At 43.1% G+C, this 144,179-nt stretch overlaps 1 protein-coding gene across 1 annotated transcript; it reads left to right on the top strand.

Moving 5' to 3' along the window:
• Window positions 1–43,005: 43,005 nt before the first annotated feature.
• Window positions 43,006–139,150, top strand: LOC126281683 (myogenesis-regulating glycosidase-like). Its single transcript, XM_049980849.1, has 5 exons — window positions 43,006–43,048; window positions 93,669–93,785; window positions 100,066–101,474; window positions 120,915–121,071; window positions 138,882–139,150. The coding sequence occupies exons 1-5, from the start codon at window positions 43,033–43,035 to the stop codon at window positions 139,079–139,081; spliced, it is 1,899 nt and encodes a 632-aa protein (XP_049836806.1). The 5' UTR covers window positions 43,006–43,032; the 3' UTR covers window positions 139,082–139,150.
• The last annotated feature ends 5,029 nt before the right edge of the window (window positions 139,151–144,179 follow it).

Below are 144,179 nucleotides of genomic sequence, written 5' to 3'. Positions count from 1 at the left end.
CTAACTTTTGAAGCTTTTGCTGTGTTTGTCTCTGATTTTGTTCCATTGTGTCTAACTTTTGAAGCTTTTGCTGTGTTTGTCTCTGATTTTGTTCCATTGTGTCTAACTTTTGAAGCTTTTGCTGTGTTTGTCTCTGATTTTGTTCCATTGTGTCTAACTTTTGAAGATTTTGTTCCATTTGTTTCTGATTTTGTTCAAGCGTTGTGTCTAACTTTTGTAGCCTTTGTCCCATTTGTTGCATTAACTGTAATAACAGTGCACTGGTGTCTGAAACATGTTCCTCAGTGCTTTTCGGCAGTGCATTTGAACCGGCAATATTCGCATTTTGATTTATTTGAGAAAACGGTGAGGACGCAAAATCTGAATCTACAGTATTTGCAAGATTGTGTCCTGTCATTTCGGAATCCTGAGGCGAGCTGTTGCCGACCGATCGATCGATAATGCTTCCCTGTTCACTAATTGTTTCACTGCCTACACCATTATTTGCAGCCCGCTCCATTTCCCTATGCGCTATTACCAAATTACTACTTTGAACGTAAGTGAATTCATTACATGGTGACGCTAACACACTGCTTTCGTCTTCACTGTCATTTCTCAGTTTTCTTTGGAGCCTAGTGTTACGTTTTTCACACGCCATTATTGTCACAATATTTCACACGATAACACATAAAAGCACAATCTGAAGAGCAAAAATAAGAGAACACATTAACATAGCACTGAAAATAATATCTAGTTAATTGCAAGCGCAGCTGCGAAATACTTCATGCAAAACTACACGCATGCCACAATTATTTTACTGTACAACAATGAAAGACTGCAACTACAAAGGAAATTCTCTCTATGATTACGCGCTAGCAATAAACAAAAGTTACACTAATTACACAAACTACAAGGAAAAAAATCAGAAGATTCCAGTGAGGTATCCTCGGCTAAGGGTCGACATATGAAACGTCCCCTTAGAAAAATTATACAAGACTGTGCTTAAACTGACACACAATATTTTTAGCGCAACGCACTCTGACTTCGAAAAATCCCTACGAAAGAATGGCCCTGACTAACATTAACCTATACGTTTCACAAATCACTTACCTCACAAAAATCTTCGTTACTCGAAGTACTGCAATACAGCGAGCGCCACTACTGCCAGCTAACTAAAAGTTCCAAACTACGGAAGTCACTAACTAATGATAGGCACAGTTAGTAAATGAAAGATTTTAATAGAGAACAAACAATGTATTTACCTTTATAGTCACAATATATATATCAGTTCATGACACCAATTCTTACAAATTTCAAAACTCCGCCATCTCTCTCCCCACGTCCACCACTGGTGGCGGCTCACCTCCAACTGCGCAACGCTACGCGCTGTTAGCATCCAGCTGTCTCTGCTCAACACTACAATGGCAGACAACAATGCAAACTAAACACACACTGCGCACAGCACAGCCAGTGATTTTTCATACCGAGCGCTAAGCGGCGTTACCAATAAGAAAACCTAAACAGCCTACTTACAGTTGGCACTACGACAGACACCAAAGACAGCGCCCTCTAGCAGGCGCTGCTCAGCTCCACGAGCACCGCTGTGGATTCTGCCCATTTGATGCCGAGGACATGACCTAGCAACATTGTTTTTCTTCATAGGGGGCCATTACTGTCTTTGTTACTCCAATGATAGTTTGTCTCACTACTAGCAGCCCTCACAGCTTATACCTGTACCAGTCGCACCTACGGGCTCTACAGTGTAAAGTTACGTATGTCTTTGACTAATAATTAGATGTACTTTCAGTAAAAAAGCTGTACCGAGAATCTTACCTCACCTGCTCCTACTCGCTTCCTTCATTCGCCCAACCTTTCAGTTTTCAGGAGGAGACCCACGCGCCGCTTTCCAGGGGGATATATAAAAAAAGATTATAATGATAATTTTGTAAAAATTGGTCCATAGTGGTGGACGACATGCACGATTTTATAAAAACAAGTGACAATACACGAAGATTTTGTAAAATACACACAGATGGAAAATACTCATGGTTTTTAAAACTCATTTGACGATTTTATATTACATTTAAAATATAGTAACTGATGAAAACGAATGACGCCTTGGTGTAACGGTGATGCTAGGTGATCCGGGCTGGCACAGTTTTCCGCTTGTGGAGGCACGATTGCATCAGTCAGAGAGGACCAAAACGACGCGTGCGCCGAACTGAGTTGGACAACTCATAGCAGCTCCAGATCTTCGGCGGGACTGTGTGACGTCAAGTGGCGTGAGGCGAGGGCTACGAGAAAGACAGGCCGCGGCGCGTACGTCACGAAGGTAGTCCTGCGCTCGTTCGCTCTACATCTGTTAACTCGCAACTAGGTGTGTCTGTACAAACGAAAACTGAATCTTCTACTGGAATCAGCTATTATGTTAGTAGTCCTATAATGATGGGAAGTCCATGGGCCTACTTATAATTTGTTACGGCTGCACTGGCGTACAATAAAATAAAATCATGCTAAAATGATTATCAGTTGCATAAGGCACCACTTCCAGCACGTAATGAGTACTTTAAGCAGAAGAGACTAAATGCTATAAACACGCCGTTATACCATTTATATCGAGTATTGATCTGAAATTAAATTTTGCTGTAGTGCTGGTTATCAGTAAGACTTCATAATAGCAGATTCCAGTGGAAGATGCAATTCTCGTTAGTACTTACACGCCCAGCCGCAAGTAAACAGGTTTAGAAACGCATTTTGTCTGCTGAGCTGAGCGAGCGAGCGAGTTCAGGACTACCTTCGTGGCCTACGCTCCGCGGCCTGTCTTTCTTGTGGGCCTCGGCGTGAGGGGCCGTCGCCACGCTTGTAGGATGGCTGGAGCGGCAGCTTCGAACGTGACGCTGGCCCCTAGCGCCACTTGACGTCACACGGTCCCGCTGCAGAACCGGAGCTGCTATGAGCTGTCCAACTACCTTCTGCGCACGCGTCGTTACGGCCCTCTCTGACTGATGCTGGAGGCTGCAATCGTGTGAATCTAAGCGGTAAATCATGTCAGCCCCAGAGGTTGGAATCGACTAGATGTCTGTCTCCTGCACTAGTTCGTTTGTTGCTGCTCTTGGTTTCGCGACAGGTAGGGGCCACTCCCAGATGTTTTGCGTCGGTATCTGTTCGTCTGTATTGTTTTTCTTGTGTCGTCGGGACTTTCTTCTGTGTGGGTTCATAATCATCTCTCTGCGTATCACTGTTTCATTGTCACCGCCTCCATCATTTGCCAGCCGCCTCCGCTGCCGTTGCCACCAACCACGGCCTTCTGGCATCCGCTCCCGTCCGCCACCGCCGCCACCTACTCACTGCCTTCGTCTACGTCGCCACCGCCGCCACTGCGGTCATCACATCATCTCGGACACTGAAGCGGCCATCCTCCGCTATCTCGGTGATGCTCTGTCGCCAGTACATATCAACCCATATAACCGACTCCTCATCGCATTATGGCACCCCAACCACCCCCATCATTTACTCCACCCCCTGCCCTGCTCCCATGATTATGACTCCGGCCCTTGCCATATTTCCACTCTCCCCTTACCCACAATTTCTTCTCCACCCACATTCACCTTGGCAACCTACGCTCTCCTTCACTCAACACCTTCCTCACCCGCCATATTTTCATAAACCTATCCTCCCAGTCTTTCCCACACCCATCACAGCCACTGCAATACTTGCTTGAAATTCATCCCACTATGCCACCATCACTACACCAGAAGCCACAGTACCATCCACTAGCAGCCAACCTGACTCCAGACCAATGGAAAGACCTGCTCAATACCATGTCCCAACTTCTCCAATTCTTCAATTCCACCCCATCCCACAGCCACCAAAAAACCTCAGAAGTGACCCAACACAGCCAGCCAGCACTACCACCAAAAGACCACAAACCAATCCAGACTCCTCTGAACACATGGACACTGCTCCCACCCTTGCACCTTCTCCCCCAGCTCTCCACACCTTCATCCTACCCTGCCCTGACAATTTCTAAGCGTCAAACCCTTCACCCTCGAAATCAGAGAGTACTTCCTTCACATCCTTATCATCCAAATTGTCATCTGCAAAGAACCTGTCCTCATCGCGTCAACCAATCGCAACTTCCACAAAGACTTTCTCCGCAAACTCACCCACAATATATTTGGTCCTCATACCTCTCTTACTCCCTTGAACACACGCCCCCCACACCAATAGAAACAGCCTCACCATCCTTGCTATCCTCTCACTCTCACTGATGTGATCATAAAGTTTGGCCCCGAGCTCACTGCAGTGGAGGTGGCTGCTGAACTCAATTCCAATTCTTCCATAGAAATCTGCACTGCCCATCGTATCTTCAACGAGTCCAGTCTCACTCTGCTCATGCACTTCTTCACAGAGCATACCACCATCACTGATTGATTCCTCAAGCAATGAGCCCACATCTGCAACCACCATCACAAAGGCGAACCCTCCAAATCCCTGCCTCAATCCTACAGATGCCAAAAATGCTCCTTATATAACAACTACATTACTCATTGTAAGAGTCTTTCCCCCTGCCCCCTTTCCCCTCCACTTAAGCAGTCCCGCTGATATAAGCGATGCCCTATCCTAGGTCGCCCCTCCCCCCACCTGCAACACCTGGAATGACGCTCATCCTACCTATTCTGACAAGAGCAAAGACGAAACCACTATCCATCAAACGTGAAATAACTGTGCCTGTCCATCCTATGGATCATCCGAACAACTTCTTCTATCGACCTCCACTGCTGAGGACATCAACTGTTTCCTTACCACTGTCATTTAAAATACATACACCATCCAGAGACCACAAACCCTTTAGCAAACATCCCTTGCAGTTCACTCCATATTTCACCTCAACACCCAAGCCACATACTCGTAAAACAATGTACACTTTGTCTTCAAACATCTCAACACCCTCAACCTCATCCTCATCCACTCCTGAGGTTGCACAACTTGCTTCCTAGTCATTCATCATGGCGTGACAACACAACTGCGTCCTAATAGCAATATCTGCTCCTCCCCACCAACACACCTCTTTTTATTAATACCCTGTCCCAACACAACATTGATACCTTCATTCTCAATGAAATGGTCCACCAATGACACTACATTATCTGCACCTCTCCCTATATTCTCCACGTACTGAAAACCTCCTTCCCCTCGCTAGATGTGGAGTAGCAGTTGGCCATAACAGGGATCTCTAGTCAATAATCCCACAGAACATCTTATCCTGTTGTGTCTTCAAAACCCTAACCACAACCTATGCTATAGTATACACCCAGTCCACCAGTCCCATACCCAATGACTTCTTAATCCAACTATATTTTTGCCGTCGACCTTGATATCTATAGTAGATGCTCTGCAGAACTCCAGTGCAGGCATCAGTTTAGGAACTCTCTGCAAGGTGAAGTTCTCCTTAGCATAGCACTCATGTAAATAATGTAACACAACCCCCAATGTCTTTCTAGCATCATTCAACCTCCTTGGTTGCCTTACTGCAGATGTCCTCGATCCAAATGGAAGTGAAAACCTACCTGTCCTCCAGATTGAGATTTTCACTCTCCAGCGGAGTATGCGCTGATATGAAACTTCCTGGCAGATTAAAACTGTGTGCCGGACCGAGACTCGAACTCGGGACCTTTGCCTTTCGCGGGCAAGTGCTCTACCAACTGAGCTACCCATGCACGACTCACACCCCGTCCTCACAGCTTTACTTCTGTCCTCGTGACCTTATCCTACACACCATCCCATGCACCCCATGCACCCCATCCGAATCCCCATCCAAAAGTTGACCATGACTACTCCCATGACATCAAGAATGCCCTGGGAATCCATAGATATCCAGGCAGGAAGCCACCCCATAACACTGGAGCAACTCAATGATATCCCTTATGCCACAGCCTTCCTGCAGCAGTCCTTGCAGATGCCCTTTCTGCAGCAGTCCTTGTCAGACGCTGTCTCTGCCCACATACGTACTAAAACTATATATTCTCATCAGTTCACTCTCCCATCACAAGTTGTACTTTTTCTGTGATTCCTTTCACTAAAATTTCTCCTTCTTGTGGGCTCATAACTGCGATACACTCATATGCCACCTGCATATACAACTACACATTAGAAATTCACTCAAATCCAAAAAACGCCAGGACTGCCATCAGACTTGCACCAGGCCTAATAGTACACTCCCTGTTAACTCTTCCAAGTACTTGAAAGCATTCCACCGACTTAGTTGCGCCCATTCAATCCCTCACTACCAAGTCCTTCACAACAACCATCACTTACCTAACGACCTGAGCAAAGCCAATCACTTCGCCTCATATCTCTCTGACGTGTTCTCTATTCCTGACGATGCTCACTTGGACTACTCCCAATCCGCTACCGTCCAAAAATGCACAGATACTGCAGTCCTACCCCTGGATCGCAGCCTCTTATACTTGAACAGCATTTCACAAACAAAATTAAACAGTGTAACCACATCACAGGACCTGAAAGAAAAACTTCACAGAAAATGCAACACTTTACCTTGTAACGACTGTATTACTTATGAAGAAATCTTATCTCCTTTCTTATCACCCTTGCAATCCTATATACCACTATCCTCTCCACAGGCTTCTATTCCGACCTTTTGAAAATCTCTAAAAGCCTACTTTTCCTCAAATCGAATAACCCCACTTACTGACACCTCCTCATACTACCCCATCTGCCTCACCTCACAGTTTATCAAGGTCCTTGAACTCATCCTCTCCCAATGCATCCGCTGACATCTGCGCTAACACCATCTGCTTCCTATCACTCAGTGTGGGTTTCATCCCTCATTATCTGCTGATGGCCAACTCCCGAATCTCATATGTCTCCTATCCCAACAGCTCAACAACCGTAAATTCGCCATAATTGTTTCCCTAGATGTAGAGAAAGCATATCACCGCATATGGCATTCCAGTCTCTTTATCAAAATCCATATTTATGCACTTCCAGTCAACTATGTCTGTCTTATTGCGTTCTTCCTATCCAGTCGCCCATATTATGTCATTGTAAACAAAACCAATACCTGTGTCTTTCACCTCTCTGCTGGAGTGCGCCAAAGTTTCATTCTCTCTTCTCTCAAAAATGGTTCAAATGGCTCTGAGCACTATGGGACTCAACTGCTGTGGTCATTAGTCCCCTAGAACTTAGAACTACTTAAACCTAACTAACCTAAGGACATCACACACATCCATGCTCGAGGCAGGATTCGAACCTGCGACCGTAGCAGTCTCACGGGTCCGGACTGTGCGTCTAGAACCACGAGACCACCGCGGCCGGCTCTCTTCTCTCCTTCATCTCTTATTCACTACCGTAATGCTCAAACCACCTCCCCCTTATCTATCTCCTTCAGTATGCTGATGACATCACTTTCATCACCTTCTCTCCTTTGCTCCATAAATCCCAATGATCCCTCCAAATCCACCTCAGTCAGAACATAGGCTTCCGCAGCTGGTGTCATAGTGATTAAAATTCTTGTGGGTATTATGACGCGTCATTGCTAATAAACTAAGTTTATTAGCAATGACACGGCATAATACCCACAAGAATTTTAATCACCATCTCAGTCATTTTACCTCTGGATGTAACAAATGGCTGCTTAAGAATAATCTCTCCAAAACCAAGACAGTATTTATAGGGCACATCACCCACACTTTCTTTCTGCATGTCTCGTTCCTCATCATTTATGACTATTCCGTTCAGCCAACTAACACTATTGAGCAGCAACTAACGTGGAAACCTCACCTGCTAAACCATCCAACAGAAAGCCCACATTAGACTAAAACTAGTAACATTGCTCAACATGGGGAATAAACCACTCCATTGTCCTTCACACATAAAAGTTACTCATCTGCCCTACCCTTTGCTATTCAAATGTTGCATGGATATACATCTCACCCAAATTTAATAAGTCCCTTCAGATTCTCGGCTTATCTTACCCCACAAGTGTCCTTTTCAATTCATCAAATTCCCCTGTCTCCTCACTCACACTGAACATCTACGAAAAACCTACACCTTCTGCAAGCTCGACTGCAACAATCCTATTATGTCCCTTCTCCTTTTCAGTTCTAGTGTGCTGCCATTCCATCAGCGCTCCACTTGCGCAGCCCACACACCTTCTTCCAAAAAAATTTCAGCAATCTCCCTCTCCCAGACCTCGAACTCTGCCCTGATGTATACCCATCCTACCAACTCTGAATCACACTCACTCTAACCACTCCCCGAGGACTCCTTTCTCGTCCTTTCCGCATATCACAGCTCCTCGTTTCCCCCTCCCCTGTCGATCCCTATTCCCTTTTCCTTTCAAGTATATAGATTCCAATACCAGCTACCAGTTTCTCCTTGTCCCCCACAGACACCCCTATCTCATCAGCCCCTCTTACCACATCTCAGTCCTCGTCAGCACTACTCTCCTATCTCCCTCCATACCCATATTTCTTATCATCAACAATTTGTCGTCCCAGGGCAGGTCCATTTCCAGTATGAAGAAAAGTGTACAATGCTTCGTTTTTTCTGGTTAGTGTCACATCTGTCATTTTCAGTATTTTAAAGTGTTTTTTCGAAGGTTTAGTGTTCAAGTGTTTTTCAATTATTTTTAACTGCTCTGTCTGTCCGCATTTTGTCACTGATTTTGAACTGTTTATGAAGACAGTATTGTTTCTTATATTCTCACAGGAACATCACCTTTTAAATTTCTTTTAAATTCATAACAAATGTGTCTCCTTTTTTGTGTTTAGCATCTAAGTCAGTGATACTGTCTACTGGCTGAAGAGAGAGTTGACTGTACCGCTGCCAGCCACCCCCTCACTTGGGAAGGCTGAATAGCAGATAACAAGGGAACAAACGCAGTGTCGTCGTTGCTATGGGGTAGAAAGATTGTGCTGTGAATTGAAGCTATGTGACTGGGGTTAGGGCAGATCTCTGTGGCATTACTGTGGATGGTGAGAACACGTAGGATTGGAAACTTTACACTGTTTCCACTACAGGACAATGAGACTGGAAGAGGGAACTGGGCTGACACCTGGTCAGAAGTGCATAGATATTACGTCCAAATAGAAAACTGGATGGTCATTCGTGGTTAAAGGCTTTTTCTTGGTTGAAAGGGAACGTAGCGGCGTTTCTTTTGCTGAGAAGTTGAGAGAAGGGCAGTACTGAGGTTCGGTCATCAGAGGAATATTTTGGGGAAGAAACTACACTCCTGGAAATGGAAAAAAGAACACATTGACACCGGTGTGTCAGACCCACCATACTTGCTCCGGACACTGCGAGAGGGCTGTACAAGCAATGATCACACGCACGGCACAGCGGACACACCAGGAACCGCGGTGTTGGCCGTCGAATGGCGCTAGCTGCGCAGCATTTGTGCACCGCCGCCGTCAGTGTCAGCCAGTTTGCCGTGGCATACGGAGCTCCATCGCAGTCTTTAACACTGGTAGCATGCCGCGACAGCGTGGACGTGAACCGTATGTGCAGTTGACGGACTTTGAGCGAGGGCGTATAGTGGGCATGCGGGAGGCCGGGTGGACATACCGCCGAATTGCTCAACACGTGGGGCGTGAGGTCTCCACAGTACATCGATGTTGTCGCCAGTGGTCGGCGGAAGGTGCACGTGCCCGTCGACCTGGGACCGGACCGCAGCGACGCACGGATGCACGCCAAGACCGTAGGATCCTACGCAGTGCCGTAGGGGACCGCACCGCCACTTCCCAGCAAATTAGGGACACTGTTGCTCCTGGGGTATCGGCGAGGACCATTCGCAACCGTCTCCATGAAGCTGGGCTACGGTCCCGCACACCGTTAGGCCGTCTTCCGTTCACGCCCCAACATCATGCAGCCCGCCTCCAGTGGTGTCGCGACAGGCGTGAATGGAGGGACAAATGGAGACATGTCGTCTTCAGTGATGAGAGTCGCTTCTGCCTTGGTGCCAATGATGGTCGTATGCGTGTTTGGCGCCGTCCAGGTGAGAGCCACAATCAGGACTGCATACGACCGAGGCACACAGGGCCAACACCCGGCATCATGGTGTGGGGAGCGATCTCCTACACTGGCCGTACACCTCTGGTGATAGTCGAGGGGACACTGAATAGTGCACAGTACATGCAAACCGTCATCGAACCCATCGTTCTACCATTCCTAGACCGGCAAGGGAACTTGCTGTTCCAACAGGACAATGCACGTCCGCATGTATCCCGTGCCACCCAACGTGCTCTAGAAGGTGTAAGTCAACTACCCTGGCCAGCAAGATCTCCGGATCTGTCCCCCATTGAGCATGTTTGGGACTGGATGAAGCGTCGTCTCACGCGGTCTGCACGTCCAGCACGAAAGCTGGTCCAACTGAGGCGCCAGGTGGAAATGGCATGGCAAGCCGTTCCACAGGACTACATCCAGCATCTCTACGATCGTCTCCATGGGAAAATAGCAGCCTGCATTGCTGCGAAAGGTGGATATACACTGTACTAGTGCCGACATTGTGCATGCTCTGTTGCCTGTGTGTATGTGCCTGTGGTTCTGTCAGTGTGATCATGTGATGTATCTGACCCCAGGAATGTGTCAATAAAGTTTCCCCTTCCTGGGCCAATGAATTCACGGTGTTCTTATTTCAATTTCCAGGAGTGTAGTTAGGGGTCGTTCAAGCTGTTAATTGGTGAGGACAGATTCGATAATATACATGTTTGAATGATTCAATGGTTGGAAGATATTTCACTAGAGGGATAATAGGATTTTAGTTTTCGATTTTGCAGGACAGAAAGCATTGTAGAAGGTAGTGACAAGGCGCTGCAAGTAGGTCAGAGTCCATTCTTTTAGTTGGTCGCAACTCACAGAATATTCCACAGAGGCTGTGTGGTATTTATTAATGGGTATCTTTCTAATATCTCAAACTTTGACTGTGTGTAGGTATGTCTATGGCTTATAATTTGAGTAATAGAAGCTGGGGACAATGTTTAAGCTGTAACCCACAACTTGTAACTTGCAACCTGTAACCAGGATGTATAATCTGTAACCCATAATCTGTAACCCATAATCTGTAAACCATAACACATAATCCATAACCTGCAACCTGTAACTTGCAACCAGTAACCTGTACCTGTAGTATGAAACGAATAACCTGTAACTCATAACCTGTAACTCATAATGTGTAACTTTAACATGTGTAATTAACAACACATAATACATAATGCATACCAGTAGTCTCTAATGCATAAGAGTTACAGATTATGGATTATGGATGAGAGGTTACAGGGTATAAGTCACAGGTAATGGGCTACAGGCTACGAGTTACAGATATGGGTTACTGGCTATATGATGCAGGTTATGGGCTTTGGGTAAAGGTTAGGTGTTTCACGTAGTGTGGTTATGGGATACGGGTTACAGGATACAGGATACATGTCATGGACCTGTAGGTTACAGGTTATGGATTACAGGTTATGAGTTACAGGTCACAGATTACAGATTATGTGTTACAAGTTATGGGTTACATACTATGGATTACAGGTTATGGTTTACCGATTATGGGTTACAGGTTGTGGGTTACAAGTTTTAGGTTACATGTTTTGGGTTATGGCTTAAAGATTGTGGGTTATATGTAGCAGGTGATGGGTTACAGTTTGTCAGTTACATGTCACAGATTATGTGTTATGTGTTACATATTATGGGTCACAGGTAATCACCAGAAGCTGACACTCCAAACAGCTAACACTACCAGTAGCTAACATCCTCTCCCCTCCCCCTTCTCCCAGTAGGTGACATTTCTAGTAGCTGTCACCCACTGTAGACACACAACAATTTCAAAAGTTACACAGTATTACCTCTCTCTGTAATGCTTACTGGAATAAAACAACATTACAATTTTTATTACAGGGGGAATACGGTTTCCCCTATGTAACAGCAGAAAATGACAACACTTTGTACTATGCTAGTAGTAGGGATTCTGATCATGTTGCTATGCTAAACGCATTCCAAAATGTATGGTGAATAGCTTCTTACGATGTTGCCATTGTTTAATTTGCTAATTCTTGGTGTGCTTTAGGCTGTAACTTTGATGTAAAACAGTGCTCTAGATAGGTGTCATGCGGCCAGTAAGTGAACTATGGGTATTTTAATAAGTTATACGATTTAGGTGCAGAAATGTTTAATTTGGAGGTGCACTGTGCTTGCAAATTTGGTAGAAATATTGAACTTTCGATTTTAGACATGTGAGAATATCACCTATAGTTCTTGATGTATGTTTGTCTTTGCTAGCATTTTGATGTATGGGTTGGGTTGTTTTGGAGGAAGACACCGAACAGAGGGGTCATGGGTCTCATCGGATTAGGGAAGGATGGGAAGGAAGTCGACCGTGCCCTTTCAAAGGAACCATCCCGGCATTTGCCTGGAGCGATTTAGGGAAATCATGGGATACTTAAATCATGATGGCCGGACGCGGGGTTCAACAGTCGTCCTCCCGAATGCGAGTCCAGTGTGCTAACCACTACGCCACCTCGCTCAGTGTTTTGATCTATGAAATGAATTGCACTGCAGTTGCCTACTAACCTAAAATGTATTTAAGTAATCAATTAGTGATCATTTTGATAAATAATACATATAATTTAGATGTGGAAATATTTAATTTTAGGTTCCATAGAGCTTGCAAACTGTGCAAAATATTACATTTTTCGAGAAATGACGTAAATGTATTTTGCATTTATGTTTGCAATGGTCTGTAATTACAGATGCAAATTACAATAAGACTGCATGCGAGTCTTGTGTGTGTGTGTGTGTGTGTGTGTGTGTGTGTGTGTGTGTGTGTGTGTGTGTGCGTATGGAGGGGGGCGTTTGATTAGTGATAAACAATTTTATCGAAGCATTTACTTTCGGGATATCGAATATATCTTGCCGCGCCATATTCTTTAGAGATGATTCAGCTCTGTCATCATCTTTGTCTGTGATATGTGTGTAAACACAAGGGAAGTTAGTGTTGTGTCACAGGATAATATCCCCAGTTGACACTAAAAATTCGTCCAAGACCACCTTGGAAGCTCACAGAAGGTGAACCGCCTGTTGTCAATGACTAGCGGGCTGCCAGCTAAGGAGGCAATGTTGAGCAAGTTGTGGCAAACACGGAAGCTATCGCAACACCAGGGAGTGAACAATCCCGCATGTCTGAAAGCAAAGCACAATGACATCATGGAGACTGAGACGTGCCGTTATACTAGCGGTGAATCAGAGTTTCGAAAGAAAGGCTAGGTACAACGCAACTTTAAGTATTCAGGTGTCGATCCAGCAGAAAGGAATTTCTTAAAGGTAAAGCTGCGAAAGTCTGAAGTCACTAGGAGAGAGGACAGCAACAGAAAACCAAGACACATGATGTTTTAGCTATCCTTACCGCCCCTGAGCACACAGGAAGCAGCAACATGAATATCCCAGCCTCCTTAACAAACGTCTGATTGCTGAGTGCTGATTGCCGACTGCCCAGTGTGTAAGCTCAGGCCTTGTGTCAGTTGCTGCTATCCAGTGAGAGGAGAGGCTACGGAGGTCGACCCTAGCAGACTGTCTGTCAAATCACGACACTGGTTGGAAAGACGCTGCTGCTGCCAGCTGCACTGCCAACACCCGAGGCCACACTGATGGGGCCTGGAGACCATCGTCATCCTCCACGTCTGCTGGAGGCTTGACCTGTGTTACCTGGAAGCTGTCATCTGCCTGCCAGTTCGCGGCCGCCCCTGCTGCTCATTCTGTTCCTGTGGTAGACCCCGATGCTGCTGGCCCCCGTCCCCAAGACAAGGCCTGAAAACCAATCCCTGTGAGACAGTGAATACTTCAGGTGGACTTGGGTCGAGACTGCTGAGGGTAAGTCTTTGATCTCCGCGAGGGTATTTTGGGAACCGATACGCGGAGCTCGAGGTCTCTGGATTCCGCGGTCGGCGACTGCCTGTGGCGTAGCAGCTGCTACCTGAGGCTTTTATGCATTGCCCGTATTGCTGAGAGTCGAGCGCACGCCGGCTTTCCTCCTTTGGTGACGCACTATTACGCTGGTCCAGCCGTGGCGCGGTAGGTTGGAAGACAATCCTGTGTTACTGCTTATAACATCCCAGCTCCTCCACCAAATTATAACATTTCAGCTCCTCAACACCAAATTAAAACGTTGCATTAGGAGGCGTCTGCTTCATGCAAAAGGTCTTGAGTTCATATTGACGACAACAAGTAATTCTTCATTACAGACGTTTATTTACAAACAGAACTGACAGACTTCACAGACTTAACAACTGACTCTCCGAGCTAACCGCACTGCCTATCCGAACTGGCAACTGACAACTCCTAGGTGTATTAATATCTTTCCAAACAATGAGAGTCTTTGACAATGTTTTGTTTACAATACGATAGCAATTCACGACTTAAAACTAAATTAGACATTACAGAATTTTAGTACAGATTAAAGTAAGTAAAAGGATCAGTACATATAAATTCTTACAAGCATAATTTCCAAATAGATTTTATAACATTTTTCTACCAGCTTCTGGATAACCTTCACCAGATTTGTACCGATGTTTCCAGAAATATCTTGACTTTTGATTCTGGATATTTCTTGAGTGATTTAGAACAACTATTTATATGTAAAATGATTTAAATCGTGTTTCAAAACGTAAATAAATCTTTTTAGCAATATTTCTTGATACAAATCGTCTTTCGAAATTAGGTTATGAAACAGTTTTCACAAGTTTTCGTATTTTTGCGATCATAATATAGAATTTCTCCATAGAAAGTTCCAGAAGTGTGCATTAAACGTTCATTTACAGACTTTATCTTTAGCTGGTGAGTTTTTAAAAGTATCTTGTCCATATAATACGAAATAATTTAGCTCAAAACTGATAATTTATACAATTAATCAGAGCTACAGCAAACAGTGAGTCTTTCTTTTACAAAATGAAATATAATTACAAAATTGAATGAAAATAGGTTACTAACACTAATATATATTTACATTAATTCTATTTTTGTTCTTTCTGTGCAAAATGTCCTAATATTGACACAGTACAATATTTAAACATCACCAAAGTTTCCCTTTACATTTTGCATATCTGTATCAACATCCCCTAAAAGTCTACAGTATCGAACACTTCAATATGTCCCAATATGTCCTGTAATGTTACATGCTCAATAAATGTTTTATTGACAATGATGTTTTTTGGCGTTTTTGAGCCTAATTTGAACCTCACCATCGCATCTTGCCCAGATCTCTTCTGACAACTGTGGGAGTCTGGTACCGGACCATTATATCTGGCGTCAACAAGTGGTTTACAATGGTAAAGATGTCTATGCATGTTGTCACACCAACGTACCTAGAACAAAAGTGACTCCAGTGAGAAGTTACCCGACTTGAAGTTCAGAACAATGTGGTGTCGTAAGTGACTGATGTTTGTTTTCTTTCTTGTTGTATGTTTTCGTAAGGCCATGTTGAGTCGTAGGCCCTTCACAGTAACTGTCGTTTGTTAGACGGCAGGAACCTACAGACTTGTCACAGTTCCGTGTGAATACCAGAGAAGTTTAACTGCAGCTAGTGAGGTGTCTGTACTGTAATTTATCTGAGCATGACTTGCCATGTGTTCAAGCTGTGGCAGCTATCTGTAGTACGTGTAGAAGAATTGGTCACGAAGCGCAGTGATTCGGCATAAATATTAAGTGTGGTTTAATACCTGTTTTTGCCTATTGTGTGTGTAGTTTCCTTCTTTTCTGGTACAATGGGAGATGGAGTTTACATGAATGAGAGACACATGAGCAGCGACTCTGAATGAAACGATGGAAACTTTGAAGGGGAAGACAGCCGCGTTGTTACAAACTACGTCGCAACAGTGGCCAGACAATGAAGCACTGCGTAGGAGCGTAGAGCAATGGGAAGCCGTTGGGGGCCAAGGACTCCTTGATTCAGGAGAAAATAGAACCATGTTGAGTGTACCCGCCTTTTCAATCGATGCTTCAGCAGATAACCTCATAGCGCCATTTTCTGTAAAAGGAACCGAGCATGTATCTATTTTTATTAGTGATGTAAAGGCTGCCGCCAGACTGGGAAAATAGTTGGAAGAAACGTCCTTGAATATGGCTAGATTACGATTAGTGGGTGAAGCGAAAATGCACGCAATGTACCACAAGACACTCAGTAAGGCCTAATCGTTGATGAAGTGGCTAATGGTGTAACACAGCGTCATCAGAAGCAGAACAGTGTGATCTTCTTTAGGGAAAACTCAATGGGTTACCGCAGAAGTACTGTGAATCAGTTGAATCCTTCTCTGACAGGTTTAGGAAACTGAATTCTCAAACGTATGAATTAACGCAGAACGCAGATGCCATAGGGTGACCCTGGGCGAGTCAGAGAATAGTGTTCTGGATGCGTTTTGAAGAAGTTTCTGCTGATATGTCAAGGAGGGTAAGAACAAAGAACCGAAGCAACTGATCTGCTGACATTAGGATTGCTACGCAGTTGGAGGAGATCAAGATTGCTATACGAAGGGAGAGTTATCGCAGCGATTTTTCTTCTGAAGTGCCGTGTTTTAGATGTGGGCGCACGGTCCACATCAAGAAACAGTGTCGTCAGTCCGAATGTTATGAACGTAGGGAGATGAGCCATAAAGCGTGTGACAGTCTGAAGAAAGCACGGGACAAGCAACGTCCTAGTAATCGGTCGTTAAACGGGATAAACAGGAATGGAAGTGCCTCAGACCGGTCGCCACAGTGTAGGTTATGTGGAGTGTGTGATAATGACGTAGGCCAACGCTGTTCAGTTTTATCGTGGGAAATAAATGTATTTGAGTTCATGTAGAAGCATAGCCGCATGATGATGAGGGGTATTGTACGATTCTGGTACTCGACTTTCTTGCTAAACATCACGCAAAAACTGACCTTTTGCAGAGTAAAATTGAACTTGGTGGGATATTGTTTATGTTAGGGGCAACAGCTACAAGTGTTACAGTCAGGCAAAGTAAACCACTCATGAACGTGTGCCAAATAAAACTCAGACACAATCACTAAATATCAGTTCGCGTGATACGACACTACGAGCTACAGGGTAGTTGATTTGGGTGAACATAGATAAGAATTTATTATACGTTGTAGAGGCGTTGGAAACTAAGGGAGAATGGTTAAATCACACTGTTTTGTACGCAGAAGTATAGTACACATCACTGACGGGGACGGAGGTTTATGGTTTTGGTCAGCATTGATAATTTTGACAAGGACAAAGTGACTCTGCCAAAGAGTTTACTGATAGATAATTTCGGTGTTTTGGAGGAAGATGACATACACTCCTGGAAATGGAAAAAAGAACACATTGACACCGGTGTGTCAGACCCACCATCCTTGCTCCGGACACTGCGAGAGGGCTGTACAAGCAGTGATCACACGCACGGCACAGCGGACAAACCAGGAATCGTGGTGTTGGCCGTCGAATGGCGCTAGCTGCGCAGCATTTGTGCACCGCCGCCGTCAGTGTCAGCCAGTTTGCCGTGGCATACGGAGCTCCATCGCAGTCTTTAACACTGGTAGCATGCCGCGACAGCGTGGACGTGAACCGTATGTGCAGTTGACGGACTTTGAGCGAGGGCGTATAGTGGGCTTGCGGGAGACTGGGTGGATGTACCGCCGAATTGCTTAACACGTGGGGCGTGAGGTCGCCACAGTACATCGATGTTGTCGCCAGTGGTCGGCGGAAGGTGCACGTGCCCGTCGACCTGGGACCGGACCGCAGCGACGCACGGATGCACGCCAAGACCGTAGGATCCTACGCAGTGCCGTAGGGGACCGCACCGCCACTTCCCAGCAAATTAGGGACACTGTTGCTCCTGGGGTATCGGCGAGGACCATTCGCAACCGTCTCCATGAAGCTGGGCTACGGTCCCGCACACCGTTAGGCCGTCTTCCTCTCACGTCCCAACATCGTGCAGCCCGCCTCCAGTGGTGGCGCGACAGGCGTGAATGGAGGGACGAATGGAGACGTGTCGTCTTCAGCGATGAGAGTCGCTTCTGCCTTGGTGCCAATGATGGTCGTATGCGTGTTTGGCGCCGTGCAGGTGAGCGCCACAATCAGGACTGCATACGACCGAGGCACACAGGGCCAACACCCGGCATCATGGTGTGGGGAGCGATCTCCTACACTGGCCGTACATCTCTGGTGATCGTCGAGGGGACACTGAATAGTGCATGGTACATCCAAACCGTCATCGAACCCATCGTTCTACCATTCCTAGACCGGCAAGGGAACTTGCTGTTCCAACAGGACAATGCACGTCCGCATGTATCCCGTGCCACCCAACGTGCTCTAGAAGGTGTAAGTCAACTACCCTGGCCAGCAAGATCTCCGGATCTGTCCCCCATTGAGCATGTTTGGGACTGGATGAAGCGTCGTCTCACGCGGTCTGCACGTCCAGCACGAACGCTGGTCCAACTGAGGCGCCAGGTGGAAATGGCATGGCAAGCCGTTCCACAGGACTACATCCAGCATCTCTACGATCGTCTCCATGGGAGAATAGCAGCCTGCATTGCTGCGAAAGGTGGATATACACTGTACTAGTGCCGATATTGTGCATGCTCTGTTGCCTGTGTCTATGTGCCTGTGGTTCTGTCAGTGTGATCATGTGATGTATCTGACCCCAGGAATGTGTCAATAAAGTTTCCCCTTCCTGGGCCAATGAATTCACGGTTTTCTTATTTCAACTTCCAGGAGTGTAGATAGGTCAAGTGAGGACCTCTGCCACAAGCAAACCATCAATGCATTTGCATTACATGAGAAAGTCAAACATTTACAGGGAAATGATAGAAAAGCAATGGAGGCTTTGATAGTGTAGTTCATAGACTTGTTTAATCCGAGTGGTCCGTTACCAGTAACGCCACTTGCATGATACAGTATACCAACAGATAATAATGCTCCAGTGTACAAGAACCCATATCGAGTTCCGAAGTGTATACAACTGATACTGGAAGAATTTATCTACCAGCACCTAGCTGACGATGTTATCGAGTGTAATGACAGAATGGGGGGGGGGGGGGGATGGGGCATCGGTAATTTTGGTCCTGAAAAGTCACTAGATGGCACTAAAAATGCAGGCATCGCTGTGACTACCGATACCTCAATGTAAGAACGATCACCAATGTATATCAGATACCAAACATAACAGAGACTCTCGACTACTTGGCTCAGTATAACTACCTCTGCACATTGGATTTAATGATCAGGTTTAATCAAATAGAAGCAGTACCAGAGGAGCGGCCAAAGAAAGCTTTTTCCGGACCAGTTCCAATATAGTCGAATGCCATTCGGACTTTAGAATGCACCCGCCATCTTTCGGAGATTATTGGATGATTTAGTTATCCCAAGAAAATTTACTTCCGTTGCTACAAAATGATATTTATCGATCTTTTGCGTTAGTAGCATTGTTCTCAGTCTTTTGAATACTTCCTCCAAATGTTTTACATGCTCTTCCATGTCCTTTGAAAACACTAGTATGTCATCCAGAAAGATCAAACATTGTTTTGTACATGAATTTCAGTTCTGATCTGTCGTAGTCAACTAACATAAATTCATTAAAAACGCAATAGCTATGCGCCCTACGACTTCAATTAGCGATAATGATACGCAATTTTTTCGACAAATTTTGAACCACAGGCATAAACAAACAACTTTGGACAACTTTCTTCTAAAATAAGCTGTACTGTACTGTAAATGAAAATTCAGCACTCTATTATAAATCTGTTTGAGTACCTATTTTTTTCGGAACGGAAAAAGGTGTTTACTTAACGAGCTTTAATTACCAGTAAGATTTAGGAACAAATCATGCTTATTAAGTGAAGTACCTCTGTACAGTATAAAATTTACAACGCAAATAAATCAAAGCACGTATAATAACCAGTTTCTTTTTTATGGCCAGTTAAGATACACATTAACTATCATACATGTATAATGTAATTGAACATTTTAACTGTAAGAAATTATAGGGATTTCCCTAAAACGTACCGTACCTAAGTGACATGCATACATAAACAATTCACATAATGAAATGAATAATTGTAATTATGACTAAAGAGATTTATGTAGCTGTAAATCTCACAGTTGTTTGCAGGTGTGGATCAAGTTTACTAGAGCAAATTATCAGCAGCCGATTCAAATGCACATCTGTTAGTTTAGATCTGTGAATATGTTTTGTATATTCCATTTCGGATTTTTTTTTTCACAGAGGTAAGAAATGGCAAAAGCGAAAAGAAAAGAAAAGCCACGAGCGAACGTATGCAACTGATCAAACTGTGTAAGTGCAAGGCATTTATAAAATTCCAGCAATCATGAATTAATTATTTATCGTTAATCTTATCTTCATCTTTATTTTTTAATCGTTACATTGCAGATCAACCATTTCCGTTTGAAGTTATGCTGCAAGAGTTTCTACATCTACGTGAAAAGAATATTTAAAAAAATCATGTCGTTTGCAATTGCATCAAAATCTGAAAAACGAGACTCAAAATTTATTTTTAAAGCACTCAAAGTTTCAATTACAAAATCTACCGGAAATGCAGTTTCTGATTTCTGACGGAATGCGTGGTATTTATTGAAATTCGTGAAACATTTTTTGTTCGTTTGACACTGAAACAATTTTTTGTCGAAAGGATATAATATGAGTGTACAAATCAGGCAGCTGCTCAATTTTGGTTTGGAGCCCAAAAAATCGCGTCAGAGCATTTCCATTTCTAAGCTAGTGTACTGTTGTCTAATATGCTAAGTCATTTTCTTCAGTGTCTTCAACAAACCCGCGGAATTGAAATTATTGAGAGCATGTGATCATATATAATTAACAGCTGACCTGACTGGGTTTAAAACTTCTAACATATTCAAGCATTTTCCACACAAAGACTGATGATGTATGAAGCAACATACGATAAATGGTTTTTGACCCACCCTCATTTTCTACCGTCTTTGACACAAGAGCAGCGACATCTTTATTTTTTCCCGTGACCGTGCCGTGGTTGCTATGAACGTCGCTCAACAAGCTGTTCATATACTTCATAATATTTGTTTGCCGCTCGAACAAAAATTAACACCTGTGCAAGATCAGAAACATCTGCTGATTCATTCAGGCCAAAAGAGAACGAGTTTTCTCAGACCATTTAGTTAAAATATTTTAGGCAATATCATTTACTCTTCAAGTCACAGCTAATGCTGACAAACTTTAAAAAAAAAAATTAGCTCTTCCAGGACATTTATTTAACTGCTGGAATCATGCAACCCTTTATTAATTCTCCGTCAGTAAATGATTTTCCATGTTTTCCTATTGAGTGAGACGTGCAGAAACTATCACCAGTTCCTGCTTCTAGTTCCGTATTTACGAGTACTTTCTGAAAGAACATTTGCTGGGATTTCATACCGCGTTTTAGACGCAAAAATGTCTAACCGTTGGCTTTCAAAATATTTGAAATATCTCTAAGAATGTAAAGTCTCATAGTGACATTTTATATTGCGTTCTTTGCGAAATAATATTGTTTCATTGGATATTATACACATGGCCTTAGTACTTGACTCAATCACTAAATATTGATGTCCTCATTGCTCTTTAAAATTTCTGCGCTCACTATTTTCCGTTTCCTTTCCATATTTACACAAAGCCACAGAAAATGAATGTAACTATGAATCAACGTGATGCCAATTAATAGTATTAAAAGCAAGGTTTCTGAGTAAACAGTTGCACTGGATTTATTTTTAAGGCAATTTCGATTTAATTAAATACTCACTTTTAAACTCATTGTATCTTCACCAAGAAACTGTAGTTCAAAACACTAGTCCTCCTATATATGGTTTTTTGGAAGTGATGGCTAGTATTCAGGGATATGACAGGAATAGACATTCTAAATAAAAAAGTCAAGTAAACATGGACTCTAAACTGCATAGGTTAAGAACTATGAACAATTCTTGATTTTCGATTCTATGAAGCAAATCTCTTCTACTGCAAGCTCGTTGCTTTCCATATTTTGGGAAGTGGTAGTTTGGACCAAAACAAGAAAAAAATGTCCATTACACATGTATTCTAAAGCGCATTCCTTAAGAGCTACGTGCACTCGTTCATCTTCTCTCCTTTGAAACACAACTCTTATAATGAATAAGTGCACGTAGCTCTTAAGGAATGCATTTTAGATCACATGTTTACTGGACTTTTTTTTTCTTGTTTTGGTCCAAACTACCACTTCCCAAAATATGGAAAGCAACGAGCTTGCAGTAGAAGAGATTTGCTTCATAGAATCGAAAATCAAGAATTGTTCATAGCACTTAACCTATGCGTTTTAGAGTCCATGTTTACTTGACTTTTTTGTTTCGAATGACCATTTCAGTCATATCCCTGAATATTGACCATCACTTCTGAAACACCCTGTATTATGCTTTTCAGATAGCACATGTTGCCACTTCTCACAAGAAGGTGCTGTAATACTGCATTTATCTTTCTACTCTCCAGAAGATGTCACTACCGTACATTTAGCGTTGTCGCAAATAGTCGTAACAATATCTACAGCGCAGCACGCGCATAGGATTTTACTGCGGCAATGAAATGACATGGGCGCTTGCCCGTGTCAACAAAAACTGTGGAGTGGAATTCATTCCCGCTCACTGACCCAAAAATATTTCAATTACCATCTCGTTCTGAAACGAAAATTTGTGCACAATTCAACAATGCAGTATGTTGGTATTGCGAACTGTAGTCTGTCCAACTTTTCTCGGGCCATGGCAGCGGTGATCACAGGAAACGAAGCCAGACCACTGTTGCCGCCGCATGGGGACAGATGTTGCGGTGGGAAGATATCCCACAGTGCTGATACCACATACAGCTCGCGCTACGTTTCACCCACTTGCTGTAATGTTAATGATGTACAGAAATAACAAGGTTTCGTGAAAGAGCGCTACAGCAACCTTCACGAGTGTTATATATTTGATGCATGGTTTATGAAATGAAATTAAGACCACCAGCTCAGGGTCAAAAAATAAGCAATTCACTACGTAATGACAACTGCAATGCCACTCATAGACAGCTCGTAAAAACTATCAGCAGTTCAGAGAAGTGCTAGGGGATCAGACCTCAAGAAAAGTAGACTATAGACTATAGCTAGTATTGGCTCTTGGGGCTTAATGGAAGAGCCAGTGTGGCCCTTACGCTAAATTGTTTGGAGACCCCTGATCTGTGATTCGTAAAGGACTTTGCTGATATTGCCGCACGTTTGAACCGATTGTGACGGAAAGGCCCTTTCCACCCTCAAGCCCATGGAAGAACATTGCACGATTTCGAAGATGTGGAGCTATTAAGTTAGCAGTAATTTTGAAAATCAGGACGTATATTTAAATATTGTAACTGCTGCGTACAGTTCTAAAGTCCCTACGGCTAATCGCCTTTCGCTTTACGAGATTTTGTATGGGAGAAAGTGATTAAGCCGTACCTCGGGTCCAACGTCCAATCAGTAAAGAAGTTTGATAAGATATTAAAGACATTTTATAACGAGTAGAACACGCAAATACAAAGGCCTTAGGACGACAAGAGCAGACAGGACAACGCATAGGGAAGTTACCGCAATACAGGACTGGCCAATGGGTATTAGTAATGAACCCATATACACCAAAAGGCAAAAAAAAAGAAACACCATGGACCATACCAAGTACACAACTGTCAGTGTTAAATTACAGATAGCTACGAAGACTTCTATTATTCATGTGGGACGTGTTAAACTTTTTAAGGGAGCTATCGATGCATTACCACAGATACCAGCAGCATCTGCAGTATAGAATAAGAAGCCTCGTGAAATAGAGAAGAAACAGACGACTGAAGACCAGAGTACGTCTAAAGTCCCTTACGTCCTTTGGCCACGTCGGGAGATGATCTGAAGTTGTTGTTTGCCTATGTTGCACTCAGTCTGTTCTTGTGTAGATTATTAGAAAGTCATCCAGTTTTATTTTGTTCTATTTACAATATGATTTAAAGTGTTTTCGTTTTTAATTTGTCCTTATCTAGAACCGATACAATCTTGTTTTCGTATATGGGTGTTGTACAGTTGGATCCCGGTAATCTCGCCTTCTGAAGGGAGCGGGAGATAAAGGTTCCTTTCTCTTAAGTCACATACCGAAATGGGTACAGGTATGGACCAAAGGTGTATTAATAGATTCAGAGCATAGTGATGGCCACGCTCTAATGTCGTTGGAAGTCCTACAGAGATACCAGAGGGAAAGTCTTACGATTTGCCCAAGTAGGATGATACAGACTGGCGTAAAGTCATGCGAGGTCCAGTTGTTCCTGGAAAAGGCAGAAGCAAGTGAGTGTGAAAGGGAAGTGTTAATACCGTATCCACATTTCCAGAGAGTAGGTATCCAATGGGTCTACTATATAAAACATTCTCAGTAATCTAGCCGCGACAGTTCTGGATAAAATCTCGAGCTTTCAACGATTACCTCCATCGTCATCGTCAGGAGCTGACTGTCTTCACTGCTGCTGTGGTAGCCTCTTTATAGCCCGTGGACGGCTTCTGATTGGTCAGCTTATGATTGGTCGGCGGTTACGTACTGCTGTCGCAGACTGTGTTACTGTGTGCGCCAGTGGCCCCACCGCTTCCGTTGGAACGTAAACCCTGGAAGGAACGTCTCTGCTGCTTCTCTGCATAAAGCGCTCGTTTCCATGCACAGCTCAGATGGTATCCGCTATCGCGGTTAAAGTTCTTTTGGCTCATTCTTATTTCAACAGCCTCCTTAATAACAGAATCCCAGTACGTGGAGGCATGGGACAGAATTTTAGTTTCATCGAACAATATTTTATGTTTGTTCGCGAGGCTGTGCTCCGCAATTGAAATTCTGACGAGGACCACTTAAGGTGCGAGATTAACCATCTGAACTACGTGTTCCGAAAGAATGGCTATGGCGCACGCGATATAAAGGCAACGTTCTCGAAAAGAAGGAACATGACCTCATCGTTCCCCGGAGGAGCGATCAGGGGATCTGTTAGGGGCGAAACAGTAAAATTACAGTTGTTAAGATATAATGATGGCGAGCTGTTGACTGAAGAGTTAACAAAGGATTTAATAACGTGTCATAATGACAGATCGAGAGTTTCGGTATCGGAAGTATTTGTTGAAATAGAGGAAGTTCCAACGAATGTGATATTAGACTCCGCCGCTTCCGCCAATGTCATCTCAAGCGCTCTTTTTAGGAGAATTATTAGGAAGAAGAAGGTACCAATTTTGCCGGTACAGAAATGCAAAATCATCGGAGCTGTTGGAGCACGCTCTCTCAGTGTCAAAATACAAACACAATTAGAGATGAAAATGGGAAATGTAGCAATAAAATGCACGTTCCTTGTAGTGGAGAAGTTATTAGTGGACTGTATGCTTGGTATTGGGAGTATGCAGGAGTACGATTGTCAGATTGATTTTTTTGGAAGGAATAGTTAAATTTAGATTAAATGGAGAAGAGATGGCACTGGATTTAAATAGAAAGGAAACTGTGCATGAGAAATATTGTCGCGGTGCCATAATTCAATTAATTGACTCTACAAACGGTCGTCGGAAGGAGCATTCAAAGGATTTGATACAACAGGAGGACTTTAACCAAACAACAATGATAAAAGCTAGTGAATCAAATCAGCTTACCGGAGAACAAAGGCAGCAGCTTCATTATTTGTTAGAGGCATATGAAGAGATTTTTGATGAGAAACCAGGAATTATTAAAGGGTATATTTGTCACCTACAAGTGAAGCCACATCAGACTTACTGTTACACGCACTATCCGATCCCCTGGCGCTTAAAACAATCTGTTCAAAGAGAGATAAATGGAATGTTAGAATGGAACTTGATTGAGCCATCAACTAGTCCATATTGTTCTCCGCTCTTAGTCGCTCAAAAACCCGGAGGTAACGTAAGGTTAGTTCTGGATGTGAGACAGATTAATAAAATGAAAGTACCTGTAAGGACTCACCTGGAAAATATAGATGAATTAATTCAAAATTTCCAGGATGTTTCGTACTTAACGAGTGTTGATTTGAGAAGTTCGTACTGGTAGGTCCAAATGGATCAAGAATCTATGAAATATACCGCATTTATATGTGCTGGGAGAAGTTACCAATTTAGAGTTGTCCCGTTCGGACTTAATATTAGTGCCGGAATATTTATTTCAGCGTTGGATTATATTCTTGGGCCAGAATTGCGTAGTCGTATAACTGTGTTTGTTGACGACTTATTAATAGCCACGAAAACATGGGAAGAGCATTTGCATATTTTGGGAACGATTTTTGCTGTTTTCAAGAAAACCGAAATTACAGTAAACTTACAAAAGTCTCATTTTGCTTTACCACAAATTAAGTTCTTTGGACATATGATAGATGCGAAAGGTATCTCGCCTACCGAGAAGAAGATAAATGCAATTCGAAATTTTCCATCACCATGGAATAAAAGACAGCTGAAGGGATTTATAGGTATGGCATCGTTCTTCCGTCGTTTCATAAAGACTCAAGCCATGCATTCTGAGGCATTAAACCGGCTTCTAGGAAGAGTGTGCCATGGCAATGGATTGAAGAATCTGAACTAGCTCTTCGATACATTAAAGACCAACTCATTGACGCATCATTATTATATCACCCTGATATGAATTGTGAGTTCTGTCTGTCCACGGATTCATCGGATGTTGGATTAGGTGCTTGTCTCTTCCAAATAAGGAAACTAAAAGGGGCACCAACATTTTACCCGATAGCATTTGCTAGTCGAGTGTTATCGCCCTGTGAAAGAGCCTATACGACCACAGAACTTGAAACACTTGTGGTTATCTGGGCATTCAAGAAGTTTAACTATTATCTATATGGTTCTAAAACTATTGTGTACTGTGACCATCAATCACTAAACTTTTTGCAAACATATAAATTATTACATCCCAGACTGTCACGTTGGACAATGACACTACAACAGTAGCAATTTAAAATTATTCATGTGTCTGGCAAAGAAAATATTATTGCGGATGCACTGTCAAGATCCCCAGAAGGTTCAACACCGGAAATAGAATCGTAAATACTTCGGATTTTCCAGTATTACTGTTGCAGGACAATATCTACAAGACTTATTATGTACATCTTTGTACAGATATGGGAAATTTACAACGAAAAGACCCTCGATGGAAGAAGATAATTCAGCTAAAGGGACAACAAAATTCAAGGGCTAGTTTAGATCATTATAAATTAGTACATGGAGTATTATTCTTCAGATGTGGGAAGGACAACAATCCACGGTGGTGTGAATGTATCCCGAAGGAATATGAGGAAAAATTAATTTGGTTTACCCACTTATAATTTTGGTGTAATTAAATGTAGCAATAAAGTAGGAGAATACTGTTATTTTCCAAATATTCGGAGAAAAGTGCACCAAACAATACAAAACTGTTTACTCTGTCAAAAGGCAAAACCGGATAATAGAGGTAGTAAGCATGTTCTGCATTCAGTTATTCCACGAGAACCAAGGGAGTTAATTTCGTGTGATATCTGCTGCCCTCTCCCACGATCAAGAGGAGGAGTCAAATTCATTGTTGGATTCTTTGACGTGTTTTCAAAATATGTAAAACTATATCTACTGAAGTGTGCTACTGCCAGAGCTGTTGTAGTGAGAATGGTGCGTGACTATCTTCCGCATGTAGTTTTACCGAAATCCATAATTACAGATAATGCCAGAATTTTTACCGGATTTAAATGAAAGCAAACATTAACACAGCTTGGTATTCGACAAATTTTGACATCGTGTTACCATCCACAAGGTAGTCCAATAGTACGAGTTTTCCGAGAATTAAACCGATTTATGCGTACATACTGTCACAGTAAACAAACATCATGGGCTGATTATTTGTCAGAATTTGAACAAATATTTAGTAATCTGACACATATCTCAACTAACTTTACTCCAACAGAGCTTATGTTTAGTCAGATTGAAAAGAATTTCTGCATAAACCATCTGCCAAAGTATGAAGACCAGAATTTAAAATGGGAGGAAAAGATTCGACTCGCACTTGTCGATTTAACTAAAAAGGCAATACAACGGAAATTGACACATGATAAACGGATTCACCGGATTCAGACATTTCATCTTGGAGAAAAGGTTTTATTGAGGCGACACATCCATTTCTCGAAACTGATGAAGAACATAAAGAAATGGAATCTTATTTATACCGGACCATATGTTATTGTAAATATATCTAATCCTGGATCATACTTGTTGGCATATCCCGAATCGAAAAGAATAAAGGGACTATTCCTGCATAATGATATTAAGAAATTTTTTGAAGGATCGTAGATCTGTGATACCAAAGATGGAGAAGAATTTACAGTGGAATTTGACTACGAGTAGAATGTGTATATAAATATCAAGAAGTTTATGTTGTCTAGAGGGTAAGAGACAGTGAGATTGCTCCTGTGGTAGGTTAAGAGACAGTGAGATTACTCCTGTGATAGGTTAAGAGACAGTGAGATTACTCCTGTGATAGTTTAAGAGACAGTGAGATTACTCCTGCGATAGTTTAGCACAAAATTTTAAGATAGATAGAAGAAATTGTCAAATACTAGTGTTTTTAAGTGTGGACTATGAGCAGAAGCCATAGTGATATACAATGAAAGTGCATCTACATTTCCTCAAGACACGGCACTTATGTGAGAATTGCGTGTGAAATTTGAACAGTGCGGGATATGTAGGTAAATACGCTGTGTGTATGATGTGCGCTGTTCGAGCGAGAAAACAAATGAACTGTGAAATGGAGCAACAGTCGATAATGTCACTGCTGCAAACAATTGAAGAAACTCTCTGGTTGCGCGAGAGAAAATTATTATAATTTTTAGATTTTTTCATTATGCCTTCTCTACCAGGAGAATTAATTTAAGAATTTTAATTATCATTTCAAGAATAGCAGTTTGTGTGTTTCATATTATGGACTTAATTGTTGAAATATATTTCCATAAATGTTCATGAGAGAATGAAGAAGATTCTGCGAGTGGATGATTTGTTAAATGAACATACGTCATCATTAATTATATTTATTTGCAGGTAGATTTATAAATCAATTAAATATAAGAATAATGCAAATTTTTCAGAGAATTTTTTCCAGAAATTATTCCCTTTGTGGAGCCAGTGTTGTATGCCTATGTTAAAAATTTTTCATCAGATGTAAACTTAAATTTTATCCATAATTTCGTAATTGAAAGCAAACCTCGGACAGATTCAATGCTCTACTTCCACCTGCACGATAACAAAACGAAGATTAGAAAAAAATTGAGAGGAATACATTCGATATGAGCTACAACAAAATTTAAATGCCCACAGTCTATTTGGAAGTGTTGTGGACAATCAGCAGTTGTAATGCAAAACAACTTTGGTATTGAGGAATAAAAAAAAATTCGTGATTGTCAGGACTGATGGATGTTCCAGTCTAGTACAGATGGAAGAATATAAGAATCCACCCCGATTTTGAGTTCAACGATGAAATATGGACTTCGTTGCCTTAATCCACTCTCTTCCAGGGATTTATTCAGTCAGAACCTTTCCTTATTCCACTTTAAACCAGTTCCACGTTCACGTCCCTGACCATCTGTTCCTGCGATCATCTTGCTGTTTCTATGGCACGTTACCAGCTTCTGTCCTGTACCATAAACCATCGCCTGTCCTCCGTGCCGCCTCCACCAAACGCTGTGCGTCGCCTACCCGCTGTCCGTCTGTGAGTCGCTTACCCGCTGTCCGTACCCAGTGTTCCTGTTCCATTGACTTCACAACGAGATCGCCGGCTATATCGTCGAAAGAAGAATTTTGAAAATTTTTTTGAGGCACTATTGTAAAATTTTTTTTTGGCTATGAGGCACTATTCCTTCGATCTATCGAGCTTCTATATATTTCAAAATTACTGGATTTAGGCTTTCCTCTCTTCTTTAATACCTGAGGTGGGGTCTATTCTTCCGGGTTTTCCAGGGTTTCCCTGTGAAGGCCAGTTCCCAAATGGGTAGACCTTTTTCGTAATTACACCAATCTACATCTTCCCTGGTTATGTACTCGGGATGCGGGTGTACCCCGGTACATGTAAAAGCTACAGCTTAGGTGTTCTCGTAACTTACTGTCTTAACATGTTACCTATACTGCCTATAGTAAAATTCTATTAATTCAAAATATTCCTCTTTTGAATAAACATCCTAACAAATTTTTCCTGTTAGTTCGCAAAGTGTATTATCATTAACTTTGCTCGCTGCGAGGGGCGATTGTAATATCTCTTTATATTCGATGAATTATTCTGATACAATTCTACCCTTGAATGACGTTTACTAATTTTCTATCTTCATACTCGCAGAATTCATGCGCAAAATAGTTTAATACAATAGCTATGCCATGAGCGCATAATTATTCTTTGTAGTACTCTCTCTGGTGGTTGTTAAAAAAAAAAAAGCTTCCGAGATTGACTTCGTGCCGATTAGCCTGAGTTTTTTGTTTGAAGAATTGTAATCTGATTATTGATATTTATGGCCGAAGATAACTGGTACGAAATTGTACAATTAAAAGGGAAATATATATATTGTTCCTTCAAACAAAAGGTGTGTATTTGACAATTGATAATTAATGATATTCATCGATGCATTGCGTAGTTGTTAATCAGAAGGGAACTTACGAAAACTGGATACGAACCTGCATTTAATGATCCAAGAGCTCCATTACTTCTTCGGAAGGTTAAACTTCATCAAAGCCAAATATCCGCTTGATCTGAGGTTTCCCGACTGATTATACAACGCTCCCAAAATTACGAGGCATTTTATTTGTGCAGATTAGCAGACTGCCGCAAACCACGAGCCTGCAGAGAAGAAGAATCATCGCCTGATTTCATTCTAACAAGTACAATTTCTGAATCATTTTGAATGACTGAGCTATGACTGTGTTTCCTATCATGAATGATTGATTGCTCGAACGAATTGAGAACTACATAGAAATGAGGAAAAATTACACGCTGCTTGACATATTTATTCCACACAGATTTTTTTTAAATGATCGATTACAATAATTTATTTATTGTGCTTTTTTGAAGATTTGCGGAATAGTAGTCAAAGCAAGACTCACCTTTAACAACTACTTATTACTAATTTGTTAGTTTAATTGTATAAGCAAAGTTTGGTTCTTATCTTTTTATGGAAGACTTGTTTTACACTCAATTTCATACCACACTGCATAAGCAAACGTTGGTTTTTAACTACTTATGAAAAGTATATTTGTTTTCATGTAACATTAGAAGTTTACCTGCCTGTTTAGCAGGCCACATGCATTTAGTCTTTGGGATAATTTATATAGAGTTTGTAACCATGTTTTCGACAGTAATTTGACGCAAACATTGCACTGTTTTGCCTTATTTATGCAGTGTTGCAGATTGAAAAGAAAAGAGTGAAATTTGACAGGCATAATAGATGTGGCAAATAATTAATTTGAGGCTCTGTTGTGTCTTATACTACAGTATACCTACCGAACTTTGAACCTTTTACCAGTGCAGCCATCTGTTCATGAAGACAAGCAACATGAGCTTAACGCAGCATTTGATTTTATTTCCTGTATTTCGATCTTTAGCGGAATAATATTTAAAATAACAGTGATGTTCAATAACTATGTCTTACTAATTCATTAATTATACTGGATAAGCAGATGTAGGCTGCAGTAAGTACTGGAAGATGAAGAAGCTTGCACAGGATAGAGTAGCATGGAGAGCTGCATCAAACCAATCTCAGGACTGAAGACCACAACAACAACAACAACAAGCAGATATTTATTTTCAACTATTCATTTGTATATCCATTGTACACCACTGTTTGAAAAAAATGAAACACCAAGCTGAAAGATGTGATCACAGCGAAATTTATTCCACGGATTACGGACAAATGACAATCATTACAGACCTGCATATGCACAGTAACAGTGGAAATTCAGTACGGATTAATGCCACTACTTGCTGCACTCAGAGCCTCTAGACGTTGGAGTATGGAATGAAAGAGTGCCTGAATATGCTACTGGGGATTACCCTGCAGTGTTTAGGCGCATCCACAAACCATAAATTGCGGCTGCAGGAGAATCTGAATGAACAAACTGCTGCCTGGCCATGTCGCAGACATGCTCATTGAGTGATATGTCAGGTGGAGAGGCAGGCCAGGGAAGCAGTGATACCTGTCGTTCTTCGAAGAAGGCATGCACATTTCTCTCCACATGCGACCATGTGTTGTTCTGTTGAAATATGGCACTTGGAACTTCATGCCAGAGGGACAGTGGCTTGGGCTGTAAAATCTCCCTGATGAAGCGGTAGCTGTTCAGATTGCCCTCGAGACATAGGAGACGCGATTGCATGTGACCATCACACTTGACGTTTGCCTGTTATGCTGCTCAACGATACACGTCGCCCGATTCACCATGGTGGTGTCGAATGCTGATGCCGCCGTCACTATAGGACAAGTTGAAGTGGAACTCGTCGAGAACCATTGTATTATACCACTCAGAACACCAGTGTTAGAATTCACGTGCGCACTGCGAAGTTGATGAGTTCCAGTGAATGGAGCCGATGCAGTGGCGTACATGCCACCAGTCCTGCCCACAGAAGACTGTGTCGAACCGTCGACACAATGTAAGTAGGCTGTTTAGGTTTTTTTATTGGTAACGCCAACGCCACGTAGCGCTCTGTAAGAGAATCACTGGCTGAGCTGTGTGCAGACTGTGGCTGGTTTGCATTGTTGTCTGCCATTGTAGTGTTGGGCAGCGGCAGCTGGATGTGAACAACGCGCAGCGTTGCGCAGTTGGAGGTGAGCCGCCAGCAGTGGTGGACGTGGGGAGAGAGATGGCGGAGTTTTGAAATTTGTAAGAACTGGTGTCATGAATGCTATATATATTATGACTAGTGAGGTAAATACATTGTTTGTTCTCTATTAAAATCTTTCATTTGCTAACTATGCCTATCAGTAGTTAGTGCCTTCAGTAGTTTGAATCTTTTATTTAGCTGGCAGTAGTGGCGCTCGTTGTATTGCAGTAGCTTGAGTAACGAAGATTTTTGTGAGGTAAGTGATTTGTGAAACGTATAGGTTAATGTTAGTCAGGGCCATTCTTTCGTAGGGATTTTTGGAAGTCAGATTGCGTTGCGCTAAAAACATTGTTTGTCAGTTTAAGCACAGTCTTGTATAATTTTTCTAAGGGGATGTTTCAACAAGTCCACACCGACTGCATTGCTCCAACGTCACACCAACGCTCTGGACGAAGCTTTTCTGTTCGTTTCAGCCAAGCAGACTAGATGGTGGTCATCTCACGGTGTAGTCACATTGTCATCAAGTACACTGTCAGTACTGTTGTACTGTCGTCATACACTATTGGCCATTAAAATTGCTACACCAAGAAGAAATGCAGATGATAAACGGGTATTCATTGAACAAATATATTATGCTAGGACTCACGAGTGGTTACATTTTTACACTATTTGTTTGCATAGATCATGAGAAATCAGTATCCAGAACAACCACCTCTGGCTGTAATAACGGCCTTGACACGCCTGGGCATTGAGTCAGAGCTTGGATGGCGTGTACAGGTGCAGCTGCCCATGCAGCTTCAACACGATACCGCAGTTCATCAAGAGTAGTTACTGGTGTATTGTGACGAGCCAGTTTTCAATTGGTGAGAGATCTGGAGAATCTAGTTGCCAGGGCAGCAGTCGAACATTTTCTGTATCCAGAAAGGCCCGTTCAGGAACTGCAACATGCGGTCGTGCAATATCCTGCTGAAATGTAGGGATTCGTAGGGATCGAATGAAAGGTATCGGGTCGTAACACATCTGAAATGTAACGTCCACTGTTGAAAATGCCGTCAATGCGAACAAGAGGTGACCGAGACGTGTCCCATGCCATTACGCCGGGTGATACGCCAGTATGGCGATGACGAATACACGCTTCCAATTTGCGTTCACTGCGATGTCGCCATACCAGGTTCGTCGTTGAGTACACCATCGCAGGCGCTCCTGTCTGTTATGCAGCGTCAAGGGTAACCGCAGCCATAGTCCGTGCCGCTGCAAACGTCATCGAACTGTTCGTGCAGATGGTTGTTGTCTTGCAAACGTCCCCATATGTTGACTCAGTGATCGAGACGTGGCTGCACAATCCGTTACAGCCATGCGGATAAGATGCCTGTCATCGCGACTGCTAGTGATACGAGGCCGTTGGGATCCAGGACGGCGTTCCTTATTGCCCTCCTGAACCCACCGATTCCGTATTCTGCTAACAGTCATTGGATCTCAACCAACGCGAGCAGCAATGTCGCGATACGATAAACCGCAGTTGCGATAGGCTACAATCCGACCTTTATCAAAGTCGGAAACGTGATGATACGCATTTCTCCTCCTTACACAATGCATCACAACAACGTTTCACCAGGCAACGCCGTCAACCGCTGTTTGTGTATAAGAAATCGGTTGGAAACTTTCCTCATGTCAGCACGTTGTAGGTGTCGTCACCGGTGCCAACCTTGTGTGAATGCTCTGAAAAGCTAATCATTTGCATATCACGGGATCTTCTTCCTGTCGGTTAAATTTGGCGTCTGTAGCACGTCATCTTCGTGGTGTAGCAATTTTAATGGCCAGAAGTGTATATTGACGATATAATGACTTCTACGTTGATATACGTAAGACTAGTTGGAGCCATCGAGGACACTCAAAGGTAGGAAATCAGAGACACAATGCAGAAAGTAGGCAAAAGTTTAAGCATTTAGGTTACCAGAGATAAATAACAACACTAGAGCCGTGGAAATTGCATACGCCCTGGGCAACTGTCCAAGGGGAGAAGTTTCACTTTAGAGAGTTAACTGGTTATTCGGTGCCCCACTTAGACGCTGTCGTAAGGCGTCACTGTAGAAGACGGCCATGAAAGGGGACGTCTTAGCAAAGGCAGCGGGATGGATACTTCCGCCTGCGAACTGCAACGTCAGTGGGTTTACACATACTAGACTGTTACTGCAGCAGTTCCGAGCCACAGAAGGGCGGAGGTGGGGGGGGGGGGGGGGGGAGGGGGGGGGGGAAGTAACATAAAACACTGTTGTTACTGGCCATAATAGGAGTGGTAGGGACGTTTAGCCTTTAGCTGAATGCTGTTGACACCAAACTTGAAGTTTGTTAATGTAAAACCCAGAAGCGTCCTTACCTACCGAGTAGGAATAAGCCAGAGTAGCCCTGAGGTGCAGAACGACTCGACAGGTTGGCCGAAGATTGTTAAGTACCGGTGGGTTGGTGAGCCGACTATAGGAAGGGAGAAATGGAGCACCGTCACCATTCTTTAAAAACCCAAGTTTTTGTATTCAGAGAGTGTTCTGTCAGATCGCTGGGACGACGGCTCCGTGTCACTCGTGGCCAGCGTCGGTAAGTTCCTACATGTCTGTTTTTCTCATTTGGAGTGCTGCCCTTAAGTTTGTACTTAAGGTGGTATGGTGTTCGCTACTACTTTTTCTAATGTTTAGAAATAGCCTCCAGTGTAGTAGTTAGTCTGATTGCAAATTAATGGTGCTAATCAGACCCCTGAATTCTGTGAGTCTCCTGTTGCAAGTATCCTGATCAGTCCCAAAATCCTCATCTCTTGTAGATGCCCTGTGACAGTGTTTGGTGCTGATCCAAATCATCAACCTGCCTTCACTCGGAATTTATATTTCTGCATTTTCTCCTCACCGTTCGGAAATTGCAGACTGACCTTAATGCCCCTGTCTCCCCTCTATCCCGTGTCAAGACAACACTCTCTGTACGGCCCTCTTCGCTCCACTGGTTGCACATACACTTCACTGTTGAAGCAGTGTGCCCTGTATGAGCCGCCACTTCACACTACGACAGAGCCCCCTCCTGGAGACCAACTACTCTGCCCCATTCCCACGCTCTGACATACTGATATTCTACCCTACGATGCTGGTGAGGCACATTGGTACTTGGTTACATTTTTCCATTTCTAGTGACAGCTCTGCGCCAACTGAACATTGAATAACACTGTCCTGTTGGATCACACAAAAGAGAGCGCTGCCGGGCCTGTGTGCACGCCGCCTCCCTGCCATTTAAATCACTTACATGGTTTTGCCCCCCCCCCCCCCCCTGCCCATGAGCCATGGACCTTGCCGTTGGTGGGGAGGCCACAACGATACAGATAGCCGTACCGAGGGTGCAACCACAACGGAGGGGGATCTGTTGAGAAGCGAGACAAACGTGTGGTTCCTGAAGAGGGGCACCAGCCTTTACAGTAGCTGCACAGGCAACAGTCTGGATGATTGACTGATCTAGCCCTGTACCACTAACCAAAACGGCCTTCCTGTTGTGGTACTGCGAACGGCCGAAAGCAAGGGGAAACTACAGCCGTCATTATATTCCGAGGACATGCAGCTTTACTGTATGATTAGATGATGATGGCGTCCTCTTGGGTAAAATATTCCGGAGGTAAAATAGTCCCCCATTCGTATCTCCAGGCGGGGACTACTCAAGAGGATGTCGTTATCAGGAGAAAGAAACCCGGCGTTCTATTGATCGGAGCATGGAATGTCAGATCCCTTAATCGGGAAGGTAGGTCAGAAAATTTAAAAAGGGAAATGGATAGGTTAAAGTTAGAGATAGTGGGAATTAGTGAAGATCGGTGGCAGGAGGAACAAGACTTTTGGTCAGGTGACTACAGGGTTGTAAATACAAAATCAGATACAGGTAATGCAGGAGTAGCTTTAATAATCTACAAACAGCATAGTGAACGCATTATTGTAGCCAAGATAGACACGAAACCCACTCCTACTACAGTAGTATAAGTTTATCTGACAACTAGCACTGCAGATGTTGAAGAAATTGATGAAATGTGTGATGAGATAAAATAAATTATTCAGGTAATAAAGGGAGACGAAAATTTAATAGTCATGGGTGACTGGAATTCTACAGTAGGAAAAGGAAGAAAAGGAAACGTAGTAGGTGAATATGGATTAGGACTGAGAAATGAAAGAGGAAGCCGCCTGGTAGAATTTTGCACAGAGCATAACTTAATCATAGCTAACACTTGGTTCAAGAATCATGAGAGAATGTTGTATACATGGAAGAACCCCGGAGATAATAGAAGGTTTCAGATAGATGATATAATGGTAAGACAGAGATTTAGGAACCAGGTTTTAAATCGTAAGACAGTTCCAGGGGCAGATGTAGACTTTGACCACCATCTATTGGTTATGAACTGTATATGAAAACTGAAGAAACTGAAAAAAGGTGGGAATTTAGGGAGATGGGACCTAGATAAACTGAAAGAACCAGAGGTTGTACAGAGTTTCAGGGAGAGCTTAAGGGAACAATTGACAGGAATGGGGGAAAGAAACACAGTGGAAGAAGAATGGGTAGGTTTGAGAGATGAAATAATGAAGGTAGCAGAGGATCAAGTAGGTAAAAAGACGAGGGCTAATAGAAATCCATGGGTAACAGAAGAGATACTGAATTTAATTGATGAAAGGAGGAAATACAAAAATGCACTAAATGAAGCAGGCAAAAAGGAATACAAACGTCTGAAAAATGAGATCGACAAGAAGTGCAAAATATCTAAGCAGGTTTGGCTAGAGGACAAATGTAAGGATGTAGAGGCTTATCTCACGAGGGGTAAGATAGATACTGCCTACAGGAAAATTAAAGAGACCTTTGGAGAAAAGAGAACCACTTTCATGAATATCAAGAGCTCAGATGGAAACCCAATTCTAAGCAAAGAAGGGAAAGCAGAAAGGTGGAAGGAGTATATGGAGGGTCTATATAGGGACGATGTTCATGAGGACAATATTATGGAAATGGAAGGATGATGTAGATGAAGATGAAATGGGAGATACGATACTGCGTGAAGAGTTTGACACAGCACTGAAAGACCTAAGTCGAAACAAGGCCCCGGCAGTAGACAACATTCCATTAGGACTACTGATAGCATTGGGAGAGCCAGTCCTGACAAAACTCTACCATCTGGTGAGCAAGATGTATGAGACAGGCGAAATTCCCTCAGACTTCAAGAAGAATATAACAATTCCAATGCCAAAGAAAGCAGGTGTTGACAGATGTGAAAATTACCGAACTCTCAGTTTAATAAGTCACAGCAGCAAAATACTAACGCGAATTCTTTACAGACGAATGGAAAAACTGGTAGAAGCTGACATCGGGGAAGATCAGTTTGGATTCCGTAGGAATGTTGGAACACGTGAGGCAATACTGACCCTACGATTTATCTTAGAAGAAAGATTAAGGAAAGGCAAATTTACGTTTCCAGCATTTGTAGACTTAGAGAAAGCTTTTGACAATGTTGACTGGATTACTTTCTTTCAAATTTTGGAGTTGTCAGGGGTAAAACACAGGGAGCCAAAGGCTATTTACAATCTGTACAGAAACCAGATTGCAGTTATAAGAGTCGAGGGACATGAAAGTGAAGCAGTGGTTGGGAAGGAAGTGAGACAGGGTTGTAACCTCTCCCCGATGCTATTCAATCTGCATATTGAGGAATGAGTAAAGGAAACAAAAGAAAAGTTCGGAGTAGGTATTAAAAGCCATGGAGAAGAAATAAAAATGTTGAGGTTCGCCGATGACATTGTAATTCTGTCAGAGACAGCAATGGACTTGGAAGAGCAGTTGAAATGAATGGACGGTGTCTTGAAAGGAGGGTATAAGATGAACATCAACAAAAGCAAAACGAGGATAATGGTATGTAGTCGAATTAAGTCGGGTGATGCTGACGGAATTAGATTAGGAAATGAGACACTCAGAGTAGTAAAGGAGTTTTCCTGTTTGGGGAGCAAAGTAACTGATGATTATCGAAATAGAGAGGATATAGAATGTATACTGTCAATGGCAAGGTAAGCGTTTCTGAGGAAGATAAGTTTGTTAACATCGAGTATTGATTTAAGTGTCAGGAAGCCGTTTCTGAAAGTATTTGTATGGAATTTAGCCATATATGGAAGTAAAACACGGGCGATAAATAGTTTAGACAAGAAGAGAATACATGCTTTAGAAATGTGGTGCTACAGAAGAATGCTGAAGTTTGGATGGGTAGATCACATAACTAATGAGGAGATATTGAATATAATTGGAGAGAAGAGGAGTTTGTGGCACAACTTGACTAGAAGAAGGGATCGGTTGGTAGGACATGTTCTGAGCCATCACGGGATCACCAATTTAGTACTGAAGGGCAGCGTGGAGGGTAAAAATCGTAGAGGGAGACGAATACACTAAGCAGATTCAGAAGGGTGTAGGCTGCAGTAAGTACTGGGAGATGAAGAAGATTGCACAGGATAGAGTAGCATGGAGAGCTGCATCAAACCAGTCTCAGGACTGAAGACCACAACAACAATATCAACAACAACAACAACATGGTTTAGCTGTTCACGATAAAAATTCTGAAATGTAAGCCATCTCTGGATGTCGTGCTTCTGTCAAGCGTCTGTTCTCTTCTTTGTTTGCTTAATAAGATTACTCGTTACGCAAACAGCACTGGTGCCGAGGAGAAAAGCTTTAAAATTGTTTGGTATATCTCTCAGGTGGCGATCATTGCATTCCAGATTTGTGCATCATGGCACCTGCTCTACCTACTGCACATTTTCACGCGACTTCGTTGGTTATATTTAAATACTGAGTCAGCCTACCTGTGATCTACTCGGTGTATTATACTTACTCTCCTTTACTTTCCATGCCCTCCACAAGTCTACAGCTTTAATGGCCTTGTCACTACACAAAAACAGGTCTTCCGTTCGCAGACAAACTCCACCCCTGGGTACATGAGGGATTATACTGTTGTCTATGTTTCTGCACATTCGCGCTGGTTATCTTCAAAGTAGCCCCTGTTACCCATTTTTCATATAACGATTCCTGTTCTTAATCTATCCGGTGCTCTCCACGTGCTACGACGATTTTGTAAGGCCTGCGTGTTATAGGCAACTATTAATATCACCATTGTTTGCTTTGATATTGTAACCCGTACGTGTCCTAAGATCCGACGATGGCCGCTTTAGTTTCGCCGAAACCGGTAATCATGGAATAAAAAGAATCTCTGCGATCTTGGCTACCAGTATATTGTTTTACAAGCATCTAGGACGCTCCCACACGAGCACAGTGTGCTCCCTACTCAGTATTCCGAGACCGACAGTGTCAAGAGAGTGCCGAGAACACCACGTTTCAGGCGTTATCTCTTACGACGGATAACAACGCAGTAGCCGACGCCTTCACATAACAACGGAGAGCAGAGGCGTTTGCATAGAGCTGTCTGTGCTAACACTGCATGAAATAACCGCAGAAGTCAGTGTTGGACGTGCGACGAACGTATCCGTTAGGACAGTGTGCAAAATTTGGCGTTAGTGTGTTATAGCAGCAGACAACCGTCGCGAGCACCTATGATAACAGCACGACATCGCTTTTGGCCCCTCTCCTGGGCTCGTCACCATATCGGTTGGGTCATAGAAGACTGGATGGATAACCGTGGCCAGGTAAACTGAGTCACGATTTTAGTTTGCTAATGGTAGGGTTCGAGTATGGCACTATGGAGCCTAATTGTCAACAAGGCACCGTGCAAGCTGGTTGTGGCTCCAGAACGAGATTTTCACTCTGCAGCGGAGTATGCGCTGATATGAAACTTCCTGGCAGATTAAAACTGTGTGCCCGACCGAGACTCGGGACCTTTGCCTTTAGCGAGCAAATGCTCTACCAGCTACCGAAGCAAGACTCACGCCCAGTCCTCACAGCCTTACTTCTGCCAGTATCTCGTCTCCTACCTTCCAAACTTTACAGAAGCTCTCCTGCGAACCTCGCATAACTAGCACTCTTTCAGGAGCGCCTGGTTAATCTGCCTGGTTGTGGCTCCATTATACACTCCTGGAAATGGAAAAAAGAACACATTGACACCGGTGTGTCAGACCCACCATACTTGCTCCGGACACTGCGAGAGGGCTGTACAAGCAATGATCACACGCACGGCACAGCGGACACACCAGGAACCGCGGTGTTGGCCGTCGAATGGCGCTAGCTGCGCAGCATTTGTGCACCGCCGCCGTCAGTGTCAGCCAGTTTGCCGTGGCATACGGAGCTCCATCGCAGTCTTTAACACTGGTAGCATGCCGCGACAGCGTGGACGTGAACCGTATGTGCAGTTGACGGACTTTGAGGGAGGGCGTATAGTGTGCATGCGGGAGGCCGGGTGGACGTACCGCCGAATTGCTCAACACGTGGGGAGTGAGGTCTCCACAGTACATCGATGTTGTCGCCAGTGGTCGGCGGAAGGTGCACGTGCCCGTCGACCTGGGACCGGACCGCAGTGACGCACGGATGCACGCCAAGACCGTAGGATCCTACGCAGTGCAGTAGGGGACCGCACCGCCACTTCCCATCAAATTACGGACACTGTTGCTCCTGGGGTATCGGCGAGGACCATTCGCAACCGTCTCCATGAAGCTGGGCTACGGTCCCGCACACCGTTAGGCCGTCTTCCGCTCACGCCCCAACATCGTGCAGCCCCCCTCCAGTGGTGTCGCGACAGGCGTGAATGGAGGGACGAATGGAGACGTGTCGTCTTCAGCGATGAGAGTCGCTTCTGACTTGGTGCCAATGATGGTCGTATGCGTGTTTGGCGCCGTGCAGATGAGCGCCACAATCAGGACTGCATACGACCGAGGCACACAGGGCCAACACCCGGCATCATGGTGTGGGGAGCGATCTCCTACACTGGCCGTACACCTCTGGTGATCGTCGAGGGGACACTGAATAGTGCACGGTACATCCAAACCGTCATCGAACCCATCGTTCTACCATTCCTAGACCGGCAAGGGAACTTGCTGTTCCAACAGGACAATGCACGTCCGCATGTATCCCGTGCCACCCAACGTGCTCTAGAAGGTGTAAGTCAACTACCCTGGCCAGCAAGATCTCCGGATCTGTCCCCCATTGAGCATGGTTGGGGACTGGATGAAGCGTCGTCTCACGCGGTCTGCACGTCCATCACGAACGCTGGTCCAACTGAGGCGCCAGGTGGAAATGGCATGGCAAGCCGTTCCACAGGACTACATCCAGCATCTCTACGATCGTCTCCATGGGAGAATAGCAGCCTGCATTGCTGCGAAAGGTGGATATACACTGTACTAGTGCCGACATTGTGCATGGTCTGTTGCCTGTGTCTATGTGCCTGTGGTTCTGTCAGTGTGATCATGTGATGTATCTGACCCCAGGAATGTGTCAATAAAGTTTCCCCTTCCTGGGACAATGAATTCACGGTGTTCTTATTTCAATTTCCAGGAGTGTAGTATGGAGAGTGGTGTGGTCTGTGTTTACATGGAATGGGCGGGGTCCTCTGGTCCAACTGAGCTGACCATTCACTGGAAAAGTTTATGTTCGGGTCTCTGGAGACCATTTGCACCCATTCATGGACATTAGTTTCCGAACAATGACGGAATCTTTATGGATAACAATGCACCAAGTCACCGGGCCGCAATTGTTCGCGACTGGTTTGAAGAACATACGGGACAGTTCGAACGAATGATTTGGTCCACCAGATCGCCCGACATGTATCTCATCTAACGTTTATGTGACGTAACCGAGAGATCAATTCGTGCACGAAATCCTGCACCGGTGTCACTTCCGCAATTATGGACGGCTATGTAGGCAGTACGGCTTAATGTTTCTGCCGGGGTACTTCCAGTGACTTGTTGAGTCCATGCCGCGTCGAGTTGCTACACCAGGCACGACAAGACAGTAAGAGGTGTACCGTCACCTCATTGTATTTGCCCGCAGTGCTGTAGTACTTAAATTGCAGCCTGAAGGAGGTTGCATTCCGGATCGCCCCCGTGTCTCAGTTCGTTGCAACAACACACACACGGCCGCTGTGTTGAAGCAGCGAGCGCCGCCACAGCACAGCCAGCTCGTGCTGTCGCGTCACCGCCAGCGCCCGCGCGCCTCTGGCGCCCGGTATAAAGGCGGACGGTGGGCGCTGCGGGAAGTTCTGTGCGGTGGCCGCCATGATGGAGCCAGCAGGTGAGTAGCGGCAGCAGCCTTATAGTCAAGAGCACCACTCGCTACGCCACTATCAGCTCCTTCGAGATAAGATTGCTCTCTCAGTTCGATTTTACATAGAGTACGCGAAGGAACTTGCCCCCCTTCTTGCAGCGCTGTACTGTAGGTCTCTAGTAGAAGAGCGTAGCGTTCCAAAGGATTGGAAAAGGGCACAGGTCATCCCCGTTTTCAAGAAGGGACGTCGAACAGATGTGCATAACTACAGACCTATATCTCTAACGTCGATCAGTTGTAGAATTTTGGAACGCGTAGTATATTCGAGTATAATGACTTTTCTGGAGACTAGAAATCTGCTCTGTAGGAATCAGCATGGGTTTCGAAAAAGACGATCGTGTGAAACCCAGCTCGCGCTATTCGTCCACGAGACTTAGAGGGCCATAGACACAGGTAGATGCCGTGTTTCTTGACTTCCGCAAGGCGTTCGATACAGTTCCACACAGTCGTTTAATGAACAAAGTATGGGCATATGGACTATCCGACCAATTGTGTGATTGGATTGAAGAGTTCCTAGATAACAAAACGCAGCATGTCATTCTCAATGGAGAGAAGTCTTCCGAAGTAAGAGTGATTTCAGGTGTGCCGCAGGGGGGTGTCATAGGACCGTTGCTATTCACAATATACATAAATGACCTTGTGGATGACATCGGAAGTTCACTGAGGCTCTTTGCAGGTGATGCTGTGGTATATCGAGAGGTTGTAACAATGGAAAATTGTACTGAAATGCAGGAGGATCTGGAGCGAATTGACGCATGCTGCAGGGAATGGCAATTGAATCTCAATGTAGACAAGTGTAATGTGCTGCGAATACATAGTAAGAAAGATCCCTTATCATGTAGCTACAATATAGCAGGTCAGCAACTGGAAGCAGTTAATTTCATAAATTATCTGGGAGTACGCATTAGGAGTGATTTAAAATGGAATGATCTAATGAAATTAATCGTCAGTACAGCAGATGCCAGACTGAGATTCATTTGAAGAATCCTAAGGAAATGCAATCCGAAAACAAAGGAAGTAGGTTACAGTACGCTTCTTCCCCCACTGCTTGAATACTGCTCAGCACTGTGGGATCCGTACCAGATAGGGTTGATAGAAGAGATAGAGGAGATCCAACGGATAGCAGCGCGCTTCGTTACAGGATCATTTAGTAATCGCTAAAACGTTCCGGAGACGATAAATAAACTCCAGTGGAAAACTCTGCAGTAGAGGCGCTCAGTAGCTCGGTACGGGCTTTTGTTGAAGTTTCGAGAACATACCTTCACAGAGGAGTCAAGCAGTATATTGTTCCCTCCTACGTATATCTCGCGAAGAGACCATGATAAAATCAGAGAGATTAGAGCCCACACAGAGGCATACCGACAGTCCTTCTTTCCACGAACAATACGAGACTGGAATAAAAGGGAGAACCGATAGAGGTACTCAAGGCACCCTCCGCCACCCACTGTCAGGTGGCTTGCAGAGTATGGATGTAGATTTAAATGTAGACTGTCACAAAGTAATTTGTTTAAAAGATGATCAAATCACATTTAACGTTACTCCTTTCACCTCCGTTACCAATGTCGCCTTCAGACACTACCCTTCTTGCCGTATACTTTTACAGTATTATCTGAAAAAAGCTGTTTAAGGCCAACGATTATGACTGGACTGAGTATTTGTTGCTAGGGAGGAAGAAAATGTTATCTTGGATGAAGAGTCGCCGACATATGGGGAAGTAACTTTAGGTTTACCTCAAGAAAGTGTGTTGGTACTCTTGCTGTTCATGATCTTCTGCCACCTTGAAGGCGACCCTGTACATTATAGGCGTCACGTGACATAATCCAAAGATAAAATTCCCCAGAAGGTGGATCGCCAGACATGGTCATATTTCTTGGTGCACCAATGTCCAAGGACTTGCCCCTCTATATTTAATCTGTGGAATGGTTGAAGGCGAAGTCTACAACGAAGAAGACGAATTGTTCGTTCAGTTTTATGAATAGCACTGATATCATAAAGAACGCCAAGACTACCTCAGAAGAGCTAACGTGGGGTTGCCATGAACACATTTTTGCCAATGCTCTTCCTTCATTACATTTCCGCACTACTTCAGTTCCTTTTGTTCTTATATCTCTGTTACACTTACTTTCATGTTTATACTATTTCTTATTTCTCATTCTTGCTCATTTGTGGTAGTCAATTTTCGGTTCTTATAATATTTTTGCCTCTGTTGCTCAGTAGTCAGTAGCCAATATTCTTATACTAATCAACTCCACAATCTTTTTATATTATTCAGTTTTATCTCAATATTTATATTATCAGGTCACAGCTGAACATTGAGAGTTTCCACCCTTGTGTTAATCTAATTCATACGTTCTTCCTTTTGAATCTTAAGCTTGGTTGCAGCAGCAACTGCACAAATGTAACATATGGAATAGAAAGAGCCACCAATTGTGGAAGGTAATGGACCTTCTAAATAAGTGTTATTACAGAGAAATACGTATATACAGAAAAATGCAACGTTCAAAAAATTTGGATTTTATAAAAACACAACATACATATAGTGGTGGTTATGAAACAAACATTGAAAATATGTCCGCTTGTTATCACAAATGCATACTGAATGGCCACCTGCAAAAACACAGTAGAGTGGTCGACTGGCAAAGTGTCTAACATGGGCACTGATATGTTTCAAAAAGACCAAACGCTACTAATTACTGAAATAAGCAACAACTTTCCTTTTACATGCTTATAGCGATGTGCTGCCAATAGGCTTAGTCATAGGGAAAATTTACAATCGTAAAAACAGCCGTCTGCTTTGTCATACGTAAAGTAATACATATATTAGATGTGGCGTGTGTCACCAGTAACGGATAAACATACAGTTGACGGAGCAACATTCGTGAGTGGACAGAAATTGAGAATACTGCGCCTAGATGTCGCTGATACACCCAGTGGTCTATAGCCGCAGAAAATAGCTGATGTAATTATACCACATGCTAAAACCGAAACATTTTTATAACACAAATTCTGAAGACAGTGAGTGACAGAAAGCATAAAAAATTGTTACAATAGGACATCTAGGCTTATGAAAATTACATGACAAATGTGTGATTATGCAGACATGTACATTTTTATTGGGAGCGCTTATGAAGAGTTTGGCATTCAGGAAACAATATAGAAGCCCGATGTAATAATTATATTAATTCGAGCGCAGGACGAAAAATATCGAAGGACTTTTTTTTTAAAAAATTTCAGTTGGTCGTTGAAAATTGAATCCTTATTATTGAAACTGTGTTTAAACATTTGAAATTCTTCCAATAAAGCCAATCTTTATCCCTTCTCCTCTCTACTTAAAATAACTGTATGTTCCAAATTATTAGGATAATTTCCTCATTGAACGAGAAGTTCGACGTATGTGGAGCCATGAATGTTAATACCCTCTTTGCCTAGTAAATGTCCCTTGTACCTAATTTTAATTGCCCTTCCCGTCTGACGTGGGCGTTCAATACATTTTATCTTATAACTCCCGATTGTGAAGATGGATCTTCTTTACCTCCTAAGTTGTCTCTCAACTTTCCTCTGAAGATTTTATTAGTTGAAATAGACATATTGCAGCTGTATTTCTTAGAAAGTCCTCTAATTTTATACGAAATATTACCTGGGAACGGTATGGAAATAAAGCATCTTTTCCTATCCATATCTTCTCGTTTACTATCACCTTTGTGGCACATTTCTTAAAGGTTTTCTCATCCAAAATGCTGTGAACTACTGAGGGATTATAGCCGTTATTGGTGGCTCTAGATTTAATTAATTGAATCTCATCTCGTAAACTCTCAGATGTTAATGGAGTAACCAGTACTCGATGAATACTAAAATGGAAGAAGACAGTTTATGGGCTTAGGGGTGTTCTGAGTCAGATGGAATGATGTTGATTTCGTTCTCACGTACTCGTAATATACTCCTCTCGAGAACAAACCATACAGCTCTGTCGGTTGCACGCCCTAGGTGGACAATATGCCTGCGGAATGCAGACCGTTGGCTGGCGATAGTCCTGATGGAGGCCACGTGGCATTCTTGAGCCGAGTTATGACGAGGTGCCACAGCCTGCGTTCACAAGCAAAGCGGTCACGCTGTTATAGAAGCATGGATGCTTTCCTGGAAGAGTCTATGGCTGTTTCTTTCATTTTTTGTCGCCCTGGCCATGACTACCTGCCGTTCTCATCGATACAGAAAAACATCTGATGTCACAACTGTTATTGCCAGCGGCAAACAAACTGTCATTCCATGTCATACCTCCGATTACTCGTCCTGATCGCTCGCTTCGTAGCCGAGATGGCTGCAATGGCACTGCATGGACTACGTTACTAAGGAGGGGTGAATGGTGGTGTGAACAATGGGTCGTCATCTTTCAAGTGTTACAGTGAAAGAATTTTTTTGATGTCACACAAATAACAGCAATGAAAAATGTACCAACGTCTGCATCTGTTTGACACCGACGTTTGTCACAACAAATTTGGTATCGAGGGAGGCCATGAACCTCCGGCACAACAGCTGTGGAGATCAGCGCCGAATACAATGATTCCCAAATACCACTACACGGAGAGCATGCCACAAAATGTATAAGGCGACACGGTCTCGCACTGGGATACTGTTCTAGAAGACGAATTTTAGCCTCTGCTAATAAGGAGAGCTTACCAGCGAAAATACTTTGCCTTCCACTAAAAAGATGCAGGTTGGAAGGGTTGCTGTTTGGTAAATCGAGTGCTTTCTGACAGAGACTCGGTTTTACTCCACTCACCTGATGTCTTTGAGCATTTCTGGCGTTATATAGATGAAATTAGGATCTATCAAACGCAGTTTTCACATCACAGAGCAGCGATTCATCTCAGTAAAACCCTTCTCGGTGTATGCAAAAAATGGCTCTGAGCACTATGGGACTTAACATCTATGGTCGTCAGTCCCCTAGAACTTAGAACTACTTAAACCTAACTAACCTAAGGACAACACACGACACCCAGCCATCACGAGGCAGAGAAAATCCCTGATCCCGCCGGGAACCGAACCCGGGAACTCGGGTGCGGGAAGCGAGAACGCTACCTCACGACCACGAGATGCGGGCTCGGTGTATGCAGCTCTGTCTTCTTATAAAATATTAAAACAAACCGAAGTTTCGGCCGACTTCAACCTTCCTTAGGGTAGTCTTTTTCCTGAGGAAGGCCATTGCAACTCAGCCGAAACGTCAGTTTATTTTGATATTTTAAGCATTTTATAAGATGGCGTGGCAGTACACTCAGAACGAATTTAACGCAGCTGACGCTGACTGCGGAAGCCTGCATATTAATGTCAGTGGCCGATGTTGCATGCGGGAAAATTTTTTTGGTGCTCCTTGAGAAACACTCGACTGGTTTGCGAGTTTCATTGCACTGAGTGGACCTCAAATACTACAGATGTGAATCCCATTGAGCATGGTCATTTATTACCTGCCACGTTGCGTTACTTAGGTGGTAGACAGCGCGGATGTGTGGACATTCATACACTAAGTGATCAAAAGTATCCAGACACCTGGCTGAAAATGACCTACAAGTTCGTGGCGCCCTCCATCGGTAATGCAGGAATTCAATATGCTGTTGGCCCACTCTTAGCCTCGATGACAGCTTCCACTGTCGCAGGCATACGTTCAATCAGGTGCTAGAAGATTTCTTTGGAAATGGCAGCCCATTCTTCACGGAGTTCTGCACCGAGGAGACGTATCGATGTCGTTTGATCAGACTTGGCACAAATTCGGATTTCCAAAACATCCAAAAGGTGTTCTATAGGATTCAGGTCAGGACTCTGTGCAGGCCAGTCCATTACAGGGAATTTTTTGTCGTGTAACCACTCCGCCACAGGCCGTAAATTATGAACAGGTGCTCGATCGTGCTGAAAGAAGCGATTGACATCCCCGAATTGCTCTTCAACAGTGGGAAGCAACAAGGTGCTTAAAACATCAATGTAGGCCTGTGCTGTGATAGTGCCACGCAAAACGACAGTGGGTGTAAGCTCCCTCCATGAAAAACACGATCACTCCATAACACCACCGCCTCCGAATTTTATTGTTGACACTACAGACGCTGTCAGATGACGTTCGCCGGACATCCGCCATACCCACACCCTTCCATCGGATCGCCACATTGTGTGCGTGATTCGTCACTCCACACAACGTTTTTCCACTGTGTAATCGTCCAATGTTTGCAATTCCTTACAGCAAGCGAGGCGTCGTTTGGCATTTACCGGCTTGATGTGTGACTTATGAGTAGCCGCACGATCAAGTTTTCCCACCTCCCGCCTAACTGTCATAGTACTTGTAGTGGATCCTGATGCAATTTGGAATTCCTGTGTGATGGTCTGGACAGATGTCTGTCTATTACACATCACGACCCTCTTCAACTGTCGGCGGTCCCTGTCAGTCAACAGATGAGGTCGGCCTGTACGCTTTTGTGCTGTACGTGTCCCTTCACGTTTCCACTTAACTATAACATCGGAAACAGCGGACCTAGGGATGTTTAGGAGTGTGGAAACCTCACGTACAGACGTATGACACAAGTGACACCCAATCACCTGATCACGTTCGACGCCCTTGAGTTCCGCGGGCGCCCCATTCTGGTCCCTCACAATGTCTAATGACTACTGAGGTCGCTGATATGGACTACGTGGCAGTGTGTAGCAGCGCAATGCACTTAAAATGAAAACTGTATGTTTTTGGGGGGTTCCGGATACTCTTGATGACAGAGTGTAACATCACGGTTATTGTTAAAATAAAGGAAGTCTCTAGAGAGGCTTAAGAATGTGTTGACTGACATAATGTCAATGTTCGCTTGAACCAGGTTATATCTTCATGAAGGAATGATACGAAATCGTGTGATTATTTCTATATGGATCGTTTGTCTTGGTTGGTTCAAATGGCTCTGAGAACTAAGGGACTTAAAATCTCAGGTAATCAGTCCCCTAGAACTTAGAACTACTTAACCTAACTAACCTAAGGACATCACACACATCCATGTCCGAGGCAGGATTCGAACCTGCGACCGTAGCGGACCCACTGTTCCAGACTGAAGCGCGTAGAACCGCTCGGCCACACCGGCCGGCTGTCTTGCCTGTAAAGCTGCAATGATCACCTCACAGATTCTTTTTAAAATTCTGCTTTCGGTTGCAGAAAATTCGGGTGATAAATGATGTTCGCAGACGATCTGTATAGAAGCTGATCTTGCTCCGGTATCTTCCTTTGACTTTGATCCTTCATTCACAACTCAGAAAAAAAGAACTGAAATGCGAAGGAATTGTAGACGTGCGCAACCATAAGGCTTTTCTATGTTTTTAAATACTATTCACTTGTTTTGCGTAGTGGCCGAGCGGTTCTAGGGCGCTACGATCGCAGGTTCGAATCCTGCCTCGGGCATGGATGTGTGTGATGTCCTTAGGTTAGTTAGGTCTAAGTAGTTCTTAGCTTTAGGGGACTGATGAGCTCAGATGTTAAGCCCCATAGTACTCAGAGCCGTTTGAACCATTTTTGAATCTTTCTGCCTGCTCAAAGTTTTTTACAGAGGTTTTGTTTGCGTCTGCTATACTTTCTATTCGTCAGACCGCTTCCGTTTCGCAACTAAAGAAGGTAATCGTGTATTGAAATAGCAGCCGAACATTTGTTTTGTCATGCTACTGTGGATGACTTTCAAACAAAAAATTGTAGCATTTCTTCCGGAAGATGTTTAGGTGTCTTGTAGGCCGGCACTGTTGTATTATGTTCGTTTTTATTATTTTTATTGAGCATTTGATGCATAAGTCCTCACAGTCATCCAACTTTTTTGTAATCTGTGTAAATATGGTATCGAAATCATTATTGGTATTAGTTGTTAGTCTGAGTTGGTTGTTATACAGAAGAAAGGGCAACAGTAATACTTGTATTTCTTCATCTACGAACAAGCACATTGTGTAACATTGTTGGGAGCGTGGGACAATATGAGGCAGAGCCATAATAATGGGAAGCTAAGAAGTAATTCAGTCAGTCTGTTCCCCGCCTCTGTGAATGAACATTCCCAGAGCAGCTTTCCACCACTGGCGACGAGTAACCAGCGGAAGTGTATTATGGCGCAAGTAGACAGTACATTGCACATGAGTCTGCGGCTTTACTCAGGACTCTGGCGTAACACCTAAGATTACCAGCTGGACAGCACTGCCTTCCACATCTAGCTAGAGCGATGCATTGTACGTACAGTTGAATTCTAACCGTGCAGAAAGCATAACTCTTAGTTCGGCCACCTTCGAATTCCCACAAAACAGAGCCACTTTTTCCAACGAATTATTTCCTTGCTTCAAATATACAGGGTGGTCCATTGATCGTGACTGGGCCAAATATCTCACGAAATAAGCGTCAAACGTAAAACCTACAAAGAACAATACTTGTCTAGCTTGAAGGGGGAATGCAGATGGCGCTATGGTTGGCCCGCTAGATGGCGCTGCCATAGGTCAAACGGATATCAACAGCATTTTTTAAAAATAGGAACCCCCATTTTTTGTTACATATTCGTGTAGTACGTAAAGAAATATGAATGTTTTAGTTGGACCACGTTTTTCGCTTTGTGATAGATGGCTCTGTAATAGTCACAAACATAAAGCACGTAATTTTAGACGAACAGTTGGTAACAGGTATGTTTTTTAAATTAAAATACAGAACGTAGGTTCGTTTGAACATTTTATTTCGGTTGTTCCAATGTGATACATGTACCTTTGTGCAAAAAATCTGTCATCGTCCCGTAATTTCTCTTGTGCCCAGTGACAGAACTGTACACGACGTTCAAAATCGTCGCCATGAAATTCCTGGTGCATAGAAATATGGTACGGGTGCAATCGATGTTGATGTAGCATTCTGAACACCGACGTTTTTGAGAGTCCAGATTCTCGCGCAATTTATCTACTACTACTGATGTGCGGATTAGCCGCGACAGCAGCTAAAACACATACTTGGGCATCATCATCTGTTGAAGGTCGTGGTTGACGTTTCACATGTGGCTAAACACTTCCTGTTTCCTTAAATAACGTAACTATCCGGCGAACGGTCCGGACACTTGGATGAAGTAGTCCAGGATACCGAGCAACATACATAGCACACGCCCGTTGGGCATTTTTATCACAATAGCCACACATCAACACGATATTGAACTTTTCCGCAATTGGTAAACGGTCCATTTTAACACGGGTAATGTATAACGAAGGAAATACCGACCGCACTGGCGGAATGTTACGTGATACCACGTACTTATACGTTTGTGACTATTACAGTGCCATTTATCACAAAGGGAAAAAAATGGTTGAACTAAAACATTTATATTTCTTTACGTGCTACACGAATACGTAATAAAAATGGGGGTTTCTATTTAAAAAAAAAAACATAGTTGATATCCGTTTGACCTATGGCAGTGCCATCTAGCGGGCCAAACATAGCGCCATCTGATTTCCCCTTTTAAGCTAGACGAGTATTGTTCTTTGTAGTTTTTTCGTTTGATGCTTATTTTGTGAGATATTTGGCCCGGTCACTATGCAGAAGCAACATAATATTTCAGTGTTTAACATTACTTTTAATGTTATTGGTCGTAAAATGGCCTAATTTAGAAGATCAAAAGAAGATGAAGTATTTGAAGAAAGATATCATTTACACAGGACTGTTGGTTAGGTTAGGTTAGTGGTGTTTAACGTCCCGTCGACAACGAGGTCATGAGAGACGGAGCGCAAGCTCGGGTTAGGGAAGGATGGGGGAGGAAATTGGCCGTGCCCTTTCAAAGGAACCATCCCGGCATTTGCCTGAAACGATTTAGGGAAATCACGGAAAACCTAAATCAGGATGGCCGGAGGCGGGATTGAACCGTCGTCCTCCCGAATGCGAGTCCAGTGTGCTAACCATTGCGCCACCTCGCTCGATTACACAGGACTGGTGCCTGAGACAAAAAATTATAAGCGCGCTCCTTGCTGAATGGATGTTTTATTGTAATTTTCCATCCGCGCTCATTTAGGGAATAAACTGATTACGTTATCTTACATAACACTCACGGTATCTCCACTGACTGATACCATACTCCTATCGCCTGACATGTAGTTATGGATGATATTGTCATGAGTATTTTTTACACTTAAGACGAACTTTATCAGATAATTGCCCTTGTTTTCCCCGCACGTATCATCTTCAGTTTGACAGCGGGCAACGTATTCTAAACAATTAGACTGGCGTGACCTGACGCGCTCCATTTTTGAATTTGATGCCTCTCGCTCTTGTTTCTGAAAAAGGTACAGATGTTAGGCTTGGTTCAAATGGCTCTGAGCACTATGGGACTTAACAGCCGTGGTTATCAGTCACCTAGAACTTAGAACTACTTAAACCTAACTAACCTAAGGACATCACACACATCCATGCCCGAGGCAGGATTCGAACCTGCGACCGTAGCATTCGCACGGCTCCGGACTGCGCGCCTAGAACCGCGAGACCACCGCGGCCGGCACAGATGTTAGGCGACGAGGCTGTTAATTGCTTACTGTCACTGCGCTCTTCGGATCAGTGATGAAGGCTTATTTAAATAAACAATCCTGGGATAAAACAGGTCCAAAGGTGTATCTCCAGCTGGTGTGGGGGCATGTATAAGGCATGTTAAGATGCTAAGTTGGAACGTAAAAAACTCTCACCATTTTCGGAAAACTACAGAATGTAAAAAAAAGAGATGGCTAAACATGACATAAACATACAAGAGTAAGTGAAATAAAATGGGCTGAGAAATGGTACTTTCGGAGCAAAAGCTTAAGAATTATACATTCTGCAGATAAGTTATGGAGGTGTACGGGAAGTTGGCGCACGAGTTAAGTACAAAGTCAAAACCTAGTCATATAAGCCAAGAACTATGTGCAACACAGTGATGGAGTAGTTGTGGTGAGAACAGAAAAAGGACCAGTTGACACAGTAATAATACGGATGTACATTTCAGTAGCTAGTCACGCAGATGAAGAAGTGGACCATGTGTACACAGACGTGACGTAAGTCATGGGGTAGAAATACACTACTGGCTATTAAAATTGCTAGACCACGAAGATGACGTGCTACAGACGCGAAATTTAACGGACTGGAAGAAGATGCTGTGATATGCAAATGATTAGCTTTTCAGAGCATTCACACAAGGTTGGCGCCGGTGGCCTCACCTACAACGTGCTGACATGAGGAAAGTTTCCAACCGATTTCTCAGACACAAACAGCAGCTGACCGCAGTTGCATGGTGAAACGTTGTTGTGATGCCTCATGCAAGGAGGAGACATGCGTACCATCACGTTTCCGACTTTGATAAAGGTCGGACTGTAGCGTATCGCGAATGCGGTTTATCGTATCGCGACATTGCTGCTCGCGTTGGTCGAGATCCAATGACTGTTAGCAGGACAGGGAATCGGTGGGCTCAGGAGGGTAATACGGAACGCCGTGCAGGATCCAGTGTGCACTCCGTGTGCATTCCGGTTGGAGTCATTTCTGATGTGGAATGTGTCCTTCCAGATGTCATGAAGAGTACAGGGTGTAGCCAGCTGTAGGTGGTGGTGGTACGTCGGCACTAATGACGTGTGTCGCTTGGGATCTGAGGAAATTCTCTCTGGATTCCAGCGGCTATCTGATTTGGTGAAGGCTGCCGGTCTTGCTTACGAGATGAAGGCAGAGCTCACTATCTGCAGCATCGTTGACAAAACCGACTGCGGACCTTTGGTGCAGAGCCGGGTGGAGGGTCTGAATCAGAGGCTCAGACGGTTTTGCGACCGTATTGGCTGCAGATTCCTTGACTTGCGCCATAGGGTGGTGGGGTTTCGGGTTCCGCTGAATAGGTCAGGAGTTCACTACTCTCAGCTGGCGGCTACACGGGTAGCGGAGGCTGTGTGGCGTGGACTGGGCGGTTTTTTTTAATGTTAGAAGGCCTCGGGAAAGTACGGGGTGGGCTGCGATCTCAAAGGGTGCATGGCATTTACAGGACGTCATTGGATCAAGGAACAGACGGAATTGTAGTTGTAAACTGTTGTAGTTGTGCTGGGGAATCCCCTGAGCTTCAAGTGCTAATAGAAAGCACAAAAGCTGAAATCGTTATAGGTACAGAAAGGTGGCTAAAGCCTGTAATAAGTTCTGCAGAAATTTTTACGAAGTCTCAGACGGTGTTCAGGAAAGATAGATTAGGCAGAATTGGTGGTGGAGTGTTTGTGTCTGTCAGTAGTGGTTAATCTTGTACTGAAGTCGAAGTAGATACTCCGTGCGAATTGGTCTGGGTGGAGGTTATACTTAACAGCCGAACTAAGTTAATAATTGGCTCCTTCTACCGACCCCTAGACTCCGATGATATAGTTGCTGAGCAGTTCCGAGAAAAATTGAGTCTCGTAACAAATAAATACCCCACTCATACGGTTATAGTTGGTGGGGACTTCAACCTTCCCTCGATATGTTGGCAAAAATACTTGTTCAAAACCGGTGGTAGGCAGAAAAAATCTTCCGAGATTGTCCTAAATGCTTTCTCCGAAAATTATTTCGAGCAGTTAGTCCACGAACCCACGCGAATTGTAAATGGTTGCGAAAACACACTTGACCTCTTGGCCACAAACAATTCAGAGCTAATAGAGAGCATCATGACTGATACAGGGATTAGTGATCACAAGGTCGTTGTAGCTAGGCTCAATACCGTTTCTTCCAAATCCACCAGAAACAAACGCAAAATAATTTTATTTAAAAAAGTGGATAAAATGTCACTAGAAGCCTTCCTAAGAGACAATCTCCATTCCACCAAACTGACTATGCAAATGTAGACGAGATGTGGCTCAAATTCAAAGATATAGTAGCAACAGCAGTTGAGAGATTCATACCTCATAAATTGGTAAGAGATGGAACTGATCCCTCATGGTACACAAAACAGGTCCGAACACTGTTGCAGAGGCAAAGGAAAAAGCATGCGAAGTTCAGAAGAACGCGAAATCCCGAAGATTGGCTAAAATTTACAGACGCGCGAAATTTGGCACGTACTTCGATGCGAGATGCCTTTAATAGGTTCCACAACGAAACATTGTCTCGGAATTTGATAGAAAATTCGAAGAAATTCTTGTCGTATGTAAAGTACACAAGCAGCAAGACGCAGTCAATACCTTCGCTGCGCAGTGCCGATGGTACTGTTACCGACGACTGTGCCGCTAAGGCGGAGTTATTGAACGCAGTTTTCCGAAATTCCTTCACCAGGGAAGAGGAATGGAATATTCCAGAATTTGAAACACGAACAGCTGCTAGCATCAGTTTCTTAGAAGTAGATATCTTAGAGGTTGCGAAGCAACTCTAATCGCTTGATACGGGCAAGTCCTCAGGTCCAGATTCTATACTGATTGGGTTCCTTTCAGATTACGCTGATACAATAGCTCCCTACTTAGCAACCGCTCGCTCACCGATAGATCTGTACCTGCAGATTGGAAAATTGCGCAGGTCGCACCAGTGTTTAAGAAGGGTAATAGGAGTAATCCATCGAACTACAGACTTATATCACTGACGTCGGTTTGCAGTAGGGTTCTGGAGCATATACTGTATTCAAACATTATGAATCACCTCGAAGGGAACGATCTATTGGTACGTAATCAGCATGGTTTCAGAAAACATCGTTCTTGTGCAACGCTCTTTATTCGCAAGAAGTAATGGCCGCTATCGACAGGGGATCTCAAGTTGATACCGTATTTCTAGATTTCCGGAAAGCTTTTGACACCGTTCCTCACAAGCGACTTCTAATCAAGTTGCGGGCCTATGGGGTATCGTCTCATTTGTGCGACTGGATTCGTGATTTCGTATCAGGAAGGTCGGAGTTCTTAGTAATAGACGGCAAATCATCGAGTAAAACCGAAGTGACATCAGGTGTTCCCCAGGGAAGCGTCCTGGGGCCTCTGCTGTTCCTGATCTATATAAATGAGCTGGGTGACAATCTGAGCAGTTCTCTTAGGTTTTTCGCAGATGATGCTGTAATTTACCGTCTAGTAAGGTCATCCGAAGACCAGTATCACTTGCAAAGCGATTTAGAAAAGATTACTGTATGGTGTGGCAGGTGGCAGTTGACGCCAAATAACGAAGAGTGTGAGGTGATCCACATGAGTTCCAAAAGAAATCCGTTGGAATTCGATTACTCGATAAGGAGTACAATTCTCAAGGCTGTCAATTTAACTAAGTACCTGGGTGTCAAAATTACGAACAACTTCAGTTGGGAAGACCACTTAGACAATATTGTGGGGAAGGCGAGTCAAAGGTTGCGTTTCATTGGCAGGACACTTAGAAGATGCAACAAGTCCACTAAAGAGACAACTTACACTACACTCGTTCGTCCTCTGTTAGAATATTGCTGCGCGATGTGGGATACTTACCAGGTGGGATTGACAGAGGACATCGAAAGGGTGCAAAAAAGGGCAGCTCGTTTTGTATTTTCACGTAACAGGGGAGAGAGTGTGGCAGATATGGTACGCGAGTTCGGATGGAAGTCATTAAAGCAAAGACGGTTTTTCGTCGCGTGAGATCTATTTACGAAATTTCAGTCACAAACTTTCTCTTCCGAATGGGAACATATTTTGTTGAGCCCAACCTAGATAGGTAGGAATGATCATCAAAATAAAATAAGAGAAATCAGAGACCGAACAGAAAGGTTTAGGTGTTCGTTTTTCCCGCCGCTGTTCGGGAGTGGAATGGTCGGGAGATACTATGATTGTGGTTCGATGAACTCTCTGCCAAGCACTCAAATGTGAATTGCAGAGTAATCATGTAGATGTAGATGCAGATGTAAATCCCAACGACCTCGTATCACTAGCAGTCGAGATGACAGGTATCTGATCCACATGGCTGTAACGGATCGTGCAGCCACGTCTCGATCCCTGAGTTAACACATGGGAACGTTTGCAAAACAACAACCATCTGTACGAACAGTTCGACGATGTTTGCAGCAGCATCGACTATCAGCTTGGAGACCATGGCTGCGGTTACCCTTGACGCTGCATCACAGAAAGGAGCGCCTGCGATGGTTTACTCAAAGACGAACCTGGGTGCACGATGGCAAATAATCCTTTTTCGGATGAATCCAGGTTCTGTTTACAGCATCATGATGGTCGCATCCGTGTTTGGTGACATCGCGGTGAACGCCATACTAGCTTATCACCCGGCGTGATGGTATGGGGTACCATTGGTTAGACGTCTCGGTAACCTCTTGTTCGCATTGACGACACTTTGAAGAGTGTACGTAACATTTCAGATGTGTTACGACCCGTGGCTCTACCCTTCATTCGACCCCTGCGAAACTTTACATTGCAGCAGGATAATGCACGACCGCATGTTGCAGGTTCTGTACGGGCCTTTCTGGATACAGAAAATGCTGCCCTGGCCAGCACCCTCTCCAGATCTCTCACCAATTGAAAGCGTCTGGTCAATGGTGGCCGAGCAACTGGCTCGTCGCAATACGCCAGTCACTACTCTTGATGAGCTGTGGTATCGTGTTGAAGCTGAATGGGCAGTTGCGCCTGTACACGCCATCCAAGCTGTGTTTGACTCAATGCTCAGGCGTGTCAAGGCCGTTATTACGTCCAGAGGTGGTTGTTCTGGGTACTGATTTCTCTGAATCTATGCACCCAAACTGCGTGAAAATGTAATCACATGTCAGTTCTAGTATCATATATTTGGCCAATGAATACCCGTTTATCATCTGCATTTCTTGTTGGTGTAGCAATTTTAATGGCCAGTAGTGTATGTATACAGGATGTATCATAATTAAAGGCGTAAACGCATACAGTTGAAAGTACACGATACTAGAATCAAAAGAGTGTCAGTAAACACAGAGTCGAAATTGTATACCTTAAGAGCTACGAGCAATTTTTCATCTTCGGTGCTGTGAAACAAATCTCTTCTACTACATGTTCTTTGCTTTCCATATTTTGGGAAGTGGTGGTATGGACAAAAATGAGAAAAAATGTCCAGCAAACATGTGCTTTAAAACGCATACCTTGAAACGTCCCCTTAGAAAAATTTATGAATTACAGTCATTTGATTTTCAAACAGCTGAGCAGAACTGAACGTACTCAGACATTTCTCTCTTTACTTATTCTGATCAACACTAAACTGACACACAATATTTTTAGCGCAACACAATCTGACTTTCAATAATCCCTATAAAAGAATGGCCCTGACTAACAATAACCTATACCTTTCATGAATCACTTACCTCACAAAAATCTACATTACTCGAACTACTGCAATACAGCGAGCGCCAATACTTCCAACTAAATAAAAGATTCTAACTACTGAAGGCACTAACTACTGATAGGCATAGTTAGCAAATGGAAGATTTTGATAGAGAATAAACAATGTATTTACATTAATAATATTCAAAAGTCATCGTATATTTTTATCAGTTCATGATATACAATATTATCAATTTACTCTTTCTGATGGAAACACGTCCAGATCGTCCGCTTTCAAGATTCCGCCATCTCTCTCCCCACATCCACCACTGCTGGCGGCTCACTTCCAACTGCACAACACTACGCGCTGTTCACATCCAACTGCCCAACACTACAATGGCGAATATTCCAACAATGTCAACCAGCCACAGACTACACACAATACAGTGATTTTCATACAAAACATTACGTGTCGTTAGAAACATAAAAACTTTATCAGCCTACTGACAACCTTAAAAGTTACGAGCACTTGATCATTAGAAGAGTTGTGTTGCAAAGAAGCAAAGATGGATTCGAGTGAGACTCAGACCCCACATAGCCATGCAACCAAGTTGTCAACGAGGCACTGTGCAAGCTGGTGGTGGCTCCATGATAGTGTGGGCTGTGTTTGCATGAAACGGACTGAGTCCTCGGCTATGTTCGGCTACTTGGAGGCCAGTTGCAGCCGTTCTTGCGCCTCACGTTCCAAACAACGATGAAATTTTTATGGATGACAATGCGCCACGCCACTGAACCACAAGTTCGCTATAGGTCTGAAGAACATTCTAGACATTTCGTGGGAATGATTCGGCCACCCAGATCGCCTGACATGAATACCAGAACATATTTGTGAGACATGGTTAAGAAGTCAGTTCGTGCACAAAATCCCGCAACTGTAACCCTTGTGCACAGCTATAGAGACAGCACGGCTTAATATTTCTCAAGGGGACTTCAAACGACTGGTTGAGTCCATGTCCCGTTAAGTTGCTGCAATACGCCTAAGAAAACGGGGGTCCGACACGACATTAGGAGGCATCCCATGACTTTTTTGTTTCGTAAGTGTTTGATCAAATATGAAAAGTGATAGTAATGACTGAGGCCAACGATAACCTTATTATTCTCGGAAGTTGGACCGTTTCTATAGCTGAAGTAAAGATGGGTGTACATTCGGTCATTATGGTCTTGGTGTCAGCAATGCAAGAGGACTACAACTAATAGAGTAAAAAAAAGCATTGGAGAGAATGTAACTGGTCTAGTAGTCCCAAAAATGAAGCATAATGCCATATAGATTATGCTTAGTGTGGTAAGGGGTACATACCCCAAGTCAGGAAATACAAATGTTACCCAGCGGCTGATATAGCGAGTGACCACAATGAAGGACTGTTAAAAATCTAGTTTAGGGCTAAGAAGGTTAGGGGAGAGCATTGAAAAATGTTGCTGATGAATGTCAGAAAACTATATAGAGAAAAGTAAAAAAAAATTATAAAAAATTGATACAACAGAAGTTTAGAGAAATATCCAATGGTCAAATATATGTATGCATTTTAAAGAGTCTGTTTTAGAAGTCATGGATCATGAATAAGAAAACTAAAAAACCGACGAGCATAAACAAGAACTAAGGATTACGAAACACGTACTTTGAACGCCTAGAGGAATAAAGGAAATTCAAAACTGAAAGAGCGGAGAAGGGTTTAGAAATTATAAGAGACGCGGAAATATAGTTAATAGACAAGACAAGAAGGTCAAAACACAGTGAAGTGAAAATAAAAGATGAAGGAAAGAAACATGGAAACAGCTTACGAACACATTACGAAATAGTTCAGAAGAAACAATGCACGTAGTAGCACTATATTGGATGAAAGCAAAAAAGTGTGTGTGTGTGTGTGTGTGTGTGTGTGTGTGAGAGAGAGAGAGAGAGAGCGGGCGAGCGAGAAGCAAGCGATACACAGAAAAATTATACAAAAATTCAACAGTGATAAAGGGTATAGAAAATGAAAATAGCATAGCTAGTGATCAGCTGCAATCTTCTTTCACAAAGAAAAAATTCTCTTAATGCTGTAGAAGAAATTAAAATTTATAAAGCACCACGATGCGATAAAGGACTGGAGAAATGGTTACATGCATTTGGTGCTGCTCACAGAAAACTGGAAAAATTCCAGAATGTGTTTCAAAAGAGTTTCATAATCAAGTAACAAAGAAATATAAAACTCTAAAATTTGAGAACATCGCTCCTTCAGTCTGTCGCCACGCAAGTCTAAAACATCGACAAGAATAATAAAGAACTGGATAATAAAAAGAACTGAAGCAGATTTAGCCGAAGACGAGTTTGGATGAACTGACCTAACATTTCAAACACAAGCGTTTAGTGTACGAACTGTATAAAAACAAGAGACATCATACAGAAAAATGAAAATAAAAGAGGTTTAAATACAAAAGGAATACGTCAGGAATGTACCTTGTCACCAAGTTCATTAAACCTTTATACTGGCAAAGGCATTGAGAAATATAAAGAGTGTATGAAAGGGGTGGAAATTAATGTTTGGAAATCAAAATAGTAAGATTTCATGGCAGTATAGCTGTCATTGAAAGGAACTAAGAGGATCTCAAAAAAGTCAGAAAGAATGAACAATAACTTGAAAGAGAATTGTGACATGAAATTTAATACAAAGAAGAGCGAAGTTATGGTACGCTGCCAGCACCATATCGCAGTTAATGATGTAACACTCGGACAAGTAAGTAAATAACTTCAACTATTTAGGAAGGAAAATCACCTCACAAAAGAAAACGTATAAAGAGCAAGGGGAGCTTATTAGAAGAAAAAGCTGCTACTCACATCGAGAAACCTGAATGGATTGCTCGCATCGGAGACTGCTGATGAGTACGACGGGAGCCGTCTGGAGGCAATCTAAATGTAGTGCTGGATAAGGTTGGAAAAGATCTCCGTTGACAGAAAACCTCACAAATGAAGAAATAGGCGAAAAAAGATCTCTGCGACCAGCAGTAGAGAAAAAAAGGGATCAGTCAATCGATCTGGTGTACGTGAAGTAGTACATGGTGTGTTCATTAATTATTCTGGGAGGTGGCTAATCATAACTACAGCATATGAAATATTAGTTAACGTGATTACATGAATGAATCAAAGATTTACTTAACTTGATACAATCCTTAGCCACAGGATAACTTGATAATTTACATCAATGTTGACTATTACAGAAAACTGAAAATTACTGTAAAATGATTACTCGGTAAACAGTTCAGATGGGTAATAAAGATAGGAAAATAAGATTATTAAGTCGAAATCCACTATCTCTGAAGAGGTAAGAGACAATGAAGAAATACTGGGCACAAAAGAAGGAATAACACGGAAAGAAATTACTGATTCATTGTGCTCCAAAATGGGTAAAACAAAAGAAAGAAGAAAGATCAGCTCTACGGAATGTAATGGAAGGAATGATTCAGGGCAGAGTGAAAGAAGAAGATGCAGACTGAAATGCGAAAACTCGAGGGAGGTCAGGTATGATCCGAAACCGGGGTCCAGCTCATGTGAGGAAATAGACTGACAGGGAAAAGAGATAAGCGGAGAAGAATAAGAAGAAGAGAAGAAGAAGAAACGCTGCCAAGTCAAACCGGAAAACCAAATTAAGAACAACAAAGACTTAAAAAACTGTTGAGGCTTTCGTGGCATCTTGTTGAAATATTGGCTGTTGTCTCTTTGTCTCGAGTTCTTCGGCCAACGTTTGTCCGTCACTGAAGTTAGATAAAACACAATATATTCGATTTAGGGTTACACGAGGCGTTTCAGCACCATTAAAACACTGCAAGAGGGTAAAGGAATAAATGAAACAGAATATTCTGAATCCTTAAGTGTTTATGTTTATAATAAATTGAAATGGACGTCAATGCTATATATCACCTTAAGCGTCTAAGGTATGGAGCTTTTGCATTACAGATGTCACATTATGAAGATGGAAATGACAAAAGTTGACTTACTTTTTCTATTTTCACTCACTAATGTCTGCCGTTAATGCGTCTAAACATTTTCTACTGCACAGTGCAGCACCACAACAATACAATAATGCAAGAACACAATTAAAGAGCTGAAACAGAATGTGCTGAATTCTTAAGACATTTATTATGGTAGTATAGCCACAAAATGTTTACTATTGTCTTTACTATTTTACTCTAGAATTATATTTGTTTGATTTTATTTGTTTCTCTCTATCTGATGTACTGTAATGCATTGGAAGAAAGTTTTTTACTTTCGCGATTGATCCTGCAGTAATGATAGTTGCAGAAAACTTACATGGAACCAAAAATGATTAACCAATTTCTAACACTCTTAATTCCATTGTGGAAACGTCGATGCTTTCGATTCCTTTCTTTTTATATTTTTGTGCTGAGTTTATGTCACGTAGAAAATACCGCATACAAAAGACTTAGCGGATCCATTGTTCCATGTGTTCAGACTGTAACGAATCTGAAGATCAGAAGTCTAATGCAAAACCGTGTGTGTAGGTGACGGCAGTGCAGTCAGCGCCTCTTGAATTGCAACGGTGAAACAGCCAACCAGAGAAACACGTCGGTTTTCATAACCTTACAATGTTGTCCAGAGCTACGCCAGGAAGTGACGTTAGGTTTTCACAACAACTGAATTAAAGGCAATTCACATTTCCAAAGCAGCGGAACAGTGGGAACTGCATGCGGACTATGAAGCGTGGAAAAGGGCCCGTTCCTGCCGAGACAACTACGTATTTTGATATTAGCGAAGAGCTCGGGTAACATTCGTCGGGCAAGGCGGAGGCGTAGTTGTACGTTCTTTGAGTGTAAAACTTTTCAGTAACTAAGCGCGTACGAAACGACTTCGACTACCATGTGTAATGAATTTGAATTTGTAATTATATTCTGTTGCGGGGTGCTGTCTAGACTATCTCTTTCCATTAGTGCGTCATAGTGTACCACAGTGTATGGAGTATCAGGTAATAACTCGTGGTAATCGCTACTTAATGCAGTGTAATATAATAAATAACTACTGAGCTAAATACAAATAGAACAGCAGCTCATCAACAACAACAATATATTGTTGCAAATAAAGTAAATTACTTATCAATTATAAAATAGTCTTATGTCCTTTATTACTACTATTACTATTGACAATAATAATAAATAAAAGAAATCGGTGAGGATAAAAGTCTACGAGTGTGACGAATCTAATGGTGCAATGAATGTCTACGCCTATATCTACACTCCGCACCCCACCACCTGGTGTGTGACGGAGGGTATTTTGTGTAGGGTCGTCACCTGCCCCTTTTCCTGTTCCAGCCACAAATAGTTCTTGGGAGGAACTATTGTCGATAAGTACCTGTGTCGCGTCGAATGTCTCTAATTTTACAACTTTGAACATGGCTGACGTTTGCAGTAACCGTATACACAAATTTGAAAAATAAGTAATAATCTGCCAACCGGTTGCATAGGTTTTCTATATACCTTGACCAGGTTACGTCACCTCTAAGGGTGACTTCATCAGAAGCTAAGGTATGTTCTTCATGTGATTACCTTATTCTGATGAAGTCACCCTTAGAGGTGACGAAACCTGGTCAAAGTATATAGAAAACCTATGCAACCGGTTGGCAGATTTTTACAGATTTTTCAAATGTATAATTTTACCTTCATGGTCTTTTCGCGAGATACACGTGGGAGGAAGCAATGCTTTTTTTCACTATTCTAGGAGCGTACACTCTCGGGTCTTCAACGTTACACCACAGAAAAAAATGGTTCAAATGGCTCTGAGCACTATGGAACTTAACACCTGAGGTCATCAGTCCCCTAGAACTTAGAACTACTTAAACCTAACTAACCTAAGGACATCACACACATCCATACCCGACGCAGGATTCGAACCTGCGACCGTAGCAGTCGTGCGGTTCCGGACTGAAGCGCCTAGAACCGCTCGGCCACCGCGGCCGGTTTACACCACAGGAATGACGCACAACGCCCTTCTTGCTGCTTCTGTTTCTAGAGATGGTTTATCATCTCTATGATGCTTGCGTGATTCCTTAAATAATTCTGTAACGAAACGCATTGTTTTTTCGCAGACCTTCTCTGTTTCCTCTATCAACCCTGTTTGACAGGGATCCCATAGTGTCGAGCAGTATTCAAGTACAGCTCAAACGAGGGTTTTTTAAGCTATCTTATTTGTTGATGCCAACGGCCTTTCCGCAGTGGATACACCGGTTCCCGTCAGATCACCGAAGTTAAGCGCTGTCGGGCTTGGGCGGCATTTGGATGAGTGACCATCTGGGCCGCCATGCGCTGTGCCATTTTTCGGGGTGCACTCAGCCTCGTGATGCCAACTGAGGAGTTACTCCACCGAATAGTAGCGGCTCCAGTCAAAGAAAACCATCATAACGATAGGGAGAGCGGTGTGCTGACCACACGCCACTCCTATCCGCATCCTCGGCTGAGGATGATACGGCGGTCAGATGGTGTCGATGGGCCACTTGTGGGCTGACGACGGAGTGCTTATTTGTTGATGGACTACATTTTCTGAGGTTTCTTCCAATGAATCTCAGTCTCGCATGTGACTTTCCTGCAGTTACTTTTATGTAGCCATCCCTCTTTAAATCGCTTCGAACGCGTGCTCTTAGATATTTAATGAAAGTAATTGCTTCTAGCGTATGTCCTGCTGAATTCTGGTCATACACTAATGGATCTTTCTCTCTAAGTGTATGCAATACGTTACAATTGTTTATGTTGAGAGTCAATTTTCAGTCTGGAACCGCGCGACCGCTACGGTCGCAGGTTCAAATCCTGCCACGGGCATGGATGTCTGTGATGACCTTAGATTAGTTAGGTATAAGTAGTTCTAGTCCCATAGTGCTCAGAGCCATTTGAAACAGAGCCAATTGCCAGTCCATCCACCAAGCATCGAATCTCTGCAGATCTTCCTCCATTTCGCTACAATTTTCTAGCTTTGCGATTTCTCTGTGTGCAAGAGCATCATCCGTGAAAAGATTCAAGGCACTTTCGACGTTGTTTATTATATCATTAATAAATTCTATGAAAGATAATGGAATTGTAACACTCCCTTGGGATATGCCAGAAGTCACTTTTACGTCTGAAGACATTTCTCCATTAAGAACGACATGCTGCGTTCTGTTTGCTAGAAGCTCTTCAGTCCAGTCATACATCTGGACTGATATATTGTACTCCCGTATTTTGTTCGCTTTAAGTAGTTCTAAGTTCTAGGGGACTGATGACCTCAAAAGTTAAGTCCCACAGTGCTCAGAGCCATTTCAACCAGTTTTCTTTTTAACTAGCACTCCTGGAAGAAATGATACTGCGGAGACGTGGCTTAGCCACAGCCTGGGGGATGTTTCCAAAATGAGAATTACGGTCTGCAACGGAGTGAAAATCTCATTCTTCAAGTCTACTTGTAGCTAACACAGGCCTTAATTTGAGGAATAAATTTATGAGAATGTACGTATGGACACAGCACTCTATGGTAGTGAAACATGGACTGTGGGAAAGCCAGAACAGAAGAAAATCGAAGCATTTGAAGTTTGGTCCGACGGACCAATGTTGAAAATTACGTGGATTGATAAAGCAAGAAATGAGGAGGTTCCGCGCAGAATCGGAGAGGAAAGGAATATGTGGAAAACACTGATAAGGAGAAGGGACAGGATGATAGGACATCTGCTAAGCGGCAGTGCGAAACTTTATAGAATGTGTTAAGGAAGTCAAGGAGCACAGCAGCTATCTGGGCACCGGTTTCTACAGCCTTCTGGGTCTCGTGGACGAGCACAGCGAGATGTTGTTCTGGGATCCATGTTGATTTGTACAGAGGAAATGTCTTGGAATATCACCAAATCTCTCACCAGCCAGAGGGAGCTATCGCAATGTTTTACTGAAATCTACACCCTGCGGGTATTATCGCTTCCCAGCAAGTAAATGTTCCGAGTGGATTACAAACAGAACTGAAATGCATTTATCTCACATCTAGCACTGCCCTGATATACAGTAGACATACGTAATTAACCTCTGATGCACTTTAAATCAATATATCTGTGGATGTATAAGCGTGAACATAGTTTATCCACTGTGTCGACCGTATGTGAATCAGAGATAGAGTTAGTGCTATCGATTACTGCAGCACTTGCTGTAAGAGGACAGTTCTCTAATATTATTGCAGGAAACGATGAGTTACGCAGAGGAGCAGGGGGCGCCTGATGTAAGGAAATATTATTAAGCACTAGACTGGGAAGGGGAAAGCGCCGCGTACCATTGTGGAATAGCGAGGCTTTGGCGAGCGATGTACGATTTGAGAAGTGAAGTTAGCTAAGAAATACCCGGAGGTCACTCGCACTGAAAATGTACCTAAGGGTCAGTTTACAACAGAGTTTGAAGAATATTACAAGCGGGGGGGGGGGGGGGGGATAAAAGTAGTGTGTTAACGTCGTCCTCGTCTGTTCTGTCCACAGAATGACACGTCGGATACGATTGGCTCTGTGAAAAAACCTTGGCACTTAGAAAGTAAATGATTAAGGTTGTCCAACAACTGAAGCAAACACAAATTTAGAGTAATTGACACTATAATTACGAGCTTGGATTTGAAACACACATAACATGGTGAAACTTACGTCAATAATAATGACAGGGCATGAGTGGCTTGTTATGTCCATAAAAGTTTATAAATCACGTACAAATGTCCATTCATTAACCACTCTGAGTTTTTCATACATACTAGTCTCACACGAAACTAAATAACGGTATTTATCAATAGGTTTAAACAAATTACAAATCTTATAATGACGCCTATGTAATGGTGCGTCCGTATTGTACAGGAGATAAAAAAGAGTGATATCGTCCGGCAGTGGACGATGGGTTGCGCGCTTTTTTTTGTTTTTTTTTTGTAATATTCAAATGTCTTCAGAGTCTATCTTTAATATCGATCTTTTTACATGCGCGCTGAATTAGTCTATAGCTTCTTAGGCGCGTCAGTGGCGCTGGATTCATTTCTCCTTGCAAATCGTCAAAATACACTCCTGGAAATGGAAAAAAGAACACATTGACACCGGTGTGTCAGACCCACCATACTTGCTCCGGACACTGCGAGAGGGCTGCACAAGCAATGATCACACGCACGGCACAGCGGACACACCAGGAACCGCGGTGTTGGCCGTCGAATGGCGCTAGCTGCGCAGCATTTGTGCACCGCCGCCGTCAGTGTCAGCCAGTTTGCCGTGGCATACGGAGCTCCATCGCAGTCTTTAACACTGGTAGCATGCCGCGACAGCGTGGACGTGAACCGTATGTGCAGTTGACGGACTTTGAGCGAGGGCGTATAGTGGGCATGCGGGAGGCCGGGTGGACGTACCGCCGAATTGCTCAATTGCTCAACATGTGGGGCGTGAGATCTCCACAGTACATCGATGTTGTCGCCAGTGGTCGGCGGAAGGTGCACGTGCCTGTCGACCTGGGACCGGACCGCAGCGACGCACGGATGCACGCCAAGACCGTAGGATACTACGCAGTGCCGTAGGGGACCGCACCGCCACTTCCCAACAAACTAGGGACACTGTTGCTCCTGGGGTATCGGCGAGGACCATTCGCAACCGTCTCCATGAAGCTGGGCTACGGTCCCGCACACCGTTAGGCCGTCTTCCGCTCACGCCCCAACATCGTGCAGCCCGCCTCCAGTGGTATCGCGACAGGCGTGAATGGAGAGACGAATGGAGACGTGTCGTCTTCAGCGATGAGAGTCGCTTCTGCCTTGGTGCCAATGATGGTCGTATGCGTGTTTGGCGCCGTGCAGGTGAGCGCCACAATCAGGACTGCATACGACCGAGGCACACAGGGCCAACACCCGGCATCATGGTGTGGGGAGCGATCTCCTACACTGGCCTTACACCTCTGGTGATCGTCGAGGGGATACTGAATAGTGCACGGTACATCCAAACCGTCATCGAACCCATCGTTCTACCATTCCTAGACCGGCAAGGGAACTTGCTGTTCCAACAGGACAATGCACGTCCGCATGTATCCCGTGCCACCCAACATGCTCTAGAAGGTGTAAGTCAACTACCCTGGCCAGCAAGATCTCCGGATCTGTCCCCCATTGAGGATGTTTGGGACTGGATGAAGCGTCGTCTCACGCGGTCTGCACGTCCAGCACGAACGCTGGTCCAACTGAGGCGCCAGGTGGAAATGGCATGGCAAGCCGTTCCACAGGACTACATCCAGCATCTCTACGATCGTCTCCATGGGAGAATAGCAGCCTGCATTGCTGCGAAAGGTGGATATACACTGTACTAGTGCCGACATTGTGCATGCTCTGTTGCCTGTGTGTATGTGCCTGTGGTTCTGTCAGTGTGATCATGTGATGTATCTGACCCCAGGAATGTGTCAATAAAGTTTCCTCTTCCTGGGACAATGAATTCACGGTGTTCTTATTTCAATTTCCAGGAGTGTACATCATTACAATTCGTAAATAAATATTATAGATTGGGAAATAAATGGCTCTTGGCCTCTTTCATTACTCAAATGCGACGAGATGTGGCGGTGTGAAAATACAACATCTCAGGCCGGAAGGGAGGTACAGCAGGAATACTGTTGTGGGAAACATCGACCTGCGATGCATGGGCAGATACGAAAGTACTGTTTCACGCACGTTTTTGGGTGGGTCACTTGTACACTCGATGTATTGGACCTTCCACGAGAGAGATATCTGAGGTATGAGACGCCAATCCGCCTTGTTTCGCGACAGCCAGAAACTCACGAAGGACGTCTGGAGCACGAGAGGCAACGGCGGACTACAAGGCGCCCCATTGCATCTCGTCGTCACACGAGAGCACCTCCACCCCAGGCTGGACAGCTACCTTTTGGTAAGTGACACGCGTCGCCCCATGTGGTTTCCGACGTACTCGTACTCAGCCATCAGCGAGTACCAACGCGGAGGCGACCTTCACTCCTGCTCCGAGCGGCCTGTGGCGCTGTGAGACGCGCAGATCAGAGACGGATGTGTGGACCGGCGGCCTCTAAATGTACCCGACAGCGAGGGAACAGGTCCTAGACTATGCGGCCTCTTAGAGATTCTCATTCCGTGTCACTGGACTGGCCACATACTGATCGCAGTAGATCCCGCTTTCACACTGTTAAAATCCATTAGAGTTGACAGCCACTCTTACCTTCAACAAGGTTTTGCTCTTGTCGCCTCATTCTGTCGGCGGCGTTTGTCCCGAATCGTGATACCGACGTTACGGTCTAGTCAGGATTGCAGATCAGTGCCTGCAAGGCTCTGGACATGGTGTGTCGCACGCTTTGCACACTCGCCGGCTGACCGGTGCTTAACTGGACCACCTGCACTCACCTCCCACTGTGGAGACCAGCTGTAGTTCTGATAGTGTTCCACTCACGTGGCAGTCCAACCATTCCTTTCGCCGTGGTTTCGGGGCAGCCCTCTCTGCGACACAGCAGATAGCTCTATCTCAACATCACACGAATGCTTATACACTTGAGGGAACTTCATTATGAGCACATCAATTGTGGTTCACAGTTTATGGTGTTCCACAATACAGATTTCACAACAGTTGTAGGTTCCAAAGGACCGCTGTTTGTGGACTTGTGAACTGGAAACTTCAGTGAAACTCAGTTGCTAAACATTGTTCCAGTTAAGTGACAATGCCAACACTCGTTTTGCGTTTCTGTCGGTTGGAAGGTACGAATGAAAACTGTAGGTATATTACAGTTAGTACATCTGAAGATTGTAACAATTTTGTGCAAGAATGTGCACAACACTTAGTACCTAACAACAGACCATAGTAACCTATAATGGTAACAGACAACAAAAGCATTTTTTTCCATTATTGAGGAACAATGTAAAGCACTATTCTACAAATACAGTACATTCGTACATTTTATTCCGATGTTACACTCCAGTCGAATGATAACTTCAGTGGTATCCTCATACATCATTTTTGTTCTTCGAGTCATCAGTCTTCTGACTGGTTTGATGCGACCCGCCACGAATTCCTTTCCTGTGCCAACCTCTTCATCTCAGTAGCACTTGCAACCTATGATCTCAATTATTTGCTGGATGTATTCCACTCTCTCTCTTCCTCTACAGTTTTCTTCCTCCACAGCTCCCTCTAGTACCATGGAAGTCATTCCCTCATGTCTTAGCAGATGTCCTATCATCCTGTCCCTTCTCCTTATCAGTGTTTTCCACATATTCCTTTCCTCTCCGATTCTGCGCGGAACCTCGTCATTCCTTGCTTTATCAATCCACGTAATTTTCAACATTGGTCCGTCGGACCAAACTTCAAATGCTTCGATTTTCTTCTGTTCTGGCTTTCCCACAGTCCATGTTTCACAACCATAGAGTGCTGTGTCCATACGTACATTCTCATAAATTTATTCCTCAAATTAAGGCCTGTGTTAGCTACAAGTAGACTTGAAGAATGAGATTTTCACTCCGTTGCAGACCGTAATTCTCATTTTGGAAACATCCCCCAGGCTGTGGCTAAGCCACGTCTCCGCAGTATCATTTCTTCCAGGAGTGCTAGTTAAAAAGAAAACTGGTTGAAATGGCTCTGAGCACTGTGGGACTTAACTTTTGAGGTCATCAGTCCCCTAGAACTTAGAACTACTTAAAGCTAACTAACCTACGGACATCACACACATCCATGCTCGAGGCAGGATTCGAACCTGCGACCGTAGCTGTCTCGCGATTCCAGACTGAAGCGCCTAGAACCGCTCGGCCACTCCGGCAGGCAGTGCTAGTTCTGCAAGGTTCGCAGGAGAGCTTATGTGAAGTTTGGAAGGTAGGAGACGAGGTACTGGCGGAAGTGAGGCCGTGAGGAAGGGGCGTGAGTTGTGCTTGGGTACTTCAGATGGTAGAGCACTTGCCCGCGAAAGGCAAAGGTCCCGAGTTCGAGTCTGGGTCTGGCACAGAGTTTTAATCTGCCATGAAAGTTTCACAAGTAAATTTCTCTTGACCAGGAACGCCCTTTTTGCTAGTGCTAGTCTGCTTTTGATGTCCTCCTTGCTCCATCGGTTATTTTGCTGCCTAGGTAGTATAATTCTTTAACTTCATCTACTTTGTGACTATCAATCCTGATGTCAAGATTCTTGCTGTTCTCGTTTCTGCTACTTCTCGTTCCTTCCTTCTACTTGCTCAATCCATATTCTCTACTCATTCGACTGTTCATTCGATCCAGCAGACCATGTAATTCTTCTTCACTTTCACTCAGGACAGCAATGTCATCAGCGAATCTTATCATTGATATCCTTTCACCTTGAATTTTAGTTCCACTCCTGAACCTTTCTTTTATTTCCATAAACGTACATATTGAACAGTAGGGGCAAAAGACTACATCCCTGTGTTACACCCTATTTAATCCGAGCACTTCGTTCTTGTTAGTCCACTATTAGTACTCCCTCTTGGCTCTTGTACATATTGTATATTACCATTTTCTCCCTATAGCTTACCCCTATTTTGCTCCGAATTTCGAAAGTCTTGCACCATTTTACAAGATCAAATGAGACCTCAACAGTAAACAGCAAGATATGGAGGAAATCTGGTCGATCAGTCCACAGTTGGAGCAACCACACACAAAATGCGACCCTTGGTCAGTCACAAGCATTGCATGGGAGATATGGGTGTAATTGTTGTTCGTGGAGTACTCGCCAGACGTTAGTTCGTGGAGCACCTATTTCACGTGTAATACGACGAGTACTTGTAGTGGGGTCCGCTGCAACACGCTCCAGCATCTCCTCTTCAAAATCCGGTGTGCGAGTGGTCCTCATGCTGCCAGGTCGCTCGTTTCTTTTTTCCAATGAACCATTCCCGGGCATTCGACCATCCAGAGAAATAAACACTCGTCGTGCCGGATGAGCCTGTCAGCAGCGAGAGCGCTGCAACGTACTTCCCTATACAGGGCGTTACAAAAAGGTAAAGCCATCCTTTCAGGAAACATTCCTCACATACAAAGAAAGAAAATACACTCCTGGAAATGGAAAAAAGAACACATTGACACCGGTGTGTCAGACCCACAGCGGACACACCAGGAACCGCGGTGTTGGCCGTCGAATGGCGCTAGCTGCGCAGCATTTGTGCACCGCCGCCGTCAGTGTCAGCCAGTTTGCCGTGGCATACGGAGCTCCGTCGCAGTCTTTAACACTGGTAGCATGCCGCGACAGCGTGGACGTGAACCGTATGTGCAGTTGACGGACTTTGAGCGAGGGCGTATAGTGGGCATGCGGGAGGCCGGGTGGACGTACCGCCGAATTGCTCAACATGTGGGGCGTGAGGTCTCCACAGTACATCGATGTTGTCGCCAGTGGTCGGCGGAAGGTGCACGTGCCCGTCGACCTGGGACCGGACCGCAGCGACGCACGGATGCACGCCAAGACCGTAGGCACACAGGGCCAACACCCGGCATCATGGTGTGGGGAGCGATCCCCTACACTGGCCGTACACGTCTGGTGATCGTCGAGGGGACACTGAATAGTGCACGGTACATCCAAACCGTCATCGAACCCATCGTTCTACCATTCCTAGACCGGCAAGGGAACTTGCTGTTCCAACAGGACAATGCACGTCCGCATGTATCCCGTGCACCCAACGTGCTCTAGAAGGTGTAAGTCAACTACCCTGGCCAGCAAGATCTTCGGATCTGTCCCCCATTGAGGATGTTTGGGACTGGATGAAGGGTCGTCTCACGCGGTCTGCACGTCCAGCACGAACGCTGGTCCCACTGAGGCGCCAGGTGGAAATGGCATGGCAAGCCGTTCCACAGGACAACATCAAGCATCTCTACGATCGTCTCCATGGGAAAATAGCAGCCTGCATTGCTGCGAAAGGTGGATATACACTGTACTAGTGCCGACATTGTGCATTCTCTGTTGCCTGTGTGTATGTGCCTGTGGTTCTGTCAGTGTGATCATGTGATGTATCTGACCCCAGGAATGTGTCAATAAAGTTTCCCCTTCCTGGGAGAATGAATTCACGGTGTTCTTATTTCAATTTCCAGGAGTGTATGTTATGTGGACATGTGTCCAGAAACTCTTACTTTCCATGTTAGAGCTCATTTTATTACTTCTCTTCAAATCACATTAACCATGGAATGGAAACACACAGCCACAGAAAGTACCAGCGTGACTTCAAACACTTTGTTACAGGAAATGTTCAAACTGTCCACCGTTAGCGAGAATACATGCATCCACCCTCTGTCGCATGGAATCCCTGATGAGCTGATGCAGCCCTGAAGAATGGTGTATTGTATCACAGCTGTCCACAATACGAGCACGAAGAGTCTCTACATTTGGTACCGGGGTTGCGTAGACAAGAGCTTTCAAAAGTCCCAATAAATGAAAGTCAATAGGGTTGACGTCAGGAGAGCGTGGACGCCATGGAATTGGTACGCCTCTACCAATCCATCGGCCACTGAATCTGTTGTTGAGAAGCGTACGAACACTTCGACTGAAATGTGCAGGAGCTCCATCGTGCTTGAACCACACGTTGTGTCGTACTTGTAAAGGCACAGGTTCTAGCAGCACAGGTAGAGTATCCCGTATGAAATCATGATAACGTGCTCCATTGAGCTTAGGTGGACGAAACTAAAATGAGCTCTAACATGGAAATTAAGCAGTTTCGGACACATTTCCACATAACATATTTTCTTTATTTGTGTGTGAAGAATGTTTCCTGGATGTTTCGCCGTATCTTTTTGTAACACCCTGTATAAAAGGTGCATGTCAGTGAGTTTTGCGAAACTGTACTGGTACCGCTCTATCGTATTGTACTGTACGTATCTGAATACGACCTAGTAATGAATGGGTACGCCAGTTGATTCATACCACGTTCTGTCATGGGGAAATCTAAATACAATACAACAGAGCCACCTTTTGGACCAGTTAAGTAAGCAAAACGTGCATTATGACTTCCTAGTAATCAGGGTCTTCCTTCTTGTTTGCCGTCGGTGTGGCCGAGCGGTTGTAGGTGCTTCAATCTGGAACCGCGTGATGGATACGGTCGCAGGTTCGAATCCTGGCTCGGGCATGGATGTGTGTGATGTCCTTAGGTTAGTTAGGTTTAAGTAGTTCTAAGTTCTAGGGGACTGATGACCTAAGATGTTAAGTCCCATAGTGTTCAGAGCCATTTGAACCATTTTGAACCTTCTTGTTTGCTTGCAGGACATAAAGAATGTATATATAAATAAATAGCAGATTATGTGTAAAATTGTATACATGTTAGTTGTAAATAAGCTGGAAAACGACAATGGTAGACAAAGCGGTCGACAGTTTACTTCCTCATCTCCTTGAGCTGCTTTCTCCGGCCCCAGGTTCCCTACCTCAAATTGTTCAGTGGAGCATTCTCTGTGTTCAGTTACATTTCTGCTCGTTCTTCCGGAAGCACCGTGTATGTCAACTAGAACATCGGGTAAGTGTCACATCAATTCACACAGACATCCTACAACAAGTATGAGCCATATGCGTCCCGCGTTGGTGCCGTAAGTAGGTTGGCATCGTGTAATAGGGATAGTGGCGTCTCGTTTTCTTCTTGTGTTTACTGGCGCCACTATGTTTGCTAGCGTTGTCTGTCAGCGAGTGGCAGCAGCAGCGTTTATCGATATCTAGTACCGTGGTACTAGCTTTGGAAGGACGCCAAGTGTTTTCCGGATCGGGTGTGACGGGTAGTTCGGTTGAGACGGAGCAGCAGTGAGGTGCGGCAGCACTTGGACATGCCGGGACCGCTGGTGGCACACAGGCACTGCCTGATGGAGGGGCTGTAGTTGCGAGGGCCACAGCCTCGTTGTCCACCGGTCCCAGGACGTTTGAGTTGAGTGAACATTAACCCACTATCTTGAGATCACGGCATATATTCTTGCGTTGCTGCTCGCAGGGTCGCTGAGATGAAGAGCAAGGAGTGGAGTGTTTGGAGTTGGCACAATTAATTAGCCGTCCTCCACTTCTTATTATTAGTCACTGAATTCCTTGTGTTTATTCTTGAAGCTCAACAAACGGTACTTTTCTGCCTAGTGGCCGCTAACGCCCCAGTTACCTGTCCTGGAGGTTAGCGAAGTTTCGGGGCCGTGTACTTTACCTCGAGTTGCCGCTGCTGTCCGGCAAGGTGTGTAGTTCGACAGCCTCCTTGATTATGGTTTGGATATTTTCTTCTTTTGGACTACCTTGGTCGTAGTGGTTCCTTCTGCTTCTGGATGATTTAAACACCGGATTCTGAAGACGCAGTGCTGTCCGCGGTTCCGCTTTGCCTGGGTTATTCCATCATTGTGTTGGTTACCAGACGTTACGTAGATTTTGCAAGAGTTTGAACTGTCACTAGTTTGAGTTGCCATCCGGTTAAGTGAATACAACACTTGGCTGCCTGTCTCGTCCGTTACGAAGTTGAGTGACTTTTCCCAGGCCGATCCTTGGAGGCTCCCTTTTCTCTTGGTTTGATCAGCTTGTGATGATTTTTTTTTAAATACATGTTTTAACTTTCAGTTATTAGTATTGGGCCTTCAGCTGACAAATAATTTGAATTTCTGGTCAGTAAGGCATTCAGCTGTGAATGCAATTTGTCTTAAGAATTTTTTAAATTAGATATTGTCTCTTAATGGTAAAATTTTGATGATTGTTTTTTCTTTAAAAAGTATTTTAGTATCTCATGGAGAAGTTTAACTGTTTTTAAGAATTTTCTACCAAGGCCTTCAGCTGTCAAATTGTTTTTGAGTTGTTACTATTTGGGCCTTCAGCCGACAAATTATTTGAAGTTCTGGTCAATAAGGCCCTCTGCCGTGCGTGCAAGTTGTTAAGAATTTTTTATTAGACATTGTGTCTTAACAGTCAAATTTGATAATTGTTCATGATCATCAACCTCATTTGCAATTGGTTATAAATAATGTGTACGTGATTAAAAAAAAAAAGAAGAAACTGAGCAACTAACGGTAACTTAGTAAGGGCCCGTCCACACCAAATTCTGCCTTCCCTAAGCCCATCTTTCAAAGTATTCACTATAATTCGGGAAGAATTGAAACATATTATACATTGAGTGTATCGTGCCGGCCGCGGTGGTCTCGCGGTTCTAGGCGCGCAGTCCGGAACCGCGCGACTGCTACGGTCGCAGGTTCGAATCCTGCCTCGGACATGAATGTGTGTGACGTCCTTAGGTTAGTTAGGTTTAAGTAGTTTTAAGTTCTAGGGGACTGATGACCAAAGATGTTAAGTCCCATAGTGCTCAGAGCCATTTGAACCATTTTTGAGTGTATCGTCTTCCTGAAAATTGCACATTAGTTCAAAAAAAGAAGTATGAATGCCTACACGGTGTCGTTTACAGTAAATGTGCAGGGGTGAACTAAAATACGGAAACACCAAACACACCATACATTACCATCCCTAATACGGCCTAGGAAAATTGTTGGCATTCAGAACAGCTTACAATCGTCTTGGAATGGAGAAGTACAGGGAATGTTAACTTTACTACAAAATAAAGGGAAGTTCAGGTAATCGTGGTCGAGAGCTATCGCACACACCCCTCTCGCCTAAGTGAACCACTATGGCTCAATAATGTTGAGATTTGGTGATTGTGGTGGTCAGGGGGAGGAGGGGGAGATTAACGTCCCATCAGCAACGGGGTCATTAGAGACGGAGCACAAGCTCAGATTAGGGAAGGATTGGGAAGGAAATCGGCCGTGCCCTTTCAGGGGAACCATCCCGCCATATGCCTGAAACGGTTTAGGGGAATCATGGAAAACCTAAATCAGGATGGCCGGAGACGGGTTTGAATCGTCGTCCAGTTAGCTAACCACAGCGCCACCTCGCTCGGTATGGCCAGGGGAGGTGCGACAATTCGTCCTTGTGCTCACAAAACCAGTCCTGGACGATGCGAGGTCTTGGAACACAGCATCACCACTGGGGAACAAAAATTGTAGCGTCAGGTGATCCTGATCAGCCAAAATGGTCGCATAATGCAGTAATGCGATCTTGCATATTGACCTTGTAGTCTATGGAACTTCTCCATATTACAGCCCAAGTCACCACCGAATCTCTGCCGTGTTTGATTCTTGCGACATAAACACGATCTTAAATTGGAAACAGGGCACAAGACTCATACCCCCCAAAATGACTTTCTTCCATTACTCCATAGGTTAGGTTTAATGCCTCCGTCACCTCGATTTCCTGTTACAGGCATCTGCATCAGTGACAAGTGGTTTTTCGAATTCCACCTCTCCCTGCAGTTCCCTGCTTATGGATCTCCCTCCGTGTTATTTTGGTGCTGACAAGGTTCAAAAATGGCTCTGAGCGCTATGGGACTTAACTTCTGAGGTCATCAGTCCCCTAGATCTTAGAACTACTTAAACCTAAGTAGCCTAAGGACATCACACACATCCATGCCCGAGGCAGGATTCGAACCTGCGACTGTAGCGATCGCGCAGCTCCAGACTGTAGCGCCTAGAACCGCTCGGCCACTCCGGCCGGCGCTGACAAGGTTCACAAGTGAAACATTCATAAGGGAGTGGCCCAATCCGACATGCCGAAACCCACTCTGAAATTGCTCACATAGGAAGAATACACCGAAAGAAATGTGCTCCTGGGTGAAAGTCAAGCGCCGGCACGACGGTCAGGAACGGTGGAGCAGAGACGGCTGTGAAAAAGACGTCAGCTAATAGTACCCCTCTCTAGGAGGACACCGAGACAGTTGCGGTCTCTAGGCGAAGAGAACGTAAACGCCGCGCTGCCTGGCCGCGGCCCAGTTGAGGCCTAGCGGTTCTACGAGCTCTACATCAGCGACTTACGAACGGTATAATTTCACTTGTATTAGGCATTGTCTATACTGATGAGACTTCTTATTTGTCTGTCGCCATTTGCTTGCGGCACAACATTGTAAATTTTCAAAGTTAAATATTGTGAGGAGGGAGCGAGAGTCTTGCTTGGATAGCTCAAATGGTAGCCGGCATGGTAGTTCAGCGTGTTCGATCAGAGGAGTAGCTGCCCTCTGTAATAAAAAAAACTGAATTAATGGATCAACGACGAACTGAAACGGATGTCTTGCGACATCCGCCCCGAGCAGATGCAACGAACGAAATAAGATTTTTTTTTAAAAAAAAAGGCTTTGGTAGAGCACTGACCGGTGAAAGGCAAAGGTCCCGAGTTCGAGTCTCGGTCCGGCACATAGTTTTAATCTGACAGAAGTTTCATATCAGCGCACACTCTGCTGCAGAGTGAAAATCTCATTGCGTTAAATATTGTCATTTATTTTATTGTAATAAAAATTCATCAATACGATTTGTTTGAGTTGTTGTGTAGTGATCCGAGAAAGCAGGTTTCCTAAGCACCCCATATTCGACGAGTAGGAACGACACAAGAAGATGAACTGTTAAAGTTTTACCTGCTCAGGAACATTCTAAATATTTGAAAAAAAGTTAGTCATTTTTATTTCGCGAAGAACCGCTTAAAACAGTTGTTTATACAACCATAGCGCGCGAATCAGCGAACGAGCAGACGCCGCTTTGCGATGAGAATGTAGCGCCGCGTTGCGGAAGTCCAGAGCGCACACACGTGGATTTTAAGCAATTGAGCCACTGCAAAATTCTCTCGTATCATTAATTAATCATTGAATAACTTGCAGTTCATATTTACAGATAAGCTATTGTAGATACAATTGTTACGCCAGTGATTAGCAGAGGAAAGAAAATCAATGCAGTGTTTGATGTTACATTACAGACGACTTCTATCAGTCAGGACTTGAATTTGTTGACATTAAATATTTTATAACAAGTCATGTAAAATGGTTCAAATGAAAAGTTATGAATATTGTATATTTTGCTAATAATCAAACGGTTACTTGGCCGCGTGGTTTGAGACGCCATGTTACGGATTGCTCGGACCCCCCTCGGGTATTGGTGTGTGTATTGTTCTCAGCGTAAGTTAGTTTAAGTATTGTGTAAGTCTAGGGACCAATGACGTCAGCAGTTTGGTTCCTTAGAATTCACACACATTTGAACATTTTTGAACAAACAGTTCCTTGTTTATTCCCTCTGGTCGTCACAAAAATGCGAAGTGGCTATTCGGTGACCAAAACAAACATTTTTATTGCACAAATCACTCCTGATAAAAGAAAAATTAATCCATTCAGGCACTTCACAATAATGACTAGTGTTTTATGTAGGTAGAACTGGAAAGATGTATGACATGGTCGCGGTCATTGTTCCGCATATTGGGCTACATACATATTTGATCAGATTCGTAAAATGTGATGAGGCAAACTGACAATGCAGAAATAACTGATGTTTAACAATACCGTTCTGCCTGATAAACCTGAAATGACAAAGATCTGTCGGAAATTAAATTGTCCGACAATATTCTGAAAAATCCTTTACATTGTAAGAAACATTTTTTATGGAGAGGCTGAGTCACAGTATTAGCTCCGTGTGGAATATTTAGTCGTCCTCCTAAAGACAGGGATATTATGTACAGGTCCAGAGTTCAATAAAAGCAATGAATTATTTTCTGCAAATCACTGGAAGACATATCGGATGTAACATTGAAAATTATTCTCTCACATTTTTCCAGATTTTGGTACCTCAGTTACAAGACATTTGCAAGTAACCAGTCCTTTTTTTGAATTTTTGGTCCTAATTTGCCGCGATGTTCCTGAAGACAGAAAGAAAACTGCCGTAACATATATCTATAATTTGCGTTGTTGTATTAGAATACATCCTAGCATCCATCGACTGCACAAGCAACTATATCTGTGTTTCGCTCTAAACAATAAAGTGTGGTTTGCACGAAATCTGGCTTACTTGCATTATACGCAGCTTGTAGCGGACACGTCAGCTACGAATTTCTCTATAGTATTACCTATTAATGACACCTCCTCAACACGCCTGCGTTATACCTCGTAATTTTGCTGCTACCTTTCCTGTATAATTTCCTGAAAACGTTTAAGTAGGTCTATGCAGGCTGGAAATCAATAATGTTCGTCTCACTTGCAATTCAGAGGGCTCAGTCTCGTTGATCTTCTTCGGTAATGCTGGGTTGACTCTCATGGGCAGTTCTAAATCTTTCGAACAGTTTTCATTTCACACTTTTGCGAATTTAATTTTGGTACATATTTCTCCCATTTGTACAATTCTTATTCAGATCTTTGGAAACAAAACCGGTTTTGCACACTGCTTAAATTGAAGTACTTTTTCCCTCCTTCGTTTAACCAAGAACAGCTTTTCCTTTCTCAGTGAAAGCTATTATTGTGCGCGTTTTTTTTGTTTGAAAAGTACTCCGTTTTTGTTCTGACCACTCATTACCACAACAATCATCGCTTTAAGCACAATTCACGGTATCGTGCGAGCTGTTTTCTGTTTCTTCTGGTGTTTCCAGAAGTTCTAACGAAATGTCGACAACAACGGAATGAATGTCCAACGTTTCTAAAAAAGTCATATGAGGCATTGAGAATATGAGTGGTACAAGTCCAGAGAAACTGTTTCTGAGATATCGCAAGATAAAAATATATTGGAATTAAGAAATCAGCATAAACTTTGAAAACGTTAATTTTCTTTGAAACAGACAACTGTACTTCACTTGTTCGACGCAAAATGAAGGGCATGGAACAAACATCGGAGAGCTGCAACAATGTCTAAAATGGAAAACATGGACTCGCTTCAGTAGTCTTCTGAAAATAATTGCATACAAGCTCCATTCACACATAGAACAATAGACTCGGTGTCATTTTCAGCAAACCGTTTCTGACATGTGTCTGAAATTTGAGGAACATGTTAGAAGAAACGGTGCTGAATAGGAGAAAAAAAAGGCAGCACATCGAACATATACAGACTATCTTGTTCTGTAGAGAGAGACCAAGAGATGAATAAACTAAGCAGTTTCAGAAGGATGTCGGTTGCTGTAGGTACTTGGAGATGAAGAAACTTGTTCAGTATAGAGTAGCATAGAGAGCTGTATCAAAACAGTCTCTGGACTGAAGACCACAACAACAACAACAACAACAACAACAACAACTTGTTCTGGTAGCTGATGATCTGGTCTTCCTTTAGCTTTTCTTGCCAAATTAATTTCATAGAAGTGTACGCCAGGATCGAGGCTGTTTCCGTATTTTGATGAATATGCACATCCCTTTCGTACCTCAACCACTGAATGACTAGCCAATTCACTCTGTGACCATCATCGGTTTTCTTCCAGCTTACAACGACTGCTTCCAATTTCTTTGTGGATAAAAAGTCGGTATGCATAATGAGAACTCTTTTAATCGGTTTTTTCTTCTTGGATTCTTTCAGAATGGTTGTCCAACCATCTGGCGAATAAATACGGGTTGCTTTTCTACTTTTTATCAAGGAAAAGTCAGCATCATTTGGTAGCACGAATGCTCTGACACAAGAAATTTATGGGCTATGAATTCTGTTTCCATACCAGGTTCTTGTAATAGTTTCTTCAAAACAAGTGCCATTTTTAGGTCCCGATTTCGTTCTGTACAGCTGTCTGAATACAAAGTCACATTCTTGCAATGTTTTCCACGTTCCTTCTTCTTACCCCTTCCGTTTCATCCCACATATACATATAACTATTCTTTTCACTAAATAAATGTACTTCAAAGTCTTACACATACAGATTCCTCTTGTAGGATGATACTGATGCGGACATTTTTGGAAACGGGAGTGCCTTTTGTTGATCAAAGGCCAAAATGTACAAGTCATTTGAAATATTTACTGCATCTGATTTCAAATTATTGATAACCAGAGCAGCTTTTCTTAAGTGCACGTTTCTTTCCTGTGTCATGGACAGCAATGTTTCTTCATTCTGTTCTGCTGAGATATTCATGTTAATTTCATCACAGAAACTGCACGCGTCTTTTGATGGCAGCCTGAAACGGAGATTAAGTTTTGTTGAAGAGACATGATAATATAATTTCTCTTTTGCTGGTGTTTTATGTTTTTCATCACGTTTCTGGACGTACATGACGTACATTTTGGAAACAGACAAAGGTGGATTTAAGTTTTTTCTTTCAGGATTTTTCTTTTGATATGCTGGAAATGATTCTATATGTTTCATAACATTCGTGTCATCAGTTTTATTGCCTGGGGTCTTCTTGCCACGAGATCAACTACAGCACAAAAGTCCGACGTTGACATGTGACGTTGCAGTCATCCATCGAATATTTGGAATGTATTCAGAAAGAATGCTTTACACACCTCGATGCTTTGGTTTACCAACTCTAGGAAATAATTAAACGACGTTGATTCGTGATCGCGGCCGTCTCCTTTGTACACTGAATGATTGCATTGTTCTCGAAATTAAATATTTGGCTATGAATGGTTACCTATGTTTCAGAAAGAGTCAAACAAGTTTATAGACTGCTCTTCAGTTGTTTTTGCAAAGCGTTTTAATTGACATATGCTGGTTCTGTTGTTAAAAGCCCTTTCTTCGACCAGTTATCCTTTCCTGGTTATACACTCTTCGCAAGTATATCGGAGAGTTTTCCCTCTGTTATTCTTCCACGAATCCACATTTCATGCACGCTTTTTCCCTCTCTGCTTTAATGGCGACTGACTGTTCTCTACGATTCCCTCTCCCTGCCCCATAACAAATAATATAATAAAATTAGCTACACTACTGGTCATTAAAATTGCTACACCACGAAGATGACGTGTTACAGACATGAAATTTAACTGACAGGAAGAAAATGCTGTGATATGCAAATGATTAGCTTTTCAGAGAATTCAGACAAGGTTGACGCCGATGGTGACACCTACAACGTGCTGACATGAGGAAAGTTTCCAACCGATTTCTCATACACAAACAGACTGGTGAAACGTTGTTGTGATGCCTCGTGTAAGGAGGAGAAATGCGACTTTGATAAAGGTCGGATTGTAGCGTATCGCGATTGCTGTTTATCGTATCGCGACATTGCTGCTCGCGTTGTTCTAGATCCAATGACTATTAGCAGAATATGGAATCAGTGAGTTCTGGAGGGTAATACGGAACGCCGTTCTGGGTCCCAACGGCCTCGTATCACTTGCAGTCGAGATGACAGGCACCTTATCCGCATGGCTTTAACGGATCGCGCAGCCACGTCTCAATCCCTGAGTCAACAGATGGGGATGTTTACAAGACAACAACGATCTGCACGAACAGTTCGACGATGTTTGCATCAGCACGGACCATCAGCACGGAGATGCGATGGTGTACTCAACGACGAACCTGTGTGCACGAATGGCAAAACGTCATTTTTTCGGATGAATCCAAGTTCTGTGTACAGCATCATGATGGTCACACCCGTGTTTAGCGACACCGCGGTTAATGCACATTGGAAGCGTGTATTCGTCATCGCCATACTGGCGTATCACCCGGCGTGATGGTATGGGTTCTCATTGGTTACACGTCTCGGTCACCTCTTGTTCGCCTTGACGGCACTTTGAAGAGTGGACGTTACATTTCAGATGTGTTACGACCCGTGGCTCTACCCTTCATTCGATGCATGCGAAACCCTAAATTTCAGCAGGATAATGCCCGACCGCATGTTGCAGGTCCTGTACGGGCCTTTCTGGATACAGAAAATGTTCGACTGCTGCCCTGGCCAGTACATTCTCCAGATCTCTCACCAATTGAAAACTTCTGGTCAATGGTGGCCGACCAACTGACTCGTCACAATACAGCAGTCACTACTCTTGATGAACTTTGGTATCGTGTTGAAGCTGCATGGGCAGCTGTACCTGTACAATCCATCCACACTCTGTTTGCTGCAATGCCCAGGCGTATCAAGGCCGTTATTACGGCCAGAGGTGGTTGTTCTGGGTACTGGTTTCTCAGGATCTATGCACCCAAATTGCGTGATAATGTAATCACATGTCAGTTCTAATATAATATATTTGTCCAATGGATACCCGTTTATCATCTGCATTTCTTCTTGGTGTAGCAATTTTAATGGCCACTAGTGTATTATAAACACGAAAAGTAAAAATGGAGACAAATAAGTGCATTATATCGCATAAGCAGTTTCAAAACAGGTTCTGTTGTTATCCAACCATGTATACAAATGGTGTAACTAATGACCTATTTTTCGCAGTACGTCTGGAACTACATTAGCTTACCTTGATTTTACTCTTGTCTCTGGCCATAGTGATGATTGTTTGGTGTAATGGAACCACAGGGTGGGGCATATAAACTGGGCGAGGAGGAGCGGATACGATGCGAAGTGAGTGTACACAAATAACGACACCCCGTGACGCACACACCATGTGTACGCTCGCTACGTGATCCACTCCTGTGCCGGCTGTGTCAGTGCAAGTGGAGCAGTGCAAGGGGGAAAATGGTACTCACAGTGGAGCAGCGGGTGTTCGTTGTGGGAAGTTACGTGCCAACAAAATCATGGAAATGGTGTGGTCAGTTGTTTGCCGAGAAGTTTACAGGTGCCAAAGTGCCAACAAAACGCTTAGTCCCAAAATGGCGTCACATAGGATCTGTTTTGAACAAGTCAAAGAACATTCCGAAAAGTGTCCGAAAACCAGAAAACGTGGCTGCACGTCACCAAAAAATGGTTCGAGACCTGCCAAATCAAATTCAGGACTGTCGCAAGAGACCAGCATATCACCTCGATAATGCAGACGAATACTCTACCTGGACAGCACATGCATCCCTACCGAATGTCTGTTGCTCATGCATTGAAACCATCAGATGCTCTTCAGCGCCTCCAGTTTTGTGAGTCACTGTTCACTGTTACAACAATGAATCCCTTGGACATGGACCTGTTCTTTATGTCTCTTGAAGCCTAGGTTCACTTGAGTGGTTATTTCAACTCACAGGTTCTGGTCAGCGGAGAATCTACATAGCTTCCACGAAACACCACTGCACGCCTCATTATTGGTCCCATCCTCTTTCATCAGACAATGACTTCGGCGAGTTACATTGTCAATATTTTGAAACCATTTGTGGCAGCATTAACGGAGGCGGAAAAGACTGGCAGTTACTTACAACGCGATGGAGCAACTGCCCATACAGTCAGCCGAACCTTGGAACACATTTACACAATCTTCATGCCTGAAAGAATTGTTAGCAGAGGTCAATCTGATCGCTGTCCTAGATGGCCACCCAGGTCACCTGATCTCTCACTGTGCGATTACTTTGTGAGGGGAGTCCTCAAGTTTAAGGTGTATCACAACAACTCTCATAGTCTTCAAGCGTGCGGTAGCGTTCTTGCTTCCCACGCCCGGGTTCCCGGGTTCGATTCGCGGCGGGGTCAGGGATTTTCTCTGCCTCGTGACGGCTGGGTGTTGTGTGCTGTCCTTAGGTTAGTTAGGTTTAAGTAGTTCTAAGTTCTAGGAGACTGATGACCATAGATGTTAAGTCCCATAGTGCTCAGAGCCATAGTCTTTAAGAAATGCAGCAGAACATATCTGACGAGACTGCAGCAGTTCCAGGAATCCGGCTCCGATCCGCCTTCAGCAGCTTTTTGAACAGGGCTCAAAAACGTCAAGAGCTGAATGGTGGTCATTTTCAATATGTGCTGTAGTCGGGTTAGTATTGTATTTCATTTCCTCTGCTGGTTTCTTTGTACCCTGGAGCTCTGCTCTCCGGGACACTTTTATTTGCCCCACCTGATACAAAACTTTGAAACATAGCATGAAGTGTGGACTTGCTTCACTTGGCTGAAATAATAAACAACTCTTTCAGCTGCCACAGCTCAACTAGGTACTTTATTCACTAGCCTTCGGAAAAGATTCCGTTGTGCAGTTTGTGCGACGCCTCTGCTCTCGAAACACAATTTTTGTGGACTTAACGTGACTTGTACTCTGATCGGCTAATGTATGGGTCTTCAGGAGAAGGAAGTGATTTTGATTTCTTGCCGCTTTGCGATGAGAACGTAGCGGAAGTCCAAAGCGTCCACACGTGGATTTTGCACTTGAGCCACTGCAAAAATCTTTCAGATCATTAATTAATCATTGAATAACTCGTAGTTCATGTCTACAGATAAACTGTTGTAGATACAATTGTTGCACAAGAGATTATCAGAGGAAAGAAAATCGATGCAGTGTTTGATGTTACATTACAGACGACTTCTAATGATCGGACTTGAATTTGTTGACAATAAATATTTTAGCACAATTCATGTAAAATGGTTCAAACGAAATTTTAGGAATATTGTTTGTTTTAGAGGTAAGTTAACTGTTAATTTTTATGGACATAAGTAAGTTGCAGACTCAAGCGAATACTAGCTGTGAACAGTTGCGTCAGAGAAACTATCGACAGAAACTGAAATCCGCATTACAAATTTCTATCGCCTTATGCTATATTACCTGTCTACTGATGTGCTGTCAACCAAGGGCATGAGCCCGCCGTGTTGTGCATGCACTATCTGCCGATAGCCGACTACGGCAGAGGGGTGCATGTCTGAGGCCACTTTGCGAGCTACGAATTCGGCAATTTTCAATATATTTTTTAAAGGTATTTGCAATATGTCTTAGCAGCTAAATTTTGACATTGTGTTTCTTTCGGTGTGTTCTTCCTCTATAATAAAATTCTAAACAGGTTTCGACATGTCGAATTGGTTTGCAGCTGTAGTCCTCTTATTTTTAGTCTCATTCCTCTTCAGTGACCATCGTCCCGATCATTCAGTACCCACTTTCATCAGCGTTGTGACTTACCGGCTGATGTTTTTCCGCCTTCGCTGTGTGCGGTATAAATCTTCGATATGGTGCCTTTTGAAACACCAAACACTATAACTAGCTTGGTTACGGAAGCACGCACTGTATGAGCGCTATCGACTTTCAAATTCACTTATCTCCGACATGATGCACTCGCAACTTCGTGCGGCTTTTCGCGGATGATGCTGTAGTATACAGAGAAGTTGCAGCATTAGAAAATTGTAGCGAAATGCAGGAAGATCTGCAGCGGATAGGATCTTGGTGCAGGGAGAGGCAACAGACCCTTAACATAGACAAATGTAATGTATTGCGAATACATAGCAAGAAGGATCCTTTATTGTATGATTATATGATATCGGAACAAAACTGGTAGCAGTTACTTCTGTAAAATATCTGGGAGTATGCGTGCGGAACGATTTGAAGTGGAATGATCATATAAAATTAACTGTTGGTAAGGCGGGTGCCAGGTTGAGACTCATTGGGAGAGTCCTTAGAAAAATGTAGTCCATCAACAAAGAAACTGGCTTACAAAACACTCTTCGACCTATACTTGAGTATTGCTTATAAGTATGGGATCCGTATCGGGTGGGGTTGACAGAGAAGATCCAAAGAAGAGCGGCGCGTTTCGACACAGGGTTATTTGGTAAGCGTGATAGCGTTACGGAGATGTTTAGCAAACTCAAGTGGCAGACTCTGCAAGAGAGGCACTCTGCATGGCGGTGTAGATTGCTGTCCAGCTTTCGAGAGGGTGCGTTTCTGGATGAGGTATCAAATATATTGCTTTCCCCGACTTATACCTCCCGAGGAGATCACGAATGAAAAATTAGAGAGATTTGAGCGCGCACGGAGCCTTTCCGGCAATCGTTCTTCTCGCGAACCATACGCGACTGGAACAGTGGCACGTAAAGTTCCCTCCGCCACGCACCGTTGGGTGGCTTGCGGAGTATAAATGTAGATGTGAACACTGCTCTGATAGCAAATGACCCTTGCACCGTATTGCGCAGGTGTCGTTCGTGGTCAAAACACAACAGCGCAACCTGAAGGCTTGACAAGAATATACATTAATATTCACGTGTTCGTTTCTCACGGTGTTTTCAGTTTTTGTCCAACCTTTGTAAGTTGAACTACAGCGACCTTGGCTACATAAAAGGGGACTGAATAAGGCGCAACATACAGCACGTACAGTAATGGTGTAAATCACTATGACCTAATGTTTAGTAATGTGCTGGACCACTTTGGCAACGTAATACAGCCACTATTTTGGAATGAAATCGATTAGAAAAGTTCTTAGTAGGTCTTCGTAGGTATGTGGCCCACACACAGGTCACGCAGTTGCCGTCAACTGCAGGTCGATGGTTTACGGCTGCGGTGCCGACGCCCTAAACGGTCCCTTATGTGTTCCATCACCGTCGCCATGGAAGCCCAGGTGGGTGTTCCCTACAGCACAGTACAGCCCCCAAATGCACGTGTGCACGTTTCCAGCAGCCCTTCGGGTGGTTGACTGCATATTCGGACACAACCATCGGCATGATTTAACAAAAAAAAAAAAAAAAAAGGATTCATCCTACCAGACGGGATGTTTACATTGACTTGTGGTCCGTTCTCGATGATACACTATGTGATCAAAAGTCGGACACCCCCAAAAACATAAGTTTTCATGTTAGGTGCATTTCAGCGACCTCGGTAGTCATTAGACATCATGAGAGAGCAGAATGGGGCGCTCCTCGGAACTCACGGACTTCGAACGTGGTCAGGTGATTGAATGTCACTTGAGTCATTCGTCTGTACGCGAGATTTCCACGCTCGTGAGCATTCCTAAGTCTACTGTTTGAGGTGGAAACGTGAAGGGACAAGCACAACACAAAAGTGTACAGGCCGACCTCGTCTGTTGACTAACAGAGACCGCCGACAGTTCGAAGGTCGTAATGTGTCTAGACCATCACACAAGAATTCCAAACTGCATCAGGATCCACTGCAAGTACTATGACAGTTAGGCGGAAGGTGAGAAAACATCGATTATATGATCGAGAGGCTGGTTATAAGCCACACATCACGGCGGTAAATGTCAAGCGACGTCTCGCTTGGTGCAAGGAGCGTAAACATTGGACGATTGAAAAGTGGAAAAACGTTGTGTGGAGTGACGAATCACGGTAGACAATGTGACGATCCGATGACAGTGTGTGGGTGTGGCGAATGCCCGGTGAACGTCATCTGCCAGCATGTATAGTGCCGACAGTAAAATTCGGAGGCGGTGGTGTTATGGTGTGGTTGTGTTTTTTATTGAGGGGCTGGCTCCCCTTGTTGTTTCGTCGTGGCACTATCACAGCACAGGCCTATATTGATGGTTTAAGTACCTTCTTTCTTCCCACTGATGAAGAGAAATTTGTATGAGGCGATTGCATCTTTCAACACGATCGAGCACATGTTCATAATGCACGGCCTGTGGCGGATTGGCTATACGACAATAAAGCCCTTGTTGAGAGCTGATTTGCCGGCCGGAGTGGCCGTGCGGTTCTAGGCGCTACAGTCTGGAACCGAGCGACCGTTACGGATATGAGAAAATAACTCCAGCAACAACTCACAATACTAAAACCAGTCACTGTGGAACAGCACGGGCGAATTATAAGTCGGCACAAACACAGAATAGCCAGAAGCGGTCGGAAGACCAAATTCACGTCGTACGCTGCGACGACCGCCGGAATGACCAACCAGCGGTCGTAGCCACTCAAGTCAGGCACGGGAAAGATCCCAGTATAAATCGTAGACTGGCAACTTATTGCCATGAGGTCACTTTGACGGGCGCGCGCGCGCACACACACACACACACACACACACACACACACACACACACACACACACACAGACACACAGGTGAAAGTTGCGATACTCGAATATGACGGTCGATTCAACTAAAACTCGCTGAATTCGTGGACGTGGTCGTGCACTCTCGCGGCCACATCATTCTGTCGGACAGTGCATGTGTGTCGCCAGCGGTCGGTCGAGTACTGGCTGTCCGTACCTCACTGCTGCTCCATCCCAACTCAACTCGCTCGACACACGACGACCCGGAAATACTAGAGGCCGCTCCAAAGATGTTATGAGAGCACGTGCTGTCGATAACCGCTGCAGCTGCCACTCACAGACAGACAAGGCGAGCAAACGTAGTGGCGCCTGTGAACAGACTAAGAAGACGAGATGCCACTATCGCTATAACAAGATCCCAAGCTATGAACGGCATCAATGCGAGCCGCACACGACTCACCTGTAATGGCCTGGCCGGCACAGAGTCCTGACCTGAATCCTACAGAACACCTCTGGGATATTTTGGAACGCCGATTTCGTGCCAAGTCTCACCGACCGACAGCGATACGTCTCCTCAGTGCAGCGTTCCGTGCAGAATGGGCTGCCATTCCCCATGAAACCTTCCAGAACCTGACTGAACGCATTCCTGCAAGAGTTGAAGCTGTCAGCAAGTCTAAGGATTTGCCAACACCATATTGAATTCCAGCAGTACCGATGGAGGGCGCCACGAACTTGTAAACCATTTTCAGCCAGGTGTCTGGATACGTAGTGTAGTACGTCCACTGCAATCTTAACTGACGATGCCGTTGGGTAAACATGTCTTTTTACACGTAGGGGCAGTTACTTTTGGCCCCCTGTGTTCATAATGTGCGCTGAAGAGCTGAACCGTGTGCTGTGAAACGCTTGTACCTGCAGCAACTCTGTACTCTGGTGTCACGTCTTCCACAGACTCCTCCCGCCCTCCGCCTTCAGAGAGCTGCCAGGCATCCAACCTCCACGTCCTGTCCACGACAGAAACTCACGACAGACACTCATGACAGTAGCACGCGAGCAGTGGTAAAGATTCGCACGGTCTCAAGGCCGGACCGTAAGAATCTGCCCTTGTTGCAGCTCGTTTATGGCAGTGGATTTCCCAGTTCTGTTATGTATCGTCGCTAGAATGTTTCAGCGTTTCCTTATAGACTAGCTGTTTTGGATCCACGAGTCCACATTTCAACACCTGATCTGCTGCCCAGGAGAAAATAGACATTAAAGCCTTGCTCTCACCGCACCTACTTGAAAGTACTAACCAACCCACAAACATGCGCCTCGTAACGGCTATAATAGTCTGAAAATTACAGAAATACTGATGTGATGTTATTCAGTATACCGTCTTCCGCTACAACCAGAAATATGTGCACTTATACACATTACATACTCTATTTCTGCACGAGATACGTTCTCAAAAATTACAGTATTTCCCGACTTCCAGACAGATGTTCGGTCCACTATAGAGATTAAAAATATTTACAAGTTAACGAATTGCTGCCTGAATCATAATTTTTTTGCTATTATCAGTATAGTGTTAGGGAAGAATGATGAATAGTGGAGAAAGTGAAAGGGATATTCATGTGAGAAAGTAGATACTATTCTTTTTTGGATTTTTCGGACCCGACCATAGTGCACTGTGTGTAGAACGATGGTAGAGCAGTCATATGAACCAACACGTATGGCAGCCGCGTGCTGTGGACAGCTTCGATGGTCTCACACACTAGTCAACGTCAGTGTACATTTTAGATGGTTAGCAAATGATTTTAGACATGTGCATTTATACTTCAGTTACAAAATGTACTAGAGATAGACACTGGTAACCATAGAAAACAGAGAATGTATGAATCACAGTTTGATGGTATGCGAGACTTCCTCTCCTGCCTTGGGTTCGAAGGAACTGCACCCATAGAAATTAAGGCCAAATCGAAGAAGCGAAGATATCTACCACATGCAGACTCTGCAGGGATAAAATAAACAGTACTCAAAATCTTAGGCGGCTGATATACTCGAAATCTGAGTACTAACTTCTGTTTAGAAGCTAACGGAGCGTCATTTAACGTGAACAGTTGTTTCCCTAACCTATCGCAAAAAAATAAATATCTAATCTTACTACAAAATAGATTTCCATCGTTAGTGTGCAAATTCCTTCATTTGTTAGATTGTGCGTCCTCTTTTAGCTTTCTGAAGCCCGAGAACTTCCAGTCATTTAAATGTTGCTTTTCCGGAACAATAGACGGGTCGTGTTCGACCAAAATCTGACTCTTACAGTCGAGTTTTGTAGGTGACACTGAGTGAGTGATAGAACAGATAAATAAAATGAATCTGAGATAGCCTCAGAATATCTACGTTTACTGTTATAAAGACAGCTGAAAAACACATTGAAATTGGCAGTGGTGCTTCCGAAGTTTTCTCCTATATTTCTTTCGATTACTACGTTCTTTTGAAATGGGCAAATGCGTCACTGAATTATTTATGATGTCTAGATAATTTTATTGCGTTTTCCTACATCTGTTATCTATAAGCAGCAGACAAATCCGTAGTCGTTCGAACTCGGATTTATTTTTACACTCATATTTCTACTCGAAACTGTCTTGCTATCTCGTACATAAGAAAATTAATGATTTTCCTTGTAACAGTGCAATGAATTTTGATGCTAAACGAGATAAAAAAAATTATACATGACTGGAATCTTAATGCAGTGTAGCTGTAACAAATTTCAAATAGTTACAATAAAAAATATTTAAGAAATGACCTCAAGATGTCTGCAGATTAAACTAAGTCAGATATCAATTGAAGCAGGTGGAATTATATTACAGTATAATTAAATGTCGTAGCACGTAATACATACGTTACCTTACTGCAAACATTTTTCGCAGTCCTGTGTCTGTTGTTGCTGTCTGCTGCCTGTTCGGCTGAGGTGCTCTTCCAGAACGAACGGCTTACTGTCAGCGCGGACTCCAGTGGGCGGCTCAGCTTTGACTACACGAAAACAGGTGAGTCTGTTGCACTAGGCTGCTGTCATCCGAAAACTGGACGCGGAATTTGATGGAATAACAAATTGTGACCTCCCTTACGGGCTAAATTCGACATTTAGTTCGGCTATTCCCAAACTGAGTCGCTTGATCAGAGACTATCTCTTACTCATGATGTCATATGTGAAGACTTATTAACTCTATTTCATCATCAATGTATCAGTCTGAACCCGTAACTCCGCACTGTAATCATTACATCTTCCCTCTGTTCAAATATTACATATTACATTAATATCACAAAAGTGCAGTACAAAACTAAACTATTTAGCGTTTAATTGTCTATGGAATTTGAGTTAAGGGTATAATAGTGTGTTTTTCATATAGCACGCAACAGAAACCGAATTATTGCAGAAATAATAGGTAACATGCACGAAGGCAAGTTAACTCAGGTAATAAAAGTCATGGGGTAGCGATATGTACATATGCAGATACAGTAGTATCGTGAACACAAGGTATAAAAGGGCAGTGAATTTGGCGGCACTGACATTTTACTCAGGTGAATCATATGAAAAGGTTTCCGAGGTTATTATGGCCGCACGACGGGAGTTAACAGACTTCGAACGCAGAATGGTGGTTGGAGCTAGTCGCATGAGAGATTCCATTTCGGAAATCGTTACTGAATTCAGTATTCTGAGGTCCACAGTTTCAATAGTGTGCCGAGATTACCAAATTTCAGGCAGACAGACTGTGGGAGACTGTCTTTACTCAGCAGTGGAGATTTGCGGGGGTTGCGTAAATTTGTCAGTGCTAACAGGCAAGCAACTCTGAAATAATCGCAGAAATCAATGTGAGAGGTACGACGAATGTTTGCATTAGGACAGGGGGCGAAATTTGGCGTTAATGGGCTGCAGCGGACGACGAGCGACTCGAGGTCTTGTGCTAACTGCACGACATCGCCTGCAGCGCCTCTCCTGGGCTCGTGACCGTATCAGTTGGACCCTAGACGAGTGGAAACCGTGGCCTGGTTAGATGAGTCCCGATTTCAGTTGATAAGACCTGATGGTAGGATTCGAGTGTGGCGCAGACCCCACAAAGCCATGGACCCAAGTTGTCGACAAGGCACTGAGCAAGCTGGTGGCGGCTCCGTAATGGTGTGGTCTGTGTTCACATGGAATTGGCTGCGTCTTCTGGCCTAACTGAATCGATAATTGACTGGAAGTGGTTACGTTCGGCTTCTAGGAGCCCATTTACGGCTATTCATGAAATTCATGTTCCAAAACAACGATGTGATGTCACCGGCCAAAACTGTTCGCGATATGTTTGAAGAACATTCTGGAAAGTTCGACCGAATAAATTGGCCAACTGGAGCACCCGACTTGAATCCCATTAAACAGTTATTGGTCATAATCGAGATGTCAGTTCCTGCAGGAAATACTGCACTGGGAACGCTTTCAAATTATGCAGCATGGCTCAATATTTCTGTAGGGGACCTCCAGTCAGTTGTTGGGTCCATGCCACCTCGAGTTGTTACACTACGTTGGTCACAAAGAGGCCTTATAATGTGTTAGGAAGTATTCCTCGAGTTTGCCACCTCGGTCGATATCTCCTATTTAGTATACTGTGATACGTGATAGAAACTGCAGTTAAGTTATAATAAGATCTGCTATAAAACGTAGCTATGTAACCCATTAATAAAACATACACCACAATACGTGCAGTGTTATTGATAATATAATTGAGTAGCGGATAAAACATGCAGATTACTTCACTTATGGACTTAAATTAAACCCACAATTATCTGAAAAACAAAGTAACATTCCAGTATAGCATGCACAAGCCGCAAACCTCATCTATATTTCATCATACAAAATTGTATATGCGGCTGGTATGTAATGACGGTAAATCCATAACGTATTAGTAGAGACCTAAATAGTTACTCACACTTGTACATACATTTGTATACGAACAGGAAATATAAGAAAAAAGCGTGGGGAGAAGAAAGGAGGTAGGGGTCAAAAACATCTAACACATTAAGAAGAAATCCATTACCTACGTTTTAGTTTTCAACATACAGGGTGAACATTAATAAAAAACTGCAGGGATGGGTTCATGACTGGAAAATGGGGAAGAAGAGGTCCTATGAACATGTGTCCGAAAATGCAGCGCTACCACGGAAGATGCCACTGTCGAATGACAGTCCCTCTGACCTCGTGGCGTGTGTTCCTTGAGAGCTGCAGGTTGTGTGATCGACGCAGTGTACTGTAAACAGCAGAATGGAGTAGTATTGATGTAGGGAACAAGCCGAGATGGTGTTTGTGCACGACCAAGCAGAAAGATACGGTCGTAAGGTAGGACGGCTATACCAAAACAAGTACCCTCGCAGACACCACAGAATATTTTAATCTCTTTCTGGGCGTTTGTGTGAACACGGGTTCTTTCAGGCGGACGAACGAGCAGCGAGGAGGCAGACTGTGCGCACATCAAACTGGAGGAGCGGGTTCACACCTATTGAGACTAACCCTAGTACAAGTTCCAGGCAAGTGGCCCGCCAACGTGCTGAAACCAAAGCATAGTTATGTGTACCCTGCATGTCAATCGTTGCTATCCCTGTCACCTGCAGTTCCATGGAGGCCACTTCGAACATCTGTTGTGACGTGGTGTGATGTACTGTGTTCGGATCGATTTGTTGTACTTGCTTGCACACCGTCCATTTCCGGACACATGTACATAGGAACTTTTTTCCTCCATTGCCAGTCAGAAATCCGTCCCTGCTGTTTGCTTTCTTAACGCTTACCTTGTATCATCTGCTTGACTTTTATACGCAGTTTTTTTTATAAATCTATTTGTTTGTTGAGCACACATTCTGGCTGTTTGTTAAACACAGTGTAGGTTTCAATTTCTTTGTAAATGTTCATAAGCATTCCTTTATTAAGAATGTGTAACATGTCGAATGCATTATTTTTTTGCAGATGAGATGTTTTCCCAGTATTAAGTTCCTCATCTGTTCTGACTCCCTGAGTGCCCTTCAGACCATTCAACACTTGTACCCAGCGGATACGGTCGTCCAGAACATCCATGATGCCCTACTCCACCTGCAACGGCAGGGGAAGGAGGTTTCTTTCTGCTGGGTGCCGGGGCACGTGGGTATTAGGGGCAACGAACTGGCGGATGTGGCTGCCAAAGATGCATGTTCCCTCCCTCACGTTGTTGAATGTGCCGTCCCCCTCCATGCTGTAACCTCCCTTTTGCGTTTTCGTGTTATGCATCAATGGGAAGAGGAGTGGTTGGCAGTTTCTGACAATAAGCTGCGTCTGGTAAAGGCCACTACGCGACCATGGCGTACGTCCTACCAGTCATACAGGCGGGATGAGGTTCTCCTCACTCGCCTCCGCATTGGACACAGTCCCTTCACGCATGGTTTTTTACTCCGGCGGGAGGACCCCCCAATCTGCAGTCCTTGTGGCGTCCAGATTACTGTCCGCCACATTTTACTTGACTGTCTTTTATTCTCTGACCAGAGGGCGGTGGTTTCCTTGCCACCGGATTTGCCCTCTATTTTGCAAGACGACGCAGCGACTGTCGTTAAAGTTTTACGGTTTTGTGTCCTGTCCAATCTGTTGCCTCGGATTTTAGGGAGAAGGTTTTAATGTGCTGCTGGGTGACTGGCTCACCCAGTTTTTAGGTAAGAGGTCCGCCAGTCACGATTACCTCCTTGTTTCACTTCGGTATCTGTTCTCTTTTCCTTGTGTTTCCTTTCCTTTTTTAGTGTGTTTCTTCTCCTCTTGTTTTGCCTCTGTATGTGCGCATTTGGAACTGCGTCCCGCCTGTGTCTTTTAGCCGTTCTCCTTGTTCGGCGTCCGTCTTCGTCCCTTCACCGCCTGTGTTCCTGTTTCTATGCGCTTGGGCGCTGATGACCACGATGTTTAGCGCCCGTAAACCTCAAACACACACACACCCATTTTTTTGCCTGTATGTTTACCGTTACGTAAGTGGCTGTTGAAAGAAGATTTATTACTCGTATTTGCACTGACATTTAAGTGCTCCCTGAAATTTTTACCAAAATTACTGTCCATTTGCTCTACTTAAAATTTATTACAAACATCACATTTAATTTTATAAATGCCTGATTGTTTTATAATTGAATTGTTCGTGTATAATGTTGAGGTTTTCTATTCAACTGACTGTGAGTGTGAAAGTCTATTTTCACTTTAGTGTTTCAAAATTCTTTTGCTGTATTCTGACGCTGTGAGGTACAGTTCCTATACTTTGTTTTTGCACATAATATTAACTTGCACTTACTGGGGTGTCGGAAAAGCATGTAATTTACGAACTTGAACGTTATCGATACCCAACTGTATTATCTTTGATTGTATCTTTGGTAGACATTAGAAAGCTGATTTCAGCTTCAGTCTGTAGGTGGAACTGTTGTAGTTCAAGCATGATATGACGTGGTTTTATGGTTGTAACACGATGTTTTAGTTTTTAGATTGTACTGTAGATGGATTATTACACGTATGGCTTCATGTATGGAATGACTTTTGATTGTATGCCACATCACGTATGACATATTGCATAAAGGTATTGTATAAGTAAGACTGCTTCTATTGAATTTAAACACGGTTGCGGTTACGTTTAAGGTGTTCCGCAATGTGTATACAGGGTGACAATTATTGAACTATATGAAAAAAAAACATAAATTATCTACAAACTACGACGTGCACACACTTTATTCAACATATAAACATCACTACACATATTCGGATTTGGGTAATGACATGTTCGATGTGTTACCATCATTGGTGAAAATGTGGTGCAGACGAATAGCGAAATTCTTCATAACCCGCTGAAGCGTCGAGAAATCGATGCTGTCGATGACCTCCTGAATGGCTGTTTTCAGCTCAGAAATGGTTCTGGGATTATTGCTGTACACCTTTCCTTTATAACAGCCTCACCAAAAAGAGTCGCATTTGTTCAGGTCAGGAGAATATGGCGGCCAATGGAGGCCTTTGCCAGTGGCCTTCAGGTACCCCAGACCCGGAATGCGGTCCCCAAAGTGCTCCTCCAGGACATCCCTCTCCTTCTTCGATGGGCTTGCCTCCGTTTTAGGTGAACCACTTCTTGCCGACATCAGTGTCACTTTGGATAATGGGAATGAAACCATCTTCCAAAACTTTCAAGTACCTTTACATAGTCATCGTGCCACCTAGGAACATTTCACCGATTATTCCGTGACTGGGCATTGCACGCCACACAGTCACCGGATGGGGGTGAAGAGACTTCTCGATCGCGAAATGCGGATTCTCAGTTCCCCAAATACGTCAATTTTTCTCATTGACGAACCCATTCATATGAAAGTGGGCTTTGTTGTTAAACCAAACTATGCGCAAGCGAATAGTAATTGCCATCATGCCCTGAGGCCAACCGTGCAGTTTGAACGTCCTAACTTAAACAGTTCAGAGGTCATGAAGATTTTATTTCATATAGTTTAGTAATTGTCACCCTACATTAACTGCATTACTCTTGCATGTTGACGTATGCTTCTGTAGGGGCTTGAAAATGACTTAATGTGAAATTGGCCAACCGCCAACGAGTAAATGATATTGTTGGACAGCCTACTACGGACAATGTTATCTCTCTTACTTTTTTTTTTTGGAAGCTGTGGACCAACAAATAAAATAAAATGGTTCAAATGGCTCAGAACCGAAGTGGCCGTGCGGGTCTAGGCGTTGCAGTCTGGAACCGCGAGACCACTATGGTCGCAGGTTCGAATCCTGCTTCGGGCATGGATGTGTGTGATGTCCTTTGGGTAGTTAGGTTTAACCAGTTCTAATTTCTAGGGGACTAATGACCTCAGAAGTTGAGTCCCATAGTGCTCAGAGCCATTTGGCTCAAAAATGGTTCAAATGGCTCTGAGCACTATGGGACTCAACTTCTGAGGTCATTAGTCCCCTAGAAATTAGAGCCATTTGAACCATTTTTGAGCCAAATGGCTCTGAGCACTATGGGACTTACCATCTGAGGTCACCAGTCCCCTAGAACTTAGAACTACTAAAACATAACTAGCCTAAGGACATCACACACATCCATGCCCGAGGCAGGATTCGAACCTGCGACCATAGCGGTCGCGCGGTTCCAGACTGTAGCGCCTAGAACCACTCGGCCACTCCGGGCGGCCCCAAAAATGAATAAAATTTTGAAGAAAATAGTAAAGAATTTTGTGAAATTTGCGTACCTCTAGGAGTAATAAAAAGCTGAATACAGATACCAAATTTTCAGTTTGTGCTGGTGCGAACTGTTCCAGATGGATCTGTGGCGCTGCACAGCTGGACCGACGCAGCTCTGGGGTCTGAAGTCGAGCTCTGCGACGCGCAGGAGTCTGCGCTGTGTCTACAGTGGGGGCAGGAGCAGAGGCTGATGCTGCTCTTCACCGACGAGGCGTGCGACCACTACACGTGGCCCGCATCCTCGACAACAGGGCGCTGGGAGACTTGCTTCGACCAGGGCGATGTCCACTGGTACGGCGGTCCGGAGCAGAAGGTGCAGCACTGGCCCTTCGAAAAGCTAAACTTCACCGAGTACTCGTACGTTACCAAGGAAAAGGACTCCATGGCGGTCGTCGAGTCTTACTGGCTCCTCTCCAACGGGCTGTACATATACGTGGATATCAACGTGCCACTGTTTCTGAACCAGGGAAACGGATCTTTTTGTCTCGTAGCGCAGAACGCCGACCCGTACCCGCCCACAAGGCAGACGCTCCACTTAGGATATTACGTGTGCAGAGGCGAAGACGCCAAGCAAGCGCACCTCCAGGCGGTGCAGAAGTTCCTCTGGAAACCCTCGGCGGTCCCCGACGAGCGCATGGTCCGCCACCCGATCTGGTCGACCTGGGCCCGATACAAGCGAGACATCGACGAGAACATTGTCAGCGCGTTTGCGGACGAGATCCTCCAGAACGGCTTCAACAACAGCCAGCTGGAGATTGACGACTTCTGGGAGACCTGTTACGGCAGCCTCTCGATCAACACCACCAAGTTCCCCGACATGAAGAACCTCACCGATTCGCTGAAACAGAAGGGTTTCCGAGTGACAATGTGGGTGCATCCGTTCGTAAATTTCGACTGCGAACCGTACTTCTCCGAGGCGCTGGCGGCAGGTCACTTGGTGCTCAACACGGACGGCGACCCTGCCACGCATTGGTGGAACGGCGACGGCGGCCATGTCGACTTCACCAAGAGCGAGGCCTTCAGAGCGTGGTTCGACCGTCTGCACGCGCTGCAGGCCGCTGCCGGCATCGATTCCTTCAAGTTCGACGCCGGCGAGACCAGCTGGCTGCCGCAGCTGCCGGTCCTGTCCGTGAAAGAGGACGTCAACCCCAACCAGTTCACCAGCATGTACGCCGAGTGGGCGTACGAGGAGTTCGGAGACATGGTGGAGGTCCGCGTCGGGTATCGCACGCAGCACTTGCCCGTGTTTGTGCGCATGCTGGACAAAGACTCAAAGTGGAGCTTCCAGAACGGACTGCCCACGCTGCTGACGACGCTCCTGCAGATGAACATGGTCGGCTACCCTTTCGTACTGCCCGACATGGTAGGTGGCAACGGCTATAACGATGACGTCCTCACCAAGGAGCTCTTCATACGATGGCTGCAGGCCAACGTCTTCATGCCCGCCATACAGTTCTCCTTCGTCCCATGGGATTTCGACAATGAGGTATGTGTCTTTCCTGCATAATTCAACGCTGTTTTCAAACTGTACATACGTTGAAGCAATGTTGAATATGGCCGAGATAAATGCATTGACATAATTTAAATTATTTATTTAATATTCGTAACATTGGTACACAGCCATTTGTTTCCAGGCTTCCTAGTTAGTTGCATGTTCCATGGATCATTCTGCATGATAGATCGCAATGACACGCGATGAGTAATTTTATATTCACATTGCAAATTGATTCTTTTTTCTAAAAGAAAAAAGACTCGCAGATGAGATTTAGTAATTACTGCCCACCACCTTTTACACATTACAGTAACAGAAATTCTCCTACGGAATAGAAGGAGTTGTCAAGGGGAAACATTCTCAGTTTGTGATCAAATTTTACTTTGCTGTCTGTCAGACATTCTGTATCACTGGGTAAGGGATCAAAAATTTTTGTTGCAACATTGTGAACTCTTCTTTGTGCTAAAGACAACTTCAACGTGGAGTAATGAATGTCTTTTCTCCTTCTGGTATTGTAATTATGCACCCCATTGTTTCTTTTGAATTGTAGTGGATTCTTGAGAACAAACTGCACGAGGGAATAAATATACCCTGAAGCAGTAGTCAGAATGACAAACTATTTAAACAGATGTCTACAAGATGATCGTGAGTGAGCACCACGTATTATTCCTACAGCACGTTTTTGCACAATGCATACCTTCTTTCTTAAAGACGAGTTACCCCAGCACATTATTCCATATGACATTATTGAATGAAAATATTTAAAATACATAAACTTACTGATTTGTCTCTCCACAAGATTTGCAGTAATTCTAACCGCAAATGTGGCAGAACGAAGTTGTCTTGGGAGGTCAAAAGGGTCTTTTTTCCGGTTTAAATTCTCATCAGTATGGGCCCCTAAGAATTTTAAAGTTTCTACCGCATTTATTATTTCCGTACCATGTGTTGCACTTATCATTGGTCTCATACTTCTAGACGTGCAGAGCTGAATATGTTGAGTCTTTTTAAAACTGAGGGTGAGACCATTCGCAGTAAACCAGTGAACGATTCTTTTAAGAACTTTGTTTACCATTTGTTCTGTATGTTAGCTTGGACTGATTATAATATTAGGGTCATCTGCAAAAAGAACTAATTCTGCTTGTTTTATACTAGACAGAAGATCGTTTACATGTATGAGAAACAATAGTGGTCCTAAGACTGAACGTTGGGGAACCCCATACGTGATTTCTCTCCAGTCAGAATTATGTCTCTGGACTATATTGCTTGGATTACTGAGTGTAGCTTTCTGCATTTCCAGTTAATGATGTTGTGTACTATACTATTTTTCCAAATGCAGCGAATGGAGTCAGTTGATGTCTGTGTCTTCTCTGTAATAAAGTGAATGGCCATACGTCATTTCGGTGCAATAGCGCATCACGACAATCATGACCTGGCATTGGTTGTAGTTTTGTCGGTTTTTGCTCTGTAGATATTCGAAGTGAGTTTTCCTGTTGCGTAACATGTTATTCGACTTCTCATTTTCTCTTTGCATTATTAAGTACTGTTCTTCTCGTAAAATTTCGCGAATTACTTTTTTTCTAGATTAGTGTGACTGTCCAAGTGTCTCGTTATATTGAAGCAACTTTCCTAATTGGTCTTCCTCCACTTGATCATGAATCCCAACATTGGATCATATCTTTTAAAATATTACTTACATTCCTTTCTTTGATAAGGATTCACACCATATATAACTTTGGCGACGGCATATTTTTTGACAAAATGTTTGAAGATAAAGCACGAAAGGCTGATGTTGAATTATTCAGTATCACTAATTCCCAAAATTCGTCTGGCCGAAGACAAAGTTCATGTAATGCAGTATTGGTAACTTCAGCTCCAACATCAAAGCTGCTGTAGTCCCTGACAAGGGTATGGTGGAAACACAAAAAGTCTAACGATGATCCCTTTGTATTTAAGTGGAGAAAATGGTGACACTAAATGCGCTGTAATGATAGTCCACCGTAGCAGCTTTTTTATGCAGGTAGCATGCTGAGGGGCAGATAATACTCTGTATGGATAATATTCTGAACTCTGGTATCAACCGAAATATAGAGGCAAGTTTGGATTTTTTAGCGAAACCGTATACTTTCCGTAACGTCATTTAGCAGGTCTTACAATTACAGTGCACTGGCGCTTATTAATGTTAATGTTGAAACCTTTTGCAAAAGAACTGGAATGGAATGCGCATGTAGTCAGAAAAAAGAAACTAATGTATTGACCTACCAAGACCTGAAAGAAAAAGAAAGTACCTGGCCTCTTCTTCCCCAATGCTTCTTAAAGATAAAACACCTATTTCCAGAATGAGATTTTCACTCTGCAGCGGAATGTGCTCCAGGCTGTGGCTAAGCCATATCTCCGCCATATCCTTTCTTTCTGGAGTGCTAGTTCTGCAAGGTTCGCAGGAGAGCTTCTGTAAAGTTTGGAAGGTAGGAGGCGAGGTACTGGCAGAAGTAATGCTGTGGGGACGGGTCGTGAGTCGTGCTTGGGTAGCTCAGACGGTAGAGCACATGCCCGCGAAAGGCAAGATCCCAAGTTCGAGTCTCGGTCCGGCACTCAGTTCTAATCTCCCAGGAAGTTTCAAAATACCTTTTGTCGGAGAGATGTGCCTATAGATACTACTGGAAATTCTAATTCGACGAAAACACACTTTAAACAAACAAAACATTTATTCAGAATGACTGACGATGTGTCAACCACAAAATAAATCCGTTTCTTAGCGAAACGTAGTCTTACACTCTACTTAAGTATACTCACAAAATGTTTATTATAGGCTGCAGGGCACTTCTGCAGTCGCTATTCCAGTGATTAATGAGCAGACGATTGTACATTAGCTGATATGTCATTCATGCCGTGACGATTCCATGGTGCACATCGTCTTGTGTAGCTGGGGCTTCACGATAGACGGCGTCTTTCTATGCACTCGCAGAGAAAAATCAACAGGCCATTGCACTACAGCATGCCGTTCTGTCCAACAGTCAGGAAACTTTTCGTTCAACATTTGCGTTGCGAAACCGAAAGATACAGTTGAGCAGCCGTCGAGTGGGAATCAAGTTTGTAAGGTCCAATTCACACAGAAACGGCGTGGCGCGGACGTGGCGCTGTTTCCTGCCACCTCCATGTTAACAAAGTGAGCAGTTTATACAGAGCTGGTGTGGTGGGGACGCGTCGCTACGAGGTCCACGCCAAGTCTGTTTGTCGCCACGAGTGGCACACTGAAGGGATGCTTGGTAGAGACGTCCAAGTGAGTCGCTGGTGCTTTCATTAATTTGTCATCCGAAGGTCCTCAAAAACAACTGTTTTACGTAGATGACGGATTGCTGTATCCATCTCTGTAGATGGTTTCTCAGTAAAACTTTCATTTTTTGTGCAAAGAATTAAAAACCACTGTTTAGGGATTCGTGTATCTATACTGTGTAGTCTTTCTCATTCGATTTTGAGAAAACTTTTCGAAAAAAATTCAGCATCTTATAGTCTAACGTAGTTTGAGAGTGAAATGGTTTTATTTTCGTTATTGTCCATCATTATTGTGATGCTTCCCAAATAACTAAACCACCGGGCCTATTATGAAAAACCTGCAGTGAAGAGTGTAGTTGTGTGACAGTTTACGTTTGTTGGGGCTTAGCACATAGGCTGGAGCGTGTAAAGTATAGCTAACATTTGAAAATTGTTTCTAACGATGGAAGGAGATACATCATTCCAGTCCTGAGTAAACAAGTGATATATTTTGACGTTTGACAGCCACTAGCTACGACACACAACACTCGACTTTTTGGCAGCGTCCTATGCGGCTTTGTGATTCGTGTTCCACTTTCGTATGAAGTCATCACATTTTAAGTTAATATTGCATTAAGAGTTAGTTTAATTTTAAAACTAGAGGTGGATAATCACAGATCTAGTGGCAGAATTAGCTATACACGTAAATTTTCGTTCTCACCACTAACAGTTTCATTCACGAAGCATTCAGTATTTTCGTTCACATATTGTCGAACAAATGTCGCGAGCAGTGAACGAGATGAGATATGGGACTTTGTTATTGATATAAAGGTTACTGAACTATTCTCTGTTCTGAATATTTTATGCTTACCTGTTTGCTACCTATTTTTGTGTTTACCTATTTGGACTTTCATGATATAGGCAGTCCATAGGGGCAAAATGCCATTTTGTATATTTTTGTAAGTTATTACATTATTAGTCTTCTTATACTTGAAAAAAGAGCACTATTTCTTTATTTTTCTAGACAACAACGTTGAATCTGTGCAATTACTGCGCTGTGCTGCTGTTTTTTCTGTGTTACTTTTTGCAGAAATAGAAACGTTATTTTGAGAAATTACAACAACAAAGGTCAAAACACATGTTTACTGCAATAAAAATCTGTAAAGGAGCAACAGCAGAGACGGAAAAATTTAACACTATTCCTGTTGAAATTACACTAAACATGTACAGTCAGCATTATAGTTTCTGTCCTCGGTGAATGCTTTTTCCCAGACATACGTGCAAATTCGCTATTCGCTTAGTACTTGTCCACAAAAATTCCACTTTTCAGAAGAGATTTAATGCCACATGTCAAGTAAGGCTTTATTCTTCGCACTTTCTACTGGCAGAATTTTATAACACAATAAAGGGGAAACTGTAACGTTACCTAGCAGCACATTTCTTTTCCCAGGACCTGTCTACTTCTTTGCAGTGCTTTGACAAATCCACGCTTGCTGTATGTTATGACGCTTTCCTACCCTCTGTAAAGTAGGGCTGTCGGACGGAATGTGAAGTCAGATACACTCTGTTATTTTAAAACAACTCTTCTGCAGCCCTTAGCCTAGTTCTCTGAGAAACCTTGTTTTGCACAGAAAGACCCATTGCCCCTGGAGTTGGTAATGACTGGAATCCAGTTTTCAGGGTGAAAGTATGTTTTGTTTCTCTCGATAAGAGCAAAATCTCTACCATATGGAAGGGAACTATGCGCTGAGACGAGGAGTTACTGGTCTACAGCAGTGAAATATTTACGGATAATAAGATTTTGGAAAAGTGTCGTAATATTTTGAACATCTCTCACAAAATTAGCAATAGTTGGCCTTATGTTCGAAAGAAAATCAAATGAATATGTCTCATCGCATCTCTCTGAATGTTCTCCTTCACTTTGTCTGATACAATGGAGAAATACTTTTGAGACATTCTGTAAAAATGCTGTAAAATTTCAGGATACACATTCAGTTCTCTCATTACGTCGAATGTGACAAATTTCTTCCCTTTTTGGAATCATAAGACATGTAACTATTATCTTCTTCGCTGCTCAACACTTACGAGTTAAGATTGTAGGGTAGATAACTTCCACAGATGATAGTATGAACCGAAACAAAAAAAAATGTTCGCTAAACAAGGGCTCAAAAATGCATGACTGAAGAGCGATGGGCACTTGTTCAATAGAGGCTGCATTTCACAGTAGCGAAGATGAAAATGTACTCATTGCTCTTCAGGTATGACTTTTAGAGCCCATAATTAATGGACATTTTTTTCTTATTTTGGGTTATACTACCACATCTGAAAGTTACCTACCCTACAATATTGGCAACGCCACTCCCAGTGCATGCATTTCAGTCAGAGGTATGAGAACGGTTTTCGCTTGTAACTTTCGACTCGTTCGGTTCCGGTGCAAGGACCATTACATTGATGCATTTATTGTTCTCCATCGAAAGTTTGTAACTTCGTAACGGAATCACCCTGTATCCACTGTGTTAAAAAAGCTGTCCAATACTTCAGGGTGATACGTGGTACTTTCTGGAATTAAGGAAAACGTGGAAGGGAGGACCCAACAATACAACTTTCTTTTCACACAGCCTGTTTATTTAACAATATATAAACTGCGTTTTACATATAATCGAAGCATTTAACCATAAACTTTTCTTTAACAAAATGAACAAACTTGCAAATTTCTTTTGACCTAAACTCAGTTTGAATCTTTGCAAAGGAAATCTGAAGTACTGTATTCGAAAACTGCAAACAATATGACAAAGATTACAAAACGGCCAGACCTGCACCCCTCCAGTTATCGGGTGAAACAGCGGTGTTTACTACCGCGCTGGACACAGTCTGTGTTATTAAATGCCGTTCTGCAACACATGAAAACTATATAAGCACCATTGATGATAAGAGTGATTCAGTTACTGAAAACAGATGACTTAACTTTTAATCTAAAGCTGTATGCCGAAAGGTTCGGGCTTAAGATTCGCACCTGTGCTTAGAGGTTAAACAGATTAGCAAACAATATCACAATGATAAAGCTTACTTCAAAGCAACCGACCTCTTATTTTCAATCGGCGACCAACGTGCGACTGGAACCCAACCCGTCCCTCTTGAAAATTTTATTTTGACTAAAGCCCTGGTGATAGTTGGCTGTTAATATTTTCACAGTTAAACTGATTGTCAGCTATTAAGACAGCTCTAAAGGAACTACTTAAAGATTCACTCGTGAATACTTATTACGAGAGAACTCACTCGACGGAACTACAAGAGCCAGCTAAAATACACCAATAATGACCCGGTCTTTAAAACACGGAAACGAACAGCTTAGTACAACAGGCTGCTCAGATTACAACTAATGACTGAGAAATTCAATTACAACCGAAGAACTGAACCGATTAACAGCTAAATCTAACCACAAGGACCCCCTTTTGTTTAACAGCAACCTGTGTCTTATAACAATTGTTCCAGCTATATTTACGACCAAGAGGTAATTAATTATAACATTAATGATAGGGTACGAACCAGAAAGGAAAGGCAATATAATAGCTGGACAAATTTTCAAATGACAACTAGTGTCTTAGTACAATACTACCCGTATATTTACGACCAAAGACCGGACCGAGTAAAATTCTGAGGGTCGGGTGCAAGCCAGAAAATAATAAGGAGGGCAGGTAGACAATGAAACCAATTACCACGAGTATTACAGAATGTTACTCCCCTTTGTCAGCACGGATACACGGTGCGTCGCAGCGGTTACTGGGTGGTGCCGATGAAAGCCACGTAGAAGAGGGGAGCCAGGCCACGAGCGGTCGTCCGACACCAGTGTTGCCAACCAGCAGACGGGATGTCGGCCTGCTGCTCGTAGTCGACGCTGACCCCGGTGAAGTCCTCCGGTATCTTCGCTCTGTCCGGCCCCGGTAGCTGTGTGGTCAGCGCGACAGTATGTCAATCCTAAGGGCCCGGGTTCGATTCCCGGCTAGGTCGGAAATTTTCTCCGCTCAGGGACTGGATATTGTGTTGTCCTAATCATCATAATTTCATCCCCATCGACGCGCAAGTCGCCGAAGTGGCGTCAAATCGAAAGACTTGCACCAGGCAAATGGTCTACCCGACGGGAGGCCATAGTCACACGACGTTATTATTATTGTCTTCTCTCTGAGCAGGCTCTCCTTGGGCCGCTCGGACCTCGTAACCATCTCTTATCACGACGCTACCGCCAATCTCCAAACTTCGAGCCTCCCTCTCGGGCTTTTTTTTTTCTTTATTGTAATTTTAATCACCTCATACAGGCGGGCTGTCAGCAGCATATTACGCTGCTCTTCAGCCTTAATTGGTACAATAATATGACATATAGGTGACACAGACAATACAATAAAAACGGCGGGCAAGAAATGTAGATACAAAAAACATGAAGCCGTCCACGCTGGACGAGCAAAACACTAACACTTGTTGAGACGGCGCACATAACACGGATGACTGCGACGGCACACGTGAACAGTGGAGGCGTGACGGTGAAAGAACACTAAACACAAAACGAAGGCACACACACACGAGACACTGATGGCGCGTGAAAGTCCACTGAGAGTGTACGAGTCCGGGGACGTGCCAAGAGAGGAGGAGGGGAGTGGGAGAGGGGAGAGCAGAGATGCCATGGGCAGAGGAGATGGGGGAAGGGAGGGAGGGGAAGCCCGGAAGAAGAGGGGTGGAGGAATGGGGATGGGGGAAAAGGAAATAGAAGGAAGGGGAAGGGAGGGAGGGTGCCAAAAGGACGCAGGAAGTGGAGGGGAGGATTAAAGTTGATAGGAGGGGTAGATGGAGGGGAGGAGGACATCATCAGCGAGGGGGAGCTGGCGGAAACCACCTTGGGAGAGGGTAAGGAGGGTGGAGAGATGCAGACCGAGTGGGACGTGGAAATACAGGCGCGGCAGCAGGTGGGGGCGGGAGAGGATGGGCGAGACAAGTGGGCGAGGAGGACCCTATCGGGCCTGCGAACCCCCTATATATACCGGCAAGCAAAGACCTTCTAAGGGCACAACCCAGAGATGCCAACTCTTCCTCAGAGCCTGCTGGTGTGGCCGTGCGGTTCTATGCGCTTCAGTCTGGAACCGCGTGACTGCTACGGTCGCAGGTTCGAATCCTGCCTCGGGCATGGATGTGTGTGATATCCTTAGGTTAGTTAGGTTTAAGCAATTCTAAGTTCTAGGGGACTGATGACCACAGATGTTAAGTGCCATAGTGCTCAGAGCCATCTTACAGATATTGGCAATGGGACCACAAGAGGGACAGTCGATGCTACACCTGAGCCAGTGGCGTCAGACAGAACAGTCTACTAATTTAGTGCCACCACGGCTCACAGGGGGATGGTATTATGCATCAAAAGAAGACAAAAATGTCTGATGATCATGGGTCCTACAAGGCATACGTTCTGACATATGACATATTAACATGTGTTTATAAGAGGTGCTTTTGTGATGTCATACATGGAAATGCATTACTTGTCTTACTGCAGATGACTACTCGCTAATTAACGTTAATTAAAACCCATGGCATGTAATACTGCGAGATAGAAAGGCATCATGAACATGTGACAGAGGATATGAGCTGCACCATTGCATTGGTGCTCCGTGTCATATCAGGGTCAACAGCGTGCTGGGAAACTGCCGTCCAGTACCAATGAAAACATTAGTTGACTCAGTGGTCTGCAGTGAGTTGTTCCGTTAACGATGTGTGACTGTACTGTAGTCTTTTTACATCTGTTTACGTTCGCTAACATTTCTCCTAATTCCTATGGCGTATCGTGATTTTTGTCTACTTACAGGTAATGTTTAGAGTACATGTAATTGTGACGTTTGTGGTGCAGTACAACATGTTTTCCCTCTTGCAGATACTCTGACAGAATCTAGCAATGGAGGCCTTTTATTCCAGAAGGGAAATGGCAGACATGATTTATTGCTATGGTTAAGCAGATAGAGTTAATCTGTACCTGTAAACTGAAAGATTTCGAACACGTAGGGTATCATGTGTTAAGCTGTTCAGCCGGTTGTTCCAGCGTCTTGGGCAAACAGGTTCCATAGCACCCAACAAAGTAGACAGTGGAAAACCTCGTTCAGTTCGCACGCCTGAAATGGAGGAGCGTGTTGCAGGTGCAGTGGACGAGCTGGAACCAGTGTGCGACGAATATCAGCGGTAGTAGGTGGTAGCCATTAACTGGTCTGGGTGGTACTTCATGAACAATTGTTGCATCCGTACCATCCTGCCAGAGTGCAGTTCTGCTAATCGTTCTTGCGGCAATGTGGTACAGATCCACAATTTGCCTCCGAGATTTTGATTACGAATGAGCACGATTTACACGAGGAGGTGTTGTAAATTTCCATAATCAGCTTGTGTAGGCCGATGAAAATCCCCATGCCATTCAAGAAGCAGGACATCAGGATCGATTCTCAGTCAGTGTATGGATAGGCGTTCTTGGCTGTAGATTACCAGGGCTATACGTGCTACCACAGAGATTAACTGGGGCTCATCGTTACCGCTTTCTGAAGGACACACTGCCTATCTTGCTCGAGGACGTGCCATGTCAGTACAGACTACAGATTTGATTCATGCATGATGGCGCACCAGCACTTTCTCTGCGTTGTGAATCGGCACCCGACGAGGACATTTGAAAACCGGTGGATTGTCCAGGGAGGTCTCATACCATGGCTTGCTCGGCCCAGTAAATAATCGCGTCTTTCATGCATCTCAGCACATTCAGAACGAACGACGGCGATTTCAAAGAGTGTGTACACCGTAGAGCAGAGGTGCATTGAATGGACATCATGTTGAGCACCTTCTCTGAACAAGTGGTCATATATCAGACCATTTGCTTTGTAGGACCCTTTGTTGTAAGACATTTTTTTCTTATTTTGTTCTTAATATACATCTCCTGAACTATTGGACAGTTTTTTTAACACCCTGTTTACATAAATTTACAGGCGCCGATGTCTATAACTTTTTAATGTTTCCCTAAGGCGAGATCCAACTACCATAAAGTATTTTATAAACTGAATTTTAACCATGAGCTGTTTATTTGTCTCATTACTCATCTAGCGGTTTCGGTTACAATATGAGTTATATGTGATTTTAAGGTTGTCACTAGTAATTACATATTGTAGTCTGTTCTTACGTTACCTGGAACTATATAACTGATCATTTTGAAAAGAAATTCATAATTGTATACCTCTATTGTTTCAATTTAATACCTTGGATACAGCCTCTTTTGAAACGTATCATTTAGTTAAAAAATGAGACTAGATCTTTCTGAACTTATGCTTTGCCTGACATGTATTGTTGCATAGAGAGTGTTGCTGCAAGTGAAATACAATTGGAAATTCGACGTTGCATTTTAGATTAACATTATTGCTTTTATTACTCAAGTTGTTTTGTACTCTGAACCAGGTGTACATCTTTGTTGCTGTAAACATATCCGGTTCCACTGACATGTGTTTCCAGTTTTATCTTGCGAATGTTTTTAGTGTAACTTCAGTATTAATGTTTCTCTCATTTTGTTTACCTTCAGTCAAAGGCGTTGGAAAAGATGTTCTATTCCTTAACAAATATGTTGTGATGTTACCTAAGCAGTACAAATGTACCTTTGATATAACTAGGCTGCTGTTGGATTCTTCCAGTAATTGTTTGTCTTATTTTTCTTGTGGTGTCTGTCCATTTGACTTAGATATGACTGTCAGTATTATATGGCAAACTGTGTCAGGTGTTTGTACAGTTTCACTGGATAATTTCGATATGCTTCAGCTTAAAAGGAATATGGGACGCTTTTAACTAATCTGTTGCACCGTGTAAGTATACAAATGGAATTTTGCACCCCCTATACTTGCTGAGTTTTGGTATTTTTGTACTGTACTTTCATATTTTCTTAAAATATTGATGTTGACAGACGTTCTGGATGATGCTTAATAACCGAAAACGGTAGATGACTAATGAGACAAATAAGCAGCTAATGGTTAAAATGCGTTTTATAAAAACCCATAAGTTTACGCTCTGCAGCTTCTCTGATTTATTGTTGCAAAACTGCTTAAGGAGTACATGGAATGATTACTTTTACAGATCAATATCACAAGCGGTTTTGAGATACCAGATATCGAACCAAGCTGAAATACCAATATTAGTACTTGGTGTAGCCTCCACAGGCGGCAATGCACGTGTTGACTCTAGCACCTCGTCGGTCGTACAGATGACGAATACTGTCCTGGAAAACGTTATGCTATGGGTGCTTGACCTCTTCATGTAGTTCTGTAAGACCCGTTGGTTGAAGACTGATAACAGCATCGTTGACAAACTGTAGCAGCACACCCAACGTGTGTGGCAATTCTCCGAACGGGCCATCCCGTCACTTGGAAGGCTAAAATTTTACCCCTTTCAAACTCGCTAAGTAGGCTGTAGGAGGCACGAGTGGGTCTCCGTGGCACGGTTGCGTGGTTGTTTCACACGTTTGCACTGCACCGAGCCATCTGGTTGGGAGCATTACCTAGAGTAGACACAGGTTATGTTCTGGTAGATATGCCATTCCGCTGTCCGTTGGCGGACGACGTTGAAATATATAAAGCGTAGCGCCTTTGCATCGCTCCTGTAACTTGTTAGGACGATATCGTTATAGGCATGTCACCAGCTGACATGGACCTGAGTTACAGAGCTGCACGTAGTTGTACTAGTAGGCGGCAAAGGTCAGCAGTTGACGGACAGTGCTAGCAGTCGTAGTCAAAACAATGTTGTAAAGTTATGTTTGACTGATATTTATGTATTTATAATTATAATTGTTTTATGTGTGTAGTAATTAGCAGTGTGAGTGTTGTATGAGTGAAGAAGAACAGAAGTAAATGAAAATTGTTTTGTTTATTCACGAAGTACCAGTTAAACTATACAGGGGATTTACTATAATTAAATGTGCAGTCAGTTTATGGTACTAATAAATCGTGAGTAGAACACAAATTAATCGATAATTTCGGAAGGAGTAGTTATATATTTGATACTTTTCTAAATTGATTTATTTAGCAATTGCCATAGAAAGAATTGTTTTACTATGATTGGTCATTGAAGTAAATAGCGGGTTGGCGCGGGATAATACTGCAACGTGATTTGCTGTTTGTGATATCAGCCAATCAGAAAAATGCAGGCTCGCGCCAATCTATGCTGGGAACAAGGCCTTTTATGTGATATAAGGAGGTCGGATTGTAACATCTCACTGAAAGCAGCTCCGACGAAAGTACTGTAATATCTTAGAAAAATGCTAATTACGAGTTCGCGAAGTAAAAGAAAGTGTATTTAAGTGAACGGTATAGTGGAAGTCGTGTGGAATTTCGGACGGAATATAAAAATTATTGCTTTTGACTGTTAGTTAAAACCGCGTGGCGTGTTGTGCGGTCTAAGACTGGAACAGATATTACGTGTAGAGCAGAGTGCACAACATTTGAGCGAGCATTTTCATAACTAAACGATCTAGTGAGCTCTACTAACTTCGTTAACGGGTGTAAGTGCCATAAACTGGCTATGTGTGTGATTGTGGTGTGTGTGGGAGCTTTACATTGTGTAGACCCATAATACGGACTTGGAAGTATTAACTGTCATCTTTATCGTAAAAATACACCTGAAAATTTACATTGCCAAGTTAAAACTTTTATTTCAGTACTGGCCACATCCCGTTTACTGGACAATTATGTGTGTGTTGCGACCTGCAATACACAGTAGTGGTCTAGTATTTTCTACTACAGCTTTTACCTAGACAAATGAACATTGCTGGACATTGGCATAATATTTTACTTATGTCTAAGCAATAAGATCACAAACGCTATTTTTCAAATATGATGTACGTTTGTTTTGTTATATTTGTGCATGGTTATAACATTACCGATTGACTCGTCACAGACAGGATGTTTTAAATTTTTACCTTTGATTAAAATTTGGGATATCTTTTGTTTTGAATTATCTTTCTCTCATAAGAGTTTTGTCGAAGTTCTCAAAACAGTTTTTATCTCGGTGTTCTGTTTGTTCATTTAAGACATTTGTTGGCTCTCTCATTTTATTAAATACGTGTAGACTTGCATTTCCTGCACGATGCTCATCCAGCTTCCTTTTTCAGCTGCATGAAGAAATGAAAGGTTAATGCTTCTTTTTAGAATAGAGTGTTGATTTGCTTGAAGATGCATACTAAATGTGGACAGGCTGCTTTCACTTTTGTTTATAATTTCTTTGTATCTTATTGTAAATTTTCGTCCGATGTAGAAAGTGTCACAGTCACTGCACTTAATTATTATTCCTGATTCTGAGGGGATTGTCTGTTCTTGCATTATCTTCATTCCTAGCTTATTCTCTGTGCAGAAGCTAAGTTTAACATTATTAGTACGAAATGTACTACTTATTTTTTAAGAAGTATTTCCCATATAGGATAATGTAACGAATTTTCTTTCTCCTTTCTACTTTCGTTAATGTTATTTCCTCAATGCTGTTTGCACATGTCTTCATAATTTTTTTTCGATATATTGTATTGACAACATTTTAACTTTGCCATTTTTTGCTGCTAAAGTTTTAATTGATCTAATTCCGGTCTTCATATTTTGTTTAGCGAGGTGAGCTCTGATCAGACGGTCTATAATAGCGTGAAAATACTATGTTTTATGTGATTGTGACATCATGAGTTAAGTATTATATAGTCACTTGTGGTTGGCTTACAAAATATGTAAAATTTATGATTCCATTATCATTAGCTATTTTTACATCTAAGAAGTTTATACGCTCTTGTCTATTTCATATTTGATGGTAAATTTGATGCAGCTATGCATTGTATTCATTTGTTGATGTAATGCGTTAATTTCGTCACTATTTCCATTACAGAGAAGGAGGGTATCATCAAAATAACATCGATTATAAGTGACTTTATCAACTTATTCGATCTAGTCCAAATTTATTTTCTAAGAAAATATTTTCCAGGGGTGTTGGAAGGCAACTTCCTAAGACCTGCCCATCATTTTGCTTATATCTCACTCCTTGAAAAGCGGAATAATTGTGTGGAAGCACTCTTTCAAGGAGAATGATTAATCCATATTTTTATGGTTGGCTAATTTTGCTAAATTTTAGTAGGTTATTTTTTATGATATATGGTTTCAATAAGTGGCACATTTGTGTGTGGATTAGTGACGTCTAATGAGATGAATTTTCTATTTACTGCTATTTGTGAGTCTTTTATCTAAGTAAATTGAATAATATCATTTTTAATTGTGTATTTCTTGGTATACGTTGAATTTGGGTTAAACAGTTTAATTAAGTTTTTATTACGTAAGTGTGCTAGAATATTTACATTATTTGCAACTGGTCTAATATGATTTTATTGCGTAAGTAAAAAATTGTAATGCAACCAAATATTACGCATTTATATATAAATGTACTGGCACTAATAATAACTTGAATATATTTAGGTACAGCTTGAAAATGAGCAATGCTCCTAACCAGTGGCAATGAGTACACACACACACACACACACACACACACACACACACACACACACACACACATGCACATACACAGTCTCATACCACCATATATACAGTAAAATTTGTAGCTCTTTTGTGATTCACATGCCTTGTACAACCCTACTAGTAACATTTTCATTAAGTTTTCATATTGTAAAAGAGACTATCAAAATACGGAGACGTTATTTGTTCCGATCTGCAGGAAAAAACTTGACGTTGTTTTTCGTACTCCTGTAATCATAAGCATAGTTCTATTTAACATTTGAAATTTCTAATGTATCTGATAGATGTAATTTAGGATTGGGAGTGAACAGCTTCATTTCTTCCTAGCTAACCTCTTAATGATGATCAGCCTTTTGACTCTCTTAGCTATTTTTAATATGTGGATTTTCCAGTTCATTTTATTGCTTAGGTGCATCCTTGTATACCTGAATCCTCTTTAACCATAACAGTTCTCTTCATAATAAAATAGGTAGTAATGCTGGAAACATTATAAAAATGTTTACAGTGAATGTGGTAGGAAAGTACATTATTCTCGGATTGTCATGAGCTCTTGCGATTATTATGCTGAAAATGAAACGGAATACTGCAGTTTATTTAGATAAGAACGGAATACAATATTAATAACATCTGAAAAAATGAAAATATAATGCATCTATCAAAATTTGTAACTGAGAAAATATATTCCTCAAAGACACAAAGGAATGACAGCCATTGGCTGCGAGTGAGCATCACTTTAAATCAAGCGGGAAAGTTGAAAATTTGTGCCACATTGAGATTCAAAGCCAGGTTTCCTACATACTAGGCACATGCGCTAACCCCTGCGCCATCCGGACACAGTGGTCATCGCATGTGCTCGGACTACCCTATCACACCTTCTGTCGTACCAAAATTCCCAACTTATCGACACACTACTGGTGTAGCACCCCTTGCCTATCAGACACGTCTGAAAGAACAGGTACCATCAATATATCTTCCTTCATGCCAATATTAACGATGACGCTAGTTAATTATTTGTTTAAATTATCCATGTATATTATGACTGTTATATATGCCTCATGTGTTATCGAAGGGATGTAGAAAATACTTTGCTTTCTTATTTCTTTTGTGCTTGCAAATATTTAATCATTTATTGTCTTTTATAAGCAGTAAAGAGATTATGACTACTATATTAACATGTAACATACATCTTTAAATATACATGCACAATTATTTTTTTGTATACTAGAAATTCGTTTTCAATATTACTTAATCATAGGCTTCATTGATGGTGTTTAGAAGAAGTAGTTGAAACGTGAACTGATGAAGTCAACAAAAATTACTTAGACAAGACGATTAATAACTATATTCACAAGAAGGAAATCAGCAACTGTAGAAATGGAGGAATGTGTCATTCATAAATAAAATTAAAAATTTTTAATTTGCTCTAAGATCAATATTTGGGTTTATAATTTTAAGCTAAGCGAGTGTATATATCTGAAGAACGGTTCCATTGCATTTACGCAACTACAACATGGTGACTAGCCGTTATTCCTATCACCACCCTTCTTCCTACACCCTCCCACCCCCCAAGTAGATTATATGCACTCCAACTGTATGCATCTCGCCTTATCCCATGTGAAAGTGTGAACCATGTAACTGAGACCACATGCAGGCTAGCCAGAACACTGGCATCGTTAGTGAGTTGGGCCAATTCTATCCAGGGCGGGCGCACTTCCATGAATTCGGAAGTGGCGTGCTAACATTTGGAGCTGTCCGAGTAGGTTAGTCCCCTGAGAATCTGTGTCGGCAGTATTGTGTAGAAATAAAGTTTTTTTCCCCTCTGTCCTTCTTTTTCTGGAGCAGTGAACCCATGTGGAGTACTTGTACCTACGCTGTAATTTCTTTATCGAGTGATCAAAATACACTCATGCTCATATATTAAGGATAATGCTGATGAATAGCGAAACAACGCTCTGGTGGGCGGTTTGCGGGTTTAAATCACCTCGGGGCATGACCATGCGGTGCATTTGACCTGCAGTCGTCGCACGGTGATGCTTGCAGCAGTCCATATATGCAGAGGTGTGTTGGTGTATGTGAGAGTACGGTGCAGCGAGTAAGTGTGCAGACGTTTTCAGACGTGCTAATGGTGACAGTGTGTTGAAAATATTTCAAAGAACACATATTGATGACGTTATGAGTGGTAGAATACTAGGGCGACTGGTCGCACATCAGGTCGTAGCAAGGGCTCTCCATGTGCCACAGAGTGTGATCTCAAGATAATGACAACGATTCCAGCAGACAGGAAACGTGTCCAGGCCATACGGTACGGGATGTCCACAAGAAGACCGATATCTCACCATCAGTGCCCGCAGACAGCCATGGATTACTGCAGGTAGCCTTCCTTGAGACCTTACCATGGCCACTGGAACAGTTGTGTTCAGACACACAGTGTACAGACGACTGAACAGATATACTTAATTCGCCTGGAGACCTGCAAGGTGCATTCCACTGACCCCTGGTTACAGGAGAGTCCATAAAGCCTGGTGTCAAGAACACAGTACATGGTCATTGGAACAGTGGTCTCAGGTTACATTTACAGATGAGTCCATGTATAGTCTGAACAGTGAGTCTGCCGGGCTTTCATCTGGAGTGAACCATAAACCAGATACCAACCCCTTAATGTCCTGCATGGAGGTCATGGTTTGATGGTGTGGGTTGGGATTATGATTAGTCCATGTACACCCCTGGATGTCTTTGACAGAGGAACTGTAACAGGTCAGGTGTATCAGGATGTCATTTTGCACCAGTATGTCCAACTTTTCAGGGGTGCAGTGGGTCCCACATTCCTCCTGATCGATGAAAACGCAGAGCCCCACTGAGCTGCCATAGTGGAGGATTACCTCGAAACACAAGGTATCAGGCGAATGGAGTGGCCTGCCTATTCTCCAGACCTAAACCCCATCGAGCATGTCTGGGATGCTCTCAGTTGACGAATCGCTTCACATCTTCACACCCCTAGGAAACTGCAGGATCTCCGACAAGCACTGGTGCAAGAATGAGAGACTATACCCCAGCAGCTGCTCGACCACCTGATCCAGAATATGCCAAACCGTTTGTGCGGCCTGTGTACCTGTACATGGTGATCATATCCGATATTGATGTTGGGGTACATGCGCAGGAAGCAGTGGCGTTTTGTAGCACATGTGTTTCACCAGTACCGTGGACTCACATATCTGTGTCATGTGTGTTCTCTATGTGTCTATGCCGTTAAAGTGGGTTTTGTGTAGTGCCACGTTGTGTGGCACCACATTCTGCAATTATCCTTAATTTATGAGCATGAGTGTAGTTAGTGGTGATTACAACTCTCTCAAAGACAGATTGAATGAGATTTTTGCCCCTCGTTTGCCTCTTCTGAGATAAATTTAGGGGCACTGCATATAATAAATGTTCAAATGCATGTGAAATCTTATGGGACTTAACTGCTAAGATCATCAGTCCCTAAACTTACACACTACTTAACCTATATTATCCTAAGGACAAACACACACACCCATGCCCGAGGGAGAACTCGAACCTGCACCGGTACCAGCCGCATATACAATGATTACAGCACGTTATACCGCTCGGCTAATCCCGTGCAGCGTGCATATAATAACTTGTGCGAGATTATGAAAGACTTCCTCTGCAAATCCGGAGTTCAGGGCTCACTACAATGATTGTACGACGGTTGCCCAGAAAGTAATGCACTGCATTTTTTTCTTCAACAATTCTTTATTAAACATAATGAGAATTACACACACGAAAGAATGGTGTTTTATCTACAAACCCCATTTTTCCACGTAATCTCCATCCTGTTCTATGGCCTTCCTCCAGCGTGAAACAAGGGCGTGTATGCCCTGTCCGTACCAATCCTTGTCCTGTTGGAGGAGCCAGTGCTTCACTGTGTGGATTTCCTTTGCTGATTGACAGTTGCAGGACCAACTGCCGAGTCGTAATGCGTCTGTCCTCGCGAGTGACATCAGCTCCCTGCAATATGTCAGGTGTGACAGCCGTGGAGGTCTTCCCGACCGCTGCAAATCGTGGAGCTCGGCCGAACCGCCTTCTGATGACCTCACCGTCCGTGCCCAGCGACTAATTGTACTTCTGTCGACATCAGATGCTCCATAGATTTTGCACAAGCGTTTCTTTCTCTGCAGTGAGAAATTCATTGAAGGCACATTGCTTGTAACGTACATCACCTACAGAGGCCATTTTGAAACTGTCGTGTAGCAACGCTGTCGGAAGTAACGGAAACTCATTAAGGAGACTTCAGATAATAGATACGTAGCGTTTCGCATTGGTAGCATTGTTTTCAGCAGAGGAAAAACAAAATGCGTTGCATTTCCTTCAGGTCAACCCTCGTAGTAATGAGATGCGACGGTCAGCTACGGTTACTGTCCATTCGGCATAAAAAAGCATAGACTCATCCAGTGATCAGGATGAAAATGGGTTTACGCGCTGGAGCTACGACAATGTTATTTTGCTCGAGTAATCTGGACCCGTTAGCTACGTATATTGGAGGTTATGCAGCTTGTGGACATATTTTTAGCCGTCTTGTTTTATACGTCCCTCGGTCTCTTTTGCGAGGCTGCTGACGTCACGTTTTGGTGCGGCTTCGTTGCAGACGGTGGAGATCAGCCGGCGCTACACGGCGCTGCACTCACAATACGCGGACGCCATCTTGGCTGCCATGCGGCGCGCGGTCAGCGAGGGGGCGCCGGTGAATCCCCCGATCTGGTGGGTCGACCCCGCCGACACCGTCGCGCAGGCCATCGACTCAGGTAACGGCATGTCCAGCGCTCTCGCAGGTCTTGTCTTACAAGGGCGATCTCACCGACTGCCCTTCTTCGATTTTCTTCATACTTTACAGCACTTAAAGCTGAATTTCCTAAGTTAGTACAAAACAATGAAAAAAAAGTCGGCTTTGAAGATCAGAGTACTTCTGAGCTCTGTTAGACACTAAACATTTTTAATTTATCATGACAGTCGCTCGTAGGTAAGTGCGCAGCTTAAAAGACTACTAATATTGCTAGTAGCAACTCTTCAAGTTAATTTAATTTTCATACTTATTAATAAATGGAAATGATAATTGATATAGTATTGAATATTTCCTTAGCAAATATAACGTCGTTATAGTTTTGATTATTAACCACACCAAAAGTGACTATTCATAGTGAATTAAAATTTTGTATATAAACACGACACATGGAGTAGAAGATAACATACTTTTTATTATTTGAGATTTAACAGTATTACTGATGTGCATAATGATTTTTTCATCTAGCAGTAAGCAAATTGGCTTGGAATGTATGTATTTATCTTCCACATCTCCTCTTAAACCACTGGACCAATTTCAACCAAACTTCCTACTCTTATCGTTTACTGTCTGGAAAGAATCCCTATGTGGGTAAGAGCCAGCTGCATGTCAAAGTGGTTTGGATGGGGCTGAAAAAAACCGTTCCGCCAACGTAGTGTGAATGCCAGTCTTCTAGTATTTGAGACTTGCAACAGCCTCTATACATAATCTCAACCCTTTACGACACTTTTTCTCCCTGACTACCCCCACAGAATGATGAAACGAGAAAAGTGTATCGCTTACTACATTTTGGCTGTTCATGCAGTAAAACTGCCACATGAAGCATGACGTTTTAATTTATTACTTCTTTACTACCGACTGCACACGAGACACATTTTGCAGACACTACTAACATATTCAATTGAATTTATCACAAAAATTGTATCATTTTACAACATGTAGTTCAGCAGATATGACGTCATAAACGCTGACGTGCGTCAAAAAACTGCCACATCATGCAAGGCATGTAAATTTATTACTAGACATGTGTACTAATACGCGTGAAATATCTTAAATGTACTTGAAACGTATGTGACATGTGCGTACTTGGGCAAAGTCAGGGGTAAAAAGCTCATTCTAAACCTGTGAAACGATTTCATCCAAATTCACCACACATATTTGTTAAAATCTGGAAAGAAATACTGTTGTTGTAAGAACCATCAGTATTCTACTGTGGTGAACGTGATTACGTCGAGAGTGAAGGGGAGGGAGAAGGAGATGGATTGAGAAAGGAAAGACCAGAGATTGCACTGTAATAACCAAAGTAACAGTACAATATTACATACAGAAGTCAACGTTGTAAAAGTATATCCTAGAGCGATGTATCATTACCTATGTGGATGACGGCGATCGCGACTGACTCGCTGTGGAGGCTTGAATCACTGTAACATGCTGACAGCTAAGCAGCCACTAGTTATACAGCCTAGAGAGAGCGCACTCCATAGCTCAAGGCATCGCCATCAGCCAATAGGGAACGATTTAATATCATCTGAATCTTCGTCCGTAGGTATTTATATTTTAAATTTAACTAATCAAGAATCGAATTCATTCGTGGTTCAAAGTGTATGTTGCAGCCAGTCTCATATAAAGCATGACAGTCTCGTGTAATTCGTTAACTGAGATCCAGAGCGTCGCCTGGATGAAATAATTAGCACTATAAGATCGTTAGTTCTACAGCTACTGCCATTTATTCATAATGAAACCAAATGTGTGGCGTATTAATACGAAAATTATACATATTGTCTTATTTGTATAAGTAGTCAGTAACTTAAAGTTTTCTAAAAAAACTAGGAAGTTCTAAATACATTGTTGTGTACGTGTTTCATCTCTTGGTGCCTGTAATAACGTATTAAGACGCCTTCTATGGAGACATCCAGGTTGGTATGTCTAACAGTTGTCAAAGTTATTTAGAATATACTGTTACAACACTGACTTCTCTCTGTAATACAGCACTGTTACTTCAGTTATTAGAGTGCAGTCTCTGATAATGGCCCGTAATTAAAAGCCCGAAATCGACGAAAGTTAACATCGGCTGCGATCTAGACGACTTTTAAATAAAGAATATTTAGATATCATTTTATTCTACATCTAGTATCTAATGGTAAAAATAATACATAACTTTGTTGCGGTATTAGCTGCATCAGTTGCTAACAGTAGATTTGAATGTAGAAATATATATATATATATATATATATATATATATATATATATATATATATATATATATATATATATATATAGATACAAAAGATTTATAAATCTGTCGCTCTTCAACACAATGTCTCTTCAGAAGGTTTCGTGCCCTGGCCACTATGAAAGTCTCTAAATGTTATTCACCTGGGAAAAACACAAAATGGGCTCAGTGCATGAATGTTCGAAGTTAAATACACCCGCTGCTGTAGCTCCGGAGAGGGGATTTTTTTTATTACAAAAAATTCTTTATTCATCATGTTTATACTATACATATGCAACCCACCACCATACATGATTAGATGGTCCTAGGATGTTACAATGTCATTATTGTTAGCAACTGTCCGCAGGTCGTACTCGTGCGGTAGCGTTCTCGCTTCCCACGCTCGGGTTCCCGGGTTCGATTCCTGGCAGAGTCAGGGATTTGCTCTTTCTCATGATGACTGGGTGTTGTGAGATGTCCTTAGGTTAGTTAGGTTCAAGTAGTTATAAGTTCTACGGGACTGATGACCATAGATGTTAAGTCCTATAGTGCTCAGAGCCATTTTTTTGTTAGCAACTAACTACAGGCTCCTAGGTAGATGCTATTCTCCTTGACTTCCGGAAGGCGTTGGATACAGTTCCGCACTGTCACCTGATGAACAAAGTAAGAGCCTACGGAGTATCAGACCAGCTATGTTGCAGGATTGAAGAGTTTTTAGATAACAGAACACAGCATGTTGTTACCAATGGAGAGACGTCTACAGACGTTAAATAACCTCTGGCGTGCCACAGGGGAGTGTTATGGGACCATTGCTTTTCACAATATATATATAAATGACCTAGTAGATAGTGTCAGAAGTTCCATGTGGCTTTTCGCGGATGATGCTGTAGTATACAGAGAAGTTGCAACATTATAAAATTGTAGCGAAATGCAGGAAGATCTGCAGCAGATAGGCACTAGGTGCAGGGGGTGGCAACTGACCCTTAACATAGACAAATGTAATGTATTGCGAATACATAGAAAGAAGGATCCTTTATTGTGTGATTATATGATATCGGAACAAACACTGGTAGCAGTTACTTCTGTAAAATATCTGGAAGTATGCGTGTGGATCGATTTGAAGTGGAAAGATCATATAAAATTAATTGTTGGTAAGGCGGGTACCAGGTTGAGATTCATTGGGAGAGTTCTTAGCAAATGTAGTCCATCAACAAAGGAGGTGTCTTACAAAACACTCGTTCGACCTATACTTGAGTATTGCTCATCAGTGTGGGATCCGTACCAGATTGGGTTAACAGAGGAGACAGAGAAGATCCAAAGAAGAGTGGCGCGTTTCGTCACAAGGTTATTTTGTAAGTGTGATAGCGTTACGGAGATGTTGAGCAAACTCCAGTGGCAGACTCTGCAAGAGAGGCGTCTGCCATGTAAGCAGGAGATCCCAGGTTTGACTCCAGGTCGGGGTACATATTTTCATCTGTAAGCAGCTAAGGGTGTTCATTTCACTGTAATTTCATTCTAACGAGCTGCATGGTCACCGATGGTATCTGTTCCTTTGGACATGTCCGAAAGAACAGATACCATCCTAGTATATAATGAGTATACAGTTTTAGCAAAAGTAAGAAAAAATAGTTTCTACTTTCCTGCACAACAGTGGAGATGTCGACGACATGGCTGTGTGGCTTGTTTGCGAAAAAACTTGTTCCATTCACTGAAGGTCCACTTCACTCTCTGTCCTCAGGCTTATGTTCAGTACTGCTCGGTTCTGTCTTGGCTTTTTTTCCCGCCTGTGATCCAGTGATAGTTGTACGTTAACAGTAATATTCATTAGTATGGATAGCTTTTCTTATAGAGAGTTGGCAGATGTGCACCACGTGTAAGAGTTCACTGAAGGCAGTGGAAGAGTGGTACGACGATGGAATGCCGAGCTGTTCCCACTGTGACCACCCTAACGTCAGAGCACTTTTGCATCTGGGGGTTGTTGCTTTACTCTGTACTTTGATGTAATGTATTTCGGTGACTGCATATAACAGACGTCTTCACTGTTGTGTTAGACTTTTCACGTAAACAAAGGTAATCGGTGTAACAAACTGAATAAATCACAAGTACATCACTAGTCTGTAACGAGCGCCCAGAGAGCACGCCATCCTTTGACCAAAATGTTCAGAAATTGTCTCTAAGAAACATCCGAAAACTGTTAGGCAGCGCTCGGGTGCACCATGTGAAAGGGTACTTCGACTGCATTTAAAATATAATCAGGAGATCAGGTGTGATTAAGGAGCAAGGTAGTAAGATAATTGCTCACAGAGAACAGAAAATCATATCCGAGTCATGATGCTAGCCCAAAATTCCTGCTGCCGCATCAGATAGTGCATATGCTACTTGACAAACAAACTTGCAGCATTTAGAAGAGGAGGAGGAAACACACTGAAGCTTCTCGGACTGAGAGGGTATATGATGTTATTTCGGCGATTAAAAAAATCGAGTGAAATTCACAGAGAACATGGCAGAAGCGGGCGTACTTACCAGTATGAGATTACATCCCCTCTGATTTGGATGCATGCGCTGATCCAATGGAAAAGAACGCTGTGAAACTGTCGAATCCTTTCCCTGGGCAAGACGGCCACAACTGTTATAATTGGTCCTTGACAATCAGGATACTGGCATGGGATGGAGTGATGTGCGAGCTGGTCCCACACACGTTACGTTGGGGACAAATCAGAGGATCTTCTTGGCCACGGGAGTACTTCAACATCGTGCAGACAGTTCCTAGAGAGACATGGTATGCCTACTAAAAAAATGGCGCAGAATGCAGTCGCATGAGAGGTAATACACGAGGACGCGTGATGTAAGGACTTGCTGTTGTGTCAATGTATTTATCTTAATCAGTACCTGCCACATACCCGATACCTTCTTATCGGAAGGAGCTAACACCACTGTACCTCCCCAAAATACTGGAAAGTGGTATCACTTCCCCACCATGCTCGACGTCGATGGTCATCCAGGGTGGTGTAGAGCCTCAATGCATCACTGAACACAACTGGACGCCATTCCGTCCGTGCTTCCCAGTCACAGCACCACTCCTAAAGCAGTCTTTCTTGTTGTGGTGTTACGGCAACCTACGCTCATGGGTCGGTAATTCCTTGGTCTGGCAGCTGCTAGTCTCCAGTGAATGGTGCTCGATAACACAGAGTGTTACGTGGGGTCCAGCACATATCCTCAGATGGCAGGCGTAAATGTGATGTGGTTTCGATGAGCTTGGTGCACGATACGGTGATTCTCCCTTGTGGTGGTCAGACGTGTTCGACCGGAACCGTGATGAGGAGTATGCTTGCTCTACGTTCCCATGAACTCCAACACTGGACCACTGTCACATCCGACAGCCCTGCAAAGCTGGCTATTGCACAATTCTACAGCTTGCCAAATGGAGACCCACGATGATGCCCCTTTCAAAGTCTGTGAGGTCCTCATAACGCTGCCTCACGAGTAGGTGGCATCCCAATCTCTTTCGCACTGACCAATCAACATCAGTCGCTGACACACGGTAGCAGCACTAAACACGAACGACACTGATGCCCTCTGGTGATTCTACCGATCACAGATAACTGCAACTCTGACCACCTACAAAAACACACCGTGGGAGTGTACGCTTACGTTACATCGACATGTGACCAAGTCTTCCGCGAGTTTCAATTTTCTAGTCAGGCAGCGTCTTTCGTTAGGCAGAAGTTATATCTGAAGAACTTTTATTAATTTATTAAAATCCATCGTCCCACAACATCTGAAAGACTGCAAGTACTATTTTGCGCATTGCACAACATTGACCTCATGCACTCAGATGTCGCCATCAGCATGTTGTGAGGAAAGTTCGTTTTCAGTTGCATCTGTGCATTGTAATCAAAACGTGCAAATACGTACACCGTCGCATGAAATAAATTTTATTGTATACCAATTTTTACCAACACGCTTCATTGAGTGACATTTGCGGGCTTTCGTATTAAATGATGATGACGTGTTGACCCTCGTCTACGTACCCTCAGACTCAGAGTGGAAATATTAAACTTTTGCCTGGTTTCGTTGTATAGGGGCTGGGATACGTAGTTGCCTCATTACAAGTCAAATACTGCTGAGTCTACTGTATAAAATATGAATATACACATGACTCGAATGGTCTAAGGTTCCTAACACTCGGAAATTGCGGATCCTGAATGTTATATAGAAATCTATAAATGAAAGATTGCAATTAAATAAATTCTGCAGGTACTATTTTAACGGCTTTAAATGATGAATACAATGGCAGATGTACCTTTAAGAATGTCCTTTGTTACTGTAAAACACTTATTGGTGTCGATGGTCCAGCAACTAAATAAAATATCAGTTGAATAATAGGGAAACAATAGATTCCTACTTCACATAATTAGTTATGAACACATCATATTTCGCTAGATATTCACTTTTAAATGCATACTACTGAAACGTCCCCTTAGAAAAATTGTACATGACTGTGCTTAAACTGAAACACAATATTTTTTTAGCACAACGCAATCTGACTTACAAAAATCCCTACAAAAGAATGGTGGCCCTGACTAACATTAACCTATACGTTTCACAAATCACTTACCTCACAAAAATCTTCGTTACTCAAGCTACTGCAATACAGTGAGCGCCACTACTGCCAGCTAAATAAAAGATTCAAACTACTGAAGGCACTAACTACTGATAGGCATAGTTAGCAAATGAAAGATTTTAATACAGAACAAACAATGTATTTACCTTAATAGTCATAATATATATAGCAGTTCATGACATCCAGTCTTACAAATTTCAAAACTCCGCCATCTCTCTCCCAACGTCCACCACTGCTGGCGACTCACCTCCAACTGCGCAACACTATGCGCTGTTAGCATCCAGCTGCCGCTACCGAACACTACAATGGCAGACAACAATGCAAACCAGCCACAGACTACACGGCACAGCCAGTGATTTTCATACAGAGCGCTATGTGGCGGCGGCGTTACCAATAAAAAAACCTAAACAGCCTACTTACATAGCCCCCATGCTCCTCACAAAAAAAATTTCAAATTGTTTTGGGCAGTTGATAAATACAGACGTGACATTTTTTTTTCATAATTATGATTACAATAGCAAAGAAATCAAATGCACACACTTATTGATACAATGTTGTCAAAAGCTAAAATTTTCTCATAGTCCATGAAGACAGTCCTGATCATTCATCAAAGTAAAATTGCAGTGTTTTTCTCAAAGTCGGAGTAGTAAAAGAAAATGCACATGGAAGTAGTGGATTTCCATGCAGTCTTGAAGAAGTAGTGTTGTCCTTCCAATGGAAAGACAGTGCTGACTCTTGACATGCAGACAGGCAATGGGCCACAACAGAGCAAACCCACAGCAGAGTCAGTCGAAGTTTTGAAGAATATTGGTAGGTAGGTCATCGCAGAGTAGACCCATTGTAGTCCTGGTAGAGATAACGGTATTGGTGGGCCGTCAGAGGTGCAGACCCACTGCAGGCCTTGTAGAAATAATGGTATTGGAGAGTCATCAAAGGTGTAGACCCACTTCAGTCCTTGTAGAGATAGCCAGCAGCCATCTGTTTGATTGTGCAGGCGCACAATCACCATTGAAGAGTCTTGCGGATAATATAGCAAGTCCATAACTCACCACTTGTCCACTCACAAAGTTTTTGGAATTGTCCTTAGAACCAGCAATGCTGTTAACCAGTCCCCTGCTGAATTATCAACACACTTGCAAACACTATCAGTCCCTACTTCTCACATATTGTGCATATACTATGACCAACAGAAACGTGTGTAGTGAAATTTAATTTACAAGTTACTTAATTTGATGAAATGGTGTAAATTACAATTTTATAACATAAGAATACAATAACAAAGGTACAAAATATATCATTAAGGAACATAACAATACAGATAACATTTGTAGTAATACAGACTTTACAAAAGAATCGAAATAACAAATACATCAGTGTAACAAAAATTATGACATAAGTACATACATAAAAGATCAGAATAACTTTTGAAACATCAACTTCACACATGAGCATTAAAACAGAACAGATAAATAATGTCTTAACATCTTTACAAAGTAAATAACATATTATTAATGCAAATTATATTTGAGGGTAACAGTATTCCTCATCATAGTGAATGTAGCTCAGTATTAGAAGAGAAAAAATTCAATGAAACAGTACACAGAGACAGGAAGAAAATAAATACACAAGGGTACACAAACACATAGTGGGATAACATAAAAGGAAAGGACAGGGTTTGTTTTCAGTGTAACATTTGGTACTGCAGTCCAACTCAAAACTTCATTCTGTAGATCTTTCGTCATATCTCAACATTTGTTTCCACCAAAAATATCCTATCCAAGCATGCTTTCTGTATTTTGTTCACATCCTCTTTCAAAAATAGTTTTTCTCCACTGTACACTACGTTTTTGGCCAAACCATGTTCTTATAGCTTCTCATTGCATTTCTTCCAATTCATCATAGTTAGTTTCTTATATAGTCTACCCCTTCTTAAGCTAACTTAAACCTACTGACCTCAGATGCTAAACTAAGGGACGACGCAATGCAGCAGCACAAAACAATTAATACAAACAGCAATAACAAAAAAACAATGGAAATTGGCAAAGCAAGCAGCAGTAAATGTATTCACTTATATCTAAACATGACAAACCCACAAGCAGAAAAAATAGTACACTAAAGACAACAATGCAAATAAGAGAAATGTATATTCACATCTTAATGCATATGAAATTAAAGTGGCACACTACAAAAACTAATTCTAGAAAAAATTACCAAGTACTGGAAAATAAAATTATATATGCAGTTACTGTTACTAGTCCCTTCTTATTGTTCTTTCCTTTCCAAGTGCTCCTTTTTTTTTTTTGAAGAATCTGGATCATAAAATTATTATTTAACATATCTGTTGACAGAAAGTTTTCACATTAGCAAATGCATTTAATTTTTGTTTTATAAAACCAATGCTGTAACACAGCTGGAAAACAGATATCAAATGAAACAAGCAACTATGAAAGGCAAAGCATAAAAATATCATTCAATAGTCATGTGACATTTCATAAGTTAGTACAAATTCTCTCAACTCTCGTAGAAAGACGCTTGTCATTGTCAGGTATGCAGATGTAAGAAAATATATTTCCAAGTAATGAGCGTGTCGTTTTTGCGATGCTTTCTACAAAGGAATGTCAATAGCGAGGATAATGGCCTCTTTATTTTTTTCTGTACCTGTGCCTCTGAAAGGCACACACTAATGGCTTGTTTCCAGGTGGCTGTCGCCCAGCTGGGTGCCCACGACGCATTACGTGCAGGTGTTCACTAAACTGTCTTATCGAAATATTTACGACACCAATTTCCGCTACAGTGGCAGTCTCATATTAAAAAAATTCACTGGTCAAGAATTTGCGTTACAAATCTGTAGAAACAAAATCATTTAAATATAATAGTGTCCAAAAAATTTTCGTCGGCATTGTAATACATTCACGCATTTACAGTACGATTCTTGGTTTCCAACAACCTTCTTCACAAACCAGAGTCTCTAACCACTACTCTTTATTCCTTATCTTATTCGTCGACACTTCTTCAATATTTCATCATAACAGATACATAGAATAATCAGATTCCTCGTATAGCATCAGCTTATTGATTATAAACATACCTCAACAGCATAATACACATGGTCATCGTAATAATAACATCGTAACACCTCAGTCAACTCTCAAAATCGTCGTAGCTTCCTCCAATAATTTCAAAACCTAAAAAAAAATTCTCTGCTCATGTCAAAAGTGTCATCTGCCTCAAACGTACTTTAAAAATCATGATCCCATACCAAATATGTCATTCAAAGCTCTCATAGTATCACAATGGTTCCAAAAAAATATGAACAGTTCACAAAGTACAGACAAATACAATTTCATAAGTGTGACATTATCCAACAGTGTAATTACGTAAACATCTGTCACTGATGTAGTAAAATAAATGTTTGTCTCTCTCAGTTAAATGACCAGATAGCTGTGTAATTTATGTTTTAGAGAAATATGGTACCGATGTGTAAAGTTGTATGAGTAAATACCATATTAGCTAGGGCTCCTTGTGCTTGCCAAACACATGGTACACAAAGTAAGCGTGTACCCCCCTGTGGATTAATGTAATTACACCCTCAGGTGTTACAGATTACAGCAATGGTATGAAATGTATCACGAAAAACTTTCTTGATAAATAAATGGTTTAAGTACCAAATTAATCACTCAAATGCGTGCCCTGTAGTGCTAAATGTGCGTTTTGCTGTAAGATAATTCTGTGGAACTGTCGTAGTTATCGTCCTCTGTAAGCAAAGTTCTGCTGAAATCAATGTACTTACCTCATCATAAACGAAAGTGAAATGCTTTCCGTATAGATATCGTAGTTATTACGTACCTTACCGTGATCAAGAAAGTACTATAATGTAACGTATTGTTGTGCTACGATAAAGGCTGTCTCATTGTAGCTATACCACAAAAGTTACTACTAAAACATGTTTTACTTTCCAGAATAATACAGAAAAACTGTGCAGATATAAAACAGATACACCGCGAAAGCAACAATGTAAATCGTGTCACATATTAGTTACGTCGTGATATAATCGTGTAGCTATCAGGGAAACCAAATGCTAAGTCATCTATAATCTCACCGAATGTACTTCAAAAAAAGAATGTATTTTCAAGTAAACCAAAATGTTGCATTAAAATCTCATTATCAGTACTGGTAAATGTTCTAAGTATGTAAGCCTTATAGTCGTTACGTAATCGTGCAACTAACAAGCAAGAATGTACACACACAATAACACTGCGACGTCTGTTCACTATACCAATGCACTCGTAAATACTGTCTAAATAAGTTCTCTAAGTTCTAGACTGGATAGTTGACTTCAAAACATTGTTGCATGTTAACAGATTCTAAGTTTGACAAAGTATACTAGTGACGTGATGTGAACAGCTTTATGGCAAAGACAAAGTTAAAAAACAGACTATCTTTCAATAAACAGTTTTACATGCGAAATGTGGTGTAAACCTTTACTCTTCCTAGTGCTCAGAGTTAACTTGAATCCAATTATCACGCGGTAAACGTCGGTAGAGAATACTGGAATTTTTCTCAAGGTTAGCGTCTATGTTATTTTTCTCAGAGCCAGCCGGCGCACGCGGCTGCCTGCGGTGCGAGTCATTGTTTGTCTCTTTGTTGGCGCGTGCCGTTATTGGGATTAGGAGACCTAACTTCTATAAATTCACCTTGCCGAGAAGGCCCTGCTCTGTTTGAATCCCGCCAGTTCTGAAGAAATTCCGGTCCGTCGTTATGATCATATCGTCTGTCGTCATGTCGGTAGTTCCTGTAGTTTCTTTCTTGTCGGTTAAGTGGTGGAGAATGTCTCTCTGAATTATCACTGCGCGGTGGACCCTTGCGTCTGAAGTTATTCTGTCTCCCGTGATAATAATAATTCTGGTTGCCATATTGTCTGTTTCTATGATTGTCTGTGTAATATTCATTACTACGGAAATGCGATCTTTCTCTGTAACTATTACTCTGGCAGTGGTTGTCATATGGGTGGTGTCTGTTTTGGTCACTATTTGTGTTGTGAGAATAGCTTTGCCGTGTCCAGTTATTGTTTCTTTCATCGCGGAATTGCGGCGGATGTGACCTGTAGTGATTGTTTTCCTGTTTTCGCATCCCGCGACTGTCTGTGTCAATTTCTTATTCTTGTAAGAGCCCCTGAAAATCTTCAATGCCGTCTTTGCATCGTCCTGCTAAAACAATCTGTCGTAAATGTTCAGGTAATTTGATTAAGCAAATGCGGGTGAGTTCTGAGGGGCTGTATGGGTTTGAAAGATACTGATTCTTATGTAACATGTCTTCAAAATATTTGACAAGACTGGAAAATTCAGATTGTTCGAAATGTTTCATCATTATGATGGTATGTTTTACTCGGTCTTGTGTAGCTTGAGACCAATATGCTGAGAGGAAGCCATGATAAAATTCTCCTTCACTATGACAATCGTGAATGACCGATCGCATTCTTACAGCTGGTTCATTCTCCAAGTAGCCACACATAAATTCTAATCTGTGCTCTAATGACCAGTTGGGAGGAAAACAATGAGAGAATTGATGGAGCCACGCTTGTGGATGAATGTCGTTGCCAGAATTCTTAAATGTTTTGAATTTACGTGCAGTAATGAACAGCTTATAGTCAAAATCATCGTGTCGGCGGGTAGCATATCGGTCATTGTTACGTCGTGTCGGCGGTTCCATCTCAAAATTCGGCGCACCTTGCCAATTTCTTTCATAATTTCCGAAATGCCCTGTGCTATTATTTTGTGGCTTTTCCGTATTTCTAAGTTCCTCTTCACGTGTGGGAGCGCAAGTGTCCTCTGAAATACGTAATTCTTGTATTACCTGTGTCAGCTGATCTTGCACTTCCCGGATTTCTCTTTGGTGTTGTGTATTAATTTGATTCTGATTTTGTTTGAATTTCCTAATTTGTTCGCACTCTTCTGTATCATTCAGATCATCATCTACCTTTGTAGATAAGTTAATGAACTGATCTGAAAGTTCGGCTACTTTCTCCGATAGTGAACACATTTCCTCAGTGTGTTTTTCTGAACCAAGTTTCAGAGTGTCCATTTGTGTTGAAATCGAATCTACTGTGTCCTTTAAGTTTTTCTGAGTTCTTGCAAGTTGCGTAACCGAATCGGTGGATGCAACTAAGTCCATTTTAGCTTGCAAGGTGTCGTAATTTTCACGAACAATAGTTTGCAGTTCTTTTATGGCTGCTTCATGATTCTGTAATGCATTTTCATGCCGGGAAAAAATAGGTTGAAAATGCTCACAAATTTGTGTTTTTACCTCATTACAGATTTTTTGGCATTTGGATTCAATGTTATGTAACTCAGTAGTTAAATCTTCACGTGTTTGTTCAAGTGTGGTGTCTAACTTTTGAAGCTTTTGTTGTGTTTGTCTCTGATTTTGTTCCATTGTGTCTAACTTTTGAAGATTTGGTCCATTGTGTCTAACTGTTGCTGTGTTTGTCTCTGGTTTTGTTTCATTTGTTGCATTAATTGCAATAATAATGTATTAGTGTCTGGAATCTGTTCCTCTATGCTTTTCGGCAGTGCATTTGCACCTGCAACATTCACATTTTGAGAAGCAGAAAATGTGACTTGACTTATTTGAGAAAACCTGAATGTACAGTATTTGCAAGATTGTGCCCTGTCATTTCGGATTCCTGACGCGAGCTGTTGTCGACCGATCGATCGATAATGCTTCCCTGTTCACTAACTGTTTCACTGCCTACACCATTATTTGCAGCCCGCTCCATTTCCCTATGCACTATTACCAAATTACTACTTTGAACATTAGTGAATTCATTACATGGTGGCGCTAACACACTGCTTTCGTCTTCACTGTCATTTCTCAGTTTCCTTTGTAGCCTAGTATTACGTTTTTCACACACCATTATTGTCACAATATTTCACGCGATAACACAGAAAAGCACAATTTGAAGAGCAAAAATAAGAGAACACAATTTGAAGAGCAAAGATAAGAGAACACATTAACGTAGCACTGAAAATAATATCTAGTTAATTGCAAGCTAAGCTCCGAAATACTTGGTGCAAACCTACGTGAATGCCGCAACTGTTTTACTGTACAACAATGAAGAACTACAATTACAAAGGAAATTCTCTCTATAAACAAAAGCTACTCTTACTACACAAACTACAAGAAAAAAAATCAGAAGATTCCAGTGAGGTATCCTCGGCTAAGGGTCGACATATGAAACGTCCCCTTAGAAAAAATGTACATGACTGTGCTTAAACTGAAACACAATATTTTTTTAGCGCAACGCCATCTGACTTCCAAAAATCCCTACAAAAGAATGGCCCTGACTAACATTAACCTATACGTTTCACAAATCACTTACCTCACAAAAATCTTCGTTACTCAAGCTACTGCAATACAGTGAGCGCCACTACTGCCAGCTATATAAAAGATTCAAACTACTGAAGGCACCAACTACTGATAGGCATAGTTAGCAAATGAAAGATTTTAATACAGAACAAACAATGTATTTACCTTAATAGTCATAATATATATAGCAGTTCATGACATTCAGTCTTACAAATTTCAGAACTCCGCCATCTCTCTCCCCACGTCCACCACTGCTGGCTCACCTCCAACTGCGCAACGCTACACGCTGTTAGCATCCAGCTGCCGCTACCGAACACTACAATGGCAGACAACAATGCAAACCAGCCACAGACTACACACGGCACAGACAGTGATTTTCATACAGAGCGCTATGTGGCGGCGGCGCTACCAACAAAAAAATCTAAGCAGACTACTTACACTACGTCTTCACTGCAGAAGCCACGGAAATCTCACAAGTTCACAAGTCGGAACTACGAAATATTTCTATCATCCGCGACCATGTGCAAACTGCTCCACCCTCCAAGTCTTTCCCGCGATCGTGTGTCCATTGCGCCGTAGTGTCCAAGATTCTCCCCTATCGTCTCCCATACTGTTCTCCCACTTCCATCCAGTCTCCCCATTCATGAGCACTGTGAGTGGCTAGAGCACTCCCGCCCTGTCTTCAAGCCAATTTTTAAATAACTTGAAATTAAATAAATATTCCTACAAATGGACCATAAACACGCTCTAACACAAATTATTAAATACATAAGCAAATTAAATAAACATATATCAAAGGAAAAGAACAGAAGTAATCCAGTAGTCTACTTACTGTCTCTGTGCTTCCTAAAACACAGTAAATAACTGACCAATTTCTTCATGAATAGTACATATCGGATATAACAAAGACATAGATGAATAAATATATTTATAACCATGCTGCTACCGTTTTTTCGTGTAACTTTAGAGTACTTATGGCCTGACGCCATCGATAGTAATTGGTCACTTTGACCTCCAATAACTCATGTATTATTCAAGTTATATGCCTGTAATTCATACCAATTTTGGATCGACGAAATCGGATAAACCGTTTAGATTTTGGAAATTCGTTGCTGGGCCTTACCTGTATAATTTACAGTCAGACACTCTACTTTAAACTAATAAAGATATTGAAAATCTGATTACACCATCAGAATCGTCGTGCAAATAATGGTAATGTACACGTTTCTTTTTAAGGTATCGTGATTCATCTGGCTACTATTAATTTCTATATGAACTGTGAAATGTCTGCCATTAAGGTTTCACAAAGTCTTCCATCTTTGGCACTCTCTGCGTGTCTCCTTGATCGACACAGCGTCATCATGGAATCCCCAGCCATGAGGCCGCTGGACCACATGGTCCGGCCGTTGTGTGGCATCACACAGCCGCTAACGAGCTGCGGTTTGCCGAGCGGCCCCAGCGGTGGCTGCCAACTCTCAACTTAGAATATTTTCGGGACGCCACAACTCTCCCGCAACCTGACACGTTGATAACTGTCGACATTTCGGTAGTGGCGTTTAAGGTGCCAGTGTATCGTAGACGTCCGGACAACCAAACCTATCAGTGGCTAATTACCAAAAACGCGATAGTACTGAATCAAAGTGACTATACAGGAAAGGTGCTTTGAACCTACTGAGAATGGCTGTAGATTAAAGCACAAAATTAAAATGAACACCAAGGCCCGCCATTAAAACTGACAACCTTCGATAGATGAGTCTTGAAGCACCCAGAATTTATAGGTTTCCCACATTATGTAAATAACTCATACAATAGTTGTCACAGGTATTTCATTTAGAAGTTTGCTGGAAAGTTATAAATTGAATGAAAATAAAAATGGAAATAAATTGCAATTTTGGTATAAGTACTTATCATTTTCTAATTAAAACAAGAAATATACACGTGTGTTCCAGAAACATTTTGGTGCTGTGGTCCTCACACCTAAAGTTGATTTGAAGCCGCTCTCCATGTTACTGTATCCCATACAAGCCTCTTCACCTCCGAAAAACCATTGCAACCTACATCAATTTCAATTTGCTTACTATATTCATACCTTCGCCGTCTATAATATTAGCTCCTACACTTCCCTCCCCCCCTCCCCCCTGCCAAATTGACGAATCCTCCACGCTTCAGGGTGTGTCCTTCCAAACGATAGCTTCCTTTAGTGCAGTTGTGTCAGATATTTCTTTTTCCCCAATCAGATTCAGTACGGCCCTCTTAGACTGTGTGCAGATGATGCTGCCGTTTACCGTCTAACAAATCTCATCAGATGATCAATAGTGTTTACAAACTGATTCAGACAAGATATCTGTGTGGCTATTAAAGCAGGAACTGACTCTGAACAACAGAAAGTGTATAAGATAAATCTTTGGATCAGTACCTCGCGTGTTTCCACTTTTCTGCAGAACCGAAAGTGATCTTTCCTGATATCGGATTTGACAAACTTTTACTTTCCTCTGTACATAAGTAGTGCCTGTATTTTCCAAGAAAGGCTTACTAAACTGATGGTTGGATAATATTCGCACTTGTCAGAATCTGCCTTCTTTGGAATTGAAATAATTACATATTTCCTGAAATCTGAGTGTATTTCGCCTGTTTTATGTATCTTACGCACCAAGATGAATAGTTTTGTCATGAGCCATGGAAACTCACATTCATTTTAACCATTCTATTAATGCTGACGGCATCGGCCTTGCCGCAGTGGGTACACTGGTTCCCGTGAGATCACCGAAGTTAAGCACTGTCGGGCGTGGCCGGCACTTGGATGGGTGACCATCCAGCCGCCATGCGCTGCTGCCATTTATCGGGGTGCACTCAGCCTCGTGATGCCAATTGAGGAGCTACTGGACCGAACAGTAGCGGCTGCGGTCACAGAAAACCATCATTACGACCGAGAGAGCGGTGTGCTGACCACACGCCCCTCCTATCCGCATCCTCTACTGAGGATGACACGGCGGTCGGATGGTACCGGTGGGCCACTTGTGGCCTGAAGACGGAGAGCTTTATTAATGCTGACAACAGCTGTTTTCTTCAGCATGTCAGAGACTTTTGTTAATTCTCAAACCATACTTCTCAAGGCTGTAGTGTGAAATACCTATGCATTTTGTCAGTAGACAAAACTGTACACTGTAGTGTATATAGTGATTTGCAGGTGACAAGTGAAAACGACTCAAGGCCGACATTGCAGTCGTAGAAATTGTAATAAATAGTACAGTGGATGGCGAACATGATGTCATGTAAAAAAAAAAAAACTTCAATGAGGCTATAACCTTCAGACAAATATCGTAGTATAGTAGTTATAATATTGTGGACGGAAGTGAGTTGCCGGCGGGGTTGGCCGAGCGGTTCTAGGCGCTACAGTCTGGAACCGCGCGACCGTTACGGTCGCAGGTTCGAATCCTGCCTCGTGCATGGATGTGTGTGATGTTTAAGTAGTTCTAGGGGAGTAGCTCTAGGGGACTGATGACCAGAGAAGTTAAGTCCCATAGTGCTCAGAGCCATTTTTCGAAAGTGACTTGGGTGCTTGGTGTGTGTGCAGAGTACCTGCTGGGTGAGGACACTCTGGTGGCGCCAGTACTGAGGGAGGGCGCCGTCAGCCGCGACATCTACCTGCCCAGGGGCAGCTGGAGGGACGAGGCGGACCCGGAGCACCCCGTCATACAGGGCCCCACCTGGCTCTACGACTACCCGGCGCCACTGGACACTCTGCCCTACTTCACCAGGGTAGACTCTTCGTAGAACTCGCGCAACATCAATGTGTACTGAGTAGTCACTATGAAATATAATACTTCAAAAAATCTACAAAAATATCGTAACATCTACATAATTCCTCCCGGAACATTTAGTTTTCACATCTGGAATCTTTTAATACGAGATTCAGAGGCTATCACAAGGAAAGAGAAATGGTTCCGTAAGTATTTTTATGTGCCATCTTAGAATCAATGGTAGTATTATGTTCATCATACATGGTAGACGTCTCAAATGGATGACTGCCAGTATACAATCTGTGAAGACAGTCTGCTAGTCGAATTCGTCATTCAGTGTGTAAGAGCAGTGTCCACAGTGGGTTGAGCTCCTCGATTGAGTCCAGACTCGACGTATCGTCTAAATGTACCAGAAAGTTTCACAATAATGCTAATTCCACTGCAAGGTGAGTCATTCACTGGGGGAGGTATTACACAGTGCGCAAAAGTAAGCTGACACTAAGACAAGAGCAGGACAGAGGATGTCGAGTTGAGCAAAATTTTCCAGGTAACCAGACGACGGAGGTGCACCACTGTGGAGCTGCGCTTACGACCGCCAACCAGAAAAGAGCACGTGATATGTCGTCCTTTAACAGAATGCGTCTAGGTGTGTCTTGAAGCGCAGCTTTGTCTGACCGATCTGCTGCTGTGTTATGGTGTGGTTGTTATGATCGTGTCCTGCTGCACATGTCCTGCTGCTGATTCGACCCAGGAAGTTGTGGTCGCTTTAGGCGCAGGAGGCCGAGCACGGAGGGTGGTCCGGTGTAATTCTCAGAGGCTTTAGAGACACAGCAGTATCTGGGATAATATTTATTCGTTAGGATGAGTATACGGAGTAATAAGCTGCATCTCTGCATGTTACAGGGGCCAGGCCTCAACACATGCTGTGAAGATGCGCTGACGCACGTTGCCAGTGAGTCCTGACGTCAGAGCAGCAGGTCAGTATGTCGTGACCTGCGCGTTGTTGAGCAGGCGGCGTGCCTGCTCTGGTTCTACGGCACAGTGCGGCCTTTTACGTAGACTGTTTTGTAGACAGTCTATCCTACTCTTGGGTGAGGACAGCCGACTGTCTAGTTCAGGTTGTTGGTTGAGGTGAAGATTAGGTGTTGGTCACCCACCATGGTTTGACTAAGACTGTAGCAAGAGGGGTTTATGCGAACGTGGCGCGCTTGGATGGTGTGTAGATGACAGCTCAAAGGTTATCCTCAAATAGCCCTCAGTGGGAGGAGGGCTGGCAGGACACCAGTCTCCTCCTCATCTGCATATGTCCCAATAAGCTTCAACGGCAGTCCACAGTGGTAGTTTGCACCATGTTGACTGCATCCCAGAACTGAAGTGGCACGTAACAGAGAGACCATCATCGTTCGGCTTGCTGGCGTTCCAGTGAAGCTCAATAGACCATCATTCTCTCTGGACCTGGTGACAAAATGGCGGCATGATTGAATGTGACTTTGAGCTCTGAAAGCCTTGTTATTGAAAGAGCTGTGTCCACACCTGTGGTGTGGTGACTTTGAACACATGAGCGAATTTGTCCTTGTTTGTTGTTCTCGTCGACACTTCTTGCCTTACTGTAGTGGCTCAATAATTATTCTGGGTTGCTGAGCTCAAGTCATTCTGCAATGTGTGACTATTGTAGCGGCGCTCTGGTGCTTGAAGATATGGTGTTACTTCATACTGTCCTGTTACGTTGTATTGCAGAGTTTGCTCCTCTGCTTTTCTCGTTTGGTGGTTATGTCGCAATGCCCGCATGAAGATGTGTCTTCTACTACATCGGCAGTACACTGTCTTGACTGGCCCTGAGCTGGCTTCTTTGGTCCTGACCTCGCTGGGTAAAACATTAAAAAATTCAAGCTTCCACACCGAATTCTTTCTGAGGTGCAACAGGATAAATGTTTATTCATTATCTCAGCTCACTAACAAAAATTAAAAGATATGGTCCTTGACTGCATTATTAATAACATTATATCTCACACTAGCGCATGTCGACCGACATTTTGTAGCAAAAGCTATCATTTTTACAATAATTTTGGATGGAAATAGGATAGGGAGCATGGGGATGAGGTAGTGTGTAAAAGATAGTAAGGAGAACACATAGTTGGTCACTTACGATAGGTTTAAGTACTTCTGCAGTGAGAGGAATGATCATCAAAATAAAATAAGAGAAATCAGAGTTCGAACAGAAAGGTTTAGGTGTTCGTTTTTCCCGCGCGCTGTTCGGGAGTGGAATAGTAGAGATATAGTATGATTGTGGTTCGATGAACCCTCTGCCAAGCACTTAAATGTGAATTGCAGAGTAGTCATGTAGATGTAGATGTAGATGTGGCTGTACAGGGATTCTCTTGTGGTGACGAATTACAACTCCACGTCTGGCTAGGGGAGGCAAATTATCTGTATGATAGAAGATATAGAGAGAGCTTCACATGGTACAATAGGGTTGGAGGAACGTTTTGTTAATGATGAAGGTATAGACATTGTATTGGGACAGGGTATGCTTTAAGGGGAGTTAGAAGAGAATTTTTTTCACATTTTCTGGTTTTTACCTCATAAAATTTGCAGTTTTCTGAATAAAATGATATGTATATATATCACTTATAAACTCACAGTATTTAACTTTATTTTAAAAAAAAATATAATCTACATTAGTTGAAAATGTTAAAATTTTTACGTGCCTTACCTCAAGATCTAATAAAATCGGTAATTTTTTCTTATATACACTCCTGGAAATTGAAATAAGAACACCGTGAATTCATTGTCCCAGGAAGGGGAAACTTTATTGACACATTCCTGGGGTCAGATACATCACATGATCACACTGACAGAACCACAGGCACATAGACACAGGCAACAGAGGATGCACAATGTCGGCACTAGTACAGTGTATATCCACCTTTCGCAGCAATGCAGGCTGCTATTCTCCCATGGAGACGATCGTAGAGATGCTGGATGTAGTCCTGTGGAACGGCTTGCCATGCCATTTCCACCTGGCGCCTCAGTTGGACCAGCGTTCGTGCTGGACGTGCAGACCGCGTGAGACGACGCTTCATCCAGTCCCAAACATGCTCAATGGGGGACAGATACGGAGATCTTGCTGGCCAGGGTAGTTGGCTTACACCTTCTAGAGCACGTTGGGTAGCACGGGATACATGCGGACGTGCATTGTCCTGTTGGAACAGCAAGTTCCCTTGCCGGTCTAGGAATGGTAGAACGATGGGTTCGACGACGGTTTGGATGTACCGTGCACTATTCAGTGTCCCCTCGACGATCACCAGAGGTGTACGACCAGTGTAGGAGATCGCTCCCCACACCATGATGCCGGGTGTTGGCCCTGTGTGCCTCGGTCGTATGCAGTCCTGATTGTGGCGCTCACCTGCACGGCGCCAAACACGCATACGACCATCATTGGCACCAAGGCAGAAGCGACTCTCATCGCTGAAGACGACACGTCTCCATTCGTCCCTCCATTCACGCCTGTCGCGACACCACTGGAGGCGGGCTGTACGATGTTGGGGCGTGAGCGGAAGACGGCCTAACGGTGTGTGGGACCGTAGCCCAGCTTCGTGGAGACTGTTGCGAATGGTCCTCGCCGATACCTCAGGAGCAACAGTGTCCCTAATTTGCTGGGAAGTGGCGGTGCGGTCCCCTACGGCCCTGCGTAGGATCCTACGGTCTTGGCGTGCATCCGTGCGTCGCTGCGGTCCGGTCCCAGGTCGACGGGCACGTGCACCTTCCGCCGACCACTGGCGACAACATCGATGTACTGTGGAGACCTCACGCCCCACGTGTTGAGCAATTCGGCGGTACGTCCACCCGGCCTCCCGCATGCCCACTATACGCCCTCGCTCAAAGTCCGTCAACTGCACATACGGTTCACGTCCACGCTGTCGCGGCATGCTACCAGTGTTAAAGACTGCGATGGAGCTTCGTATGCCACGGCAAACTGGCTGACACTGACGGCGGCGGTGCACAAATGCTGGGCAGCTAGCGCCATTCGACGGCCAACACCGCGGTTCCTGGTGTGTCCGCTGTGCCGTGCGTGTGATCAATGCTTGTACAGCCCTCTCACAGTGTCCGGAGCAAGTATGGTGGGTCTGACACGCCGGTGTCAATGTGTTCCTTTTTCCATTTCCAGGAGTGTATTTAGCAGTGGCAGGTTGTTGAAAGGAGTTGGTGGGGTGGATACTGTTATCAATAGGCAGACAGGCATGGGTAGAGGCTTGGCTTTGCGTTTGATGGGTATCATTGCAGGTGTTTCACGTGGGAGGAGAGCTGAGATTTGGACACTGAGGAATTTTGAAGCTTTACAGTAAAGACAGTTGAATGAATTTTTGCAATTGAAAGTGAGATGGTCATTGCAAAGAAAGCATGTTTGGGACTGGTAGAAGTTGTGGACTGTGAATTTTGAGGGTTTGGCTTTGTGGCAGCTACTGTAAATCGAGGCTTCCTTTGTCAGGAGATGATCGATGGTGGGAGCAAACTTCGTGAAAACACACAAGTCAAAGATGGAGCATGGATTGTTGTAGCTGATGTAGATGTTGAAGGCTGTGTGGATTTCTACAGCAGGATGGGGATTGAATTTGCAGACCAACACCTCTGCTGTGGTCATAGGGTCAAACTTACATATCGTCAAAGAGAGCGTGGGGAACAGCAAGGAAGCGGTAGTTTTCCATTTTAACTTTTTAAACCTGGGATTCACAGTCATGTAGAACTTTATAAAAGACATCATATTCACGCCAGTGACTGTAACACTTTCTATATTTCACGATTGCAATTTCGGCCTTAGGCCATTATCAAGTGAAGATGTTATGGCTATTGGGCTATGTGTCAGCTCATTTTAGGTTGACATGTCCTAATAACCATTACACTTTCACTTGATAATGGCCTAAGGCCGAAATTGCAATCGTGAAATAAAGAATGTGTTACAGTCACTGGCGTAAATATGATGTTTTTTTTTTTATAGAAGCAGGGGTTATATGTTTCAGCAAATGGTGCCGAAGGGAGGAAGGCTTCATGAGAGCTGAAGATGCTGCATGGGATTTTGAGGAGGAGGTCTATGTGGAAACTGGAGTTCATGGATTTAATAAGAAAATAATCTT

This window comes from Schistocerca gregaria, chromosome 7, assembly GCF_023897955.1.
Source record: "Schistocerca gregaria isolate iqSchGreg1 chromosome 7, iqSchGreg1.2, whole genome shotgun sequence".
NCBI lineage: Eukaryota > Metazoa > Arthropoda > Insecta > Orthoptera > Acrididae > Schistocerca > Schistocerca gregaria.
Note: the sequence above shows the minus strand (reverse complement) of the source record. Positions and strands in the feature narration are given on the sequence as shown.

Bases quoted from the DNA above. Each gene is read 5' to 3' on its own strand.
- LOC126281683 (XM_049980849.1), top strand. The intron at 93,786-100,065 runs GTGAGTCTGTTG...GAACTGTTCCAG, and splicing joins CTTTGACTACACGAAAACAG to ATGGATCTGTGGCGCTGCAC. The intron at 121,072-138,881 runs GTAACGGCATGT...GTGTGTGTGCAG, and splicing joins CGCGCAGGCCATCGACTCAG to AGTACCTGCTGGGTGAGGAC.